At 47.8% G+C, this 143,254-nt stretch overlaps 4 protein-coding genes across 5 annotated transcripts; 3 read left to right on the forward strand and 1 right to left on the reverse strand.

The window, feature by feature from the left end:
• Window positions 1-51,177: 51,177 nt before the first annotated feature.
• On the reverse strand, window positions 51,178-65,405 carry LARP7 (La ribonucleoprotein 7, transcriptional regulator). Of its 2 annotated transcripts, none has more exons than XM_056116755.1 (13): window positions 65,269-65,391; window positions 62,556-62,775; window positions 62,357-62,457; window positions 62,196-62,279; window positions 61,938-62,102; window positions 61,718-61,811; window positions 61,259-61,615; window positions 61,043-61,187; window positions 59,306-59,457; window positions 57,187-57,305; window positions 54,307-54,466; window positions 54,031-54,122; window positions 51,178-51,548 (listed from the first exon to the last, which is right to left on the reverse strand). In XM_056116755.1, exons 2-13 carry the CDS (start codon window positions 62,755-62,757, stop codon window positions 51,468-51,470), a joined length of 1,752 nt encoding a protein of 583 aa, XP_055972730.1. In that variant the 5' UTR covers window positions 62,758-62,775; window positions 65,269-65,391; the 3' UTR covers window positions 51,178-51,467. The 2 variants fall into 2 exon arrangements, with proteins under 2 accessions (XP_055972730.1, XP_055972728.1); XM_056116753.1 differs by having other exon boundaries at window positions 51,264-51,548; window positions 62,556-62,759; window positions 65,269-65,405.
• A 3,270-nt stretch (window positions 65,406-68,675) lies between these two features.
• On the forward strand, window positions 68,676-87,715 carry LOC130025971 (protein ZGRF1-like; the record flags this gene model as incomplete). Its single annotated transcript, XM_056116638.1, has 9 exons — window positions 68,676-68,711; window positions 72,681-72,761; window positions 74,280-74,339; window positions 76,800-76,979; window positions 77,426-79,646; window positions 84,084-84,157; window positions 84,743-84,793; window positions 85,683-85,766; window positions 87,632-87,715. Coding segments are annotated over exons 1-9 (2,856 nt in total), but the record flags the coding sequence as incomplete, so codon positions are not given.
• A 7,626-nt stretch (window positions 87,716-95,341) lies between these two features.
• LOC130025972 (protein ZGRF1-like) lies at window positions 95,342-119,439 on the forward strand. Its single transcript, XM_056116639.1, is given in 18 exon segments — window positions 95,342-95,734; window positions 96,699-96,837; window positions 98,525-98,709; window positions 98,908-99,104; window positions 102,869-103,011; window positions 103,868-104,011; window positions 104,965-105,079; window positions 108,189-108,448; window positions 110,078-110,237; window positions 110,811-110,888; window positions 111,777-111,924; window positions 113,733-113,860; window positions 116,251-116,374; window positions 117,649-117,825; window positions 117,930-118,064; window positions 118,936-119,197; window positions 119,290-119,392; window positions 119,394-119,439. Coding segments are annotated over 18 exon segments (2,937 nt in total).
• A 12,484-nt stretch (window positions 119,440-131,923) lies between these two features.
• Window positions 131,924-133,249, forward strand: NEUROG2 (neurogenin 2). The gene is made up of 2 exons (XM_056116971.1): window positions 131,924-132,171; window positions 132,426-133,249. The coding sequence occupies exon 2, from the start codon at window positions 132,427-132,429 to the stop codon at window positions 133,246-133,248; it is 822 nt and encodes a 273-aa protein (XP_055972946.1). The 5' UTR covers window positions 131,924-132,171; window position 132,426; the 3' UTR covers window position 133,249.
• The last annotated feature ends 10,005 nt before the right edge of the window (window positions 133,250-143,254 follow it).

The following is a 143,254-nucleotide window of genomic DNA, read 5'->3' on the forward strand; positions in this document are numbered from 1 at the left end:
ACCTCCAGCAGTGTACGGGGTCACTCCTGGCAGGGCTCAGGGCTCCCTCTGGCATGCTGGGGATGGAACTCGAGTCAGCCTGTGCAAGGTAGGTGCCCCAGCCAATGTGGGGTCCCTTAGGCTGGCAAAGGAGCTTTCTCCTTTAATTTTTAATTTTGGATGGAATCACAGCGAGATACACACTTGCAAAGTTGTTCATGATTGGATTTCAGTCATGTAATGTTCCCACACCGGTCCCTTCACCATCCAGTGTTTCCACTGCAGGTGGGTAAGAACCCTTAAGGATGGGTCCCTCCTGAGAGCTAATAACAGAGATGATTTAATGAGTGTAATGTACTCTAAGACACTTCGCAAATAAACAGATATTAAACCAATCTAGGCAAAATGCCCAGACCACTTCCTACACATACCAAAAAAGTACTCTAACAAGTAAAAAACAGAAACAAATATCTCAGGATTTCTAAGGTGGTTATTTGGGGGCTGGTAAAGCAATGGGAGATCCCCCCTCTCTGGATGACTTTTACTTCTATGCTTGAGGTGGGGAAGGGGCCTCATCCAGCAATACTCAGGGCTGCTTCTGGCTCTGTGCTGGGGCTACTCTGGAAAGGCAACACCAAGAATCAAAACGGGGTTGACCACATGCAAAGGAAGTGCCTTCATCTTCATAACATCTCTCTAGACCTTTCTTTCTTCTCCTCTCTCTCTCTCTCTCTCTTTCTTTTTTTTTTTTTTTGACCATAGCCATAGCTCTGTGCTCTGTGCTCAGGGATCACTGTTGAGGGGGGTAGGGGCATGTGTGCTATCAGGGATGGACCCCGGGTCGGCTGTGTGCAAGGCAACCCCCTGCCTACTGTATCATCACTCCAGCACCCAAACGTGAGGATCAGTGAAACTTTGATCTTTGATCGGGCCACAAGTGGAGCAGACAGAGGGACTCTATCCCCCTGGCCTAGAGGCAGATTCTTTGTTTAGTAAAGAAGAAATTTCAAAAAGAAAAAAAAAACTTTTTTTAAAAGGGGCCTGAGTGGTTAGGGTGTTTGGCATGGGGACCGACCTGGGTTCGATTTCTGGCATCCCATATGGTTCCCCAAGCACTGCTAGGAGTAATTCCTGAGTGCAGAGCCAGGAGTAACCCCTGAACATCACTGGGTGTGACCCAAAAAGCAAAGAAAAAAAAAATTAAAAAAGAAAGAATTTAACACCAGGAAGACATCTGAGCTGTGATGAAATCCAAACTCTTTATTTTCAAGGTCCAAAGTGATAGACCAGCAGCCCCTGAGCATCACTGGGGGTGGCCCTTGAATGAGAATAAAAGCAAATACACAAAGGTAATCAGTCCTATAGAAAAGCGGAAGTGTGTGACAGGGACACAGTTCCGATTCCAGAGGACAAATGTGCTTTGGCACAGCACGTCCTGGTACAGACGCTTGTCACGGTATTGAGGGTGGGAACAGACGTGCTGCAGGTATGGATAATCACAGCTTCCAAACACCCACACCATGCCGACAGTCACAGCAACACTGGGTGCATCTTTGACTCATTCCAGACTGCGTGTAGACAGATTCGGTGTCAGTATATCTAAATATGCTATACTGGGTTTTTTTGTTGTTGTTGTTGTTGTTGTTTGTTTTTTTGGGTCACACTCAAATGCTCAGGGGTTCCTCCTGGCTCTGGTGGTAATCAGGGGACCACATGGGATTCTGGGAATCGAACCCGGGTGGGCTGAGTGCAAGGCAAATGCCCTACCCGCTGTGCTATTGCTCCAGCCCCCTAAATAGCTATACTGGAGCATGATCTGTCTACACCTCCCTGACTCCGGCTGGCCTCTCACAACCCTCTCTCTCCTTCCTTGTCTTCTGAACGTGCCCTATTTGGAAACAAACCAAACTGGGACCCTCTTAGTTCTGTTGTTGCTTTTTTGTTTTGGGGAAGCTGGGGGCTGGGATTTTGAACTACCCCTGGCACTGTCTGGGGATCACTCCCGAGGTGTGGGGGCTAGGCGATGCGGGGAGGGAGGGCGGGAGGGTCTAATGTGCAGGTAAGTGCAGCAGTCTCAGGTCTGTCTTTCTGTTTACTTGATTTCTGTTTTTTTTTTTATCCCACCCAGTGGTGCTCAGGGGCTACTCCCAACTTAGTGCTCAGGAGAGACTCTTCTGGAAGTGCTCAAGAGACCATGTAGTGTCAGAAATGGGACCCAGGGTCCCCCGAATGCAAAGCTCTAGCCCTTTGAGCCTCTGCCCCCCACCTTTTCCTCCCCTCACCCCTTCTCTCCCTTTCATTCGTTTACAAGGTTCACTAATCTGTCACTCTGGGCACTGCCTATAACTTGTTTCCCCATTTGTCTGCCTGTGGGCAATTGGGTGGTTTTTCCTATTGGCTGTAGATTGGGGAGAGTTCAGTGTTCACTCAGGCTCCTGTCTCCAGTCTCTAGGTCGTGACCTGAGGGTGTGTGTGTGGTGGTGGTGTGGGGGGGGGAGTGAATCTGATGCTGTCTATCTGCAGGGCCCAGGGACACAGTCCCCATCTGTATTTTTTTTTTTGCCACACCCAGCAGTGATCAGGACTTAATCCTTCCTCCCTTCTTCCCGTCCTCTCTCTTTCCTTCTCCCTCCCTCCCTCCCTCCCTTCTTTCTTCCTTCTTTCCCACCCCCCCCAGGTTCATAATGTGTCACAGAGCCCCATCCCCAGCCATGTCCGAGGGATTTCTAAAGAGCCGTGAATGATGACGTGTTGGGTCAGACTCAGCTGTTTAGCACCAGATGCCATTTCAGTCACATCTGTGTGCACATGTCACTCAGGATGCTTCACGTCAGCCAGACAGGAGACATCCTGACACTTTCAGGAGGAAGGGAGGGCAGGAGGGAGGGAGGAATGGAGGGAGGAAGAAAGCAAGGGAGGGAACAAGAGAAGGAGGAAGGAAGAAAAGAACATAGGGAGGGAAGGAGGGAGAAAGGGAGGGAGGGACGGAGGGAGGAGGGAGGATAGAAATATTGCTCACGTAGGAGGCCAGGGGACTGGGAGGTAGCGGAGCAGGCAGAATCCTGGCCTGGCACGCAAACCTGGGCCCCACCCATGGCCACACAGAGTCAGTTCCTCAAACCTACCAGGACTGACTCCTGAACAGTCAGCAGGAAGCCTTGAGCACACCAAGCCAAATACAAACCACCAACAAACTGAAACACAGGGGCTCAGAGCCCTTTCCCACTCAAAGGGCTGGGGCACAGCTCTGCACCCTGAGCCCCAGGGTGACTCCCTGGCAACGCCAGGACACTGAGCCAGGGCAGGAGGATGACCCCAGTACTCTGGGTATCTCACACACACATACACACACAAACACACACACACACACACACACACACATCGGCAAAAAAGGGGAAAAGAAATCAAATAATGTGTCTGCATTGGGAACCAGAGGCCATTTAATGAAAGTTAAAAAAGAAAACCATAGAACCTTCCACAGGATTCCAGTCTCTGCACTGAAATTAAGGATGGAGAATAAAGCCAGTAAGAGTGTGCGCCCAAAGCAACTCCCTGCGGACGGGCACGGTCCTGGCCTCTTGCAGGGAAAGTCCCAGGGCAGGTGGGCTGATGAGAGCGAGTCATGCCGTGCTGCCAGGTGACTGGCTTTGTCCAGCATCCTTCTTACTTACGCTCACAGTGCCACATCCATCACCATGTCTGTCACCCTATCCATCCCCCTGTGTCCATCATCCTGTGCCCATCAATCTGTGTCCATCACCCTGTATCCATCACCCTGTATCCGCCATCCTATATCCATCACCCTGTATCCATCACCCTGTGTCATCACCCTGTATCCGTCACCCTGTATCCGTCACCCTGTATCCATCAACCTGTGTCCATCACCCTGTATCCATCACCCTGTGTCTGTCACCCTTTGTCTATCAGCCTTTGTCTGTTACCCTGTATCCCCCCCCCACCCATAGACGCACTGCCAACCACACACGAGACATCCTGACACTTTGAGATTCACGACGTCACCATTAATTTCCTCTCTGAAAGGTGGCGACACCTTCACAACCCCTTTCTGCTACTCTCTGCTTCTCCCACACTCCTAATCTGTAGGCTCACAGTCCCCCCCCTCAGCTCCCCCACCACCCCTGCAGCCCTCCTACTGGGACCTGTCCATCTTCCCTGGGGCAGTGGTCAGCATGCTCCAGGAGTTCCGGGCATCCCTGGCCCAATGGGATCCCAGTTTGCCATCTTTTTTTTCTTTTTGGGGTCACACCTGGTGATGCTCAGGGGTTACTCCTGGCTCTGCACTCAGGAATTACTCCTGGTGGTGCTCGGGGGACCACATGGGATGCTGGTGATCAAACCTGGGTCGGCTGCTGGCAAGCAAATGCCCTCCCCTCTGTGCTATCACTCCGGACCCAGTTCTCCATCCTTTGTCCTGCGTGCTGTTCCCTCTCCACTGCCAAGTGCCTGGTGGAGGCAGAGGCCCGGGTGTCCTGGGACTAGATGTGAGGATTCAGGCACTTGATGTCTGTACAGCAGCAGGAGAGAGATCACAGCAGCTCAAAGATGCCTGTACGGGCACGGGTCTTCCCCACACCCTGAGCTGATACCTCAGAGCACAGCTAACTGCTCAGCCCACAGGATCTGTGAATCCTTAAAGCCCTCTCTAAATAATCACAGCCAAGTTCAAGTTCTCTGTCAAGCACACAATGCCCTTCCCTTTGCCACCATAATCCCAAGACAACAGATATTTGAGTTCTCCATTACGTAGTGAAGTGGTCTGAAATACGGGAATTATTAAAAGTGCCCTATGTTTATTTAAAAACATATATAAAGTACTTTGGGGGCTGGAGCAATAGCACAGTGGGTAGGGCGTTTGCCTTGTACGCGGCCAACCCTGGTTCGATTCCCAGCATCCCATATGGTCCCCCGAGCACCGCCAGGAGTGATTCCTGAGTGCAAAGCCAGGAGTAATCCCTGAGCATCGCCGGGTGTGACCCGAAAAGCAAAATATATATATATATATATATATATATATATATTATATATATAGTACCTTATTAAACAAAATTCTTATTTTTTCTTTTTTTCTTTTTCCTTCTATGTGAGATTGTAATTTGTTTTAAAGGATGAAACTATGTGGGCCAGAGCGATAGTACAGAGGTTAAATCACTTGCCTCGCGTGTGCCTGACCCTGGTTCCATCCCCGGCACCACATATGGTCCCCCGAGAATCCCAGGATCCCTGACCACAGAGCCAGGGTAAGCCCTGAGCACCGCCATATAGGGCTCCAAACCTGGGGCAAAGTGAGATCATTTGTTGAGCACCACCTGGGTATGGATCAAGCGATGCACTAGGCAGTGTGAAGCCAATGCTTTCTGTCCTCAGCACCGCACAACACAGCAACACACAACCGACTCGGGAGGATGTAACAGTACCTTGGGGGCGGGGGTGGAAGAAAGAGCTGCTACGGAGCTAAGAGCAGAGAGAGACCCCTCAGGGGCCTGGTGGGATGATGCAGAGAGAGAGAGAGAGAGAGAGAGACCCTTTGGGCGCCTGGTAGGATGACACAGAGTGACCCCTCGGAGTCTGGTACGATGACACAGAGAGTGAGACCCCTCAGGGGCTGGTAGAATGGCGTAGCAGTGTGGGGAAGACCAGCCGGAACCTGAACCTCGCCGGTGACAATGAGGCGGCAAAGGCTCATTCAGGGCCATGCGCCTCTCAAGAGAGGGAACAGAGAGGGCACCAACGCTTGCAGCCATGTGACACCTGAAGGACCTGCAGGAAGAGACAGGAGACAAGACAGAGACAGAGAGACAGAGAAGGGTGTGGGGGGCTCAAAGGATTAGAGCACAGGTTTGCATGCAGGAGGCCTGGGTTCGATCCCTGGCACCACATGGTCCCCAGACCCATACGGAGCAACCCACGAGTACTAAGCTGGGAGTCGCTCCTTAGTATCACCAGGTGAGGCCCAAAAATGAAAAAGAGAGAGAAAGAAATTTGTAGAAACCAGATAAAAATCTGGTAAAAAGCAGGTTTTAAAAAAGTCTGGAGAGATGTTGGCATGAAGACAGCAAGGGGAAAAAGATCAGCCTGTGTGAGGACTGAGCCCAGGAAAAAGCACAGGGGGTCTCGAGGCTGAAGCGGTTATACAGTGGGTGGGGCATCTGCCTTGCACGCAGCCAAAAATCAAAACAAAAGTGCAAATACACAAGGAAGAAGATCACAGAGAGAGAGAACAGCAACCCGGAAGACCAATTTCTCAATGAGAAGCAAAAGCAGGACACAGCATCCTGGAGCGGCAGGCCGGGAGCAGGGGGCTTGGAGGACATTTCCCTGCCCTCAGCCCTGCCCTAAGCCCCCACACCTGCAGCTCCTCTAATGGGGACACCCCTCCTACCTGCATCAGCTGCAAATATTCCCTCCTTCTTCAGGCTTCCCCAGGAGGGCTTCCCCCAAACCCTCCTGGGGCAAACAGGGCCTCCTCCGCCCCCGGGTACCCGCCCTCCACTGCCAGAAGCATCTCAGTCTCACCAGTTCCTAGTTCCATGAGTGCTAAGTAACTTCACCTCTTTGGGTTTATTTATTTATTTATTTATTTAGGCTTTTTGGGTCACACCTGGCCATGCACAGGGGTTACTCCTGGATCTGCACTCAGGAATTACTCCTGGCGGTAGCTCAGGGAACCATATGAGATGCTGGGAATCGAACCCAGGTTGGCCGTGTGCAAGGCAAACACCCTACCCGCTGTGCTATCACTCCAGCCCCCAACTTCACCTCTTTGTTTCTTCGTTTTGGAGTTACACCCAGAAATGCTTAGGGGTAAGCCTCTCTCTCTTACTCCTGATTTTGCATGTAGGAATTACTCCTGGTGGTGCTCAGGGGACCTTATGGGATGCCGAGGATCAAACTCCAGTGGGCCTCATATAAGGCAAATGCAAGGCAGATGCTTCTCCCGCTGCATTGTGGCTCCGGCACGTGGTTTCACCTCTTATTTCCAGGCTTGAACAGGATTCCCAGAGTTTGTTCTGTCTGTCCAAGGACACGGGTTCTGAGGCCTAAGGCATGTGGACATGAACCCCAACTATGCCATTTGGCTGGGCTGGGAAAATCCACTGCCACCCACTGAGACGCCATAACTGTGGCACCTAGTGTATAAAGTCAAGGGGAGGATGGAGCAAGACAGAGACTCGGATACATCCTTGGGCACCATCAGCATGAGGGGCGTGGCTTCCAAGCCAGAGGAATAGCCCAGTTGAATGTGTGGATGGAAGTCTACAGTCCTATTGACATGCTGGTAAGAAGAGGCGGGGCTGGCTGGAGAAACTGTACAGTGAGTGATGCGCTTGCCTTGCACACAGCCAATGTGGGTTCAGTCCCCAGCAGCACAAATGGTCCCCTGAGCACCGCTGGGGTGATTCCTGAGCTAAGCACCAGTAGTAAACAAACAGATTTTGAGGAAAGGGAGAAACTGATTCAAAACCGCTTGATTTGATTTTTTTTTTTCAGCTTTTTGGGTCACAACAGCAATGATCAGGGGTTACTCCTGGCTCTGCACTCACCGGTTACTCCTGATGTTGCTCAGTGGACCATAGGGGGTGATGGGAATTGAACCAGGATCAGGCTCATGCAAGGCAAATACCCTACCTGCTGTACCATCTATCACCCAAGACTGCTAAGATTTGAATCAACAGATTCAAAACTGCTAAGAAATCAGCTGGATGGACTGGGGAGCTTGCTAAGTTCTCACCTTAGCATCCTTGTCACCCCTGTAGCTGGGCATAGTTGGTGAGGGATGTTTTCCACTCTCCATCAACCTCAGCTCTGCTCTGCTTACAGCAGGAATGAAGACTCCCTCCACACCCCCATCCCCATCCCCACCCCATGGAAAATACTGGAGAGGGTCAAGTTGTAGAAGAGGCAAAAGGAGATATGGTGAAGACCAGAACAACTATGAAACAGCAAAGAAGGCAAGCATGTGTCAGGGCTGGAGAGACAGTACAGCAGGCAAAGTGCATGCCTTGCACTCAGCCAAGCCTGGTTTGATCCTCAGCACCCCAGAAGCTCCCTGAGCTGTGCCAGGAATAAGCCCTGAGCACCACTGGATGGAGACCAAACAAAACCAAACCAAAAGAATGTGTGGAAATGTTATGTGTAGAGTGGGAGGTGGGCTGCAAAAGTTTGCTTTTATAGCTGAAGAAGGTAGTCATGAAAGACACACTCATGAATAAAACATTTGGAACTCTCAGATGAAAGAATGAAGTCAGTGATACAACAAGCTAAGCTTTTATCAGAGAGAGAGATAGGCATTTTCTAAGTTGGCTTAAAAGACTTCTTATCCAGGGCAGGAGAGGAGCACGGCATGGAAGGCACTTTTGCACACAGCCAACCTGGTTTCAATCCCTAGCACCCATATAGTCCCCAGAGATCTCTAGGAGTGATCCCTGAGGCAGGAATAAGCCTTGAGCACCACCAGGTGTGGCCCCCAAACAGAACAAAACAATAAAGTTTCCTATCCAGTTAGAAATTAGTCAAGAGCCCTGATAACTTCTGTACACTTCAGTCTTGTATACTGATAAAAGAGTGTTTTTTTTCGGGGGCTGGAGAGATAGCACAGCGGGTAGGGCTTTTGCCTTGCAAACAGCTGACCCGGGTTTGATTCCCAGCATCCCATATGGTCCCCTGAGCACCGCCAGGAGTAATTCCTGAGTGCAGAGCCAGGAGTAACACCTGTGCATCACCAGGTGTGACCCAAAAAGAAAAAAAAAGTGTGTTTTCTTACAGGAAATATTTATTCGCTGTGTCCAAATAAACTGTACAAACAAAATTATATGAATACTTGGTAACTTAGTTAAAAAACACCAAGTATATTGAGTTGTTGGATATTATGCTCAGCTCAGCAGCACATTTTTTTCTATATAAAATAGCATTATGAAAGGCAATTATTTCTTATAACTCATGTGATTCTTAAATTTACAAGTTAACAGAATTTAAACATTCTCACAATATCTCATATAGAATACCTCCCTTCAGGTAATAGTTATTAACTAGTTATGGGACAACAGATTGACTAGCCATGGTTAAATCCAGTTCCAGGACCAGAAAGGGGGCTCATTGGTTGAGGATCACGGGCTGGAGGCCTGCAACCTGACCCCCAGGAATGCCCAGAGTCCCTCATTCACGGTCAGGAGTGGACTCCAAGCATTGCTAGGTGTGCCCCCCGAACACAAACTAAATAAAAATAAATAAATCCAGTTCCCAAAAGAGTTTATTTACTCGCCCAATCTGAAATGAATCTGAGGGAAATAGCCATAAGATGTCAGAGTATGGGGCTAGAGTGATAGTACAGCAGGTAGGGCGTTTGCCTTGCACTCGGCCGACCCAGGTTCAATTTCCAGCATCCCATATGGTCCCCTGAGCACCGCCAGGAGTAACTCCTGAGTGCAGAGCCAGGGGTAACCCCTGTGCATCATTGGGTGTGGCTCCAAAAGCAAAAAATAAAACAAAACAAAATAAAACAAGAAGATGTCAGAGCAAAGACAGACGTCAATGAGAAATTCATAACCTCTTTGGAAAGATTCCTTCCAGTCTCAGAGCCTTTCCTTTAGGACAGTTAGGGGGAAAATGTCAGACTAACCCAATTTATATTAGATAGCACACTGCAGAAAAATGACGTGATCCTTTCTGCATTAATTACCATAAAAGTTGAATAAAGGTTAATGGATTTGAAAAAAATCACATTTCCAGGAGTCTGGCTTTTAAGACCAAGTGGCTGGCAAATGACCCATCCATTATTAAAAAAAAAAAATCATTGAGATAAATAACACATACATTAGATAGTAGTGAAGATTTGAAGAGATCTGCTACTACTTTATTTTATTGATTAATCGGTTGTTTTTTTGTTAGGATACCACACCCAGTAGTGCTCAGGAGCTACTCAGACCTCCAAGCTCTGAGCTCAGAGGTCACTCTTGGTGGTGTTCAGGAGAAAATGCAGCACAGGAAATCAAAATCCAGGCCCACTGCTGCTTAATTGTATGTAAAATAAAGCTTTTAAAAGAACAAAAATGTGGACAGAGAGATAGCACAGCTAGCAGGGTGCTTGCCAGGCACATGCTGACTTTGGTTCGATCCCTGGCACCCCATATGGAAGCTTAAGCCCAGGAGTCTGCCTCAAGCACCACTGTGTGGCCCAAAGACCAGAAAAAAGAAAAAAATAAAAATACTTTTAGACTTGTTTAGGGAAAACAAAATGTTTATTTAGCTTCACAAAAAAAGAAAAGTGAATTGCAGGAATCAGTCAAGGAATTAATCTTATGTAAGAAAGTCCTTCTGGGGCCAGAGCGATAGCACAGTGGGAGGGCATTTGCCTTTCATGTGGCTGACCTGGGTTCAATCCCCGGTATCCCATATGGTATCCCGAGCTCCACCAGAAGTAATTATTGAGTGCACAGCCAGGAGTAACCCCTGAGCATCTTCGGGTGTGACCCAAAAAGCCAAAAAAGAAAAAAAAAAGCCCGTCTGAAATGCATACATGAATGTAAATCACTGTCAACTCAACAAAAACAACTTTATTAATAAAAATAAAGTACATCCTGAGGAACAATTCAGCAGACTGAGCACACACTGTGACTACAGGATGCCTGAGCTCAAACCCATCTCAAAAGCCTAGAGAACCACTAGGAACAAGACCTGAGCACAGAGCTGGGCAGTAACCCAGCACTGCCAGGCATGGCCCCCAAACCAAAAATTACTGAAGGGGCTGGAACAGTAGTGCAGCCGGTAGGGTGTTTGTCTTGCTCATCGAGGCCACGGCGGGTTCAATTCCCAGCATCCCATATGGTTCCCTCAGCCCCACCAGGAGTGACCCCTGAGCACAGAGTCAGGAGTAATCCCTGAGGATTGCCAGGTATGACCCAAAACTTAATTTAAAAAAAAAATAAATGGCCCACTCATCACTTACGGGTGATCAGATGATAATCCAGTTAAATACAAATACTCAGGACCGAGGCCTTTGAGGAGAGAGGCAAGTCGGGTCCATGATTAGGGAACCTTGGGAGTTTCACTGCAGAAAGTGATGTAGGCAAAATAATACCTTGGGAACTAGGTGTGAAAGCTTAGTACTTTAATGCTTAGTACTTAGTACTTTAATTTTCTTCTGTTGAAATTAGTGTTTTCAAATTAAATCACAATAGCACTGAAACACATTCATGTCTACATAATCATGACACTAAAGCAAGGAAGTTAAGGAAGTTATCAACCACAGCACAGATATTGCTGAAAATAATGTGAATTCAGACCATGAACAGCTGTATCTCGGAGAAAGAAAATTCAGACAGGACTATGATTTCCCACTGAAAAGGAATAGTGTCTAAAAAATAAAAATAAGGGGTCGGAAGTACAGCAGGTAGGGTGCTTGCCTTGTCTTGGGGCCAACCTGAGTTTGATCTCCGGCACCTCAGATGGTCCCCTAAGCCCATCAGGAGCGATCCCTAAGCACAGAGCCAGGAACAAGCCCTGAGTACCACCGAGTGTGGCCCCCAAACTAAACTAATAATAATAATAAAATAAAAAAATAAAAGGGATGGAGCTTCATACCAACACCCAGTTGGATAGCATTAATAACTACATATATACGTTAAACAATTCAGAGGCAGAATCTCCTGCCCCCATGCCAGACTGTCTTCCCGGGGCCCCCTCAGAGGGAGGTGGTTAAGTCTTCCTCCCCACCCAAAGCAGAGCCCTGGCAGCCGAAAACCTCCAGAACCCAGCCACTCTCCACATGCTTGGACAAGCCTCACGCATGAAGGAACCGACAGAGGAATCCAGGTATGCAGGACCCGTGGCTGAGATCTCCCAGCCTGCTTGGATCGAGACTGGGCCTCCTCCCCCCAAACCCCCAGTTTCCCAGTAGCTTGGCAGTCACATCCACAGACTGCCCCAGTGCCGTGTAATCTCATCAACAGCCAAGATCCAGAGAGTATAAAACAAAGCTCTCAGGGGCTGGAGTAATAGCACAGCAGGTAGGGCATTTGCCTCGCATGCAGCCAACCCGGGTTCGATTCCCAGCATCCCATATGGTCCCCTGAGCACTGCCGGAGTAATTCCTGAGTGCAGAGCCAGGAGTAACCCCTGAGCATTGCCAGGTGTGACCTGAAAAGCAAGAAAAAAAAAAAAGCTCCCAAAAGAGAGCAATGAAGAATTTTGCACAGCAGAGCCTGGAAAGCTACCCATAGCGTATTCAACATGCCAAAAACAGTAGCAATAATGGCCTCATTCCCCTGACCCTGAACGGGACAGGGACGAATGGAGACGTTACTGGCACCTGCTCAAGCAAATTGATGAGCAACGGGCCAACAGTGACACAGTGATACAGTGACATGTTAAACATATTATATCTCTAAATACATGTAATTTTCATTCGGTATTGAGGGTTTCATTATTCGTATGAACTCTTTTATTATCTTCATAAATCCAGAATTGAAGAACCTCTTCCAGATATTGTCATACAAAAACACGAGGCCGAATACTTGAATATTAGTCAAGTTCTTGGGTTCAAATGAGTCAAACTAATTAAAGCAAATTACAATGCTCTTTTGTTTGTATGTTTTATGTACACCCATCCTACAATGCCCAGGGCTTACTCCTGATTCTGCACTCAGGCGGGGATCAGGGACCATATTTGGAGCCGGAAATCAAAGCTGGGCTGGGAGAGTGTAAGGCGAGCAAGTGCCCTCCTGGCTGGTCTATCTCCCCAGCACCACGATGTTCAATTTTTCCTCTCGTGCAAATGACATCTGCACAAAGGGACCTGAGTGAGACCTGTGATCGTGAATCTATTACTGTTCAGTCTCTGGAATAGATGATTCCATCGATTACATCCCGACATAAAACAAAAGCTCTGGAATTTTCATTTGGGAGGGACGCAAACAATTTGATGAGGGGAGCCCGGAGAGGTGTGTGGGGAGACTGTGCTCAAGAGGATTTCTCTGAGTTTCTGTTACAGAACTGACAAACGTATCAAAATTTTGTAGACTGATTCTTTAGTGACATTTCAGATAAGCGACAAACACCAAATTGAAGGGGAGTGACTCCCAACTAGTGCTCAAGTGCCCTACCTGCTGTGTTATCTCTCTAGCCTGCAAAATGAAAACTTATATTCATAGAAAAACTTATGCACAAGTGTGGGGCTGGAGCGACAGCACAGAGGGTAGGGCCTTTGCCTTGCACACAGCCAACCCAGGTTCGATTCCTTGCATCCCATATGGTCCCTCAAGCACCACCAGGGGTAATTCCTGAGTGCAGAGGCAAGAGTAACCCCTGTGCATCGCCGGATGTGAACCAAAAAAAAAAAAAAACAACCCTTATACACACGTGTTTAGGACCAGAGTGATAGTACAGCAAGTAGGGCATTTGCTTTACAAGTGGCCAACCTGGATTTGATCTCCGGCACCCCACATGGTCCCCCAAGCCTGCCAGGAGTGATCCCTGAGCTCAGAGCCAGGGCTAAACTTTGAGCATCACCGGTGTGACCCAAAAGACAAAACAAAACAAAAATTAAATTAAAAATAAGTATAAAATACAAATTCTACTTCTAATTGCCACCAAATGGAAACTTCCCTTTATCTTTGGGATGGCTAAATAGTGGTATGTCCACAGACTGGACCATACTCTGTGACGAAAGGGAACAAAACACCAACATGGGTAAGAAGCACAGTAAATAAGGGGGCTGTGATGGGCAGTGAGCTGATGGAAAAATACATTCTGGTGCTGGATAGATAATACAGCAGATGACATTTGCTTTGCATACAGCTGACTCAGGTTAGATCCCTCGCACCCCTTTTGATCCCCCAAGCCCAGCCAGAAGTGATCCCTGAGTGCAGAACCAAGCATAAGCTGGGTGTGGTCCTAAAACAAAAACAAGAAAGAAAGAAATCAAATTTAAAAGATTCAGCGGGTAGGGTGTTCGCCTTACAAGCAGCCAACATGGCCGACCCGAGTTCGATTCCTCCGCCCCTCTCGGAGAGCCCGGCAAGCTACCGAGAGTATTCGATATGCCAGACACAGTAACAACAAAGTCTCCAATGGAGACGTTACTGGGCCCGCTCGAGCAAATCGACGATCAACGGGAGGGCCTTTACCTTTACCTTTACCAAATAGGGCCAGAGTGATAATAGAGGGGTTAAGACAATAGCCTTGCACATAATTGTCCCAGATTTGATCCCTGGTTCTGTATATGCTCTTTTGTTTGAGCCCTGAACCCTGGCAGGAGTGAGCCCTGAGTAAACCTTAGCACAGCTGGGTATGTCCCCCAAATATAAACAAAATATTATATGCTTGATATATTATATGCTTGAGTCCATTTATAAAAGGCAAAAATACAGTGACACAGGACAGTTCAGTGACTGCCAGAGGCTAGTTGTGGGATGATTTGTTTGACTACATGGAATTAGCATGAAGGAATGTTCTCGGGAAATAAACTGCTGAGTACCAGAGAGTGGGGGTCGTTACATAACTTTATGCATTTGTCAAAAGTCATTATACAGTATAAAAAGTGAATTTTACCGCATGCAAATTTCATTCAGACCATCCAATGCCGGGAGATGACTCTAAGGACTGAGCACATGCTCTGCTGAAGGTCCACGTTCCATCCTTGGCATTTCACGGTTCATGGAGCACCAATGGGAGCAAGTCCCATGAGCACTGAACTAGGAATAGCCTCCAATACAGCTGGGTGTGGCCAACAGTCTAAACCAGGGCCAGGAGATGGCTCAGAGGGTGCGAGTGCATGCTCTATGCCCTGGGTTCATGCCCCAGCACCTCATGCTCCCCACACCACCAGGAGCAATACCTGGTGGTGAGTGCAGAGCCAGGGACAAATCACGTATGATAATGCATGTGCTATTCACTTACTGCCTTTCCCTCACCTTCCCTTTGCTTTCCTAACTAAAGCATCCTTTTCTGGTAACTCAAATGCTGCTTTCATAATATCCTTTATTTATTTATTTACTTGTTTTGGGTTTGGGGGCCACACTCAGCTGTGCTCAGGGCTCACTCCTGGCTCTGTACATAGGAATCAACTCCGAGCATTGCTCGGAGGGACCGTATGCAGTGCCAGGATGGAATTCAAGTCAGCTACGTGTAAGGCATGAACTTTCCCTGCTGTACTCTCTCTCCAACTTCCTAACCAGCCCATTATGACAAGCATAAACAAAGATGGGAATTAATATTAGAAGCAACTGAAAAACTTGGAAACTGTAAGCTTGTTTTGTTTGTTTATACCTGTTTGGAAAGATTCTCCTTAGCCCAACTACTTCTTAGGATTAGGAACTATTTCTCAGGACCGTTGTGGAAACATCAAGAATAACTGAGGAGCTCTGGGGTATTGGGGATGTCCAGGGGACCAGCAAAAGTTCACTGTGGAGCTCAAGCTCATCTCTTGGCAAGCAAGATGTTGAAGAGTTGCTCCTTCGGAGAATATAAAAGTGAAGATTCAAGTTGTTTTCATCCAATAAACAGAGGAATGAAAATGATTCCAACTTCGCTACAATTCCTACATCCAACTTAAAGGTGACCTGCAGGAGAATTCCTGAAGAACGGCTTGGGCCAGGAAAGAAGTACAGAAAATAAGGCACTTGTCTTGCACGCAGTTGACCCAGATTCAATCCTCTGCCCGGCATATGATCTCCTGACTGCCAGGATTGAGCCCTGAGCATAGAACCAGGAGTAAACCCTGAGCACTTTCAGGTATGCTCCAAAATTTTTGTTTTGTTTTGTTTTTTGGGTCACACCCAGCGTTGCACAGGGGTCACTCCTGGCTCATGCACCCAGGAATTATTCCTTGTGGTGGCTTGGGGGACCATATGGGATGCTGAGAATCGAACCCGGGTTGGCAGCATGCAAGGCAAACGTCCTACCCACTGTGCTATCACTCCAGCCCCGCTCCAAAATATTTTTTTTTTTTTTGCTTTTTGGGTCACACCCAGCGATGCTCAGTGGTTACTCTTGGCTCATGCACTCAGGAATTGCTCCTGGCGGTGCTCAGGGGACCATATGGGGTGCTGGGAATTGAACCTGTGTCGGCCATGTTGGCTGTGTGCAAGGCAAACGCCCTACCCACTGTGCTATCGTTCCAGCCCCCCGAAATAATTTTTAAAAAATGAAAAGGAATGGTTCTAAATAGCTGGAAGTAATGAGAGCGCTAAAAAGGAAGACTTTCAACGTTTGCAATGAATGAAAACTAGGATGGTAAGTAATTTGGTTATTTGAGTGATAACTTTCTAGCTATGAAAATGCCACAGCTTGGTTTCTTTGATCGAAGTTTCTCCTGGGCCAAATAAATAGTGGTAACACTATCTCCTTCCCTGGATTGCTGTGAGAAGGGTGCGGAGCTTAGCAACACGCCTGGCTCTGCAAACTCATTAGTACCTTAAGGGAGGCCCCTCGTTTCTACAACAAACAGAGAAACAAATGGGTTTGCTGCCTAAGAAAGGACAGACACTCATAGGTCTGGGGAAGGACTAATGATATGCTCAGTTTTACTGGGATTGGCAGCACTCCAGTTCCCAAAGCAATCGATATCTCAGAGGCTCACCTCACAACTCTCACCTCACAACGAAAGGTGCTAAGACCCAAAAAAGAGGCTTGCAAAATAGCAAGAGCACAAGACAGTAGAGGGCGCTTGCCATGTGCATGGCTGACCCCGGTTTGATCCCTGGCACCCTATTTGGTTCCTCAAGCCCACTCAGAATGACCCATGAGCCAGGAGTAAGCCCTGAGCACAGTTGGGTGTATTCCCCCCACACCCATTTGTAAAAATGCCTGTTTCTTATCTATAAATCCAACATCGTCTTTAATAATAAAAATAGGACAAAAATATATCAGATCGGCAGAGTCTGGCAAACTCCCCGTGGCGTACCCAATATGCCAAATACCAGTAACAATGAAGGGTCTCATTCTCCTAACTCTGAAAGAGCCTTGAATATGGCACTTTTTTAAAAAAAAAAAAATCTCAGGGCTAGGACGAAGAGACGTTACTGGGGCCTGCTCGAGGCAATCGACGAATAACAGGATGGTTGTGATTGTGATATCAGATAGATGCAAGCACAAATCCAGTTAATCAGTCACTTTGCTGGATTTGTGAGAACTTCCATATTATTTAAGTAGAGGAATGATGAAATAAGAAAGCTAATGTGGGGCTGGAGAGATAGCACAGCGGGTAGGGTGTTTGCCTTGCATGCGGCCGACCTGGGTTCGATTCCCAGCATCCCATGTGGTCCCCTGAGCACCGCCAGGAGTAACCCCTGTGCATCGCCGGGTGTGACCCAAAAAGAAAAAAAAAGAAAAAAAAAAGCTAGTGTGTGTGTGTATGTGTGTGTGAGTGTGTGTGTGTGTGTGTGTTCTGGAAAATACCTCATAACTTAGTCTTTTTGTTAGGTTTGGTTTGGGGGCCATACCTAGCTGCACTCAGGGCTCACACCTGGCTCTTTGCTCAGGTGTCACTCCTCCAGGGGCTCAGGGGACTATGCGGGGTGCCGGAGACCGAACTCAGTTTGGCTGCATGCAAGGCAAACACCTGACCTGCTGTACTATCAATCTAACCCAAGGGATTCAAATTTCAAGTACTTTAATGCTTATCTTTATTAAAAAAAATCTCACCTACTAATAACTGAAAGTTTTTCATTATCTTCACCCCTTTATCTTTAGGGCATTGAAACCTTACATAAGCTGATTAAATATGGAATGAACAAATCTTCATTCTATTCTTCAAATAGAACATTTTATTGAGATTAAAAGCTAAGTATAATAATTTACCATTGTGCCCAATTTCACCAAAAGTTTTCCCAAACTACTTTTATTTCTAAACTTCATTCTATAATGAAAGCATGACTAAAGAGTTTATCTGTTTGAATTCTATGTCTCCATTGTTTTCCTCTTCAACTCCTCTGCATTTCTGGCCTTTTTCAGTTATAACTTCTCTCTGATCCATATTTCAAAAAAGGAATTCTATTTCGTTTAATTCAGCCGTCTTAATCCAGAATAATTTTTATTTAAGGAAAAATAATTGATAAAAATAATGAGAAGAAACATGTCTGGAATACTGTGGGACCATTAAAATACACTGTGGCTGGGAACTCAAATATTTCAGCCCTTCTCAGGAAAGCCCAATTATCATCCTGGTTTTCTCTTCTAATTGGCTCAGAATCCCTTGCAGGCATATAAATGGTGGGTTTTGCAGTCAGAAGTCAGGTTAGTATCTGCTCCCCCTGCCCAGATAAACCTGATTCAAGACTAGTATGGATAAGTAATTCCAACAACCTATTTCTAGACTATGCAAATTAATGCACCAATCACTAAAAATGCGGCCCTGTAAGGTCATATAAATAAAAGTCTGAACAGAGAACATTAGTCAGTAATTTGAATGTTGCAGCATGATGTCATTTGCCCAGCTACAAAATCTACAGAAGGCTGTCTTCTCTGAAAATCAACCTTTCATGTACATTTTTTTCTAATAACTATTTTCCAACATACTGTTTCTTAGGTGAGAAGGATTCTAAAGATAGAATAAGATTTCATAGAGATTATTATAAGGGCATATATTCTATTTCAATGAAGATATTTAACTACCTCAAGCTTATATATAGATAGACACAGAGGTACAGACATACATGGCCAAATATGAAAAACATTTTTTTTTGCCTAGGATGAAATTTCTGTAATGTGGCAATAACTTTGCCTGCCTTCTCAGACGCATAATAAATATCACAAATACAAATTTAATGATGCCTACTGCCGCAATTCTTCAGGGGCGGAAGGCTGAAACACCGCTGGGAGTGCTGTTTTAAATGCACTGTCACAAAATTAGAGACTTAGAAGCAATAAGGATTTAAAACCCAAACAATTTCTTTCGGGCGCAGGATGCCATTTAAAAAAATTTTTTTTAAATTTTTTAAAGCACACATTTGTAATCGCAAAAATACATGCACATAAAGAAAGACTGTCCCTAAAGCAAGTCCCCAGCCACATAAAATGCAGGGACGGCACAGAGCTTAAGTGTCAAGAAAATTTTACTGTCATGTTTTAAATTCTGACATGTCTGGTGGTCTTCAAAATTCCCTCTGGCTTGGAGAAAGACGCTTTTGTTGGGCCCGCCCTTTGCGGCCCCGGAAGGGCCCGATTCTCGCCCCAAATGCTTTGATCCTCCTGCTGATGGAGAATCCAGTTGTCTTGGGGGAAGGAGTGCGTTTGCGGGCCGCCCTGGGGGGGTGGGGGGCGGTATTCTTACCCCCCAACGCTTTCCAGAACACCAGGCAGTCACTTGGGTGACTGGTCTGATCGCCTGCAGGTGCTCATGCCGTAGTTCCGGCCAGAAGCCCCCAAACGCACGGGCCAGGTGCCGCACCCCCTTGTCCTAACAGCCTGGTGCGCCCGGAGCTCGGGGCTCTTCCAGCGGCCCGGGCACCGTGCGCGCACCGCGCCCCGCCTCGCCGGTCGCACCCTGGGGCACCCGCGCTCAGGCTGCGGGGTTGGGGCCATTGGGGGGAGGGATGGGTGGGTGGGTGCAGCTCCGTCTGAAAGTTGAGGTCCCATGAGCCGCCTCCAGAAGAACGGGGACGCCCCCAGAGGGGTTTGAGGCTGGGGCGCAGCCGGGTCTCTTGTCCCTCCCCACCAGGGGTCCACTCGAGGTCCCGGGGACCCGGGCGCGGCGCAGAGGGTCATGTGACAGTTGGGGGCGCGCCCCCGGATTCTTGGGGGGCATGCATGCGAGAGGGCGTGTGCACAAGTTCCCCAGCGCGGGCCGGGGAGGCGGGCGCGGTGGGGTGCGCGCGTGCCGAGACAGGCGTGAGCGTGGGAGCGGGTCGGAGCAGGGGCCGGGGCCGGCCTGGGCGCCGCGCGTCCGTCTGTCCGCCCGTCCGTCCTCTGGGCGCTGGGGGCGAGGACAATGGGGGGGGGCGCGCGCTCAGGGCACCCACCTGACGCATCCGCGGCGGGTTCGGCGGGGTGCTGGCCCCGCCTTCGGGGACCGGGGAGGGGGGCGAAGCCATGGTCCCGGGCCGGGCCCCCCCTGCTGAGCTCCTGGCGGCGCGGCCGGCCGGGCGATGAGCTCATGGACAGCTCCCAGGATCCGTCCACGGCGCCGCGGCCGGGGGGTGGGGACAGCACGGCCGGGCGCGTCCCCCGGGGCCCGAGCTGCCGCCTGGCCCGGCCGCACACGCTCTTTGTTCTGCCCGGCGCTGCCTCGCGGGTTAGGACGCGCGGGTTCGGGTGGGTGGGTGGGTGGGTGGTCGGGTGGGTGCGGTGCCCACCGCCCTGCCAGCGCGGGTCACATGGGCGCGGGAGGGGGGGGCGCGCCCGCAGCCCGCGGCTCTTTCACGCCTGCCGCAAGGTGAAATGCGGCTGCTCCCCCGCCCCCCGTGGGTGACGCCCCCGCCGCGTTGCAGGCCCCTTCCTCCCGCGTGTGGCCCCTGGAAAGCCTTGAACCCCCTTCCCTCCGCGCCCCGAGGGGGATGGTGGCCTGGGTAGTGAGCACCGCACCCCGAGGCCCGCCTGATTGCAGGGGTCCCGCAAACCGCTTTCCTAGCCCTGTCGCGAGGCCCCAGGGAGCAGTGAATTGGGACTTTTTGCAGAGCTGACTACCCCAGGGAGACTGAGTGTCTTTTTTCTTTTTATGTATGTATGTATTTATTTATTTGCATTTTGGGTCGCACCCAGCGGTGCTCAGGGGTTACTCCTAGCTCTGCACTCAGGAATCACTCCTGGCAGTGCTCAGAGACCATATGGGATGCTGGCGATCAAACCCAGGTGGGCGGAGTGGAGGGCGAACGCCCTACCAGCTCTGCTATATCGCTCCAGCCCGGAGACTGAGTTTCTTTCCTTTTCTCTTTTTCTTTCCTCTCATGAAGGCGCTGTGATTTACAAAGTTATTCATGGCCGTGTTTCAGGCATACACTGTCCCCCACACCTACCCCCACACGCGAACAAATACAAGTTGGGGGACTGAGAGATAGTACAGGGCTGAAGGCATCTGCCTTCCACGTGGCCCACTCAGGTTCTCTTCCCCAACCCCCACCACATGCTGCCTGAGCCCCGCCAGGAGGGATCCCTGAGCTCAGAGTCAGGCATAAATCCAGAGCACTGCTAAGGTGTCCCTGTCCCTGTCCCTGTCCTCCCGGTGTTCATCGATTTGCTAGAGCGGGCCCAATAACATCTCCATTGGAGACTTTGTTGTTAACTGTGTTTGGCATATCGAATACATCACGGGTAGCTGCTAAGGTGTACCCCCAAAAAACAAGCTGACCACAAAAACACCAACGCCCGACTCTGATTCCTCACCTAGACACCCTGCAGCCACCTCCCCTGTCAAACCGTTGTCCTGAGAAGGTTCCAGGGCCCTCCCTGTTCCCAAAGCACCACGATCAGTCCTGCCCTCCTGGCCTGACCTTGGAACATTATTATTTTTCTATCTCAGCTTGAAAGCACCTTTCCCTGGCTTCTGGGCGTTCTGGGGGCTACTCCTCCCCCACCTCCTCAGTGATGGATCCCTGTTGCCTTCCCTGACCCCTAAACCTTGGGTGTTGGGGCCTGGCGCTCTTTCTCGTCTCTATCTACACTCACCCCATTACTCACCCTCACACGCTTCTATGACTTTAAATAGAATCTATTTTAAGGGGACCAGGATGCCGCTGAGTGGTTGAACACTCTCGCCTTGCATGAGTGAGGTCTTGCGTTAAATTCCAATACAGAAGGGGCGATAACCCCTTCAACAGTCTCCCGTTCCTCCCGCACCCCAAATCTTCATGGTGGGAATTCCTAACTGCTTCTCCCAGGCCCCCACCCCTTTAAGTCCAGACTTCTGCAGTCAAGGCCGGCATCCCTTGGCTATGTAGAAGTGTCAAATAAACCGTGCACAAAACCGAGCGTCATACTCAGCAGAATAGGAAAAGGGTGTGGGGGGTATGCCAGCTCAGGGCCCTAGGTTGGGGGTGCATCCCTCCTGTGTCTAGGACCCAGGAGGTACCAGGGATGAAGCCCAGGCCTCCTGTGTGGGTAGATGCTTAGTCTCCTTCTTTATTTTTGTTTCCCAGGAGAACCAATAGGTCCAACTTAGTTTTTCCTCATCCTTCGGAGGCCCAGGACAATAACCACAGTGACACGGGCATGAGAGTCTGGGATGGTGAAGGCACTTGCCTTGGACCCTGCTGCCCCTGGTTCTGCCCTCAGCCCTGCACGCAGTGTCCTGAGTCCTGTATGATGCTAGAGCCATGCCAAGTGCGGCCCCCAAACCAGAGAGTAAACAGGAGCCACACCAGCGTTAGGTTTGATTCTCACTTGCTCTCACGATCCATGTTGGATCCAGCAGCAAAGCAAGGCAAACAAACTTCTTTGCATTCCCCCTTCACATGGCAGCAGCCTTTCTCTCTCCTCTCTTCTCTCTTCCTCCCTCCCTCCCCCTCTACTCTCTTTCCTCTCTCCTCCCTCTCTCTCCTCGCTCTCTCTCTCTCTCTCTTCTCTCTCTCTCTCTCTCTCTCTCTCTCTCTCTCTCTCTCTCTCTCTCTCTCTCACACACACACACACACACACACACACAACTCACTCCGCTCTTGCACCCCTGCTGCCCACAGCAGCCTAGGGTAGCACCATTAGCCGGGGCCCAAACGCTCCTTCGCCTGGCCCACTCAGGGCTGTTCCGTCCTTCAAGCATGCCTAGCCCACCTTCTCCCTGCCGGCCAGTTTTCCCCTTGGAGAGTGTTCCAGGCGAATCCCGGGCCGGGCCCTTGCACCTGAACTGCGCCTCATCCACCAGCCTCCATGCCTCCATCCCCACACGTCTCTGGGGTCTCACGCCACTATTACCCATAAGCATGGCCTCCCTCTCTCCCTGGTGATGGGAGGAGCTATACCCCTTCAAATAAGACCTTTCAGGGGCTGGAATGATGGTCCAGTGGGTAGGACCATCTTGCCTTGCACACAGCCAAACAGGGTTCAGTCTCCAACATCCCATGTAATCTCCTGAGCACTTTGAGGAGCGATTCCTGAGCACAGAGCCAGGAGTACCCTCTGAATATCCTCAGGTGTGGCCCCAAAACCAAAGAGAAGAACAACCCAACCCCCCACCCTCAAATCAGACCTTGTTGAAGTTCTAACAGCCTGTAAGATATTCCAGGTCTAATTCATTAAGATGATCCCATACTGGGGCTGGAGAGATAATATGAGAATTAAAGTACTTGCCTTGCATGTAGCCAACCCCGGTTTAGATCCCTGAGCATGGGGCAGGGGCAATAGTACAATGGGGAGGGCGTTTGCCTTGCACACGGCAGACTGGGTTTGACCCCCGGCATCCCATATGGTCCCCTGAGCATTGCTGGATGTGACCCAAAACACAAGAAAAAAAAAAAAAGAAAATCAAATCCCTCAGTACAGGATATGGTCTCCTGAGCACAGAATCAGGAGCAGCTCCAGAGTGGTTGGTGTAGCACAACACCCCCCAAATGAGTAAACAAACAAAAGGAGGACACTTGGGGCATAAACACACACACAGGGAGGTTGTGTCAACAAATATTGGAGGGATGCTTCTGCACACCCAGGAAATACCAAAGCTTTCCCACAAGTACCAGGAGCTAGGAGATGGTGTAGTCCCACTCCATCCCACAGTGTTCAGAAAGAATCGCCTCTGCCCCAACGGACTTTTCAGGGAATAGACGTGGATTTCTTCATTAAAAAAAAAAATATATATATATATGTATATTATTTTGGTTTTGGGTTATCCAGCGATTTAGGGTTGCTCCTGACTATGCATTCGAATTATGATGGGGATCAAACCCAGATCGACCCATTGCAGGGCAAATACCTCCCTGCGCTCCAGCCCCTCTTCACTGTTTTAAAAACCCAAATGTTCAGCACTTCTAACACTTTCAACAGTCTGCCAGGACTGTATCTCTTCTGAATAATTCAAATCTCTGTAAAAGTTATTTAGAAGGCTGAAGAGCACTGCAGAGTTGGGTTGGGAGGGGGGACGCTCAGGACCACTCCCAGCTAGACCAACCTTGTGGGTTTAGAGACTTGGACTAGTAGCTGTAGTTCAAGATCAAAGCCATCTTCCATCCCTGGCACTCCATCTGATTCCCTGAGCCTGCCAGGAGTCATCTTTGAGCACACAGCCAGGAGTAAACCCTGAGCACAGCTGGGTGTCCCCCATCCTCATCCCCTGCGCTAAAAAACAAAATAAAAACAAGCAAAATATTTTCTTTCATATTAGAGCATCAAGAAAAAAATCAGTGAGATAAGTGATAACAATGCTTATGCAAATTCCTGCGGAGTCCCCATCAGGGGACAGTACAAAGAAATCAGGATCAAGGTCTTTACTGTCTACGGGGCTGGGGTAGCACTGCACTGTAGCACTGTCCTCCTGTTGTTCATCCTGTTGTTCATCGATTTGCTCAAGTGGGCACCAGTAACAACAAATTGTGAGACTTGTTGTTACTGCTTTTGGCATATCGAATACGTCACGGGTAGCTTGCCAGATTTTTGCCATGCGACTGAGATGCTCTCGGTAGCTTGCCGGGCTCTCCGAGAGGGGCGGAGGAATCGAACCCAGGTCGGTCACGTGCAAGGAAAATGCCCTACCCGCTGTGCTATCACTCCATCCCACTAGATATCAAGATTAATAAATAGTTGCATAATTGAATACTACATCATATATAAGAAAATATTCCTATTTTTGCCTTCATAACCCTTGTCACTTGCCATAGTAGTAACAATTGTTCCTAGTTCCAATGTGGCCAAGTGAAAGTATTATTCAGTCTCTAGAATGGAAGATATTTAAAATATGATTTGAAAAGGTCAGAGACAATACAGCGGACAGAAGAACACTTATCATGCACAGAGCTGAACAGTTAGGTCCCTGGCACCAAATATGGTCCCCTGAGCCCTGCAAGGAGTGATTCCTGATGGGGCCAGAGCAATCGTCCAGTAGGCAGGTCAGCTGTCTTGCACACGGCCAACCTGGGTTCAATCTCTGGCATCCTATATGTCCCCCAAGCCCGACCAGGAGTGATCCCTGAGTGCAGAGCCAGGAACAACCTCCAAGCACTGCCGGGTGTGGCCCCAACAACCTCCCCTACCTCCCCAAAATAATAAAATATAATTGGGGATCAGATTGGGTACAGTGGAGAAGACAGTGCTGCCTTGCATGCAGCTGACCAGAATTCCAAATCTGGCGCCACATTTAGTCCCCTGAGCACCACCAAGAGTGTTCCCTGAGCACAGAGCCAAGAGTAATCCCTGAGCACTGCTAGGTGTTGCCCCTTACTCCAAAGGGGGAAAAAAAATAAAATGCAACTCATCCCTTTTTCCTTAGTCAACTCATCTACCTGTCCACACACACAAATTCACAAAATCTGGTTGGTCCTCAGCATTTCTGATCTAAATTTTTTTTTTTTTTTGCTTTTTGGGTCATACCTGGCAATGCTCAGAAATTACTCCTGGCTCTGCACTCAGGAATCATTCCATCATTCCTGGCGGTGCTCAGGGGACAATATGGGATGCTGGGAATTGAACCCGGGTCGGCCACATGCAAGGCCACAGCCCTACCTGCTGTGCTATCACTCCAGCCACAGCATTTCTGATTTAGATGAAAATTCTCACCCATGTCACGCAAATGAGAATCCTTAGTGTGAGTCTAGAATCCTCCATCTCTCACGCTGGGTTACCTATCTCTCCCCCTGGTTTTCTAGAGTGTGAGGTCTTGCTTCCAGAATTTCATTCCTTTTCATGGATGCTGGGAGTTTTTCAAGTTTGTTCCATCCTAGAACACTCTGCATAATTCAGTCAGAGTACCTTCCTTAAAAGATAGAAATCCGGGGCTGGAGCTATAGCACAGCAGGTAGGGCTTTTGCCTTGCACGCTGCTGACCCGGGTTCGATTCCCAGCATCCCCCAGCACTGCCAGGAGTGATTCCTGAGTGCAAGAGCCAGGAGTAACCCCTGTGCATCGCCGGTTGTGATCCCCCCAAAAAAAGCAAAAAAAAAAAAAAAAGACAGAAATCCTCTTTCAAAAGTTTTGTGTCAAATTCCAAAGAATGATATAAAAATAATTTTGTATATGTGAGATTGATCCCTCAAGACCCTAAGACAGTGGTGGAGACACCCGCAGTCTGGTTGGACGGTGTGTGGCTGGAACACACACCATGGGCATGAAATACTGTAAATCACGGTGACTAAAATCTATCTTTTTAATGGTATAAATTCTTTGTTGTATGTGTTGTTTACCTTTCCGAATCTTTCTCTTTATTCACACTTGTATGTCCACAGGTGGGGGGAGGCCACTGACCCAATAAACTGCCTCCCATCTTCAACAGTAAGTTTTAATATCAAGAACCTTTATAACTTCATGTAGAAAATCTATCAATCTTACTTGTTGCTGGGCCATATTCGGCTGCTCAGGGTTGCTCCTGGCAGCTGAGGGGACTCGATGGGGTGCCAGGCTCCAGCCCAGGTTGGCTGCAGGCTAGGCAAGCACCCTTCCTGTCTCCACCCCAGTAGAGTTTTGTTCTTGGAGGCTGTTTATTGGGCTGGTCCCACACCTGTACAATACAAGGCTGGTGTGGGAAGCTGGAGGGGTGGGAGTAGGGCATAGCCTGCAGGGGGTGGGGGTGCAGGTTGTCTGGGGGTGGCGGGGGCAGGTTCCCTGGGCCCCCCTCAGCATCCTGGACGGACGTGGGGATGCGGGAAGCACCCCCGGGTTTGAGGGGTGAATGCCAGGAGCTGCAGGAGATGCCAGTTGCTGGAAGATGACCCCCAGAATTGGCTGGGTGGATACCTGAGGGTGCGGGATGGACCCCCGGTGGCTGGAGTGGATCCTGGGGGCAGATGGGTGCACACCTACCCAGAGTTGGTGGATGCACCCCTGGGTCTGAGGGTGAATCCCTGTGGTGGGGATGGGGGTGGACCCCTAGGGCAGAGGGTGGGGTAGGAGTGGGGTGTACCCCAGAGTTGGCTGATGGACAGAGCTGGGGGGGGTGCACTCAGACAGGGGTGCATGAACCACTGGACCCAGAGTTTTTAAGTGATGCAAATTCTCCCAGAGTTTCTGAGAGAATCCTCAGGCACTGGTGAAAGGGATGTAAATTGGTACAAACTCTCTGGAAATATTCTGTTCCTGGATGCAAAGGAAGTCTTAAAGGACCAGAGATACCTTACAGCAGGTAAGGTATTTACCTTGCACACAGGCTAACTGGGTTTGATCCCTAGCACCACAAAGGGCTCCTCAAAGCCTCTCCAGAAGTGATCCCTGAGTGCAGAGCCTGGAGTAAGCCTTGGACACTGCTTAGCCATAGCCTAAAATATATATGCTTATTACAGTCTGCGTGGCATGTGAGGGGGGATTTATTAACCTGAAGGACCGGCATGCTTTCTGTGAGACTCAGAAGAAGCACAGGGCTGTGGTGCTCACCTTGCAGGTAGCCAGTCCCCTTCCATGACCAGCAGCAGTGCTGCCTAGTCCCCCAAGCACCACCAGCAAGTGCCAGGAGTGATCACTGAGGACAGAGGCAGGAATGACTCTGGAGCACTGTAGCATGTGCCCCAAACCCTCCCCTGCCCAAATGCAAAGATTCAAAGTCAGGCGGGAGAGAGAATCCAGCAGGCTGAGCATCTGCTTGACACGAGGGAGGCCAGGTTTTAGTCCAGGTCCTCTCAGTACCACTGAGAGTGACCCCCAGCATAGAGCTAGGGTTGCCCTGAGCACTGCAGACTAGAGTCCCAAAATGAAGAAGATTCCAGAAGTCCACAAGGCCTGGGACGGGGCTCAGTGCTGGAGTGCGGTACTGACTGCCTGAGACGCTGAGTTCCATCCTCAGCGTCACAGAAATATACTAGGTCAAATAGAAATAGACACAGAAAAAGATAAAAACTGGATAAGGAAACGATGGTACATCTACACAATGGAATACTATGCAGCCATTAGGAAAAAAATGAAGTCCTAAAATTTGCTTAGTAAATGGTCATGGAGAATGTGATGCTGAGTGAAATGAGTCAAAGGAGAGGGACAGACACAGAATGATTGCATTTATTTGTGGGACATAAAAAATAAAGAAATAATTATGAGACTAATATTCAAGGTCTGGGAAAACAGCGACTGGGATCACCAGTTCATGGTTGTAAGTTTGCCATAAGAGTGTGTGGGGGTGAGGGGCAGTTAGATAGAGAAGGGACCAGTATGACAATAATAGTTAAAAATGATCATTTTGGGGTACCGGAGTGATAGTACAGTGGTAAGGTGTTTGCCCTGCATGCGGCTGACCTGGGTTCCATCTCAGGCATCCCTAACGGTCCTCCAAGCACTGCCATGAATAATTCCTGAGTGCAGAGCCAGGAATAATCTCTGAGCATCGCCAGGTGTGACACCCCCCCCAAAAAAAGATTTTGGACAGGAACTGAGTGTTGAAAATGGGTAAAGGGATATATACCTGATAATCTTTCAGTATCTATATTGCAAATCATAAGGCCCAAAGGGAGAGAGAGAGAGAAAGAGAGAGAGAGAGAGAGAATAGGAAAGAGAGAGAGAAGAAAGTGCATGCCATGAAGGCGGGTGGGGGAGGGAGGGAAATTGGGTATGTCAGTGGTGGGAAATGTACATTGGTGAAAGGATGGGTGTTAGAACATTCTATGACTGAAACCCAATCATGATCAACTTCGTAACTGTGTATCTCACTGTGACTCAGTTTTAAAAATTAAAAAAAAAAAAAAGAAAGAAACAGAGCTTCTAGACAAAATGGGGAGGCATAATACATCTCTGAAGAGAACCGAACCCAGTTCCAAAAGAACACATTTAACCAATAGCTGTCATGTTGCTGTCATTGTCCTTCCACTGTTCATCGATTTGCTTGAGCGGGGCCAGTAACGTCTCCATTGTGAGACTTGTTACTGTGTTTGGCATATCGAATACATCATGGGTAGCTTGCCAGGCTCTGCCGTATGGGCGAGATACTCTCGGTAGCTTGCCGGGTTCTCTGAGAGGGGCGGAGGAATTGAACCTGGGTTGGCGGGGTGGGCCGCGTGCAAGGCAAACGCCCTACCTGCTGTGCTATCGCTCCAGCCCAATACATAAAGCTTAAAGCCGCCTTAAGACGATCATCTCAAAGGTCAGGCGTCTTGGTCACACAGCACAGACCACCGGTCAAGATTCAGGTATGCTAGTTGATATAGATCTTCCCGTACGTCAGTCTGACAGCCTGGGAGGGACTCCATTAGTCCTCGTCAATTTGTATCCTGTCTTCTTCTCTGCAGACCATTGTTTCTGTTGAAAGAGCATCTTCACTCATCAATGAAGACATGTATTTCTGCCTTCTGGGTTTACTGTGACTGGGTTTACCTAGACTTTTGCACGATGTCATCTTCTGATCCCATATTAGAATTGTTGGTAGCACTCAGGAACGCTGACATCCCGAGGGTCCCTGAGCACAACACTGGCACCATTGTCATCTATGTCTTATGCTTACACTCTAGTTCTCAAGAGCATCTTATTAGCATTTGGAAATCAGGGGGTCATCTCATATCATATACTTGCTTTTATGCTCAGAAACAAACATGTGTCCATTGAACAGGAAATAAATGACGGTGATTATTGAAAGAGATCACTAGGAAAGGGAAAAAAGATCACCAGAAAAGTTTTCTAAGTAAGAGCTTTATTTATTGATTTAGATTATTTGTTTCTTTTTTTTTTCTTTTTGGGTCACACCCGGCGATGCACAGGGATTACTCCTGGCTCTGCACTCAGGAATTACCCCTGGCGGTGCTTAGGGGACCATATGGGATGCTGGGAATTGAACCCGGGTTGGCCATGTGCAAGGCAAATGTCCTCCCCCCTGTGCCATCGCTCCAGCCCCGATTTAGATTATTTGGGGGTGGGAGCACACACTCAGCCGTGCTCAGTATTCTGTTGGGATTGAATTTCACAGCTCAGAGAAACTCCCTGAAGATTTGTCAGTTGCTCCATGCATCTGTGCTGGATTTCATGTTATTGGAATTTGGGATAGCATTACTTGGGGTCTTTGTTTTTGGAGGATGAGAATGGGCATACCAGACAGTGATAAGGAACTACACAACCTGTTTGTATAGTCTGGCTCTGTGATCCAGGTTCGCTTCCAGGGGTGCTCAGGAGACCATGCAGTGACTGGAATAAAACTGGGGTTGACTGCATGCATGCAAGTGACTTAATCTCCTGTCCCATTGCTCTGGTCCATATATGGGATATTAATATTGTGAACAACTCAGTATTATCAGATACCATCACTGTCACTGTCATTGTCCTTCCGTTGTTCATCGATTTGCTCTAGTGGGCCCAGTAAGGTCTCATAGTGACATTTGTTACTGTTTTTGGAATATTGAATACGTCATGGAGAGCTTGCCAGGCTTTGCTGTGCGGGTGAGATACTCTTGGTAGCTTGCCAGGCTCTCCGAGAGGGGCGGAGGAATCGAACCTGGATCGGCCAGGTCAGCCATGTGCAAGGCAAACGCACTACTCACTGTGCTATCGCTCCAACCCATCAGATATCATGGTTCTTCAATCACAAAACATTTTATTTTTATTTATTTAAAATTTATTTAAATATAGAACTTCTCCAGCTCCATGTAGAACTTCTCAATTTCTCTTTCATCATAATGAGATGTTGGTGCATAGACAACAAAGATAGAAACTGCAGGCAGTGAGCCACATCTATTCAAATGTAAACGTCCGATTCGGGTTGTTAGGCATTCGAATGAATCAATGCTCTTGGCCAAGTTTGTGTTGACAAGGACACCGACGCCTCCAACACCTCTTTTATCGCATGTTCCGAGAAACAATTCTTCTCCAGTGTCGAAAACGGCATGGTGAGATTCGTGCCTTCTTGTCTCGGTCAGACCAATGATGTCGTACTTGATCATTCGCGCTTGTACCATCAGGTCCTCGATGGATGCATCTGATGCTAGCGTATGTGCATTGAAAGTACAGACAATAATTTTTGTCTTCCTTCGTTGTGGCAGCCTAGTTCGGCCTTGAGATTTTGTCGGCCTCTCCTTTCTCATCTCATTATGATGAAAGAGAAATTGAGAAGTTCTACATGGAGCTGGAGAAGTTTTATAAAGTTCTATAAAGAAGACCACACCTTCTACAAGATCATTGTGGGTGATTTTAATGCCAAGATAGGACCGAGAAGATCAGCTGAAGAACTTCACGTCAGAACCCATGGCCTAGAATGGAACGAACAGGGTGAGAGACTGTCTGAGTTCATCATGTCGACCAAGACCATCCATGGTAACTCACAGTTCCAGAAGGCAGAATCTAAACGTTGGACATGGGAGTCTTCCGGTGGACGATTCCACAACGAAATAGACCACAACGAAATAGACCACATCATATTCAATCGACGGTTTTGCCTGACCGATGTCGCTGTTGTCCCAAAATTCCGAACGGGATCCGACCACCGTCTCCTTCGTGCAAAATTCTACTTCACAGAGCGGGGAGAAAGGGCTGCAAAGTTTAAAAAGAGAACTCCCAGAACGACCACCAACTGGGAGCTCTTTGGCACTATTGTGGCAACATGGGAAGATGCCATTGTTGACAACATTGACGAGGAATACGATCGACTGGTTCAGCACCTCCATGAATGTGTGAGGAACGCCAAGAGAGAGATAGCCACAAAAAAACACCTGTCTTCGAAAACTCTTGAGCTTATTCGCCAGCGTGGTTTGGCGCATGCCTCAGGCAACTGCAAGCTAACGTCCGAGCTCGCAAAGCAGTGCAGAGATGCGATCAAGGAAGACCTCAAAGAGAGAAGAGCAGAAGTGCTGGTAGATATGGCAGAAGCCGGGAAAAGTATTCGTAACGTCCGCCTGTCCTTTGCCAACTACAAGACCAAGATGACTGCCCTCCGACGTCCTGATGGATCCATCACATCCTCCAGAACGGCAATGGAGAAGATTATCCATGATTTCTACTCAAATCTCTTCAATAGCCATGTCCACTTGCCGACATACCAAATTCCACAGGATGGATATGTCGTTCCCAACGTTCTCCCTTCCCGAAATCCGACACGCCATTTTGTCGGTAAAGAAACAAACAGCACCTAGGCCCAGACAAGGTCAGACCTGAACACCTGAAGAACCTGCTGTCAGTACTCATCAATACACTGGCTCGGCTCTTCACATGCTACCTGTCTGAATGCAAGGTTCCGTCCCAATGGAAAACCAGCAGGACCGTACTACTGTTCAAGAAGGGAGATATCCATGACATTGGCAACTATTGCCCGATCTGCCTATTGTCTGTCATCTACAAGTTGTTCACTCGAGTCATCCTAAATAGGATTGGCAGAACGCTAGATGAAGGACAACCATGCAAGCAAGCCGGGTTCTGCAAAGGATTCAGCACCATTGACCATAGCCACACGATAACCAAGTTCATTGAGGTTTCTCGGGAGTTCAAGATGCCGCTCTGTTTAACGTTCATTGATTTAAAGAAGGCCTTTGATTCTATTGAGACAGAAGTGGTCATTGAAGTCCTAGCCAATCAGGGCATTCAAGCCCAATACATCAAGATCCTTCAAGAACGCCTTCAAGAACGTTGAAGAAATAGCTAAGAGGACGAAGAACCTCCGGCTCCAGGCACATCTCTTTGATTCCACTGTTCTTCCTGCATTAACATATGCCTCAGAGACCTGGGCCCTACGCAAACAGGATGAGAAGCTATTCAGGTCTCCCAAAGAAGAATTGAAAGAGCTATGCTTGGAATATCACGTTTCACTCAAATGAGAGAAAGCATCCGGAGTTCCGACATCCATCGACGATCAAGAATCAGGGACGCTGTCTCATTTGCCAAGGTGTCAAAAATCAGATGGGCTGGTCACGTAATGAAATTTAAAGATGACCGCTGGACTAGAGCTGTTACCGACTGGATTCCACAGGATGTCAAAAGACCGCGTGGCCGCCCACCTACCAGATGGTCAGACTTCTTCATCAAGATCATGAACGATCGGTTTGAGGCTCTTCATGTTCCCAGAGCAAACAGATGCCATTGGGATACACTAGCACGCGACAGGGACAAATGGAGACGTTACTGGCGCCCGCTCGAGCAAATCGAGGACTAATGGGAAGTTAAGTGATTAAGTGATTAAGTGATTTAAGTAAGTTTTATTAGATCACCGTGAGATACAGTTATAAACTTGAATGATTATGTTTCAGTCACTCAATGCTCGAGCACCCATCCCTCCACCAGTGCACATTTTCCACCACCATTGTTTCCAGTGTCCCACCCGCCAGCCCCACCCCACCTCACTTCCTGCCTCTGTGGCAGCTGCTATCCTTCTTTCTCTCTAATTTTGGACATTATGGTTTGCAATACAGATACTAAGAGGTCATCGTGTTTGGTCCCTACTCTACTTTCATCACACATCTCCCATCCCAGGTGAGCCCTCCAATCATCATTTACTTAGTGGTTCCTTCTCCATCCTGCCTTTTCCTGCAGCTTATGGGGCCGGCTTACAAAACATTTTAATACATCAAATAAAGGAAGAGAGAGACAATAGAGGGGTGAAGGCATTTGACCCACACACAGCCAATCGAGTTTAATTGCCAGCACTAACGCTGGACTCCCTGAGCTCCACCAAGAGTGATCTCTGACACAGAGCCAGGAGTAATCCCTAAGCCTGAGCACCACCAAATGTGGCCCCCAAACCAATAAACAAACAGAAGGTAATAAAATGTCAGTGACTCAAAGAGTCAAGGATTTCACAAAAAATATTTCAGGAAAATAATGGACATAATCTGGGCAAGGTGTGTGCTGTCATTCTGAGAGAAGGCATTGCTGACAAATGCCAAGGCTTTGGTATGCTTGTAACATCTGTTCAATGGGATTTACTCTGACCTGCAGGGCCGAAGACTGTTGTCTGCGTTTGAAGGAAGCCTCCAGGTGATCCTGGCCCTTGGGACCCCTGGTGGCCCTGCCAGCTCACACAGGAAGTATGCGTAGGTCACAGGAGCTGGGGCACAGGAACTGGGGAGAGGCCCAGGAAGAGCAGGCCCAGGAAACTTCTCCGTCAAGGGCTCACTGGCTAGGAACAAACCTCCTACCCACAATCCACTTGAGGACATAGGGAAGCAAGAGAAGATCTAGAGTCGTAACAAATGTGGGAAGTATCACTCAGTCATAACAAAAGTGACAAGCACTTTTCCAGGGGCTGGAGACATAGTACAGAGGATAAGGCACTAGCCTTGCACGCAACCAAACTGGGCTCCATTCCCGGCACCCCACTTGGTGCCCCAAGCACTGTCAGGAGTGATCCCTGAGTGCAAAGCCAGGAGTAAGGCCTTTATGGTCCCCTCCCACCCCATCATACCACAATAAAAAACACAGTTTCTTTTCTTTTCCTTTTTTAAAAAATTTTGCTTGTTGGGGGTCACACCTGAAGATGGTCAGGGGTTACTCCTGGCTTTGCACTCAGGAATCACTCCTGGCAGTTCTCAGGGGATCATATGGGATGCTGGGAATAGAAACTGGGCTGGCTGCATGCAAGGCAAATGCCCTACCCGCTGTGCTATCACTCCAGCCCCAAAGCCACAGTTTCCAAAAGGAAATTTGAAGAGGAAGCAACTGTAGCAGATTCTGCCCTAGGAGAGCACTTTTTCCCAGAGAAACTCAGAATTCTCTGAGAATTCTTTGGGCTGATCTCAGGGACAGAAGGCAGAAAGATCAGACAAGAATTTGGGGAATGGGACAATGTGCGTGCAACCTTGAGTGGGTTTTTGTTTGGGGGCCAAAGCAAGCAGTGCTCAGGGCTCAGTGCTGGCTCTGTGATCACTCGGTGATCATTCCTGGAGCGGTTCAGAGGATCCTGTATGGTGCGAGGCAAGCCCTCTATCCACTGTATGCTCTCTCTGTCACTATATATATATATATATATATATATATATATATATATGTTTCTTAATCAAATAAAATGTGATGGAAGGCTCTGCATATTCATAGGAACAGAATATTCAGACAAACAGAATACTCTTGGGCAGTGAGAAAACTTGGGAAAACTTGAAGACCAAATTTCTTTTCTTTTTTTTTTTTTTTGCTTTTTGGGTCACACCTGGCGATGGTCAGGGGTTACTCCTGGCTCATGCACTCAGGAATCACTCCTGGCGGTGCTTGGGGAACCATATGGGATGCTGGAAATCGAACCTGTGTCGGTCATGTTGGCTGCGTGCAAGGCAAACGCCCTACCCGCTGTGCTATCGCTCCAGCCCCGAAGAACAAATTTCATTGGTTAGCACATGGCATATAAATGTAATTCTGTCAAAATAGATCAGAGAGAACAGCAAAAAGATGGAGAACCATTTACAGCGTTAACAAAAACAGTGTCAAAGGAGCTAGAAAGACAGTACAGCAAGTAGGGTGCTTGCCTTGCACATGGCCGACCTAGGTTCAAATCCCTGGAATCCCATATGGTCCCCTGAGCACGATAGGAGTGATCCCTGAGCGAAAAACCAGGAGTAAGCCCTGAGCACTGCCAGGTGTGGCCCCCAAACCCAATCTAAATGGCTATTGATCAATTGCTCAGGTCCAGCAAGCCTCTGAAACTCAGTTTGTCCTAGACTAATCCCAGCTGCTTCTCTGAATTCTTACAGTGAATCTGGAAACTTGCAGGCTGCCCTCATGCCTTTCTCTTCTTCCTCCAACTTCCTGCTCATCCATCATTAAATTTTCACGTATACTCTTCTAGACCACCCACTTCTCCACGTTGCCACAGATTTTATTTCAGACTCTCACCATTTCTTTTCCTGTGCTTTCTTTTTGGGGGGCTGTGGAGGGAGGGATGGTTTGACTCCCGAGCCGTCAGTGTTGTTCAGGGCTCACTCCCGGTTCCAAGCTTAGGGGTCACTCCCAGCAGGGCTGGGGGACCATACATAGAGCTGGGGACCAAACCCAGTTTGGCCATGTGCAGGGCAAGCTTCCTACCCACTGTGCTGTTGCTCCAGCCTCTTATTAGGCATTTTCTACAGCGGAAAGTGGAAACGAGTCCCTCCAAAATAACAGGGTCCTGCTTATCAGCAACTAGAGATAGACCATTAAGACTCAATGAAATGACAGCGGGTTAATGTTTGACCAGACAAACCCGTGATCCTTTTCAACAGTGCACTATCAGTGTCCCTGCCGGGGACACTGAGGAGACCTTTGTTGACAGGGCACAGCCCCGCCCAGTCCTCAGCTGAGCACTGTCCTCTTCTCCTCTGTCTGAGTGGCCACAGGCTCCTATTCCACGCAGACCGGGAGAGTTTTGTTTTTAACACTTCAACTGTATGTCCAGCATGTTCTACGCCTGGCTTCACTGAGTTGTGGGGGACAGACACTGTTTGGCGCATTGCAGAGAAGGACACAGACCTCTTCAACAGGAGAGCCCCCGTTCAGAGGGCGCTTCTACAAGGGCGAGGCAGGGGTCCACTCTGCTGAGACACAAGGTGATGGCGATCAGCCATGGTGCGCAGACATCTTTGTTGTTTTCTCCTTCCGGGTCACACCTGGCAGGGTTCAGGGATTACTCTGAGCTTGGTGCTTAAGGGTTGCTCCTGGCAGTGCTGTTTGGGATCATGCAGTGCTGGGAAGTGAACCTGGGTCCCCTGCATGCCAAGATTGCCCTCTAGTCCTTTGAGCTATTTCTTCAGTCTCTCTCACTTGCTTTGCGTTGTAGAGATTGCCAAAAGCTGCCTTCCTCTTGGTGGTCCTCCCCCAGTGTGGTGGGACCAGAAATTATCTTTGACTTTGGGGGTCTTGGCCAGTGGAGCTTCCAGGGCTATGCTGGATGTATGTGGGACACTGGGGCCTTGAACTCATGACCACATGTTTGCAAGGCAGGCCCTCTAAGATGGAAAAAAATAACTTCTCACCTTAAAAAAAAAAAACAGTAAGCGTGTCCTTCAATGGCAGTTTCCTTGTTGAGGTTTTTTCCTCAAGGGATTTAAAAAGTCTTGGATTCTTTCAGTCAGAGCACAAAAACCCAAGCTAAAGAAGGTGGATGTTGGGGCTTGAGTACAGTGGGTAGGGTGCTTGCCGTACATGCAGCTGACCTGGGTTCAATCTCCAGCATTACAAAAACAACCAAAAAAAAAAAAAAAGAAGATGGATGTCAGATGTAAAAGGGAAAAGTAAGTGAAGGTCCAAGGGGAAAGATGGGCTTTAGCGGCCAGGGCCCTCAGCTGTTGCCGCTTCTCATTTTGCACTTGGCCTTCTGCCCATCCAGTGCTTGACCCTGGCCTCCCTCTTGCTCCTGCCCTTGAGGAGACAGAAGTCTAATGAGGCAGCGGCACCCGAATGCCCACTCTCCAGGGCCGGCTCTAGGATGCAAAGCTGGTCCTGGGTGATTTCTTTGGTTTTTTTTGTAGCCATCAGCATTGTCTGAAGGCTTTCTTGAGTTTGGACATTTCACCTCGACGAAAAAACAAAAGAAATCTCTTGCCATCAAAACCCCAAATTGAATATGAGTTTCACAAAATAATCAAACCACCTGTAGGCTCAATATCAATATTGACATCCTCCCATGAAACGCTAATCATCTGCGCAGGTAATTAACAAGCTATGAGTCGAATAAATTTGGAATCTCACTCATGATGAGGCCACCTATTAGCTTGTGAGAATTCCCTCAAGCAATTTATTTATTTTGGTTTTGGGGCTTCCCCAGTTGTGCTCAAGGATTTACTCCAGGCTCTTGCTCAGGGATCACTGCTGGTGGGGTTCAGCACACTATATGTGGTGTTGGGGATTGAACCTGGATTGGCTGTGTGGAGGGCAAATGCCTGCTTGCTGTACTATCTCTCTGGCCTCTGCTCAAGTTAGTTATTTATGTGTTTATTTATTTACTTACTTATTTGGTTTGGAGTCACACCTGGAGATGCTCAGGGCATGCTCTTGGCTCTATACTCAGGAATCACCCCTGGCAGTGCTCAGGAGACCATATGGGACAATGGGCACTGAATCCAGGTTGGCTTCATGCAAGGCAAATGCCCTCCCCACTGTACTAATGCTCTGGCTTCAAGTAATCATTCTTCAAGTAATTTATTCTTATTCTCTCTTGAGAATAAGTGAAAGATAGAACCCAGAGCCTCACACAGGGGTGTGCTCTGTATGCCAGAGAAAGGACTTCAGGATTTGAAAGGAGGGGCAGGTGGACATAGATGCAAGAATTTTCCACCAAGTACCCACAGAACCTGCATCACTGAATCAACAATCAAGTTATGCAGAAGCAGTTTCCAAGAGTCCCAGCAGAAACTGGGTTCAAATAGATTATTTAGAGGGCTGGAGAGATAGGACAGCAGGTAGGCACTTGCCTTGCACGTGGCCGGCCCGGGTTCTACCCCTGGCATCCCATATAGTCCCCTGAGCACTGCCAGGAGTGAGTCTGAACATCAGTAGGTGAACCCCAGGAGGTACTCAGGGAGCATATACGGTATAGGGAACTGACCAAAGTCTCTTCCCTTAAGCTCTGTATTTTCTCTGAGTCCACAATATTTTAAGTTTAAACAGTTCAAAATGATAAATTTGTACCCAGTCTTCCTACTGGAGAAGCCCATTGATACGTCAGGGCAAACAGCCAATCACAAGAGCACCTTCTTTGCCAGTTGAGTCCCTTTCTCCCTGGGACCTGAGTGCCCGCCCTCCTGTTCCTTTAGACCCCGGGCTCCATGACCATTCTTCGGAGGAGGACAGAGGGTCTTCCGGCCCCTTCTGTCTCACTGCCTCTGGAATCCACATCTGTGTAGATCCACACGCATTTATTTTATTTATTTATTTTTAACTTTTTTTTTTTGCTTTTTGGGTTACACCCCTCGATGCTCACAGGTTACTCCTGGCTCTGCACTCAGGAATCACTCCTGGCAGTGCTCAGAGGATCATAAGGGATGCTGGGGATCGAACCCAGGTCGGCCACATGCAAGGCAAATGCTCTACCCACTGTACTATAACTCTGGCCCTCCACATGCGTTGAAATGCACTTTTCCTGTCTGATGCTCACAGCCTGAATAACCCAGAGGGAAAATACTTCCTCTCCACCCCCTGCACTATGTACCAGCGTCATCCTCTGTTCTCCCCCCTCACTCAGCACCAGGCCAGCTGGAGGACGGCTGAAAGGCGATCCCAGGCACCACTGGGTCTGTGGGCGTGTGCCACTGGGCACATAACCTTCAGGTCTTAGTTCAAAGACGATACTGCCTGTGAGCTCAGACTGGACTGTCCCCCACTTAGAACTGTGCCATCTCCATGGACAGCCCTACCCTCAACCTCAGGGGCCAAACCTGGTGATGCTCAGGGGTTACTCCTGCCTCTGCACTCAGGAATCACTCTCAGGGGGCTCAGGGGACCAGACGGGATGCCAGGGCTTGAACCCGAGTCAGCTGCATGCAAGGCCAGTGCCCTCCTCACTGTGCTATCTCTCCAGCCCCTCACCTTAGCTTAGTTCTCTTCCTGGATTTCCTGTTCTTTGTGGTAGGTCACAGAACTCCAATCGAGTGGGTCGTGGATGCAGAACTGCGTAGTTCCTACCCACTCACTGGAACAGAAGTCCAAGCAGGACAGGTGTTTGGTTGGCTGCTGTTGCCTGGCCCTTCCGAGCATGCTCAGTATTTGCTCAGTCTGCTGTGTGCCCTGAGCGCATCGGAAGAAGCATTTTAATAAAAGCACAAAGGCGACGTGTGATCCAGGCGACCCCACCTGAGGAGGTGAAGATGAATGTTCAGATTCTGGCGGGTCTGAGATGACTTGTCCAGTCCACTCAGTGGCACTGCAGGACCTCTCAGGGGGGAGGGAGAACACAGAAACAATTCCCCCTTATTCCTGGGAAAACCTTAGCCTCTCAGAAATCCCACGGCTGTCTTAAAGTGCCTTTGTGGCCATTTCTCACTCATGTTAATAAGGCTCTCCTTTTCTCCTTTTCCTCTGAGGGCAGTAGAGCAGGAAAAAAAAAAATTTAGTTCATGAGCCCAGAAGGGAAGGACTAACTAAATATAGTCACATGGTACTGTAAGAAATATTGTGTCCGCCTGCCAAAACTCAGATGCCATCAACAAGGAACATGTGACGTCACCCTGTCCTCAACCTTTCCCCTGTCTCCTAACTCAGTTAACCAAGAGCTGCAATTCCTCACCGTCCCTCTAACAACCAGAAATGCTGAGCGAGCTGGCATTTGGCTTGTCCTTCCCTAGTGCAACCTGGATATTTAAAGGGACTACGTGACCACAGACAGAAATACACGCACGGTTCGGGGGCCTAGTCGGCTGCGGGAGGAACATTTGTCACCAGTGACAGCGATCTTCTCACTCCCGGGACAGTGGGCATCTGTCCCTCTCCGGCTCCAACAACTTCCTGCCCAGGGCCAGCTGCCAGGGGGTGGGGTTGTATGGGAAGCCTGAGCTCCCCAGCTGGTTTTCTGTTTTCTTTTTTGTTTTTGGGCCACACCCAGCGATCCTGAGCTTGATCCTGGCTCTGCTCTCAGGAATCACTCCTGGCAGGCCCTGAGGGACCATAAGGGATGCCGGGGATCAAATCTGGGTTGGCCAATGCAAGGCAAGTGCCCTACCCACTGTGCTATCTCTCTGGTCCCTCGCTGACTTTCTAAAGAAGGATTTTTTTTTTTAAATTAGTGAAACACCCTTCTCCACATTCCAACATGCCAGAGGCTGTTCACCTTGGAGATCTGCTGCTGACCTTGGAGACTGGCAAGCTACCCGTGATGTATTCGATATGCCAAACACAGTAACAACAAGTCTCACCATTTGTTGTGAGGCGTTACTGGTGCCCGCTCGAGCAGATTGATGAACAACGGGAGGACAGTACTACAGTGCAGTGAAACACCATGAGGTACAGTTGTAGACTTACAAACTTTTGTGCTTGGGTTTCAGTTATACAATGATTGAGTACCCACCCCTCCACCAGTGCCCATTCTCCACTACCAATGATCCTAGCAGCCTCCCCCCCAACACACACACACCCCATCCTCCCCACCACCCCCCACCTCTGTGGCAGGGCATTCCCTTTTGGTCACTCTCTCCTTTAGGGTGTTGTAGTTTGCAATAGAGGTTTTGAATGGCCCTAGTGTTCGGTCTATAGTCTACTTTCAGCACGCATCTCGCATCCTGAGAGAGTCCTCCAAACATCCTTTACTTGGTGTTCCCTTCTCTGTCTGAGCTGCCTTTTCCCTCAGCATGTGCTGCCAACTTCGGAAGCCGTAGAGCAGACCTCCTGGTACTTCTCTCAACTATCCTTGGGTGTTCGTCTCCCATTCTGTTACTTTATATTCCCCAGATGAGTGCAGTCTTTCTATGTCTGTCCCTCTCTTTCTGGCTCATTTCACTTAGCATGATACTTTAGGAAGGAATTTTAAGTACCATCCCATCCCTACATTTTCCCAAACCATTTCCTCTTCCTCCTCCTCTTCGTCATCTCCTCCTCCTCCTCCTCCTCCTCCTCCTCCTCCTCCTCCTTCTTTTTCTCTTTAAAAAATTTTTTTTGGGGGGTGTTCACACATGGTGATAGTCAGGGGTTATAGTAGGCTCTCGAAACAGGAATTGCTCCTGGCGGTGCTCAGGGGGTGGTGAGTTGCATGCAAGGCAAATGCCCTCCCCGCTGTACTATTGCTCCAGCCCCTTCCAAACCATTTCAAAGTGAAATATCAGGACAGAGTGACAATACAGCAGGTACAGTGATAGTATAGGAGGGGTGCACTGGAACCAGGCAAGACGTCCGCTGACAAGGGAACCTGACGTGAGGGTTTCGGCAAGTAGAGGCAGCTCAGAGACATGTCAGTACATGCTGGAGAAGGGGCTACACATCTACTGTACATAGTGAGGGTGGGACACTTGCCCTGGCTATGGCCAGCCCATGTTTGATCCGCAGCATCCTGTATGATCCCCAAGTCCCACAGGAATGATCCTAGAGCCAAAGCCAGGAGTAAGCTCCAAGTAATGCTGAATGAGGCCAGCAAGCAAATTAAAACAAAAGAAAACCAAACGTGTTGGAGAATACCTCTGGGCAGTGAGCTGCGGGTGAGAAGGTGAATGTGGAGGTCATCAAAGACAAAAGGGGGCCAGCAGCAGCAGCACCTGGGAATTTGTTCAAGATGAAATTTCTCAAAAGGCCTGAGTGATAATACAGCAGGTAGGGCATTTGCCTTGCATGTGGCAGAGCCAGGTTCGATCCCCAGCATCCCACATGGTCCTCTGAGCACCACCAAGACTAATTCCTAAGTGCAAAGCCAGAAGTAACCCCTGAGCATTGCCAGTTGTGATGCAAAAAAGCAAAAAAAAAAAAAAAGAAGAAGAAGAAGAAGAGGGAGAGGGAGGGGGAAAGGGAGAGGGAAGGAGAGGGGGGAGGGGAGTGAGGGAGGGGGGGAGGAGGAGGAGGAGGAGGAGGAGAGGAAGAGGAAGAGGAAGAGGAAGAGGAAGAAGAAGAAGAAGAAGAAGAAGAAGAAGAAGAAGAAGAAGAAGAAGAAGAAGAAGAAGAAGAAGAAGAAGAAGAAGAAGAAGAAGAAAATTTCTCAGGCCTGAGTCATAGTACAGCAGGTAAGCCGCTTGCCTTGCATGTGGTCAACCTGGGGTTCAATGTCCAGAGTCCCATATGGTTCTCTCACCACAGGCAGGGGTGATTCATGAGCGCAGAGCCAGGAGTAACCCTTGAGCATTACTGGGTATGGCCCCAAACCCAAACCAAACCTAAACAAAAAAAATCTCAGGCCCCAATGCCATCACTCATTTCTTAATGTTCAGATTTTTCTTACCTTCAAATTTCCAGGTGCAAAAAAAAAAAAACAAACTCCAGGGGGCTAGAGAGCTAGTACAGGGGTTAAGGTGCTTGTCTTGCTTGCGGCTAATCCCAGGTGGTCCCCAGCACTGCATATGGTGCCCACACACTGCCAGGAGTGACTTCTGTACATAGAGCCAGGAGTAAATTGTGATGATTGGATAGATTCCCCCTTAACCCCTCATCAAAAGGAAAAAGAAAGATGTCTCGGGTCTGCAGAGCTAGTCCAAAGGTTTTGAGCTCATGCCTGGTGCCCTGACACCCCACAGTCCCCAAGTACTGAGATAGGGGCAGCACCTGAGTACCACTGGGGGTGACTACTCCCCACCCCAACAAGCAAAAATCTCTAACACCATCTACACAGTAAGAGAGAAACACACATAATATTTCAGAGTTGAAATCATTGTACATGTGCTCAGTGATATTTGTTTTCCCCTTTTTCTATATCTTTATCATGCCTTCCCTTTTTACCTAAAGGATATGAGGTCACTCCACTTCCCCCAGTGATAATTATACTTCCGTGTATCAGGTTAGCACCCAAGTTCTCATTTTTAGGCTTTCCAACCTTTCCATGTATTTCCTTTTCCCTGGGCTACACTGACAAAAACACCGAGTCCAGCTGGGTGCACCTGGCTCTGACCAGGGGCATCTGTGAGGCAGTGCCAGCACAGCTCACACAACAATGAAACCAAAGCTTCGGGCTCCACAGGGACAATAGTCACCTGCGATGACTGAGGGGATTCTTCGAGGTGAGGTCGAGAAGGAAGCCAGTGGAAGCCGGAGCGATAGCACAGAGGAGAGGGCGTTTGCCTTGCACGCAGCTGATCAGGGTTGGATCCCCAGCATTCCATATGGTCCCCCAAGCACTGCCAGGAGTGATTCCTGAGTGCAGAGCCAGGAGTAACCCCTGTGCATCATCAGGTATGACCCAAAAAGAAAACAAAAAAAAAGAAGGAAGCCCGTGTTGCTCACAAGGGAAACAGTTGGCGTCCACAAACAGTGACCGGAATCCACGGGGACGTGCTAGTTCCGGGGCCACCCCGGGAGAGCGGGGAGCAGGGACAGGCAGCGTCTGGCAGGCTGAAGCTGACGGGCCATCACGTGCTGCTGTCTCTGCCAGCTCACTTGGCACCCGAAGAAGGTCATGTCAGGGGATGACAAAAGACGGGGCTGCAGAGTTGATGCTGCGCCCGGAAGGCTGAGCTGAGATACGGGAACCAGTAAACAGGGGACCTTGACAGGTTTACAAATGAGGCCCGGATGGGTCAGGCCTCCTAAAGGCCCCACATCCAGGAGGAATCTAGTCTAGAAGTCTAATGCATGGTTGGGTGGTAGGCAATTAAGAAGCTGCCTCGGGCGAGAACTGAGGCTAAGGTGTATGATTGTATGCAGTATTTCTTTTGGTACTTAGGTGCTTAATGTGCTTTATTTTGGGGGGTCACCCCCACGGGTGATCAGAAAAAGTGGGGCTCCTTGTAATATTGGGGGGAAATGTGGTGCTGGGGATTGAACCTGGGTCCCTACACGCAAAGCTTCTCTCAGCCCACTGAAGGGTCTACTGTGTGTTTTAACATCTCTTTACACCATTTCCCATTTCCCCACCCCAACATCAGAGTGTAAACTCATGTGCAAATTAAAAAATGGGGGTGTGTGTAGCTCAGAACCAGCAGTGCTCAAGGATTTCTTCTCCTTCTCCTCCTCCTTCTTCTTCCTTTTTTTTTTTTTTTTTTTTTTTTTGCTATTGGGTCACACCAGGTGATGCTCAGAGGTTCCTCCTTGCTCTGCACTCAGGACTTACTCCTGGCAGTGCTCAGGAGACCAAATGAGATGCTGGGGAGTGAACCCAGGTAGGCCGTGTGCAAGGCAGTATCACAGCTGGACTATGGCCCCGGCCAACTCAGGGCTTATTTTACTGCTGGCTCTGTCCTTTTTTTTGGGGTGGGGTGATAATGAGGATTATGCTGGGGAGACCACCTGTGGTAGTGGGTCTTGCCACTATGCCTTACCTGCTATGCTAGCTCTCTGGCTCTGCCCTGAGGCATCTTCCATTAATTTTTTTATTTTCTTCAGTTTCTTTCACCACTGTTATATAATTTTCAGTTTGTTGGTCTTTCACTTCCTTGGTTAAATTCATTCAAAAGTGTTTTATTCATTTTAATGCTACTGTAAATTATTTTCTTCATTTATTTTTCAGATGGCTTCTTGTCCACATACAGAAACACAAGTGATTTTTGTTCAACTTTAGCATCACCAGGGCCATTGATTTTGTATCGGGCAACATGCCAAAAAACTTTTATTAGTATTAGCAATACGCAATACTAATTAGCTTTTTATTAGTAATTAGATGTTACTCACAAATATTTATTATTAGCTCTTACTAGTAATTAGCTTTTACTGGGTATTCCTTTTTATATATTTTTTTGTTCGTTTTTTTTTTTTTGCTTTTTGGATCACACCCAGCGATGCTCAGGGTTTACTCCTGGCTCTGCACTCAGAAATTAGTCCTGGCGGTGCTTGGGGGACCGGATGTGATGCCGGAGATTGAACTCGGGTCAGCTGCATGCAAGGCAAACGCCCTACCTGCTGTACCATCACTCCGACCCAAGGTATTCCTTTTTATAAAGTTAAACGCAGAGATGCCTAAAAGCCAAGAGTTTGTACCCATTCTACCGTCTAGCTGTAAGTACTGTGAGTTGTCCAGTGGCCAGAGAGAGGGGGCAGGAGTGAGGCCATCGCAATTAGACCCCTGACACAGCACCTGGGTGCCAGACCACTTCTGAGAGTGCTCCATGAGCAGAGCTGGGCGTCCCCCCAGGCGGTCTCTCAAATCCACCCGGTAAGAAATAAAGTGGTAGGAGAGAGACAGGTTAGTCAGTGGACAATGGAGTTCTGAACCCAGTGGCCACTGAGCCACTCCTGTGGCCAGCTCGGTCGTCTGCACCCGGGAAAGGGCATGGGGTCCTCAGAGGCTGGGGGTCTCCCAGCTGCCCTCGCATTGCCCTGAGTCCGGACAGGGTCAGTCTTGGGCCCGGTTACCAGGCAGGGTTCTGTTACGGGGCAAGAGGCACACCCAGTCCTGGGGGCCACTCCTGTCTGTGGTGCCAAGTGGTGCCAGGACTAACCCGAGCCTCCTGCATGCAAAGCTCAGAGTCAAAACAAAAAAAAAGTAGGAAGATTTAGGAGCCAGAAAGGTAGCCCAGAGGGTAGGGCACTCGCCTTAGCACACAACAGCCAGGACTCAATCCCAGCACCCCTCTGCTCCCTGGCACCCCACCAGGACTGATCTTTGAGCATTGCTGGGTAAGGCCCCCAAGCCAAAACCAATCAGAAACAAACAAAAAGAAACTTATTTATCTAGGCTATTTTGTTGGTTTAGGGCCACACCCAGTGGTGCTGGGGGTTACTCCTGGCTCTTCACTCAGAGATCACTCCTGGTGGGCTCTTGGGGACCCTATGGAGTGCCAGGGATTGAACCTGGGTCGGCCACATGCAAGGCAAAATGCCTTACCCACTGCATTATCTCTCTGGCCCTATTCGGCTGGGCTTTACCAAGGAGTTCATGTGCCTTCTTCCTTGTACTTTACCCTTTGCTTTGCCATAAACGTTTCTAGGAATTTACCTTAAGAGTTAAAACTTATGGGGGAGGAGTAATATACAGTAGGGAGGGCACTTGCCTTGCATGCGGCCAACCCAGGTTCCATCCCCGACATCCCAACGGCTGCTAGGAGTTATTCCTGAGTGCAGAGCCAGTAGCAACTCCTTATGTATTTTCTAATTACTTGACTTGGGGAATGTTATCTATGCAAAAAAATATATTATATTTTGCTTTTTGGGTCACATCCAGTGATGCACAGAAGTTACTCCTGGCTCTGCACTCAGGAATTACTCCTGGCAGTGCTCAGGGGACCATATGGGATGCTGGGAATCAAACCCAGGTCGGCCGCATGCGAGGCAAACGCCCTATAGCTGTGCTATCACTCCAGCCCCACCAAAACAAAACAAAACAAAACAAAACAAACCCAAACTTAATGGAGATATTTTTCAGTATTTTGGATAATTTAAACATATCTTTAGGGACTTAGCATTTGTTTCTTAGTCTGTCAAATTTATCTGCTTTTTGAAAATATCTAGAGGCCTGGTAAATAAAGTTGGTCTCCTTAGTAATGGCAGTTAAAGCTTCCAAGCATTCTTTTCCTTTTTGTTTTCTGCATTACTTCCTCTTAAGACTGTTTAGATTTCCTGGGTAATAGAGATGCATACTAATTATCCAATTTTATTCTAGGAGCTTGAAAATGATGACTGTGAAAACAACTTGATTCGAAGCTAAAAACCAACAATTTATCAGCTTTAAACAACAATTTTAAGTGGGTCACCACTTCCTCCTAGAATTTTCAGATGTTTTCCAATACTATGATTTAAGTTCAAGGCAAGGGTGGATGGAATATTGCACAGATGTCAAGGGTTCTCACTCATATTAAATGTGAATATTGTATTTGTGAGAATGTTTTTCCTTCTTTTTGCAGGCAAGGGCACACCCACCAGTGCTCAGGGCTTATTCCTCGCTCTATGCTCAGGGATCATTCCTGGCAGTGCTCAGGGGACCATATAGGGTGCCAGGGATCAAACCTGGGTGAGCTGCATGCAAGTTAAACACCCTACCAGCTGTACTATCACTCTGCCCTTCCGCCTCCTTCTTTGTTTTTAAATTAAGGGACAGGGGCCAAAGCGATAGTACAGTGGGGAGGGTGTTTGCTTTGCACAAGGCCGACGAGGGTTCAATTCCCAGCATCTAATATCATCCCCAGGAGTAATTCCTGAGTGCAGAGGTAGGAGTCACCCCTGAGCATGGCTGGGTGTGACCCCAAAATAGAGCAAAAAAAAAAAACAAATAAAGGGACAGCAATGCAGTTTATAGAGGTTTTGGGCCACATCTGGCAGTGCTCAGGGGCTACTCTTAGCTCTGTGCTCACTCCGAGCCATGATTAGGAAACCACTTGTGGTGCAGTGGGTCAGAAGGCTTAACTGTGGCCTTATTTCTCGGGATCACTCCTGGCAGGTCTCTGGGGACCATGTGTGATGCTCGGAATCAACCTGGCCGCACGGCAGGAAAGCGCCCTACCTGCTGTACGACTGCTCTGGCCCCTCTAAATGCAGTTTTAAGTATACAATGTGTACTGCATGTTTCTGCTTTAAGATCACATTCCCGGGTCAACTTCCAGTTCAGTGCCTGGGAGTCCTGACGGACCTGGGGGACCTCATGGTGCTGGGGATCAAGCCTGGGCTTGTTCCACACAAAGCCAGAGCTCCGCCTGCTGTCTCCCTGTCCCTGCATTTTGAACTCTAATAAGGTGAAATGCAAAGTGTTAAGAGTAATTGCTCCCTGTAGGATTTAAACATTGGTGTTCAGGGCTGGAGTGATAGGACAGTGGGCAGGATACTTGTCTGTGCGCAGCTAACCCAGGCCTGATCCGCACAGAGCCAGGAGTGAGCCCTGAGCATTGCCAGGTGTAGTCCCACAGCAAACGCGGTGTTTTGTGCAATACAAAGTGACTGACCCCAACTTTGTTGGGCTTGAGCTTGTACTTCTGTGCATCTGAAAGCCTGCACATCTAATAAGTACTTCCAGGCCTATGACCAACACTGAGAGCCTGACGGTTTCTTCCCTAGGGTACGACACTAGCATCACAATTTTAGTAGCAGAGCTATTTGGGAGAGAGCTCAAGTTCCTGATTTTTTTTTCTTTTTTGGGTCAAATCCGGCAATGCTAGGGGTTACTCCTGGCTCTGAACCAGGAGTTACTCCTGGAGGTGCTCAGGGGACTATATGGTGCTCAAACCAGGTCGGCCACGTGAAAGGCAAACGCCCTCCCTGCTGTGCTATCACTCTGGCCCAAGTCCTTGAATCTGGCTGCTGCTGAGTGTGGCTCCTCTATGTCCAAACAGCAAGAAGAAATTTCCATTGGGAACTCTACCCGCAAATCAACATATATTAAACATTTCCCATGCAGTGGCTGGGTAGAGTGTCCAGAGAGGGGCGTGTCTGGCTGCCCTCCCTGCTGCCGACTCTGGTTCCCTCTCTGGCACTGCACGATCTTCCTGAGCACTTACTGCACTGATCCCTGAGCACAGAGCTACGAGTCACCCCTGAGCACTGTTGGCTTAGCCCCAACATCCACATCAAAAAAAAAAAAAAAAGAACAAAAAATGCTTACACTCATTCCTCCACTCCACCACCAGTCCATTTCCTGAAAGTCAGCTCTCATCTTTCCTTTAAAAAATAAAAATCAATTGCTGTTCTGTCTTCCAGCCAGAAATCTCACCAGCAGCCCCGGCTCCTGTTCAGTCAATCTCTGTAGGTGATCAGTCAGTGGCCTGTTCCCTTTCCTGACCGGAACTCGGCGTCCACAATCCCCTTTCCTTCTCCTCCAACTATTCGAATCTTGTTCTGCTGTTTCTGCCTTCCTCACTTCAAGTAACTGATCATTTGGGGCCAGCCAGAGAGAGAGAGAGAGAGAGAGAGAGAGAGAGAGAGAGAGAGGAGAGGGAGGGAGGGAGGGAGGGAGGGAGAGAGAGAGAGAAAGTTCCAAGAGCTGGAGAGCTCGGGCATGGCAGTTCCCAGCCCAGAGATCCTGACCATAACCTCATAACCTTGAGCAGCGCCAAATGTGGCCCCCAACAAATCAGAAAAATGGACCATTTTACATTGATTTTATTAGCTTGGTATTTCATGTTCATGATTATCTTTCACTAGCTTTTTTTGGGGGGGTGGAGGGGTGTCACACCTGGCAATGCACGGAGGTTACTCCTTGCTCTGAACTCAGGAATTACTCCTGGCAGTGCTCGGGGAACCTTATGGTATGCTGGGAATCGAACCAGGGTCAGCCATGTGCAAGGCAAACACCCTCCCTAGTCTACAATGGCTCCAGGCCCATCTTTTACTACTTTAAACCTCCAGCTGTCTACAGGGTGAATTCCTAAGCCTAACAAGCCTAATAGTAAACTCTGTAGACCAACCTTAATCTGCCTAAACCATTTTTTATCTTTTGTTTTGGTGGAGGAGGTGCTGGAGGGGGTGTCTGTGGGTGTCTGGGGGCCACTCCTGGCAGTGGTGAGGGGACTGAGGTGTTTCAGGGACCACAGGGTGCTGAGGATCCAAGCTTGGGCTCCCTCAAGCAATGCGTACACTGCAGTACGTACGGATGTACTTTCAGAGCGTGTGCAAAACCAAGCCAACTCTCCAGTCCTAGAACCACCTTCCCAGTGGCTTCTTCCCTTACCCACCTCCGTCAGCCGTTGACATTCTCAGGCACACCAGGCAACTTCCTACTGCACCAGGATTCATACAGGTGCCATTTTCTCAACTTCACACCTACAAAGAACCACCTGTGGGGTGACCACTTAGCTCACCTGCACCCTCTTCAGCAAGGACCTGTAGGCTTCCTTCTCCTGAGACTGCTGACCTAATGCCTCTGACCAAGGCTTGGCTCATCAGTGTCTGGGAACGGGAGTTCCTGGGTCTGAGAGCGCTGGTACCAAGTCGCTGACTCTGCTCCATGGCCTCTACAACGCCTCCAGTGAACAGGTGCAGAGCTGGAGCAGAGGTAACCAAACACGCTCTGCTTCATTCATTGACCCGACAGCACTCCAGGGCTGCCCAGGGAGGGACCAGGCCTGACCCTGGCTCCCCATGTGGAAAGCCCACTCAGCCCCCTGCAGCATCCATTCTGCTCCCCACTGGCTTTCTTACTCATCTACCTTGTGTTTAGTTTCGACATTTTTTTTTTTTTTGGTCTTGGGCCTTACCTGGCAGAACTCAGGACTCATTCCTGGCTCTGCACTCAGAAATGAATCCTTGCAATGTCCGGGGGAAGGGAAAGGGGGCATATGGTCTGCCAGGGGTTGAACCCAAGGTCAGCCGCGTGCAAGGCAAGTGCCCTCCATGCTGTAGTATCTCTTGGGCCCCTAGTTTTGACTTTCTGCAGTCCAAAGAATGGTGACCCAGGGTTTGTCAGCTGCTCTTGTACTTTCCTGTCAGTAAGTTGCCGGGTCCACTATTGACCTGTCTCTGATGGTGATGAGAGTGAGTCAGCCAAGGGCTTCCTCTGGAGCTGTGTTTGCAAAAAACAGAATATACCTCTGTATAAATCTACACCAAGGATAGCCAAGATTCATGAAGGAAAAAAGCGAATTCAGTGAGGATTATTATGTCATTTTTACAAATGCTGTCTTTGGTAATATAAAAACCACCAAGGCTACATGTTCAAAACACATTTATTTACTAAAGTACATATAATTTCAACAAACAAATGCTTAATGGAAAACTGTGGTATATAATGTGCCTCTTGAAAAAATTCTCCTTCCAAGTTAAGGAACAAAGTTATTTTTTTTTCTTTTTGGGTCACACCCAGCAACACTCAGGGGTTACTCCTGGCTCTGCACTCAGAAATTACTCCTGGCAGTGCTTGGGGGACCATATGGGATGCCAGGGATCAAACTCGAGCCGGCCGTGTGCAAGGCAAATGGTCTCCCCACTGTATTATCACTCCAGCCCCGTAAAGGCATTTCTTTTCATTAATTGTACATTTTAGAGAAACAATCACTATGTATTACTATAATAAAAATGGATTTTTATTTTATTTTTAATAGCTTAAGTATCCAGTGAAATATTCAGAGGTAAACCAAAACTTTTCAATCATATTCAGAAAATCTAATGTGTTTACTTGCTTGCTGAGTCTTTTCCAGTCTAATCTTCTCTGCTTTGGTGATTAACTAGAAAAAGAAATCAGAAATTAGAATGTGCTGAGTATCTTAAAAAAAAAAAAAAAAGCCATGACTAGAAAAACTGCACAAATATCCATCTCAATAAAAACCTCTTGGGGGCTGGAGCAATAGCACAGTGGGTAGGGCGTTTGCCTTGCATGCAGCCAACCCAGGTTCCATGCCCAGCACTCCATATGGTCTCCTGAGCACCACCAGGGGTAATTTTTGAGTGCAGAGGCAGGAGTAATCCCTGTGCATCACCAGGTGTGACCCAAAGAGCCAAAAAACAAACAAACACACAAACAAAAAACCAACCTTTTATTTAAAAGAGTAATGAATGATAGGGAACCCACCAACTGCTGTGTAACCCCATCAATGGCCAAAATCCAGAGACTGTAAAACCAAGCTCCCAGAAGAGAACAACGCAGAGTCTCCTACCCCCGTGCCTGGCTTTCCTCACCAGGGTGCTTTGGAGGGGGCGGGTTGAGTTTCCCTCTCCGCCCTGAGCAGAGTCCCGGCAGCTGAAGACCTCTGGGACCCAGCCACAGCCATGCTGAGATCACTCTCACACGCTAGGACAAGCCTCATGCATGAAGGAACCGGCAGAGGAACCCAGGTGTGCGGGACCCAGGGCTGAGATCTCCAAGCCTGCTTGGTTCAGGACTGTGCCTCCTCCACCTAGATCCCCCATCTTCTGGTAGCTAGACAGTTACAACCAACAACTGCCGTGTAAACCCATCAACAGCCAAGATCCAGAGACTATAAAACCAAGTTCCTAGAAGCGTGTGGAAGCATTTGCGGCCACATGACCTCTTATTGTCTAGTTCTCACTCTCAGAAAACCCGGCAGGCTACCGAGAGTATCCTGCCTGCGTATATGTCTGATTGGGAACACCTGTAAAGGTGATTAGACGCTGTCCCAAAAGCCTCCATCCCTCTTGGAGAGCCCAGCAAGCTACTAAGAGTATCCCACCCGCAGGGCAGAGCCTGGCAAGCAATCTGTGGAGTACTTGATATGCCAAAAAGAGTAACAACGATGGTCCTCATTCCCCTGACCCTGAAAGAGTCTCCAGTATGCCATCGGGCTACACTAGCATGTGACAGGGACGAGTGGAGACATGTTACTGGTGCCCGCTCAGCAAATCAATGAAGAATGGGGTGACAGTGATAGTAATAGTGAATGAGAGGCTGGAATGAGAGAATAGCAGGGAGATATTTGCCCTGAGTGGCTGACCTGGGTTGGATCCCCATATGGTTTCCTGAGCCCCGCCAGGAGTGATCTCTGAACACAGAGTCACGAGTAAGCTTTGAGCACCACTCGGTGTGGCCCCCAAACAATAACAGCAAAATTAAACTCTTCTAAAGACAGAACTCTGATGGTGTTAGTACAAGGATGAAACAACATGAGCTCTGTATGCCATGGGGACAAGTGCCAGTTCCCCCCCCCAAAAGAATTTTATAAATATAACCCCAAATCAACAAACCAAGAATTTAGGGACCATGACTTTTTTTGTTCTTGAGTCACACCAGTGGTGCTGTTTCTGGGCCACAGTAGTGGTGCTCAGGGAAACATACAGGGTGCCAGGCACTGAATCAAGGTTGAGGGCAATGCCTTGCTTGCTGTATTTTTTCTTGTTTAAGGATGGTCTTTTAAAGTGCTAACCAATTAAAAGAAAAAAAGATCTCCCAGGTGTTTATTATGTACATTAAAAATCTTCATAGTGGAGCTGGAGAAACAGTACAGCATGAAAGGCACTTGCCTTGCACACAGCTGACCAGGATTCGATCCCAGGCATCCCCGAGCACCGCCAAGAGTAATTCCTGAGTGCAATCAGGAGTCACTGAGTATTGCTGGGTGTGACTCAAAAACAAACAAACAGAATCTTCATAATAATATGAGCTATTTGCCCAATTTTGTCAAAGCCAAAAGGTCTTCTAAGACTCACATAATTTGGTTTAAACAATAAACTTCAGAGTTCACTAACGATAATTACTATGTTAGTATCATTTAAAATGAATCATGAAAGACATGTTTCAAATTAATATCTAAGCTTGTTTATATTACTTGTTGATTACCAAGAAAGCACAGCATGGCTGTGGAGAATGCCATGTATACAGCGCCTCAGTGAAGCTGCAGAGGCTTCTGTCTGAAGGACAAGAAGGAAGAGTGGAGGGTGAGGGCACCTGGCCTGCATACAGACAAGCCCACTTTGATCCACTGGACATCTCCAAGAGCGAACTCTGCATACAGTCACACAGAGCTAAGAGTAGCCCCTGGCCCCCACGGGACTCCAGCAGCATGGGTGGAGGCCAACCCCGCCCCCCACAGGCAAATTTGCACATTACATTTAAAAAAGAGAAACAACTTTAATATACCCTGCATTTTTTTTGTTATTTCAGGACCACAGGTTACTAACCTTTCAGAAGACGATCAACGTCTGGGAAATAAGCAAGATTATCTTAGCAAAAACAAAATACATCAATTGATTTACCTTCTCAGTACCTCTCTTCTTTTCCCGAGGTTGATTAAGTTTGGCTTGTCTATCTACCAAAATCTTCTGCCAGTACCTCTGCTCATGGTCACCTTAGAAACAACCAAAATCACCGATCACATGAGGAAACATAGCTGAGGAATCTTCCCGTCTCAGTAGGAGAAGGAAAATAATTCTCTGATGACACTGAAAGCCACTGTGGGTACATTCCCATATAGTGAAATTACTGTGACCATCCCACAAGAAGAGTGAATACAGGAGTCCGGGAAGTTTTACCAGAAAGGATCTCGAGTTTCCAGCAGTGCTTCTTTTTAATTTCTGCATATGCATTAATGACTGCCTGGGCATCCTCAGGAGTTTTGAATCGGGCGTGGCACTCTGTGTCTCCTTCCAGCAAATCAACATATACAACTTCTGAGATGGCTGCCAAAGTATCCTGCCGCAGAATTTAGAAAGACTTAAGGAATAAGCACAATAGCTTCCAGAATAATTTTAATATTATCCCAAAGGCTCGGACAGAATGCATTATATAGATAATATGCAGCCCTCAATGAGGGAGGCTAACCTGCATCAAATATCTCTCGTAAACACACACACAAATGTTCTTCAAAACTGACTGGAAGAAGATGAAAACTAACGCCACATCAACTCGTAACTTTTCTGTTCGCTCATATCCTTTGCATTTTAGCCAGAACAGCTCTATGGCAACCGCATACATAGGCAGAGCAAATGGACGAGTACTTCCCTGCACCCCCAAATCAAGAAGAGGAAGGTTCCACACCAACAAAGGGTCTGTGCAGTTTTTGTGTGGAGAAAAACACAATATGAAAACCAGTAATACACACAGACCCACACCTTTTTATTTTTCCAGGAAAAACTAAACCTTTGACAACTATTCATGGAGAAGAAGGGTCATCTACCTGGCTGCCTATCAGGACCTATCTTCCCCTCCCCCCGCCCCCCTTGCCCCCCCCCCCCCCACCTTTGATGAAACTTGGAAAACTTACTTACAGCTCCTACAGACCATAGAAATACAGGCCCATGGTTCTTTCGGATACAATGCCTAAGTAACCTCTTCTAAACACTTAATGGTCACCCTGCAAAGCACAATTTCACCTACAGAGCCTGCTGTGAGGGCAAATTAACAAGATTCCTGCATTTCTAATGACCTGCTCTGGGGAGTCACAGCAGGTTGGAGAGTACACAAAGCAATTATGCAGGAATGTTACACTAATTCTAAATTCATCAACTTCCATTCATAAAGTTCAAGAAATCACTGGAGATTCCCAGGGAAAGAAGGCTTTAGTCATCTCCTTCACCCTTTTTGGCTATTTCAAATTTCAAACCAAAACTAATTTAAATGCTAATGTAGATCGCTTCAGATGCTTAATTTTTAGATTCAGAAGTACAGAAAGAACTGAGCTAGAGCAAGTATTATTTCATCAAAGAATAACAAGAAATGTATATTTGTCATAGACAGCCAATAAGTGATAAAAATTTAAGCAGAAAATAGGTCATCAAACTGGTGAAATTTGAAGAATTTACTAAGAGTAGTGACTTTTTATAACCAATTCATCAGATTACAACAATTCAAAAGATATTTACTAAATATCCATTATAATCAGGCTAATCTTCCATTTAAAACCTGCTAAGAATGACAAATTAGTGTAATAACCTCATGGGCAAGTCAGAGAGCAGTAACCATCTGAGCTTTTGTTCCAGTAAAATATAAGTCATGAACTTACTTAAAGCTGTTATTTAACAAGTTTGAGATCATAAATGAAGAATCTGTGATTAACACAATACAATAACTACTGAAATAACAAGAACTATTTGAAAATGTAATTTAGATCTTGGTTAATAATTTCAAATGCAAATGTTGAGTAATTTTTCTATTAATTTTTTTGCTATCTAATGACAACTAGCATTTATATCCTCAATAATTTTTGTCTTTTTCTCTGAAATTCTTTATTACTAAGGTACCTCAAATGCAAGCTGATTACACCATCACTTTGGTAGCGACCAAGTCATGTCATTATCTTAAAATTGAGAAATCTAATTTAAGAAAGAGAATCTTAAATTTATGGCAGCAATAGCTACAGGATTTTAGGTTAAGGTTTTGGATATAGTACTTATTGATGACAACAATCCAAATTATGCAGATGATCAAATGTGGGTCTTATGCAAAACCAAAGTAACAGAACATACAGTGCTAAATGTCAGTAAAACAACTTATAAAAATATGCAATGTTTTAGAACATTTGTATAAAAATGTCCCTATATTTAAATGGTTGGGGAGGGGAGTAAAAAAGATATATAATTTTTACACAAAGGACACTCAATAAATACTGCTGTGTAAGAAATGTGGAAGGCTACAAACCATACACTGTGTTTTTTTGACAGTAAACTGTTATAGTTTAAACTAGATTTATTTGCACATGAATAAACAAATTTTGCTTTAAACTTTTCTAATTGCTACAGTATTTTAAAGCAATCACCATGGATTAAAAATACAGTTTTCTGTTTTTCTGGTTTTCCAAGAGGTGCTTTTTAGCAGGCTCAGGGGCCCCTTCCGGCCATTATCAGAGGTGTGTGATCAACACCTGCCCCTCCTAAGACAGAATATTGAAAGTGAGTCCCTGGAATGGAAACAAATGGTAGTCTTAAACCAATTCTAATGCTGATTCGATCTTAAAAAAGCAGCTTTGGTCACAAAGCATTTTTCAAAAAATCCACTCTCTCTGAAAATAAAAATAGTCTTCTAAAAAACTGAGTATTGTGAAGGTATTTTACTACATCTTATTACTTTGAGTTCCAATGCTTAGGACACAGTTGTCTTTTGAACTACACTGTCATCATCAGGGACACCTATAAAACATAAGCCACGGATTGTAATCTTCCTCACAAAGAAGTGTGCTGAAACTCCGTTCACTCCAATTTGTTCCCGTGAAGTTTAGTCTTCAGATTGCGTATCATGTCAAATTTAAGAATCTCTGTGGCATCAGAACTTTGTAAGTTATTTACTAAGAGGAAGAAATTCTTATTGTTTTACATATTCAAAATTCTTTCACACAAGGAAGGTTTCAAAAGAGAGGGCTAACAACTCTGGGGTTCGGTGGGCAGACAGACAGACAGACGGGGTGCAGAAAGCATTACCCTGATGAGCTTCCTGCCAGGCAGAGGGACAGCGCTGAGAATCTTCACAATTACTCCGCTCACAAACTGCGGGCCGGGTGCATGAACCTTCTCCTGGGGTCCACGCTCTTCACTGTTTGCTACCGATTTGAAAAGAAAAAGACAAGAAATAAAGCATCTCTCTTATGCTGACAACACACTAGCAATACCACTTCAAAAAGACACTGAGTTCTTAGCCTGGTATCTATGTCATTAACATTATTATTATTGCTATTGTTAATTTATGGGCTATAACCTAGTGGTGCTCAGGGGATTAAACTCCGTGTTGGGGGTCAAACCTGGGTAGGCCAAATGCGAAGCAAGTGCCTGAACCTCTGAATTGACTCTCCACACCATAATTTAAAATTTAACTTTAAAACATTTAACTAAAAGAATTATGTCCATCCAAGCCTGTGCCCTTAAGCAGGTAAAAATTTACTTCCTATTGCTTATGACAACACAAAGGCAACTGGAATTATAAAAAGTCAATTTGTGATTTAAAAAAAAAATAAGCCACGGGCCAAACTGCTTATAGCAGATTACTGTGACATAAAATACAAAAATCTTAATCTCATAAAATGCAAAATGCCACCGTTAAAACACCGTGAAAATGTATACTTTTAGTGATAAAGATAAAAAAAATACTAATTATTCTGCAAGGATCTTGTTACAATTTGTTCCTGTTTATGTTTCCTGACACTGGAATGAAAGGTAAAAAAACTGCTGTAGTTGCAGACCTGCTCACTTCATAAAAAGGCATCCCTAGGAAAGGCACCCGTTAGACTCAGCCCTGCAGAAGGCAAGAGCTTCATGGACATTCAACAACATAGGGGATTCCTAGCCCGGCAACCAGTTTTGCAAGGAGCATCAAGGCAGCTTCTTTCCAGGCCAGGAGGATGCTCAGCTCGGGCACTGAGAGTTCGAACTGACAGTGGGTTCGCTCAGTCGCTATGGCCCTCCACTAGATGAAGAAAGGTAGGCTTCCTCCTGGCTTACTACATGACCTCATGTGTTTACAATAATGAATTGTCTGTGGATAAAACACTTTGTATTTTTATATTTTAAAGGCATATCATATCTTCCATTAAAATTTTTTAAATTCTTGGATGGGGTGTGGGGGGGGGAGGTATACTGGGATCATTGGTGGCGGAGAATGGGCACTGGTGGAAGGATGGGTACTGAGCACTGTATGACTAAACATAACCACAAAAGTTTGTAAGTCTATAACTGCACCTCTAGGGGATCCATTACAAAAAAAATAAATTAGTTAAAAAAATTTTTTTAAGTTCTCTTCACTCTTAATAAATTTTACATTTGTGGATTTTACCTGTTTCATGTGAACTTATATATTAGCACAGAATTAAAAAAAACACTATTTATGAAAAGGAAGACATGATAACCACAATAAGACCCAAATACAAAATAAAATTTAGTGCAATCTAGTTTATATACCGAGGTTAAAAATTTACAAGAATAGGCATTATATTGTACTAAATGATTTAAATTTATTACAGAGGTTAACATCATATAGCAATCAATCATCACAAACTGATTTCTGTTTTTTTGGTGCTGTTGCTTTGGGGCGACTCCCAGCATTGCTCAGGGCTTACTCCTTGCTCTGCACTCAGGAATCACTCCTGGTGGGGCTGGGGGACCATATGGGGTGCTGGGGACTGAATCCCGATCAAATAACTGTGTGCAAGGCAAAATCACTCTCTCTCTCTCTCAAACTGACTTCTATTGACTTATGTTATCCTAATAATTTCATTTGCTAATCCGAAGGTTGGTGGGGGTGGAAAGGGAATACGGGTGGGGGTGGAAAGGGAATACGGGTGGGTGGGTGGATGGGTGGTAATTGGGGGATAACACTGTATGCCTAAAAAAACTCTATTTGGAACAACTCTGTAAATGACTGCATCTTAATAAATACATTTAAAGGAAAAAAAAAAGGATATGCCCTTCAAAAAAATTTTTATAACAAGAAATCAGTAGTTGTTCTAATGATGACTATCAAATTTTAAAACGTTTATCCCATAATGCCGCAGACATTTTGTTGAGAATATCAGTAATTTGCAACATCCCTAAAATCAGTCACTTTTACCTTTTTCATTTTTTATTTCAGACTTATTAGAAACTCCATGCTCTGTCTCCATTTCCGATTCCAATTTTATTTGGGATATTGTTTTCTTTAAAGATGCCATGCTGGCTTTTTGCAGCGCTAAATACTCTTTTTTCAAATCCATCCATTCACTCCTGTAATGGAAAAAAAAAAAGAAACCAAACAAACAGCGATGCTTTTGAAATACTGATAACAGATAACTCAATATATAACCCCAGTGACTTGCAACTCTTCCTCAACTTTTCTGTTTTTAAACACACACTAAATGATTTCCTGAGTTCTAAGTCCATCAAGTAAAAGCAAACACAAGCCACCCTTGCACCAACATTCAGATTCAGTGTTTAAAAATCTTCAATTACTGAGCAAGCTTAGCTGCAGAGAGCTGGATTTGTAAAAATAAAAGTTTAAATTAATTAACCAACTAGTAACATTTACTAGGACAGTGGGGCATTTGGGAGAAAAGACTAAAATTTAAAGATTACTTGTTAAAACTGTTTCCCATTAGAGAGATAACATTCCTCAGTATTTACTTGAATCAAAAGGAATGCTAAGAAGAAAATAACACCCCATGGAAGCAATTTATTTATTTACATACATTTAACATGTAGATGTTTCTTCAAACAGCTCCAGCTCCTCTAGATAGGAACACAATGCCTCCGCAGGCTCTGCAGGGCACTCATTGTTAACCTAATCTAGGCCATCAAACAGGCAGATAGGGGATTTTCTTAAAGAGGAGGATATTTTGTGGTAATGGTTTTAGCTGTTAACATTGACATTTGTATACTTCAAAAAAGGCAAAAAAAAAAAGTCTCCAGACCCACCCAGGATCATACATTCCCTGAGAGCTGATACATTAAAATAACAAAAGGCTCTTGTAATGATTCTCCGAGATAAAAAGGCAAAAGGAATTCAGGAGTTAAGAATAGTATAAATACGAGTGCTGAGGTCTTTGCATTTTAACCTTCTGAGAGAGAGAGCCCAGCTGTTTGTGAAGTGGATCTGGAAGGTTAGGAAACACTTCCCTTCTCAGCAAAGGTATGTGCCGGGCTCCTCGGGGTTCTGTGCTGGGCTGGATGTGGTGGACTCCCTTTGACTTGAACATGGGAGTGCTTTCTGTGTTCTCAGAGAGTAAGTGCTTCCATGTTTGAGTAGAAGTGAGTCCAAAGGCTTCCTCCCTGCAAGGCGGCCGCCTCCGTGCGCAGGCCCAGCGGTCCCCTTTGCTTTAACCTGGGGGCACCTGCTGTGTACGACAGAAGTGCTTCCATGTTTCAGTGGAGGTGTCCCCGGCGGCATCCCCCCAAGGTCAGGCTTCCTGACCTGCCCGAGGCCACTGGCGCAGACTAGGCTTCCCACCACTTAAACGTGGATGTACTTGCTTTGGCACTAGAAAAGTAAGTGCTTCCATGTTTTAGTGATGGTAAGTCTTGCATGTACGTGTCCCCAGCTCCCGCCGGCACCGCGCTGCCTGTCTTTTCTCTGTGCCCGATCAGGAGCACCCACGACTTTAACATGGAGGCACTTGCTGGGACCTGACCGAATAAGTGCTTCCATGTTTTAGTGTGGTGGTTCCTGCCCGCTCCACCGCCGGCCGCGGCCCACGCAGACCTCTGTGACAGGCCATTACTGTTGCTAATCTGCAACTCTGTTCAGTTCACACTGGAATTGCACTTTAGCAATGGTGATGGAGTGTGCCGGTGCCCGCGACCCCGACCCACTTACTTGGACAGTACACGCAGAGGGATCACCTCTTCTCCCATTTTGTGCCTCTCCTTATGCTTCTTCTTGTGCTTCCGTTTTGTTTTGGAGAGCGACCCATCTTTGATGTCTCCTGTATCCTTCTCCTCTTCCGTGGAAACTTCTAAGTCTAAGAAAATTTTGGTTAAAATTGTTAAAATATACATACTATGTTAAAATCAAAATTTATTCTGATCTAACCTTTGTTTTCTTTGGAGCTTTCTGAAGTCTCTTTTTTAATGTCTTCTTTCGGAGCCGTTTTCTTTACTTTGGACGCTGGATTCCCTTCTGTGTCTTCAGAGTTACTTCGCTTCCTTTTTCCTGCTCTGACTAGAGGTAAGCCGGACGCTTCGGCCTTCTCCCGTTTTTTCTTTTTCTTCGAGGGTGGCTTCTGGGGTTCAGGAGCCTCCGTTTCGGAGCCGTCCGAGGTGGGCCTAGATCTTTTCACTTTGCAGACATTCTCTTTACTTACTTCCACATCCGCGTTCGAGTCTTTGGCCTGCATGTTGTCTTCCTTCTTCATTCGGCCTTTCTTCTTCTTTTTCTTCTTCTTTTCTTCTGTAACAATAGTGTTATATTTTTTTGGTCCAATTTTACTAAGATGCTTAACAATAAATTTTCTTACTTATTACAAAATTACAAGTAAATGGTACTTTTTACCTGCTACCCTGAGACCTGGAATCGGCTTATTTTTCACTGTCTTAGGAAATATACCCGGTTTTCTTGGCGCTTCTTCTGGGGGGTTGTTAAGGAACTGAAATGATTGTAAGTAAAATGGTTATTATCTGTATATTTAATACTTTAGCTAATTTTATTTACCCTGTTTTTTTTTTTTTTTTTTTTTTTTTTTTTTTAGGTTCTGGTTCTGGCAGACTTTTACCTCAATAGCTTTTGCGGCTTGTTCTTTTGTTTCAAATTCCACAAATGCAAATCCCTTTGGATCTCCTGTAGATTTATAATGTGGTATGCTAACATAAACAACATTACCACATTTTCCAAACACTCTTTCAATCCAGCTGTGGTTAACATTTTTGGGAAGTAATTCCTATAATAACAAAGCACATTTAATAAGTGAGCATTTATTCTGAAGGTTAATAAAGGTTTTTGTTGCATTAAGATGTCCAGTTGTATGACTTACCACATACACTGTCCGCTCATCCTCATCCTTTGGTCTTTCCCCCAGAGGTTTTTTCCTCCTTATTCTGGTGCCTTCTAAGTCCAGCTTAAATGAAGATTTAAGGTTAAATTGAGTAAAAGGTGATATATATAGATTACAACTATTAAACTGGTAATTCTTACCTCTACAACAGCTGAACTTTTCAGTGCTCTGGCTATTAATTTCCCATCTGTGGTCAATTTTTTCATTTTATTAAAAGACACAAGAAGTGATATATCAACATCTAAACAGAAAGGTAAAAATTCATATAAATTATCAGCTATGAATTCTGTGTAAGTAATTGTTTTTCTTTTCAGTCGTGGCCGAAAATTTAGAACTTACACCCATCCCTAGATTTTTCGATCTGCTCCCGAAGAAATCTATCCTTGTGAAGATTTGCATCACCAAACCAGAAGTCCACTTGCTTGGCAATATCGGCCAGCACCTGTTTAACTCTAGACCTTTTCTTTTTTTCTACTTCCTTTTTCTTCTCACTGCTTTCCTCTTCCATGGCCTTTTCTTGATTCCCACTTTTTGTTTCCATTCCTGTGAATGAGGGGAGCTGGGGACAAACATGAGGGTATTTTTAACCTTAAATATACAAATATTTTACATGATGGTGCATGATAAAATTCTATAGTTGTAGTAAAACTATTAAACATTTTCATGTTTGTGTGGTAGTACAAAACCCACAGGTCCCCAGGGCAAGGAGTGTGACTTGAGTCCAGCCCCCTTTACCAAAGAAACCTGGGTACCAGAAAGGAATTCAGTGACAAGGAATTTGGCTTGAGTTATGTTTACACCACTGCTTCTGTGGGGGGGTGGATGTCACTCCTGGTGTAGGATTATAGAGTTTTCCTTTACACTATCATATTAACATTTTCTCTCAACTTCTGTGCAGCAATCCCCATCCTTATTACTTTGCAAGCTTAACCTTTCAGTCACAAGGATGCTTTATTCCTTAGAAACATGACCTATCTGGTTCCCTCACTTCAAGTGCTGTGCTTACATGTCACCAGAGGTAGCCCATATATATATATATATATATATATTTATACACCCTTATTTCGGGACTGTATTTCTAGGCTGATCACTCTTCCCTACCTTTTTGCTTGTCACCTACCATTATGTAATATATCCCTTAGGTTCTCATACATAGACATTTGAAAATGTATTGAATTGTCATCTATTGAAGCAAAGGAGGAATGCCTGAAAATAACCTCAGTCTGCCATAACATGGTTTCCTTGGGAAAATTAAAATAGAAAAGATGTGTCTTATTGTGGTCCTTATCTCTGGGGAAGCTGCCTATCTATACAAAAGCCTGTTTATATTGGAAAAGTGCAGGAGAGACAGTAGACCTGGGACTTGGATGATATGATGGAATTCTTAATATACAGTCTGCTTTGGTAACTGTTAGGCTTCAGCAAGCAGCATCAGCTTGAAGGATGCATGAGCCAGAAGATAGTTTTAGTGGCCGAAACATCCTGTTTCATAAGCTAATGCATGGTTCCAGGGGCACTGAGTCAGGAGCAGTTTCTGAGATCCACCCAGATCTGGCCCAGAAACTCTTGCCTACAATCTGCAATCTTGAAAAGCAGTTGTGGGGGACTGAGCATGAGCCTCGCATGCAGGAGTGTGGTTCAATCGCTGACACTATTGGTCACTCAGGAGCACTGCCAGGAGTGACCCCAAGCCACGGTAGGTAACAGAAAAGTGACTAGCAGCAGTTTTTGTTAGTCTCAGACCTAAAAGTCACCAACACTGAACAAAAGTGATGTCATTTCATAACCCCAAATCAAACATCTTTGGGGAGGTGTGGGGGGAGAGGCCACACCCAGCAGGGTGCTCAGGGCTTACTTTTGGTTCTGCTCAGGTAATCACTTCTGGTGAGGCTTGGGGGACCACGTGGGGTGCCCCACATGAACTTGGGGAGAGGGCATGCAAGGAAACAACCACCCTACCCACCAGCCCCTCTTCTACCACTTGTATTTTACAGAGGGCCAAACCTGAAGTGTGTTGGCCACAGCTACTAAAGTTTCTGGTCCGTTAGACTGCCAGGTGGCCTATTAGTTTAAGCTCTTGACTCAAACCCGGAACCTAAATAAATTCCATGTAATTTTTGGTTGGTTTCAATGACACCTTGTGAACCATTAAAAATTCTGTAAGTTCCAAAGCGCTCACACAAACAGATGACGAGTACAAGGCAAAAGTCTTACTTAAACCTGGGAACTGGCAAAGCATTTAAGAACCAGTTCAAAGGAGACCTCAAAACGCAGACAGGTCTAAGCAGCAAGAGCCTGGATGGGGGATGGGATGGGGGGGGTGCAAAACTTCGCTAGCAGACGCAAAACCTGTTAGGCCATAACTGCAGAATGAATGAGCTGCAGGGCGAATCTGCATAAGTTAACAGCATTTGTAGAGTTCGGCTGCAAATGAGCTCAATGACAAGGAAAGGCCGAGATGAGCTGCAAACGAGCGCTAATGCAAGACAACCGGCCTTATTTATTATCTTTTTAGTTCCTTGACGAGGAATCAAGGAACCCCAGACCATCTCCAACCACCCCCCCCAAAAAAAAAGTCATCCTGCTTCAGTTCTTTCCCACCACCACGCCCCCGAAATACATGCATTAACTCCCTCCACAGTGCACTGCACCCCGGACCGAGCACTTATTACCACCCCCGTTCGACGGCCGGACTCCCGGTAACCAGGACCCGAGAGTCCACACCCCCATGGGAGCCCATATCCTCCCTCTCCGCGCGCAGCCTGGGCGCCAGCCCGGTTCGAGAAATCCCATTGGCCCCTCTCGGCCCCCGTCCCCCCACCTCTCCGACGCCCGCAAAGGCTGGCCGGGGCGAGGGCGCCCCCTCTCGCTCGGGCCCGGAACTAAGCGGGCGGCAGAAGGGCTTCTGCGCGTGCGCACAGAAGCTGCAAAGGCGCGGCGGGGCAACGGAGCGGGGGGCGGGGCGCGACCGAAGGCACAGCAGGGAACAGAGCTGCGGGGAGTCCGCCCGCCGAGGAGACCCGCCCGTGGACCTAGAAACCCCTCCGCTCACCTCCCCGGCTGCAGGCCCCGAGGCCGCGTCCTTCCGCCCTTTTCCGTCTCCTCAGCTTCAGGGTGGCGGTGGCGTTCGCGTCATAGGAGGAGCGACGCCGCGCTCCGCTTCGCTTCCCCGAGAGGCGGGCCTGAGGCGTCGCGCGGCGTCTCCGTGACGTCACGGGAGTGGCCGGGCTCCGAGGGGCGTGGCACCGGAGGTTGGGTGGGGCGGGGGGGCCGGTTAGGCGGGGCGCCCGCCAGAGAGGGACGTGATTGGCTGCCAGGGGAAAGGGGCGGGCCTAGCTCTGGGACCCCCTCTGTGGCCGTCCCCGATTGATGACGCACGGGCGTTCGCGGGAGAAATTCGAAAGTGTATTCTGTGTGATCTGATCCGGCAGAGGGACTGACAGTGTTTTGAGGGGTGAATTCACGCCGGGATTGCAGCGTGCGCCGCCTGGCCGGTCTGGGGCGGAGGGACGGAAGAGTCTGCTGCTGCAGAAGCCGAGCGGTAAGGGCGCCGAGTGGAAGCCCCGCCGCCGGGCGGAGCCCCTGCAGCCGCGGGTTCCCCGTCGTCTCCGCCGTGCCTGGGCCCCGGCCCCGCCGCTCCTCTCGCTCCGTGCACACCTAGACAGGGGCCGCGGGAAGCATCTGTGTTGTCCCGGGGCCTGACAAGCGTCCTGCGGCGTGTGCCGGCCCCAGGATCGGAGCACGGAGAACCACGGTCCTCGGAGGCACGGCCTGGAGGCCTCAGAAGGCGGCGTTGGGGGCGGGGCGGGGGGTAGGGTGTCGCTCCTCGGAGGCGTTTCCTCCTGGGCAGACTGTGGGTCCTGCCTGTTCCCGAGCCCAGGGACACCCGGAAGATTTGATCTCCCCGCGAGCGTCGTGAGCGCAACGCCTGGACCTGGCAGCGTCCAGGGCAGCGCGGGCACAGACGGCCCCTGTGGTGTTTCTGGACCTCGCTGCAGAGCGTGTCCACGCCTCGGCCCGGACAGCGTGGGGGAGTCTTCCCTGGGGGCGTGGGCGCACACTTGGCCTCCTGCCAGACGCGGGGAGATGAGTGACCCCCTCAGTGCACTCCTCAGAGTTCCCGCGTGATGCCCGGCTGTCCCCTCGTTCCCCCAGGGGGCCCCTGCTGGGAAATCACTCCCGTGTCTCTCCTGGGTTAAAGGTTATTACCCCTTAGAGGTTAGCCCTTCAGTGCTTCGGGGAGTCTACGGGTCGTTCCAGAGAGGGCCCCTCTTACTCCTGGTTTTGTTTGTTTTGGGGCCACGCCGGACTTGCTCAGGGGAATACTCAGGAATCAGCCCTGGGGGGTTGGGGGGACCCTACGGGAGGCCCAGGATTGAACCCGGGTGGGCCCCTGCAAGGCGGGTGCTCGACCCGCTGTGCTGTCACTCCAGTTCTCCTTTCATACTTTAGTTATTCATCACGCCCTCTAGACTGAAAAATGCCCTGAGATTAGAAAGATACTTTGTTTATTTTATTTTGGTTTTGGGGCCAAGCCCAGTGGTGCTCAGAACTTATTCCTGGCTCTGCGCTCAGGAGTCACTTCTGTCAGTCCATATGGGATACCAGAGATCGAATCCGGGTTGGCAGCGTGCAAGGCGAGCGCCCTACCCACTGTACTACCTTTCCAGCCTCATGGTTTGTTCATTTTAGTGTCTCGGCATAGGCTAGTATCTGACTAGTATTTTCTGAACAATATAGGTAACAAATAATGTGTAGGTACCCTATTTGGTGGTTGCTTTTCTTTTTGTTTTGTATAAAGGAGGATCAGACCCAGATGAGCTTTGTGTGGGCCCCATCAGTCTTCCCGGGTTGAGTTTTCAAACTTGAATAGGTATTGCTAATCGTCTACAGGCTAGCTAAAACTGTGTGGTTACCCCAGGCTTTCTGACTTATAGGTTTGGGGTGGGGCCCAAGATCTAGAATTTTTCTTTCTCAGATGGTGCTATTAAAGCTGCTGTTCCAGGATTCATACTTTTTTTTTTTCTTTTTGGGTCACACCCAACGATGCTCAGGGGTTTACTCCTGGCTCTGCACTTAGGAATTACTCCTGGCGGTGCTCAGGGACTCTGGGATGCTGGGAATCGAACTCCAGTCGGCCGCGTGCAGGCAAGGCAAACGCCTTACCCACTGTACCATCGCTCCAGGCCCGGATTTATACCTTTCGGACTATTCCTTTAAGGGGAAAAAATTATTTGGCATCTTTACTTTTTAAATTCACCACTGAAGATTTTTTAAAAATTTTTTTAAAAAGTTTTTTTGGCATTTTGGGTCTCACCTGGCAAGGCTCAGGGCATACTCCTGGCTCAACACTCAGGAATTACTCCTGGCAGTGTTTGAAAGACCATATGGGATGCCAGACGTTGAACCCGAATCGGCCATGTGGAAGGCAACGCCCTACCCACTGTGCAATCTATCCGGCCCCAGTGATTTTATTTTTAATTTTTGGAGTGGTGCCGGGCAGGACCTCTCACATTAGAGGAAACTGTGCCACATCCCTGGCCCCTACTGAGAATGAGATTTGCAAATTTTGACAATAACAATTTTACCCGGTAGGCATAGGATAAGTATAGTATTTGTTTCAGTGATAATTGAAAAGATATGTTTCTTGCAGAAATATATCTTTGGTCCTAGTTATTGTGCAATAATAACATGTAAAAAGGAAAGAAATTCTAGGCAAGGGGGCCATCTTGTGGTGAACTTAGTGACTCAGCAGCACTGAAGCACTGTTCATGGATTTGCTGGACCGGGCACCAATAACGTCTCCATTGTGAGACTTGTTACTGTTTTTGGCATATCGAATATGCCACAGGGAGTTTGCCAGGCTCTGCTATGCGGGTGGGATACTCTCGGTAGCTTGCCGGGCTCTCTGAGAGGGACGGAGGAATCAAACCCGGGTCAGCCTCGTGCAAGGCAAACGCCCTATCCACTGTGCTAAAAATGGAACCACCTAAGGATCTTAATATGTAAGGGGGTTGGGGGGGGAAAGTCATTTTCTGATAGCATAGTATCAGAAATATGTTTGAGACTGCTAGTTGTTTTTGATATCTTACTTTCCTGTCTACTTGGAATATCTTCCCACAGCTTTCATCCTGTTATTGTTGTATATAATTTGATCCTTCTTTACTTGGTATGATCTTGGAAGTCTTAGAGAAAGAGTTTGGGGCTGGGGGGAGGGTTATATTTTGACAATCTTTTCATAAACTTGAAGATTCTTTGTGCTTTTTCATTGTGGAGGGGAAATTGTATTTTGATACTTTGTCTTTTCATAAGCTTGAAGATTCTTTGTCCTTTGTTTATTGTGGAGGAGGATTGTATTTTGATACTTAGGCTCTTCATGGGCTTGAAGATTCTTTGTCCTTTTTCACTTTAGGTGGTATAAACAGTTGAACAACCACTATTTTCTACACCTGACTGGCTCATAGAGAAGAAACAATGGGAACCCAGGAATTTATTGTAAGTCTTAGCAGATTTCAGTGTTTCTCTCTCCTTGTCTTTCCTCCCATCTTTTCTTCCTCAAAAGTGCCTTGCTAAAGTTGTCAAGATTTTTTTGACCACTTGATCACTTGACATCCCGTTACTCGATTTGCTCGAGCGGGCGCCAGTAACATCTCCATTACTGCTTGTCGCGTGCTAGTGTAGCCCAATGGTGTCTGCTCGCTCCAGGAACACGAAGAGCCTCAAACTGATCATTCAGGGTCTTGACGAAGAAGTCTGACCATCTCGTAGGTGGGCGGCCACGTGATCTTTTGATGTCCTGTGGAATCAAGTTGGTAACAGCTCTAGTCTAGTGGTCGTCTCCAAATCGCATTATGTGTCCAGCCCATCTGATTTTTGACGTCTTGGCAAATGAGATAGCGTCCCTGATTCTCGATCGTTGACGGAGGTCGGAATTCCAGATACTTTCTCTCACTTGAGTAAAGCATGGTACTCCAAGCATAGCTCTTTTGATTCCTCTTTGGGAGACCCGAAAAGCGTTCTCATCCTGTTTTTGTTGGGCCCAGGTCTCTGAGGCGTATGTTAATGCAGGAAGAACCCTGGAATCGAAGAGATGTGCCTGGAGCTGGAGTTCTTCGTCCTCTTAGCTATTTCTTCGACAGTCTTGAAGGTGTTCCAAGCCACTCTCTTCCTCCTGTGCAACTCAGGTGCCAGGTCATTCATCATGTTGACTTCTCGACCTAAGTACACATAACTGTTACATTCAGAGATGTTCATTCCATTGAGAGCGAATGGGACGTCAGAAATGAGACCGTTTCTCATAAACATTGTCTTCGTGAGGTTCAGCTATAGTTCGACCTTTCCACACTCACAGTCGAAGTTGGCCAGCATTTGTGCCGCTTGGCTAATGTTTGGTGTTATTAGAACGATGTCATCAGCGAAGTGAAGGTGGTGTAGTTGCCGATTGTCTATCTTCACTCCCATTCCTTCCCATTCCAGTTGTCGTATGACGTTCTCGAGGGTGGCACTGAAGAGTTTCGGTGATATGGTATCACCTTGCCGAACCCCTCTCTTGACATGAATGATCACTTCCTTGTAGGATAGTGAGATCCTGGTAGTGAATCCGTAATACAGCTCCCGGAGTATCTTGATGTATTGAGTTTGAACGCTCTGTTTGGCTAACGCTCGATGACCGCTTCAGTCTCAACAGAATCAAGACCTTCTTTAAATCAATGAACGTTAGACAGAGCGGCATCTTGAACTCCCGAGAAACCTCAATGAGCTTGGTTATCGTGTGGATATGGTCGATCATGCTGAGTCCTTTTCGGAACTCGGCTTGCTCGTATGGTTGTCTTTCATCTAGTGTTCTGCCAATCCTAATCAGGATGACTCGATGTTGACATCATTGATGAAGAATACAATCAACTGGGAATCAGCACCTCCATGATTGTTTGAGGAACGCCGAGAGAGAGAGAGAGAGAGAGAGAGAGAGAGAGAGAGAGAGAGAGAGAGAGAGAGAGAACCACAAAAAGACGCCTGTCTTTGAAAACTCTTGAGCTCATTCGCCCACGTGGCTTGGCGTGAGCCTCAGACAACCACAATCGAACGTCCAAGCTCGCAAAGCAGTACAGAGAAGCGACAAAGGAAGACCTCAAAGAGAGAAGAGCAACAGTCCTGGCCGATGTGGCAGAAGCTGGGAAAAGCATTCGCAACACCTGCCTGTCCTTTGCCAACTACAAGACCAAGATGACTGCCTTCTGACATCCTGATAGATCTATTATATCTTCCAGAAGGGCAATGGAGAAGATTATCCATGACTTCTACTCGGATCTCTTCAATAGCCTTGTCCACCTGCCCACATACCAAATTCCGCAGGATGTATATGTCGTTCCCAACGTTCTCCCTTCCGAAATCCAACATGCCATTTCATTGGCAAAGAAGTGAATAGCACCCAACCCAGAGAAGGTCAGACCCGAACACCTGAAGAACCTGCCATCAGTACTCTTCAATACACTGGCTTGGCTCTTCACACGCTACCTGTCTGAATGCAAGGTTCCGTCCCAATGGAAAAACAACAGGACTGTGCTACTGTATAAGAATGGAGACATCCACAACATCGGCAACTATCGCCTGATCTGCCTGTTGTCTGTCATCTATAAGAGTTTTTAAGAGAGAGAGGAAAAAAAAAGCAAACAGCCAGAGATATGGCTCCAAATTTAAGGCACTTGCCTAGTGGCCAAGATCCTACTTCGAATCCTGGCTCTCCCTATGTTCCTGTGGGCACAGAGTCCAGAGTGGCCCCTGATCATTGACACTTCGGGTATCACCCAGAAACAAAAGGGAGAAAAGCAACAAGGATGATTAGATTTGAGTTTCAGGCAAATAACAGCCTCTTTAAAAGCCATTTTTATACCTTTTTAGTATAAATATGTGTATATTTTATCCCTTTTTTTTTTTTTACGGAAACTGGGGGGTGGCCAACCACTGTGATCCTCTGGGGTTGCCCTGTAGGTGTTTGGGGGGGGGTCATGTACCTAGGATCAAACTTAAGGTGTATATAAGCCCCCTATGGGGCATATATTTACTAAGGTGTTTCATATTGGAAATCATAACAATGTAAAAAACATATGTTTTAAAATTCCATTTAACACAGATTACTTCCTTTGGTGATACAGAAGAGTGAACAAAGGTTACATCTGTATGAAAATAGCTCTATATTTAAGATTATAACACAGGGGGGAAATGTTAAGAGTAGTTTTGCTATGTGTTTATTGCAAATTCTTTTTGTTTGTTAGTTTTGGGGCCACTCTTGGCAGTACTCAGGGCTTACTCATGGCTCTGCGCTCAGGGATCACTCCTGGCATTGTTCAGGGAGTAAACCAGGGTCAGCCTTCTGCAAGGCATGTGCCCAGCCTGCTGTACTATTTCTCTGGCCTCTTGCAAATTCTTTAATGTTTGACTTAATAGAGAAGAACTAGGTTTTCAGATAATGTTTCTGTATTCAGTAATGGAATTTATTTTGTTTGTTTTTAGTTTTGGGGTCATATCAGAGGCAACCTCTAGTGCAATGTGTGGGGATTGCTCCTGACAGTGCTTGGGGGACCATACAGTGCTAGGGATCAAACTCAGGCCTCTCGCATGCAAAACATGCACACTAGCCCCACGGACTAGCTCCTCGGCCCATCAGTGTGGAGCTGAATTTGCAATATTACATATGCTTCTGTTTTTGTTTTGGAACCAAATCCAGTTCTGCTCAGGGCTTACTTCTGGCCCTGTGTTCAGGGATCACCCCTGGTGTTCTGGTGGTGCTCGGGGGACCACAAGGGAAGGCAGTAATCAAACCCGGGTCAAGGCACATGCCCTCCACCCTGCACTGCCTCTCCGGCCCCATAGTATTACACATACATAACCCTAGGAGAGGACTCCACTGCACATGGTCAAAGGAATGTGTGAGAGAGGCAGGTGGTGTCTGAAAGGAAGTCTGCAGGTCCCTGAGATTATCTTGCGGCCTCAGGGACTCTGCTCTCCATTCTGAGAAGGAAAAGCTTACAAATGTTTCCCTTCCCAACGACAGCTAGTTTCAGGTAACTCAGAATTATTCTTGCTGCTTAGCTACCTTTTCAATTTTTTTATTAGTTTTTTGTTTGGTTTTGGTTTTGGTTTTTGGGCCACACCCAGCAGTGCTCAGGGTTTACTCCTGCCTCAGGAATCCCTCCTGGCAGGCTGGGAGGACCATAAGTGGTGCCAGGATTGTCGCAGGGCCAGCCACCTGCAAGGCAAATCCCCTCTTCACTGCACATTCCCCGGCCCTCCTTAGATTTTCTACCTCTTTTCCCCTTCCCTTGTATTTTATAAACTAGTTTTATTTTTAAAATTTCGTTTGTAATTGCTATGCAGATCTGTGTTTTTAGTTCGTTGACAATGTCTTTAAAACATTAACTGCTACAAATAGAAACCCTTTTCTTGTTTTTATCCTTGTGGACTTAGGTACTATATACTCACCAAAAGCTAAAGAAGGCAAAAGTCTGGCAGGATGGAATTCTGACGATCAGTCACTTAGGAAATAAAGTAAGTGCAAGTGATTGACTTCAAAGTCCAAAGCTGGGTTTTTTCACTTTTGATTGAATAAGGAAAACTTTATTTTCCTTATTGAATAATAAGGAAAACTTTAGAGGTAATAAAATGTTAGATATGTCCATAAACTGACAAGGTATGAAAAAAGAAATTATCAATAAGTCTTACATCACTTCCCCCACAAAAGACCAAAGTAATAGAAACTAACATATAAGGGTCTACTGGAGAAATAGGTGGAGAAACCAAGGAGAAAGTCTGAAATAATAATGGTGTTAGCTTCCTTGCCCCAAGTCTCCTTTTATATTAACCATTTTCTTCATTGCACTGCACTGTAGCACTGTCCTCCCGGTGTTCATCAATTCACTCAAGTGGGCACCAGTAATGTTCCCATTGTGAGACTTGTTGTTACTGTTTTTGGCCTATCAAATACGCCAATGGTAACTTGCCAGACTCTGCCGTGCGGGCGAGACACTCTTGGTAGCTTGCCTAGCTCTCTGAATGGGACGGAGGAATCAAACCCTGGTTGGCCGCGTGCAAGGCAAACGCCCTACCTGCTGTGCTATCGCTCCAGCCCATTTTGTTCTTTATACCTTATTATTTTTGTTGTGAACTATATCGGCTTTGCTTAGGGGCTTACTCCTGGCTATGCACTCTGGCAGTGCTCGGGGGACCGTATGGGGTGTTGGAAATCGAACCCAGGTCAGTTTCATGCAAGGCAAATACCCTATTATATTGCTTTGGTCCCATCTTCATTATACCTTATAAACTGCTGTTTTATCCCAGTGCTAATGACTTCAAACACTGTTCATCCCTCTGATAGTCCATATTTCATCATTATAATAATTTGTTTTGTATTAGGAGAGGGGGCACATCCAAGCAGTGCACAAGGCTTCCTCCTGACTCTTTGCTTAAGGATTTACTCCTGATGGGGCTCAGGGGTCTCTACGTGATGCCTTGGATTGAACCAGGGAAAAAAGAAGTGCCTTCCCTCCTCTGGCCGGCTCTCTGGCCCCTCCTGGTTTTGTTTGCTTGGAGGCTACCCCTAGCTTGGGTCTTAGATCACTCCCCTTGGCGTGCCGGGGATTGTTCCCATGCCTCCCACTTGCATTCCAGCCCTGGGAGTTCTCTCTGACCCTTGTCTGCTGTTTGCAAAGCCCCTCTATTCATTCTAGTTTTGCTTCCTATAATTCCATTTCAGGTTCCTCCTGGTAGGGCTTAAGTTCTTGAATTTCACGTGCATAGGCCTTTGTTCTCTTGAACATTTCATCTATTTAAAATATGAATCACTTTCTACTGTTTTTGGGGAATGGTGTTGGGTGGATCCCACGGCCTCCCACACATGTTCTACCACCACATGCCCCGGTGGTCTATGAACTAATTCAGATGATAAAGTGGGTGATCTTTCATGGTATGGTTTACTTCTATAACAATATTATATTTGCTACTAAGGATAAGAAAACAGAATTATGTTTTGTTCCTGTTTAACATTTATTTTGTTTTGTTTTAATACAGGCCATTTTATATGATGACAAAGGACAGTGTTTGGAGAGTATATTTCTTAAGTGCCTTGAGGTATTTTAATGTTCATCTTAATAATGTTTTATTTTTAAGTTATTGTTAAGGAAATCTTTTTGAGTACTTCTCTTTTAATATTTAAATGTTAAATAATGTAGTCATTATTATTATTTTAGTTGGACTTTGGGCTAAACCTTTTAGATTTTATTTCATTTAAAATGAAATCCTTATTTATCCCTGTTTTTAGTTTTGTTGTGTTTTGGGGCCATACTGGCGATGCTCAGGACCTACTTCTGGCTGTATTTGGGGGCCTTCCCCTCTGGGACTCAGGGATCTACCCCGGGTGGTGCTTGGAAAACCATGTGGTGCTAGAGATCCAATTTGGGTCTCATTTGCAGAACATGTTTATTAGTTCTCTTAGCCTGTGATTTGTATAGATTGGAAATACAGCATAGAGAGATGGTGACTTGCCAGGTTCCCAGTAGTGGAGCTGGGTCTTGAACCAGGAAGTGACTCGCTCTGTAGTCTAACCATGACATGGTTTTGATCGGCAGGGAACTGCAGTGAAAACTATATTTGGGGACCATGGATCACACCTGGTGGTGCTTGGAGGACCATGTGGTACAGGGGTTTGAACCTGGGGCTCCCATGTGCTAAGCAGGTCTTGAGCTATTTCCCTTGTCTCCTTAAGAATATTTTGTTTTTTGGGGTCTCACTTTGCTGTATTCAGGGGATACTCCTGGCTTAAGAGTCATGCCCCAGCAGTGCTCAAGGGAATTGTGTGATACTAGGGATTGAACTTGGGCCTCTTGCATGCAAAGCATGTGTACCAGTCATTTGAGCTATCTTTCTGACATTAATTTAAAATATTTTATCAAATATTCTGTTTTTTTCTCCCATTTGAAAAAGGGTAGGAAATTAAAGATGTATTTCAGTATTAAGAATCAGTATCTTAGAGGCCGGAGCAATAGTACAGCGTGTAGGGTGCTTGCCTTGCATGTAACCCACCCAGGTACGATCCCTGTCATCCTATATGGTCCCCAAGGCCACCAGGAGTAATTCTCGAGTTGCAGAACCAGGAGTAACCCCTGAGCATCACAGGGTGCTTCCCCTCCTCGCCCCTTCCCCTCTCCCCACCATTTTAGAGTTCACCCTTTGATGTCCCTCTTTCATATACTTCCTAGGTAAGCTAACTTCTCCAGTTAAATCAGACCAGACTTGGGCTGTACTAATATCAGACCAAGAATATAGAGATGCCATCTTATATATTTTTTATTTCAGTGATTCTAAAAGTATTATAATGCATATTTTTATTATCACTGTAATAATTTGGGCCATGGTATTTAAACTTTTAAAATTTTATTTGACATCAATAATGGTTATAGTATTTTTTAATGATATTTTAATATTGATAGTATAAAATTATAATATTTTATGTTGGGGTTGAAAAGACCATTTTAGTAGATAATCAGTTTGTGGTAATTATTATTTCCTTGTAAATAATTTTATTTCTAAAGATTAAGCTGATACAGATTTTTATGTTTCAAATATTTACAGTGTTACGGTATCTTACAGTCTGATGTGTGGCAACTGCTATATTTTAAGGTGATTAAAAATGCTTATACGAAAAGGAATTAAACGATTATAATGTCATATAATCACTTAATTTGTGATAATTATGACTAATTACATTTATTTATAAAGGTATGTAATTGGTATTAAAGAGTTCTAATTGGAAAGAAAGATTTAGGGCTCAGAAGATAGTACAGCAGACAAGGCACTTGCTTTGCAAATAGCTGATGTGAGTTTGATTCCCAGCACCACATATGGTCCCCCCACCACTGCCAGGAGTGATCCCTGAGCAGAGCCCTGAACACCACTAGGTGTGAGCATCAAACAATAATGATATACACACACACACACACACATCATTTTTTTTTTAGTCGTATAAATTTCAACAGCTTGGAAGGAGACCTGTTTTTCTTTTTTTGGTTTACTCATGGCTTACTCCTGGCTCTGCTCAGGGATTACTCCTGACAGGGGACCATATGTGGTTCTGGGTACTGAATTGAGGTGGGCTGCATGCAAGACATGTACCCTGCCCACTGTACTATCTGTCCAGTCCTCATGTTTTTCCTGTTTGCCTTTATATCTCCGGCATGCAGCAAAGGATTTCATATAGGTCTCCAATAATATGGAATGAAAAAAATATTTTTTGTTGTTGTATCCTTTTTGCACTGGTTGGTAGTAAACTTAGCATGTAATATTAAATACAGATTTTGTTGTTGGGGTCAGGGAGACAGCTCAAAGTTCCAGGGGTGCTTGCTGTGTTTGCAGGAGCCCAAGCTTTAGTCCCTGCCACCATCTGGTCTCCGGAGCACTGTTGAGTGGGCTTCTCCCCAGAAGAATTTACTTACTCATAAAGCAGCTACTTACTATATATCATCTGACTTAGAAGACATAGATATTCTAATAATTAGCTACGTATGACTTTCGTATTTATTCTTTAAAATGCAGGTGAAACCTGGAGATGACTTAGAAGGTGACCGATACTTGGTCACCATTGAGGAGGTTAAGACTGCTGGACCCACCACTCTGGGGCAGACGGTCGCTAAAGCAGCCCCTGGCTTGGGAAAGTGTGTGCCCTCTGGCCGCGCCCAGGGATGCCAGCCCGCTGGTTTAAAAAGGAAGTTTACTGTAAGTTTCTTTGGGTGTTGTTTGTTTATGTATTATTGGGGGCCACATCTAGGGGTGGTCAGGGCTGGCTTTGTGCTCAGGGCTCACTGCTTGCTCTGTGTTCCTGGCAGAGCATACAGTGTCCAGCATTCAACCAGGGTTGGCTGTGTGCAAGGCTAGTGCCTTACCTGGACTCCCTCTCTGACCCATGTTTTTCTTTCTGAGCCACCTATGGCCAGACTCAGGGCTTTCTCCCAGGTCTGTTCTTGGGAGTCCCCTCCTGCTTGCAAAGCACATACCCCACTGAGCTATTTCTTTACCCCTAAGTATACACATTTCATATCTTAACAATAACTTCACTTTGCAGAACATTTATATTTCTTTTTTTTTAAAGCAAATTCATGTTATAAGTTCTTTGGAAAATGTATATTATAAGCCAGCTAATTATTGCTTTTAAATATTTTTAGGGTTTTCAAGGACCACGTCAAGTGCCTCCTAAAGTAGTTGTTACAGAAAATAGTGAACTGGCTCCAACACTTGAGGCTAAGAAAGCTGGGCCTCTGTTTCTTTCTTCACTTTATGACACATCTCCTTTGTTTTCTGTTGCTGGCCAGAAAGATATAAACAGGCCAGCAGTTGCTGAGAACAGTGTTGCTTACGAGAACAGAGAGAGAAATAGCATGCTGCCTTTTTCTTCATCAGCCTTCAAGATTCATCCAGAAATGCGAGGTGATGAACATGACTTTTGCTCTCCTGTCAGTCCTGAAAACAAGTGTTCCCGTTCTTTCCCAACTGACGAGCCCATGAAGAGAGATGGTTTGTCACTTCACCACTCAGGAGTTTCACACAGCATCAGAAGCAAAGCCCGGATATTGGCTCTGCTGAAGTCCAAACCAACTGGTGTGTGCACAGAGTTGGATTCTGAACTTCGAGAACACCGCCCTCAGGTACAGCCACATGGCTGTGGAACCATTCCTCCTCAGCCAGGGTGCTCAGCTGAGCAAGAAGAGTGTGCTGAGGGGAAGCGGCCAGAAGAGTTGCAGTACCCACAGCTATCGGGGAACACCACGGGAAAAACAAGCCGCTGGGCCATCTACTTGCCCTCACAGAGGTCACCGGAGCATTCTTCAGTTGAAGAGGAAAATGATCCAGCAGGAAAACCCAAGGCCCAGGAAGGCAGCCTTGACAGTAGGAGAGACATCTTGGCACAAAAAAGGAAACATTTTGAGACATGTGCAGAAAGAGGAAGGGAGGGTAATGAAGACAATCCGGTGGATAATCATGATCCACCCTGGGCTCAAGAAGGAGAATTAGAGAGTCCTTCCTCCAGAGAAAGCAGTGCTGCTCCTGTTACCTTTGGTCCTGTTGAAAATGGTGACTTTCTGTCAGAATCTCGCATTCAAGAAAATAGGAAAATACGTGTTCATCAAAGCAACCCAATGCGCCTGGAAGAATCACTTCTCATTCGAGAAAATGCCGAGGAGAGAAGCAGACATGTGGAACCCAAAGAGGAGTCTGGACAAGGGCCGGAACCGGAACATCTACAGACGGAACCTTCCCTCAGAACCAATGCCAGGCTCTCTGATGACATCACCCACGTGTCTTCTGAAAGTAATAGTGATAACGAAAATCTTAATCAAATTTCCGAATTTAGGGGTAATGTCGAGCAACCCCTGGTGGAGGTGACGTTTAATCTGAACAGTTTTGAAGCCAGCGACACTGAGGAGGAAGCACAGGGGAGCCACAAAATGTCCCAGGACTCAGAGGATTGGGGAGAGGAAACCTCAGGGACCGATGAACATTCTGGCCATCAGAGGCAACATGATGAGGATGAAAGTTGTAAAGATGCTGGCGGTGCACATCTGCACCTCCTTACGTCCTCGAGGGGTGAACCAACAGAGCCTCTCTCCCAGTTTTGTGATAAAACTCGTGTAGGTTTCTACCCAGGACTCTGGAAAGCTGGGAATACTGGGAAAGAAATAGAGCAGGAATATAATGACACATTAAGCAATTTTGACTCCTCTTTAGAGTGGCCAGATGATGAGAATGTAGATAATAAAGAGGCCAATCAGTCTAAATCCAGCATTCATAATGTCTTTATTGCACTTCCAAATACATCTAAAAAGACAGAAACAAGTTCACTGATGCCTCACTTCTCCAACATAGCTACTAATCAGCCTTCTAAAAACAATTTATTTTCAGAACAGGCTCAGCCTTTTGTTTGGGGAAATGACTCAGATGTGAACGATGAACAGGTTTTATTCCCATCAACTTCTAGCTATAATGAGCGTGTCCAGCCACTGGATGCTAAGCAAAATCATTTTGAAGAACGTGTCGCCCTTGGAGAATCACATACCCAAGTTTCCAGTGCTTTTTTTCACCCGCTGGGAACAAGGAATCCTATTTCTAAAGACACAGAGGTACATATTCCTGTGTCAAAAGATTTGGAAAGGATTCAGAAATTGCCCCAGGACCTTATGGAAGTAGAAACTGCCGGAGGAAAAGAGTATTCAAATAGTCCTAAAACTCCTTTGGAACCTTCTGGATTCATAAATGACATTTCTCTCTTAAAGTCATTGTCTGAACACAGTACAGCTTTAGAAGGCCTGGAGATAATGCGAAGGAGAAACACTACATTGAAACAGCAGCAGAGTCTCCGGACAGCCAAGCCACAGAGCTGTCCCAAAGGTTAGAGCTGCTCTGCACCATTTCCTTTTCATTTGAACATGGCTATAATTTATTTTTAATGCTTAAGAGCATATTACATTTCCTTTTTTTGTCTTCAGCTTTATTTTTGAAACATACATAATGTAGAAGTTAATCCATTCTTACTGTATATAATTTCCTATTTCATGGAATTCTCATTTTGTCTTTATTACTTGATTCTTTTGGTCTTAAATATATATTTTGTGACCTTTTGCTAATTTCTTTTCCTAGTGGGAAGCTACTAGGGCCACTGCTGGCACTGGTGGTGCCAGGAACCAAAGCCAGGGCTCTGCGTGGCAGGCATTCACCCTAGTCATCATGAGCTTTTTTTCCCAGGTGTAATTTCTTTTTGTAATTATTTTTTGTCTTCTGTTCAATCTCCAGCACTACATGTCAGGAGTGATCCCTGGGCACTGTCAGGAGTGATCCCTGAACACAGCCGGAGTGATCTCTGAGTAACCCCCCCAAAAAACCCTTTTATTAAAATGACATAACAGGGGCTGGAGAGATAGCACAGCGGGTAGGGAGTTTGCCTTGCACGTGGCTGACCCGGGTTCGATTCCCAGCATCCCATATGGTCCCCTGAGCACCGCCAGGAGTAACTCTTAAGTGCAGAGCCAGGAGTAATCACTGTGCATCGCCAGGTGTGACCCAAAAAGCAAAAAAATAAATAAAATGACATAACAGGTTTTAGGCATATAGCATTATAACTAAGCTTGTGGGGGGTTCACTCTTGGCAGTGCTCAGGGCTTACTCCGGGCTCTGCACTCAGGGATCAGCATTCCTGGTGGGACTTGGGGAGTTAATAAGAAGTGATAGGGACTGAACACAGTCAGCCACACACAAGGCAAGCACCCTGTCTGCTGTACTATCTCTCTGGCCCGAGTTAGGCATTTGTATATGAGCCACTGTTACAGGCTTCTTGGGGTTATGTGATGCTGGAATCACACCAGGGCCCTCCAGCATGCAGAGCTGCCTTCCACCCTCGGCCCCTGGTTCGAGCTCAGAGGAAGAGTGGGTGTTTGCTCTTGAGGCTACTCTCCATTAAACAAGTACACAATACTGGAATAAATGTCAAATATCGCACTTGCAAAATCAGTTCTGAAAGAGAGAGCCATGGTCAAAGCAGGTCTGTTGACAGCCTCCTTCAGGGTGCCCTTCTGAGGTGCTCTGCACCTGAACACCCATCAGTGGGCACATCTAGGTGAATAATGTATATATATGAGAATTCATTCCTAATCATTTTTGAATACTGCTAGGAGATTTTAAAAATTAGCTTTTTGCAGGGGGGAGTATTGGGGGTGTTGGGCCATACCCTGCAGTGCTCAGGGCTACTCCTGGCTCCGCTTAGGGTTGCTTGTGGTGCTGGGGATCAAACGAGGGTTAGCTGCGTGCAAGGGAAGCATCTTAAACACCTGTGCTTCACTGACCCCAAGGAGAGGCTGCAAGGCAGGCACCCTTGGAGGCCCCTGGACTCTCACTCCAGCCTCTTGTCTTGTCTTGTCTGTCTTTCTTTCTTTCTTTCTTTCTTTCTTTCTTTCTTTCTTTCTTTCTTTCCTTTTCTTTCTTTTCTTACCTCCTGGCTGGAGCGATAGCACAGTGGGTAGGGCATTTGCCTTGTAAGCAGCCAACATCGCCGACCCGAGTTCGATTCTTCCACCTCTCAGAGAGCCCAGCAAGCTACTGAGAGTATCTCGCCCCCCACCCCCCACCCCCGGCAAAGCCTGGCAAGCTCCCCGTGACATATTCGATATGCCAAACACAGTAACATTTGTCACAATGGAGAAGTTACTGGGCCCACTCGAGCAAATCAATGAGCAATGGGAGGACAGTGACAGTTCTTCCCTTCCTCCCTCCCTCCCTTTCTTTCTCTTTTTCTTTCCCTCTTTTCCTCTTTCTCTTTCTCCCAGCAATGCTCAGAGGCTAATCCTGGCTCTGCTCTCATTTTGCTCAGGGGACCATATGGGATGCCAGGGGTCAAACCCAGGTTGCCCTACCCGATGTACTATTGCTCCAGCCCCCGTTTTCTTTTTTTAAGTCCTGAGTTCAGATTGATCTCATTACAATTCTATTTGGGGTTGTGGGATGGGGAGCATATCCAGCAGTGCTTGGGAAACATTAAACCTGGGGCTCCAGCAAGCAAGATGTGCCCTGGGCCTCTGAGCCATCTCCTTAGCCCTAACTGCCATTCTAAACGCTGGGACGGGGTCTTCCTGTCCTCTACCCATAATTGTGTTTCCTCATCCCCATCAGTATCGCCACTTCCTCAGCCCACAGCACACAGCAAAAGTTCCAGTGTCAGACTTACGTCTCTGCAAACAGAAAACTTGTACAAATTCATCAAGTCCCAAATCCTCTGAACTATGTTTTTAGAATAGCCTACTGAGACTGCTGAATTGAGGATAGTGTATGTTTTGTTTTGGGAGCCACACCTGCTGGTACTCGGGTACTCCTATCTCTGTTCTCAGGGGTCATTCCTGGTAGTGCGCATGGACCATAAGGGATGCTGGGGATTGAACGCAGATTGGCTGAGTGCAAGGCCAGTGCCCTATCTGCTGTCCTGTCACTCTAGCCCCTGGGTTGATAACATAGAATGTAATAAGTCCTTCATATAAAGCTTTAGGAATTAACATTACTTTTGGGGGAAAGACCTCAGGTTATGAGGATTATAGTTGATTCTCATTTGTGGTAGCCACATTCTCCAAAGTCACTGAAAGCACTGAATTACCACTTAGGAGAAATATCAATCAGTATGAAAACCTGTTTGTGTGTTCCATTTTCAGCCACCTTTATGATAGATTGTTGGCTCACTGCCATTGAACTCGAGGCCAGGAGCTCAGCAAGTCTCATGTAATGAAACATCTAAAGTGCAAATCTTCCTGACGGACATCACAGCTTTTTGGCACTTGGCACTAGATAAGCCTGTACTGGGGACCATTTTAAAGGCAGTTACCAATAAAACCTGGATGGGTCATGGTCCTCCCATTGTTCATCAATTTGCTCGAGCGGGCCCAGTAACGTCTCCATCGTGAGACTTCTTGTTACTGTGTTTGGCATATCGAATACGTCACGGGGAGCTTGCCAGGCTTTGCCGTGCGGGCGAGATACTCTTGGTAGCTTGTCGGGCTCTCTGAGAGGGGCGGAGGAATCGAACTTGGGTCGGCCATGTTGGCTGTGTGCAAGGCAAACGCCCTACCGCTGTGCTATTGCTCCAGCCCAAAACTGGATGTGAAAAGTATATTAAGTAGGTCACCAGAAGCCAGCTGGGCTGGGAAGCAGGGTGGCCAGCCCACCTCTGCTGGACGGTCATGTGCACTGGAGACCCCAGAAAGTACATCGATCGGGTGGCGGGTATATTGTGGCAGGAAGGCAGAACCTGTGAGGAAAGAGGGTGGAGTTGGTTCGGAGAAAAGTGAGTCCATTATTGGAACATCACCCAAGACTTCATGGAGTTAATATCAAATTAGATAATTTGATCAGCTAAGTTTCTTTTGTTAGTTTTTATGGAATGGCTGATACATCTTGGAACTATTAATTTATAGTTTTGTTCTTGAGTGAACACAGAGAAAGTCATTTTATTTCCAGTGTCTTTTTTTTCTTTTTGGGTCGCACCCAGCAATGCTCAGGGGTTACTCCTGACTCTGTGCTCAGGAATTATTCCTGTCGGTGCTTGGGGGACCATATGTGATGCCAGGGATCAAACATGGGTTGGCCGGCCACGTGCAAGGCAAACACCCTACTCGCTGTACTATCGCTCCGGCCCCCATCCAGTGCCTTTTAAGAACTTATTTCAGGGGGGGGTATAGGGGAACAGTAGTACGATGAGTAAGGTGCTTGCCAATCCAGGTTCAATCTCCAACACTTTGGTCCCCCCGATCCCAGAACACTGCTTGGTGTGGCACCCAAATGACTTTCTTTGGTGGGGGGTTCACAGGAACACCATTGGTGTTCAGGGCCTACTTTTGGCTCTGGGCTCACTCCTGGGTGGGGCTCCGGGATCCATGTAGGGTGCCAGAAATGAAGTCCAGGTTGGTGTTAGGCAAGGCACGCTCCTTATCCCCACGAATACCTCCCCAGCCCAACTTAAATTCCAAGACAAAGCCAAGTACTGATTCTTCCTGGACCTGGATCTATTTAATGACTCTATACCATAGGTTCTTTTATGTTTCACTTTATAATTAAGCTTAACAGGGGCTAAAGTGATAGTACAGCGGGGAAGGTGCCTGCCTTGTACATGGCCTGCCTGTTGGGTCCCTGACACTGAGGAGGGTCCCCTGAGTCTTGCAAAGAGTGATGCCTGAGTGTAGAAACTGGAGTAAGCTTTGAGTACTGCCAGGTGTATTCCAAAAGATAGTTTAAGAAATATTAGCGTATTAGTATCTGTGTGATGAATAAGATATTCATCTTATTCCCTTGTAGCTGGGGGACCACTGACTACACTCGCCTCACAAGTTGTGCCAAAGCCTCCCCACCTGGATCAGGATTCTCCACAGGTAAATAGTATTTTTAGCAGTATGTTGTCTTGTGCTGCTAGAGACTGTTCTAGAATTTGTAATAAGGTTAGAGTAATACAGAGGACTTACATGGGTCAGAAAAGACTTCTTAGTCCACATTGATTTCTATGGCGGGCTGAGGGGATTTGGGCCACACTTAAGAGTGCTCTCAATGGTCCTAGCTCTGTGACCTCTGGTGGTGCTTAGGAGACCCTATGGGATGCCCGGGTCAGCCACATGCAAGTACCCTACTGCTATACTATCGCTCCAGCCCCTATTCTTGTCTTTTTTTTTTGCTTTTTGGGTCACACCTGGCAATGCACAGGGGATACTCCTGGCTCTGCACTCAGGAATTACTCCTGGCGGTGCTCAGGAGACCATATGGGATGCCGGGAATCGAACCCAGGTTGGCCCCGTGCAAGGCAAACGCCCTACCTGCTATGCTATCGCTCCAGCCCCTATTCTTGTCTTTCTTATGTCTAATATAAATTCTACATATTTTTATATCTTACTGTTGCTTGTTAGTTTATCTTACATCTATTAATGTTCTGTTTATCTTACATATATTAATGTTCTCTTTCTAAGATGCTAAAAGAAAATGAAGTAGAACCTGCTGAACCACTTCAATCTTTGGAGGTGAGTTAACTTTTAAATGTAAAGTAGCCAGACATTCAATTTGCATGTAGAGATAATGGGATACAGTTTAGTTTTTTTTTGGGGGGGGGTCACACCCGGTGACTCACAGGGGTTTCTCCTGGCTCATGCACTCAGGAACCACTCCTGGTGGTGCTCGGGGGACCATATGGGATGCTGGGAATCAAATTCGGGTCGGCCACATGCAAGGCAAATACCCTACCTGCTGTGCTGTCGCTCCAGCCCCAGTTTAGTTTGTATTTTATGAAGCAGTACTCATACACAATTGAACTTCTATATATACCCCTCCATAGCTGACAGGTGAGCCTGCTTTCCTTTGTGAAGTGTCCTGTGTAGTTAGTAGGAGTTGGGGATTTGGTAAACTACCAAATCCCTCATTCTAAGGCAGTGTAGCACTATATGGTCCCTCAAGGATTGCTGGGTGCAGCCCTGAAGGCCAAATATAGTGGGGTGCAGACCTCCCTGGAGGGTCTGGGCCCTGTGGGGTCAGAGCTGCCCCCTTGGGCATCACTAAACCACCCACTAGCTGAGTTGAGAATTGCCAGAAAGGGTCTTCTGGCCTCCACAGCACAGCTTGGGACACCCCCAAAATCCCCAGAAAAGGTCACTTTTGGGGATTGGTTTGGGGTCCACACTTAGCTGTGCTCAGGGATTGCTCCTGGAGGGACTCTGGAGACTTAATATGATGTCAGGGATCAAACCCGGGATGGCTGCGTGCAAGGCAAGTGCCCTCCCCACTGGACTTCTCCAGCCCCAGCAAGTATATTTCCAAAGGTCACATCTGATCCTGCATTTGGAGAATCTTTGCCATGAGAGTCATGAACCAGCTCAAGAACTCTGCAGCCATATACTTGTTACTGTTTTGTTCTAGTTCTTTTCCTTGAACACTGAAGAGGAGCCTCCTTTTGTAGCCTTTACTCCTAAACAGATAGAGATAGCGGCCTGTGACCCTCAGGTAAAATTTATGAAAAACATCGATTTTTCTCACCACCTATATTTTCCTAATATTTATTTCCCCCCCACCCTGCCCCTCCCAGTTACAGTTTCCGAAGACAGGTTAGTGATATAACAAATGTGTCTGGTTTTAAGAACAAGAGAAGGAACCACTTGCTTTTTGTCTTGATCCCTTGTTCTGTTACTAATGAGTTAATAAGCAACAGACATACGATGTCTTGGGGGTTGGACATAGATATGGCAGCGAGTTGTAGAGTGAGTGCAGGGGTTAAGGTGCTTGCTTTGCATGTGCCAAGTTGGGTTTCATTCCTGACACCCTTTATGGTCCCCAGAGCACCATCAGGCGTGGTCACTGAGCACAGAGTGAGGAGTAAGCCCTGAGCACTGCAGGTTGTGGCCCCAAAACAAACAAAAAAAGGAAATATCTGGTACAATTAATGTTCTGTGGAGAATGTAAATGAGGACTTGAATAGCCTTTAATTTGATCTTGTCTACTCCACTCTCCTAATGGCTCAGTGTATAGTAGATATAGCCCAGGCTCTAATCTGGACTGTCTGTCTTCTGTACATCGGAAATTGATAGATATAGCCCAGGCTCTAATCTCAACTGTCTCCTGTACATCAGAAATTGCTAGGGGTCAGGATATGGCTCAGGTCCTGGTAGACATACGCATACACTGATGAACACAACTGCATGTAAATGGTTAGGTTTTCCAAATATCAGTTCTATTCCAAGACCATAGAGAGCTCTGCGGCGCAGCATAGAAAATGTCATCTGTGGAAACAAAGTACCTCTCACCAAACAAATCCCAACTAGACCTCTTTTACTTGAGACTTTTAAAATCTTTAAAAAATTAAAACAAAAAATCCCACCTCTATGTGAGGGTTTTTTTTTTTTTTTTTGCTTTTTGGGTCACACCTTGTGATGCACAGGGTTTACTCCTGGCTCTGCACTCAGGAATTACCCCTGGTGGTGCTCAGGGGACCATATGGGATGCTGGGAATTGAACCCGGGTCAGCTGCGTGCAAGACAAACGCCCTACCCGCTGTGCTGTTGCTTCAGCCCTTGTGTGAGCATTTTATTATTGTTTTTAGTAGGGCAACACCTGGTAATGCTAGGGCTGGGAGGGGTCAGGGGGTTCAACTGGGGGCCAAGCAGGGTACCAACTGCCACGTCAGCCACATCCCCAGCCCCATATGGGCATCTTAGATTTGATTTTCCTTTCAGATGTGTGATTCGCACTCATTTTAAAATAAGAGACTTTCAGGTTCCATATTAACATGATTTTCGTACTTTATCCATTAGAAATAAATTACTTTATGTATATTTTTTTGCCACTAAGAGCAATCTTTTCCCCATTCTGGGTTGGCTTTGTTATGGGTCTGGAGTGAAAAATCTTAGCGCCCTCAAGGGGGCAGCAGAGGAAGCTATTTGAATCCTGAACGCTTATGTGTCAGGAAGGATGAAAGAAATTCCAAGGCACTCATGCCAGATTCTCAGGCTTCTGCTCTCAGGAGACGCCGAGACTACCAGTCCTCTTGCATTAAGCCCGAGAGTTCATGGACTCAATCCCCAGAACCCCAGATGGTTTCCAGAGCCCCAACATGAGTGATCGCTGAGCAAGCCAGCTGTTGGCCCCAGATAAACGGCAACAATGAACAGCAGAGGGGCACTAGTATACAAATCAGAAGCAGCTTCGGGGCCAGGAATCTCATGACAGGGCACATGCATGACACAAGAGACCCTGGGTTCAATTCCTGATATGAAAAAGAACAAAAAGCAGGAACTTGGGCAGAGTATGTACTAAGCCCGTGGGAGCTTGTTCAGCGTAGGCTGCATTATTCATTGTTAATGGTCTGCCTGTAGCCTGTTGAGTTTCAAGGGCACCAAGTGAGAGGATCTGCTGCCGGTGCTATGATGCTCAGAAGGCCCAGCACTCCCCAGGGACACAGTCTGTTTCCTGGGAGCGTCCGGAGTGAGAAGTCCATAGCCGGTGCTTGGTTGCTGGCACCACAGGCTCCTGGCACTGGTGTGCAGGCTGACTTCTTGCAGGTAAAAATATTTTCATAGTTGCATCTTGCCATGTCATTTTCTTTATGTCAGGACTAAATTGTGCAAAAAAAGTTCATTTAAATTTCTGTGGATGATGGGGCTGGAGTGATAGCACAGTGGAAAGGGCATTTGCCTTGCACGTGGCCGACCTAGATTCAATCCTTGGCATCCCATATGGTTCACATACACCGCCAGGCATCATTCCTGAGTGCAGAGCCAGGATGAACCCCTGAGCATTGCTCGGTGTGACCCAAAAAGCCAAAAAACAAAGTGTGGTTTTTGAAAGACATCTAAGTAGCGAAATTATTTAACATGTCTAAAAATAGCTTTTCAAATTTATAATTAAGTGATCATTACACGAAGAGAGACTAATTTGCATATGTTGAACACCTACAGGAAGTGAAAACTATTGTTAAATGTCTGTGTTAAAGACATGTAACATTGTCACCAGTTTTAAGGTGCATCTGTAGTTCAGAGATAAAATGGGAACTAAATGTAAAGCATTATACTTGATGGTGTATACTATACTCTGCTTTGATGATTAGAATGAGTTTTATAATACATTCCTGTTATTCTATGCCTATTTATAACTAAGCAGTATGCGAGTGTATAGATAACTACACACATGGATTTTTCTTTTTACAAAATAAACTGATAAATTGACCTCTTGTCTTCTAGTTCCCAAATGAAGACTACTTTCCAAAAGGAAGTACTAGCTTTAATATTGAAGACGGTTATCAAGCAATAATTGAATCTGAGAAAGACTCATGTGAAAATGATTGTAAGTAAAATATGCCATTGGGCCCGAGAGTTAGTACAGTGGGTAAGGAACTTGCCTTGCATGCATCTGACCTGAGTTTGATTCCAGGACCCCATATAGTCCTGCAAACTTATCAGGAGTGATCCCTGAGCACAGAGTCAGGAGTCAACCTTGAGCACTGCCAGGTGTGGCCCAACAACCTCCAAAAGAGATAATATTTAAAAAGTTATCTGACTTTGAACAAATTTATGTAAAGATCTGTGCTTTTTCTCCCTCAAAGCACTTTTAGGTTTCCTTCCTAAATATCCCGAACATTCATATCATTATTTGGATTATAATTTTAAATCAGCAGAGAGGACTTCTTGGGAAACAAATAAGGTATACTATAAACAAAGTTTTAATACTTGAGTAAATTAATTTGGTAGCTTATAAGACATGAATCAATAAAAATAAAAGATAAAGATCTTAAGACTAGATACTTTAAAAAACATGATCAAGAGTGGGAGTCCGAAGGAGTGGGTGGGAGGGTATTTTCTTGATGAGCTTTACTGAGGCATGTTGAGAACCCTAAGCACAGAGCGGTGTGGACCAAGGCTCCTGCCATTCTTGAACACTGTTGGCCTATCATAAATCACCTAGAATGAAAAATAATCTTTATCAACAATCAGACTACATTATTTTAGGGATGAAAAGGCAGACTCGTTTCTACTAGAACAAATTGTAAAAATGTGGACAACTGCTCTCATCTTTGTTGTTCAAAGATGTGTTGCCTTTTGCAATATGACCTCAGGCATAAAGAATTGGAAAAGAATAGGAGAATCAATTAAAACTGAGAAGTGAAGTGTAGGAATTCCCTCTCTGGACTGGAGAGATATACAGGAGTTAAGGGGCCTACCTTGCCTGCTGCTGACCCCAGTTCGAGCCCCAGCACCCTCTTGTCCCTGAGCACCACACAGCACAGAAAGGAGTATTAGTGTGTTCCAGGGTCAGTCCCAAGCATGGGAACCCCTTTCCCCAATTCCTTTTTGGCTTCATTTTGGTTTTTGGTTTTTAGGCCTCGTGGTGGTACTCAGGGTTTACTCCTGGCTCTGCCTCAGGGACCACTCCTGGTGACTTCAGTAGACCATATGGGATGCCAGGGATTGAACCCAGGCCAGCGCGTGCAAAGCAAGCACCTTACCCACTATACTAGCACTTTGGTACCTCCAGAGTTTTTTGGGTTTTTTTTTTTTTGTGAGGGAGCAGATGATAAGATTCAATTAATAACTTTCCTAAAGAGTCCCAATAATGGTAACAAATTATATAAATGCCCAAGCATAATCTTCATTGAAATTATATGTAACATATAAAATGGACCATAAAATTTTACTATGAAATAAAAAATTTATTTTAAGAAATGGAATCAGGGGCTGGAGCACTCCCTGGCATCCCATATAATTCCCATTTCCCTGTCAGGAGTGATCCCTGAGCACAGAGTTGGGTCTTCTTTCTTTTTCTTGTTTTTTTTTTTTTTTCTTTTGGGCCACACTTGGCAGTGCTCAAGGCTCACTCCTGACAGTGCTTGGGGAGCCATTTGTTCCACCAAGGATCAAACCCAGGTCAGCTGTGTGCAAAGCAAATCCCTTACCCTTGTACCTCTTCCTAGACTTCTTGTAAGAAGTCATCCTTCTCTACTTCGGTATAGAATGATGCACAAAACAGTTAATATCTTTCTTTAAATACCTGCAAGATGCGAGAGATGATAACCAAGTCACTCATTCATCAAGTATATCTTAAACCCCTACCAAGAATTGCATCATTTGAGGTGCCAGCCACAGACCTAAAGCAAGCAACAGCCTGTCCTCAAGATATTGGTACTTTGTAGTAGCTGTGAAATTTGAAGAGGTGTGAAATTATACCCCTAATGCATATACCGTCCAGTGCCATCTCAACTTAAAAAAAATAATAAAAGATCCTGCTATTACAGAACTCTAAAAAAGGGAGATAGAAAATAAGCAAGTGTGGAGCAGTTCTGAGGGAGCTGTGGAGAACAGCAGTGGTCCGGGAGGGCCCATGAGTCCAGAGCATGGATCTCTTCAAAGGGGGGGGTCAAGGAAATCTCTGCCCAGATGAACAGGAGGGAGCCTGCAGGCTTCTGGTCGCAGGCTGTTGCCAGGACAACAAAGTGTGGCCAGGGAGTGAATGACAGAGTGAAGGAGAGAAGTGGGAAGGGAGATCCAAGAACAGGGGAGGGGCCTGAGCTTGCCGGGCGTCTGGACAGGACCCATGACTAGCTTTCCTGCACCCGGACAGACATAGTGGGAACTGGTGGAGTTTTAACGAGAGGAATAAGATAATTGAACCCTGATGGGTTTGTAGGGGACCTACTCAGGCAGAGAATTCCAGACTTATTGGACCCACTATCCCACTGTAAGGGGGAAAAAAATCACTCAGCATCCCTCTGGAAAACAAGGCACCTCCCTCTTGCACCTGCTCCTGGCACCCGCAGAGGGCAGCCTCACCCAAATGGGAAGCACTGTCCATAGTCCCATTGGTTTCTTCTCCCAGATGGACCCCAGGAACCAGAGTCCCTGAGCCACCTTCACAGCCTTAGCTCCCAGGGCAGGGCCAGTACCACAGGGCTGCTTGGGGAAATGCTTTCAAATTGATATATGGACTGTCCACAGTTACTGCCACCTACTCAAAGAAAGTACACACATATACATTTTAACAAGTTCAAGACAATCAGAGGAATGTGCAGTTCCAAGTGAAATAATCCTCCCCTAAACGCTACCTCCGTTACAAACCCCACGGAACAGTCTCTGTATTCCTCCAAACTTCCAGCCTCTTAGTCTATTCCTCTGAGCATAAAATGTGAGCATCGTATTAGATTCAAGAAGCAGCAGCAAAATTAAACTGCTTTAAGGAGGATGGCAGTATTGCACAGATAGTAATAAAATGAGTAGGAGTAAATAATCAGTAAACAACACAACTTGAGGTCTGAAATGGATCAAGTATCCACTCAATTGGGGAGCAGTCTGTTGAGCTGGATCAGCTGTAGATAAGCCGTGGGTTGGAGGCAGGGAATCCTTTTTTTTTCCTTTTTGGGTCACACCTGGTGATGCTCAAGGGTTACTCCTGGCTCATGCACTCAGGAATTACTCCTGATGGTGCTCAGGGGACCATATGGGATGCTGGGAATCGAAACCGGGACGGCTGTGTACAAGGCAAACACCCTACCTGTGGTGCTATCGCTCCAGCCCAGCAGGGAGTCCTTTTAATGTCCTGGAAGCTGCAAGGAATTCTGGCTTCTTAGCAACAAATGTGAGACCTCACTCAGCCTCAGCTGCTTACATTAAAGTTGACTGTCATGCGTCAAACCCCACAGCTCAGATATCGCCAGGCCTGAATGTGATCCATTTCAAATAAGACCAATGGGGCGGAGGGTCTGTATTTCACTTTCTGTTATTGTTGACATCTTTAGTGGGTTTATTCTATCCTGTGTCTTTTGAAGGACTCCTTATCCCACTAAAGGTAGACATAGATGCTTTGAAACAGAATTGTTCGTACTTTGACGGCGAGAATGCCTGCCAGCTGGGGAAGGCACCAGGGAGGTTGTGGTCTGCAGCTTTGTTTCTCTCTGGATAGGTGACCTCAACAGAACCAAATCTCTCAGTCTTCAGTCCTGTTTCTGCTCTTCCTCTGAGTACAAGAGATGTGGACTTCATATTTGAATTCTCTGAGGAGGCCGTCAGAGCAGCTTTGCCTGGTGATCTGGATTTGCTTAACTCTAGTGGCACTGACCATACTGTTCTGATATCTATCCATGTCAAATGGAGCTTCTTATTGGAGAGATTGTTACAAAGTGAAAAATATCTTGGAAACAGATTCATTGTCCTATCTCCTAAGGCTTCCCTCGTGTCCTCCTGCTTTTGACTTTTTCTTTTATACATGGCTACTCCTTTCAGTCCCTGCTAATATTTGTTTTTAATCTCCTTTACTGTTTGAAACATACTTATAGCTGGAGAGGGAAGTCTTCAAAGTAAGAAATAATTTAATAATAATACTAAGATAATGTTAACATGCATACACTTATCATTAATACCTTTAAGTAAGTCAGTAAGTACCACATGCGCTAACCGATCGTGCCACGGAAGCTCCAATGGGCTGGAGCGAGAGCACAGTGGGTAGGGTGTTTGCCTTGCATGCGGCCGACCTGGGTTCGATTCCTCCATCCCTTTCAGAGAGCCCGGCAATCTACCAAGAGTATCCTGCCCGCATGGCAAAGCCTGGCAAGCTACCCATGACATATTCGATAGGTCAAAAACACTAACAAGTCTCACAATGGAGACATTACTGGTGCCCGCTCAGGCAAATCAGTGAACAATGGGAGGACAGTGCTACTACTCCTTCCAGACATAATACTGGGTTCCTTTTTTTTTTCTCTGTCAGTTTCTCATCGGAGATCTCTAGAAGTGTCTTGTAATAGGTCAGTGAGACAGCTTGAAGGGCTGGTTCTGCATGCAGGATCCCTAGACCACATCGTACCTTGAGAGCCGAGCCATGAGTAACCCCTAAGCACTGCTGGGCATGGCCCCTAAGACCAAAATCAAACCAAAAAATGTCTTTTACCACTGTCTGTGCTTCTCAAAGCTTGAACTCCAGCACCTTGCCCATGTAAAGCATCTTTCCCTCCTGGGTAATGATTCCGTGTGAGTGTCCCAGTATGTTCTGGGACATACCTGGAAGTCCCACCTGCCGCTACTGCCATTGCATCTCAGGCCTCTGTTTTCTTATACTTTTTACTTGTCCCTCCAAGTAACTTCCTACTTCTGCCACTGTCACTGTCACTGTCCTCCCATTGTTCATCAGTTTAATATGTTTTTAATAGTATCCCTTCACTAATTTCTCTTATCAATGTATCTCCCCTTGATTCTGAAGTTACATTGGGTGAGAGATGAAGCTATAGGTAAGTTTTGTGGCCATAGACAGATTAAAGGAAAAAACTTTGGCCAGGAAAGATACTATAGCTGGTCAAGCGCTTACTTGCCGTGCATGTGGCTGACCAGGTTTTAATCCCCAGCACCACTATCCTTATGGGGTCCCCTGAGCACTTCCAGGAGTCAACCCTGAAACAGGAGTAAGCCCTGAGCACAAACAGGTGTGGCCCTCAAACAAAGACAAATAAAAGAAATAACTGTAATGTGGTCTGCACTGGCTGGGCTTGGACAAGGCTTACTGGTTGTGCTGGTAGAGAGAAGTGAGTGTAAAAGCAGTCAGTGGTTTTCAGAAACCAGTGTAACAAGGAGAGGATGGATGGTTCCAGTTATGTCAGGAATTTTATTCTATGAAGTTTGCATTTTCCTGTCAGCGCTTGATTGTTCTATATATTTGGTGCGGGGTGGCGGGGCTTTGAGCCACACATGGAAAAGCTCAGGAGCAACTCATGGCAGGGCTGGGGGCCCACCTGGGGCCAGGGATCAAACCTGGGGCTCCCGCATGCAAAAACATAGAGTGCTAGCAATACAACCTACTGCTTTTTCAAATATTTATCTACTCACTTCCCACTGTACCATTTCCCAGGAGCTCTCCAAGCTTATTTCCAACAAAACAGAAATTCTACCATATTTATGCTGCTTTGCACGCAGCTGACCTGGATTTGATCCTTAGCATCATATATAGTCCCAAGCCCTGCTGGGAGTGGTCCTTTTTTTTTTTTTTTTTATTGAATCACTGTGGGAGAAGTTACAGAGTTTTAAGGTTTAAGTCTTGGTCATGCAATCATCAAACACATTTCCCTTCACTAGTACTTATTTTTCACCACCAAGAACCCCAATATACCCCCCCTCCCAACCCTCCCAATGCCTGTGAGGCAGATGAATTCTAGTTAACACTATCTATTTTGATTAGATTCATTGTTTCGACAAAAGATGCACCACTATTATTTAGAGTTTACACCCCAAAATCAGACCTGCTGAAAAGGCATTGTGAAATAATTTGTTTTCTACAGCTAGTTACAAGAAGCAAATGGTGTATTGCGGCCACACGATTTTGGATTTCTTATATTTTACTTATTAAGCCAGGAAGTATTTCTGCCGAGAGTCAGTGAATTATAAGATTGGTCTCTGTGGCTCTAGAGCCATGGCCGTGCCAGAGAGCCGCTCGTTGGGGGCAACTTGTGACCTCGGTAGGGCGTGAAGGACGAGCCGGGAACGCCCCACTTCCCATGAGGTTTCAGTTGCCCCCGGGAGTGGTCCTTGAGTGCAGAGTGAGAAGTAAACTCTGAGTGCCACTGAGTGTGGCCCAAAAAACAAACAAAATTATTATTATTTGTCCTTCTGGGCCATGTCCAGCAGTGCTCAGGGCCTGGTCCTGGCTCAGTGCTCGGCTGGTGCTCAGCCAGTGTGGGACGCTGGGTTCAAACCTGGGAACCCTGCGTGCAGAGCATGTCTTCAGCCTTTGAGCCACTTCTGGGCCCAAAACCATTACACATTTTAACAAAGGAAATAAAATGATACACGTTGTGTTTTGAAGAGGGAGCCAGGCAAGTGCAAGTTCATACTTCTTCTTTTTTTAGTTTAGATATTGTTTATACTAGAGTCTGGTGCAGACAGACAATGCAATTTTATTTCATTGGCTTTTTTCCCCTTCCAGTAATGGAAAGGTCTAGTTTTTTGGAGAACGAGAACCTTGCAGAGCTTCCATTAGTCAGTGGAACCCGAGCTCCGCTGACCGCCTTGCCTGCTGCTGCTGACCCACCCGGCTTTGCTCTCCAGCCAAACTCCATGCACTGGGACAGCCGGGAGGCTCCCAGGTTTCCGCTGCTCACCCTGCAAGAAGACTCTGTACTTCCGGCGTCAGGCTTTGGGAGACGGGAAACGGGTTTCCCTCGAGCATCCCGAGCCACGAGTCCGGAGGCCGCGTCACGACGCCACCACAAAGAAGCTGCTGCAAGCAAGTGGCTGAAATATCAGAACCTCACCCAGCGCGGCACTGAGCATGATGCGGCTGGTAGCGCCCATACTGTGCTCGTCGGGGGCCCGGGGCCCAGGCAGCAGGACGCCCTGCATGCCAGCCCCGTAGACTCTGAGCACCTGCAGAGGATCAAGGACATGCTCGGGCCCCAGCAGCAGGCTTACCGCAGCCAGGACCCGGGGTCCGGAGGCAAAGCATTCCCTGTGAGTTCACAGCCCGGGAGGGCGTGCTCGGGGTAGGCCGGGCCGCCTCGTGTCCCAGTGCAGGCTTTTCACTGTCTGGATTTCAATAGAAGGAGAGAAATTATATTGAAACTGGGTCTGCTCTGAGAGCTAATGACTTTTAACTGTAACTTCTCTAGAATGATAGCTTCGGTCCCATCTTCTTCGACTTAAAATCTTTCCTGATTGAGGCCAGAGCAATGGTAGAGCATGTAGAGCATTTGCCTTGCGTGTGGCTGGCCCTGGTGTCCATCCCCAGCCTACCATCTGGTCCCCGAGCCCAGTGATCCCTGAGCACAGCCGATTGTAGCTCCCCATCTCCTCCCACCAAAAAAGATCTTGCCTTGTGCTTGGAGCCATAAGTGAAATCAAGTCTTTGAAAGTCCAGTATTTGAGTATCCGGCAGATAGAGACACTTGGGCGATCACTTTCTTTTGTTCCACCACAACCTTTACCAGGATCCTTGTCACTGTCCCCTCTGTTCTGCTGATCAGATCATTGTCAGGTCTATCATAATTTATGTTCACTGCAACAATTTGTTGAATTTGGGGGGATTTTTTTTTTTGAGTGCTGGAGACTAAGCACAGGGCCTTACGCTTAGAAGGCAAGTACTTTGCAGAGTGGAACCCCCAGCCTGCAACAATTCTCAAAACAGTTCTATCTACGAGTATTAATATATAATGATCCATTCACATCAGTTAAATTTTCCCTAAAAAATTTAAAAGATCTGAAAGCGTATCAAGGAAAAGGTAGTTTTGTTTATAGCTAAAAGTGCCAAGGAGAACCATTCTTGCTCTACTTAGGTTCTCACTTATAATTCGAAAATGATTTTGAAGGGCTTTGAAAAACAGAATATGTTTATTTTCTTAAATCAATAGAAAGTATTTGCTCTTTAGTAAAAAGAATTTTGGAAGTAGTTAGAATAACCTGAATTATTTCATTTCAGGAGGTAAATTGCTCTGAGCTATGCTTCCCAAGTGGCCAGAAAACAAAATCTGCTTATCTTCCCCAAAGGCATGTTCACATACCAGCTGTCTTTCAGTCTCCTGCACAGTATAAACAGATTTTTACATCGTGTCTCATAGGTATGAGTATTATCTTTTTATTTCATTTTGATTGACTGTGGTTTAATACAAGTTGTGTATCACTGTGAGAAAGTATATCACCATTTTGTGAACGTTCATATTGAATTCCCTACTTGATACCTGTTATGTTTACTCCTGTTTTTTTAAGGTTTTTCTTTTTCTGCTTGTTTCTCACACCTAGCAGTGCTCAGAGGCTATTCCTGATTCTGCTCAGAGACTATTTGTGGTGCCAGGGATTCAAGCTGGGCTCAGCTAGCATGCAAGCCACGTCCCTGTACTCTCTCCAAGCTGGCCCCTTAACCCAGTTTGAAAACCACTAGCTTTATTCTTATTTCATGTCAAAAATCTAGTTTTATAAGTGAGAAGCAACTATATACATATAGCTTTTTATTTTGACTTTGCGGATCTCTCAAAGAGAGACCAAGCACACTTTCAAAATGTTGTTGGGAGTTGCTGGATAAGAACTGAGTATTAAAAGTAGGTAAAACTAAAAATAAGGTAGGTAAAGAGATATTCTTGATAACCTTTCAATATCAGTGTTGCAAAGCACAATGCCCCACAGTTTGTGGGGGGAAAAGAAAGGGAGGGAGAGAGACAGAGGTGGGAGAGAGAAAAAGAGAGGGAGAGGGAGAAAAGCGCCTGCCAAAGAGGCAGGTAGCGGGTAGGGGTTGATGGGAGGGAACCTGGGGACACTGGGGGAGGGATGGGTGTTGGAATACTCTCTGAAATCCAATCATGAGCAGCTTTGTATGGATCGATCTCAGTGATTCGATAAAAAAGTTAAAATAAAAACAAAGTGTGCTGGGGAAACCATGTGGGGTGCTGGGGATTGAACTAGGGCTGGCCATGTGTAAGGCAAGCATCTTAAACTCTGTACTGTTGCTCCAGTTGAATTTATAGTTTTTAACATTTTAAATAAGGTGATGTAAACATTTGTTAATTTTATTAAGTAGAAAATTGTAAGTATGATGCATGATTGCATGATTCACTGTCACTGTCCTCCCGTTGTTCATCGATTTGCTCGAGCGGGCCCAGTAACGTTTCTATTGGAGACTTTGTTGTTACTGTGTCTGGCATATCGAATACGCCACGGGGAGCTTGCCAGGCTCTGCCGTGCGGGCGAGATACTCTCGGTAGCTTGCCGGGCTCTCCGAGAGGGGCGGAGGAATCGAACTCGGGTCGGCCATGTTGGCTGTGTGCAAGGCGAATGCCCTACCGCTGTGCTATCATGATTAAAATGTAATTAAATCAGGGTGTTTGCGGCAGGGGTGGGGGTGCATACTCTGCTGGCTCTGTGCTCAGGAGTGAGCCTTAGCAGTGCTCAGATTATACACACTGTCAGAAATTTGAGCCTGGGTTCTCTCCACATGGCCACATATAGGGCAAGTGCCTCACCTTCTGGGCTAGCTTTCTGGCCCTGGCATGCAGCCAGCTCAGGTTTGATCCTGGCATCTCATAAGTTTCCCTAAGCACTGGCAAGAGCAATTTCTGAGCACAGAGCCAGGAGTAACCCCTGATCATTGCCAGATGTGGCCCCAAAACAAACAAGAAAATGGATTTTAGTACAAGGCTTTTAGCTCGCTGTTAAAAAGAACTAACTCAGCTAACAAACAGCAGATGCAATACAGACACAAACTACTTTGTATTTCATTTTCATTCGTACTATCTTTTATGTACTTTTTGGTAGAACATCTAAATATAATGCTGTTTGGATTGGCCCAAAGGCTGCACAGAGCCCTCGCAAAAGTGGACATTTCGTTTTACACATCGCCAAAAGGAGAAGAACCAAAAAGCATGGGAAAGAGTGTACCATCCTGCTACCATCAGCAACCTGCGAAGCTTGTCATGGTGAAAAAGGACGGTCCTAACAAGGTACTGTTCTTCCTTTCTTTCCTCCCCCCCCCCCGACCCCCCGCCCTGCCACAAAGTACTGTCTCTAACTCTGTAGAATAACTAGTGTACTGGTGTATTTTAATGCAAGCAGCGTTTGTTAAAGTCTCGACAAACAGCATGAATAGATAAAAACATTGCCTTCTGTACCAGTTTAATATCTTTCTTTTCTCCCATTAGGGCCGTCTCTTTTATGCCTGTGATGGACCCAAAGCTGACCAGTGTAAATTTTTCAAGTGGTTTGAAGCAGTAACTCCAGGAAACTTAGTGGCGGGAGAATCCCCACCCGTCAAGGTTCTAAGTGATATAAAGAGCATCGGCTTGTACTTGAGAAGCCAAAAGATCCCTGTGTATGAGGAATGCCAGCTTTTAGTGAGGTGTGGTGTTTTGTGGTTTCTTTTTTGTTCTTGGGCCATATTCAGCAGTGCTCAGGGATTCCTGTTAGTGAGCTCCAGGGACCATATGCTGGGGATCTAACCCAGGTCAGCCTTGTGCAAGATGAATGCCCTGCCCACTGTACGATCACTCCAGCTCCCTTAGTGAGGTGTGTTTTATTTTTTTAATTTATCTAGTTTTTGGTTTGGGGAGCCACTCTTGACGGCACTCAGAGATTACTCCTGACCCTGTACTCAGAAATTACTCTTGGAGGGCTCAGAGGACTATATGCGGTGCTGGGAATCGAACCTGGGTGGGCCGCATGCAAGGCAAATGCCCTCCCCTCTGTACTGTCACTCCAGCCCCAGTGAGGTGTGCTTTAGGTTGACCAAATAATGGCCTCTAGTTACTTTAAAAGACAGTGACGCTGACAGCTCACAGTTTTACAGGTGTTTGAGATGGGAGAGGCATTGGAAAGACAGGGTACCTTCGTCTCTGGATGGAGTGATAGCACAGCGGGTAGGGCATTTACCTTGCCCGCGGCCGACCTGGGTTCGATTTCTCCACCTCTCTCAGAGAGCCCGGCAAGCTACCGAGAGTATCTCACCTGCACAGTATAGCTTGGCAAGGTCTCCGTGACATATTCGATATGCCAAAAACAGTAACAAGTCTCGCAATGGAGACTTTACTGGTGCCCGCTCGAGCAAATCAATGAACAACGGGAGGACAGTGCTACAGTGCTACCTTCGTCTCTGTGCCTAAGGGGGAACAGCCAAACAGGAATAAGCCCCCCAGATATTTCTGGGGCCTTCTGTCAGCATCAGTAATACCACACTCACTGCAGGAATGATCTCTTTGTCATGCTTGGGGTCAAACCCAAGACCTCACCCATGTGAGGCTTGTCCTCCACTACAGAGCCTTCGCCCCGACCCTAGAATACCACTCTTCTAACCACATGACTTATTTATTGGGCTCAGTGTTTGAGCCTGGTGGTTATCAGGGGCGCCTGCAGCATTTAGGGATCAAACTTGGGAACTCATGCATTGCCAAGCATATAGCCTGGCCCCTTGAGCCTACCCTACAGTTCTAACTAGTTTAATACATCTGCCACAATCCTCAGGGGAATCCAACAAACCATGAGATTTTTATCAGTGCAGATAAAATTCTGGTCATTTTTATCAGATAGGTAAGGACTTTCATGAGCCTGAAGCATATAGTTTAAAAAAAAAAACAACAGAGGGCCAGGGAGAGAGCACAGGGGGCCAGGTGCTTGCTTTGCATGCAGCCTACCGCTATTTGATCCAAGTCCTGCCAGGAGTGTTCCTCGACTGCAAAACCAGGAGTAGGCCCTGAGCACAGCCCAGTGTGGCCCGAAGCAAAACCAGCAGAGGCCCAGAGAGACAGGTGAAAGGGTGCATGCAGGCTCTGCCTGGGGCTGGGGAGAGGGGTGTCCTAGGGCCTGTCCCCTTCAGTGCAGCATCCCCAAGCGTGAGCTCTGCAGGCTGCCCAGTGTAGCCCACCCCCTCCCTAAAAGAAGAGAATGCTACTTTTGGTGAAACATCTTATAAAAGTAGGATTATCCAAGAGGTAAACATAATGACCATCTGCATAGTAATTTGCTGATAATACTTGAGAAATTGTGTGTGTGTGTGTGTGTGTGTGTGTGTGTGTGTGTGTGTGTGTGTGTGTGTGTGTATGCATGCATGCACACATGCTTCTATATGCCAGGCACTCCTAGTGATCCCATGTATTATTTGAATCATACAATGACCTAGAAAGTAGAGAGATATAGGGCGTTATTTGTTATTCCCCTTTGAAAGTTATATAAACAGAGATACTCAGTATTTCTAAGGTATTTTCTTGTGGGAAGGGGTGGATGCCCAAATTGTTTTCAGGGTATATGGGGGCTACTGCCCTTGATATCTGGCCACTGGGCAGTGGTAGAACCCAAGGACCTGGACATGCTCAGGTCAGGGACCACCAGGACCTCCCACGCAGTGGGGCTCAGGCCTCGAGGCCATCCCAGAGATGGTTGGAGGCTTGTGGTACCAGGGGCTGACCCCAGGCCAGGCGCACACTAACCCCTGAACCAGCTTCCAGCACCTCGATATATATATATATATATATATTTTATCTCTTTTAAGATTCATGTTAATTTTGTGAGTTGAGTTTCTGTTTTCCCTCTTGTCACAGTATTCTATTTTGTTTGCATGTATCAAAGGATACATATACTCTGAATATTTTTTTGTTGTTGTTTTTTGGTTTATTTTTTTGGTTTTTGGCCCAGTGGTGCTCAGAGCTTACTTCTAGCTCTATGCTAAAAACAGGATAGGTGGGGCTCAGAGAACCACATTGAGCTCCAGGGATTGAACCAGGGGCCTTGTGTAAGGCAAGCACCTTACCAACTGTACTATCGCTCTGGCTCCAATATCTTGGCTAGTGTGAATATTGTTGCATTGAACATAGGAGTGTATGTATCTTTTCAAATGAATGTTTCAGTTTCCTTTTTTGTGTTGGGTCACACCCAGCAATGCTCAGGGGTTACTCCTGGCTCTGCACTCAGGAATTACTCCTAACAGAGTCATATTGAATGCCAGGGATCAAACCTAGTTGGCAGCATGCAAGGCAAGCACCCAACCCGATCGATGTACTATTTCTCCAGCCCCTCAAAAGAATGTTTGCATGTAAGGGGGTAGGTGCTGAGAAATGGAATTGCTGGGTCATATGGAAACTCTGTTCTTTTTTTTTTTTTTTTTTTTGGCTTTTTGGGTCATACTCAGCAATGCTCCAGGATTACTCCTGGCTCTGCACTTGGGAATCACTCCTGGTGGTGCTCGAGGGGACCATATGGGATGCTGGGAATCGAACCCAAGTTGGCTTCATGCAAGGCAAACACCCTCCCTGCTGTACTATCTCTCCGGCCCCCATTCTTCATTTTTTCAGTTGTATCCATACTGTTTTCCACAGTGGTTGGACCCTACGAAGTTCCCACCCACAGTGTATAAGGATTCCTTTTTTCCTACATCCCCACCAACGCAGATATGTTTGTCCTTTGACATATTTGGTATTCCTACTCTTGTGAGATGGCATCTCATTGTCATTTTGATTTGCAATTCCCTGATAATCAGTGACAAAGAATACTTTTTCATAAATCTATTGGCCATACGCCTGTATGTCTTGAAGAAGTATTTACTCTTCTTCTCTCCCCAATCTTTGGATGGTGTGATTAGCCTTTATTGTTTGTTTGTTTGTTTGTCTTAAGTTTTGCCAGTGCTGTATAAATTGTGAATATATCTTTTTGCCAGAAGTGTGGTGAGTGAGTATTTCTTTCCCCACTCACTGGGTAGGTTTTTTAGTCATTGAAGATGCTTTTGAAATCAGTATCATGAAGAGTTCTGCCTCTGTTTTCTTCGGTGAGTTTTATAGATTTAGGTTTAATATTGAGGTCTTTAATCCATTTTGTGTTAATATTTGTGCATGAACAAATGAGATGCACAAATGGTCCCAATTACTTTAGTATGTGACTAATCAGTTTTACTATAAATTTGAAAGTCAGAGGAGAGGTCTTAAAAGTTCTCTTCATGAGCCAAAAAAAAGTTTGTAATTGTGGTGATGGCTGTTACAAGACTTGCCTAGTAGTGGGGATTTGTGTCATATCCCAACATGGTAGTGTCATGAGACTAGTATATTGCATGTAAGTCATGGCTCAGCTAAAAATATTTGCCTTATATGCAAAATCACTTTTTGTTTTTTATTTATTTTGCAGAAAAGGATTTGATTTTCAAAGAAAACAGTATGGCAAACTGAAAAAGTTTGCTCCTGTGAATTCTGAATTTTGTAATAATGAGCCTAAAAGCAAACTTTATCTTAAGTTGAGTCGGAAGGAAAGTTCTTCAACTTACAGCAAAGGTGAGAGGGTCTCGTCTGATGACAGCATGATCGCATCTAAGCCTTGTCACCCACCCACGGCTCCCCACCTTGCAGAAACTCTTTAAATTCCTTCAGTCTGTCTGGGACTTCCTGAGGCCCTATGGTTTCAGGATCAAACCCAGCGGCCTGTGCATGTGGGCACATGACCCAGCCCTCTGAGCTCTTTCCGCTCCATTTTTTTTTTTTTTTAAATAGTGGATCAACGTGGAGAGTATCATGCTAAGTGAAATGAGTCAGAGAGAGAGGGACAGACATAGAATGACTGGCAGGTCTCGGGGGACCATGTGGGGAGCCGGGATCAAACCCAGTCAGGCATAGGTAAGGCAGGCACCCTGTCTGCTCTACTATGTGTCCGGGCCTTGGGAAAACGTTGTTATTTTATTTATTTATTTATTTATTTTTGGCTTTTGGGGTTACATCTGGCAAAGCTCAGGAGTTACTCCTGGCTCTGCAGTTGGGAATTATTCCTGGTGGTGCTTGGGGGACCATATGGGATGCCAAGGATCAATCCTAGGTCAGCTGTGTGCAAGGCAAACACCCTCCCCTCTATCCTATCACTCCAGCCCCAGGGAAATTTTTTTTTAATTGAATCACTGTGAGATACAGTTATAAAAGTTTCATGTTTGAGTTATAATCATACTATTGTCATTTCTAGGGGGCTGGAGAGATAGTACCAGCATAGAGCCTGCGGCCAACCCTGGTTCCATCCCCAGCACCCCATATGGCCCTCTGAGCTCACCAGGAGTGATCCCTGAGCACAGAGCCAGGAGTAACCACTGAGCACTGCCGGGTATACCCCCCATACAAACAAACAAATAAAATCTTATCTTTTCAGATGATCTTTGGGTGGTTTCAAAAACCCTGGACTTTGAGTTGGATACTTTTATTGCATGCAGCGCTTTCTTTGGGCCATCGTCTGTCAGTGAAGTGGAGCTGCTGCCCTTGAAAGGTTATTTCCCTTCCAACTGGCCCTCTAACAGTAAGTATATTTCCTTTAAGTAAGTATTACTGTACCCATCTTAACTTATTTTGGGTGGGAGGCCCCACCCAAGAATGCTCGGCACTTACTCCTGGTTCTGCACTGGGGATCAGTCTTTGCGGGCTTAGAGGACCGTATGGGTGCCAGAGGTTGAAACCAGGGGGGCCTGTGCCCTGACTCTGCTACTGTCTGTCTCTGACCTCCATCTCTTACCTTTTTCTTTGTTTTGGGGCCATACCCAGCTATGCTCCGGGGTTACTCCTGGCTCTGTGCTCAGGAATCCCTTTTGGCGGGGCTCAGGAGACCATACAAGGTGCTGGGGATCTAACCCAACTTGTTTGTGTGCAAGGCAAAGATACCGTCCCCACTATATATCACTTTGGCCCCTCACGCACCTTAGTTTCTATTGGAAAAGGATGACAAGGCCTAGAGCCAGCTCCATGGTGAGCGCACACTGTGCATGCAGGAAATTCAGTGCCTGGCCCTGCACAGGCCCCGAGCACTTTTCGGGAATCACCCTTAACAGGGCTGGGAGGAGCCCCTGGCACCAGCACCCAAATGGGCAGCAGGCCTGGTTGGCAAGACTCCTTCCCGTTATCCCCTCCTACCTTGCTGAGTTGTTCCTTTGCCCGCGTTTCCTGTGTTTTGTAGCTGAGGGGGCAATGCCGGCGAGCGTTAGTGCTGTGCATCATGCCTCAGAGCCCTGACTTGCCCATGCGCTGGTGTGTGGAGTCTGAACTGACCCCGCGCTTTAGGGGACCCACATGGAAAGGTGAATGAGTAGAGAGCTTCTGGTTTAACGGCTCACGGGACCTCAGCACACACATAAGGGTTTAGGTTATGGCTTGTGATTAATTCACGAGCTGAACTCTAAGCAGAAGGGGTATTTACTGTGTTTCTTCCTGGTTTGTTTCGTGTACATTAAAGGTTCACTCTCAGTGTTCTCTCTCCAGCCGTGGTACATGCGTTGCTGGTCTGTAATGCCAGCACAGAGCTGACCACTTTGAAAAATATTCAAGACCACTTCAATCCAGCCACGCTGCCTCTCACACAGGGCCTGCTAACAATGTGAGTCATCAATTACTTTTGGTTCCCTGACTTTCATAAACAGAGACTGGGGCTGGGAAAGTAGCTTAGAGCACTGTCAGCAGAGCACTAAGGTCTAAGGGCTGGAGGCCTGGGTTTGATCTCTGCTGCCACATGGTCCCATGAGCACTGTGCTGGGTGAGCACTGCCAGGTATGGCCCCCAAACAAACAAACAAAAAATTTTGGAGTTAAATATAATCATGAAAATATAATAAAACTACATTACAAAAATGTTTCCAGTAAAAGTTTAATGGTTTTTCAGATTGAAATTACTTTCAGTGGTTAGAAGTAAAATTTGAGAAAGGGAAATATTCTTCCTTTTCCATCTGTCCATCCTCCATTCATCTTTCCATCTATCATAGTTGGAACTCATACAGTTTTCTCATAAATAGCACTATGGTTTTTCCCTGTTGTTAAGAAATTGTGCGTGTGTGTGTGTGTGTGTATGTGTATGTGTGTTTTGACCACACCTGGAGGTTCCAGGAGGTTATTCTTGGCTTGGGGATCAATGCCTGGGATCAAACCCGGGTGTTTTCTTTTTTTTTTTTTAATTAGTTAAACACCATGAGGTACAGATGTAAGGTACTCCATGACTTACAAATTTTTGTGCTTGGGTTTCAGTTATACAATGATCAAGTCCCAGCATCCCTCCCACTCCCCCATCCCACCCTGCCTCTGTGGCAGGGCATTCCCTTTTGTTCTCTCTCTCTCCTTTTGGGTCCTATGGTTTGCAAGAGAGGCATTGAGTGGCAATCATTTTTGGTCTATAGTCTACTTTCAGCATGCTTCTCCCATCCTGGGAGGATCCTCCCAGCACCCTTTATTTGGTGCTCCTTTCTCTATCTGAGCTTCCTTTTTCCCTAGCATGTGTGGCTGGCCTCCAAGTCACAGAGCAAAATTCCTGGTACTAATCTCGGCCACTCCTGGGTGTTAGTCTCCCATTTTGTTATTTTATGTTCCCCAGATGAATGCAATTTTTCTATGTCTATCCCGCTCTTTCTGATTCATTTCGCTTACATGATACTTTCCACATAGTACCACTTGTATGTTAATTTCATGACTTCATCTTTTCTAACAGCTACATAGTACTCCATTGTGTAAATGTACCAAAGTTTCTTTAACCAGTCATCTGTTCTCGGGCACTCAGGTTTTTTCCAGTTTCTGGCTACTGTAAAGAGTGCTGCAATGAACAAACAAGTGCAGATGTCACTTCGACTATACTTTTTGCCTCTCTGGGATATATTCCCAGGAGTGGTATTGCTGGGTCAAATGGGAGCTCAAATTCTAATTTTTTGAGAATCGTCCATACTGTTTTCCAAAAGGGTTGGACCAGTCGGCATTCCCACCAGCAGTGAAGGAGGGTCCCTTTCTTGCCACATCCACGCCAGCACCGGTTGCTTTTGTTCTTTTGGATGTGGGCCAGTCTCTGTGGTGTGAAATGATATCTCATTGTTGTTTTGATATGCATCTCCCTGATGATTAATGATGTAGAGCATTTTCTCATGTGCCTTTTAGCGATTCGGATTTCTTCTTTGCGAAAGTTTCTGTTCATTTCCTCACCCCATTTTTTGATGGGGTTGGGTGTTTTCTTCTTGTGGAGTTCAACCAGTACCTTGTATATCCTTGATATCAACCCCTTGTCGGATGTGTACTCGGCGAATATCCTTTCCCATTCTGTAGACTGTCTTTGTATTTTGGTCACTGTTTCTTTTGAGGTGCAGAAGCTTCTTAGTTTAAGATAGTCCCATTTGTCTATCTCTGTTTTCACTTGCTTGGCCAGTGGCGTGTCATCTTTGAAGATACCATTAGCTTCAATATCATGGAGGGTTTTGCCAACTTTGTCTTCAGTGAACTTTATGGATTCTGGTCTGATGTTGAAGTCATTAATTCATTTTGATCTTACTTTTGTACATGGCGTTAGGCAGAGATCTGAGCCCACTTTTTTGCATGTAGCTGTCCAGTTTTGACAGCACAATTTGTTAAAGAGGGTTTCCCTGCTCCACTTCACTTCTCTTGCCCCCTTATCGAAGATTAGATGATCATATGCTTGGGGAGAGATGTCAGTATATTCAGCTCTGTTCCATTGGTCTACAGCTCTACCTTTGTTCCAGTACCATGCTGTTTTAATTATTACTGCTTTATAGTAGATTTTGAAGTTAGGGAGGTTGATTCCTCCCATTTTCTTTTTCCCAAGAATTGCTTTAGCTATTCGTGGGGGCTTATTGTTCCATATAAATTTCAGGAGTGTTTGCTCCATTTCTTTGAAGAATGTCATGGGTATCCTTACAGGGAAACCCGGGTGTTTTTGTAGTTATGTTTTAGGCCACACCTGGCAATGCTCAGAGGATCAGATGTGGCCCAGGGCATGGAAGACAGGCCTTCGACATTTCAGGTCAGAGCTCGTCCCACTGAGATATCTTTCTCGGTTCCATCCTTTAAGCCAAATTCCCAGCGTTAGAATTTTTTTTTTTTTTTTTTTTTTTTTTTTTTTTTTTTTGGTGGAGGGGTCAGGAGCTGCATCCAGAGATGCTCAGGGCTCAGTCTTCACTCTGTGTTCAGGGATCATATGCGGTGCTGGGGATTGAACTCCGGTCATGCAAGGCAGGCGCCTTACCCACTGAATTCTCTCTCCAGCCCCATTCTCATCTCTATTTTAAATTTACATTAGTAAATGTAAAATTTTCAACTTTATTTTAAAAACGGGAAACAATATTATTAAGTACATTAACATGATAGAAAAGATCTAGTTTCTTTTTTGCTTTTTTTGTTTGGGAGATGTACTCAGCAGTGCTCAGGGCTTACTTCTGGCTCTGAGTTCAGGGGTCACTGCTAGGAGAGCTCAGGGGACCGTATGGGGTGCTGGGGATTAAACCTGGGTTGGTTGCATGCAAGGCAGTCACCTTCCCTGCTGTACCATCTCTCGAGTCCCTTATTCTTTCTACCCTGAAAATAGGGGCATATATTTGTTTGTGCCCACTGCAACTCCCCCAAGAGGCTTATAAGTAAAGGTTCAGTTAAAAATAAGTCTCACTTATTTGAAAAAGTCCTCAGTGCTTCCTTTGATTTTTTTTCCCCCTGCCTCTCTGCTAGGTCTCCATCAACTCCAGCTACCAACAAACCAGTCAGCAGGAGAAAATTCACCCCTCCAGCCTTCTCGAGCGTCAGGCCACCACCTGAGCTGCCCAGCCTAGAAGCCGCACTGCGCTTAGCCAGCGAATTAGCTCAGGCCCACCGGTTAAACCAGGACCAGGCTGCAGCTCTGAACCAGATAGCGCGGATGATGGCGCCACAGCCTGTCCTGGACAACACAGCCCCAGACCGCCCTGCCTGTCCCATCACCATCATCCATGGTAAGGAGTGAGCGCAAGAACAGAGGCCAGCACGGTACGGCCGGCTCCCAGCACACCGTTGACTCCTCAGAATCCCTCCTTACATCAGATTCCGGAGTAACACCAAGTAAAAGATCAGAAGTGACCCGCCACTAAGGCGGAGCCGAGCTGTGCATCTGGTGACCAAGTCCATCCTGCTCTCACTCTGAGGGTCTCGGGTATCAGTTGGGTGCCTGCATGAGGCACTCAGCGTGGGCTTCAGCTGGGCCCAGGAGAACCTGCGGTTAATCGCTCCCACCCTCCTGCCTGCTCATCGCTCGCCCTTGCCCCCTCTGCATCTGAAACTGAGTTCCTAAGAGGAACTGCAGCACCCAGCCCTCCCCACCCCCCCGCCCTCCCACACCCTCCCCCGCCCCTCCGCCATCAGAGCACCTGGCTGTGTTCACTGCCTCTGTAGCGCACTCTCTCCCGCAGACCTCCACCCAGAAGCTGCTCTGACTTTCAGTCCTGTTTTGGGGTATACACCGCACCCCTGCTGGCCCAGCTGGATGCCTCTTCTTTCCCCGTCCATGAGGTCTCAGGCTTCCTCATCTTCCCTCTCACTCAGAGTTGGTCTCCGTCAGCCTGTCACTCAGCCGCGCCTTCTGTTCCCCTTCACGCTTCCGGCTCCCCCGGTCCATGCTTGCCTTGTGTCTCTGTGCAACCTCTAGGCGAGACCATGCGCTGCAGGGTGGCTGCAAACAGCCTGGCTCTCAGAGGCTGTAGCAGTCCATGAATACACTGCATTTGTCAAGGCCCAGCAAGATACCTGGCTTGGTGGCACTTGGTGGCACCAGCAGGGCTGGCACTCAGTAAAGTAAGCATATAGTATGATGCTGACCCCACACTTTATCACTGATCCTCCTCTAGTTTTGCTTCTCTCCGTCTTGTCACCTAATTGGTGTTTGGTTTTGGTTTTGGAGGGTGAGGCTGGTGCTCAGGGCTTTCTCGGGGTTCCCTCCTGATGGGGCTCCAGGGGCCATGGGCAATGTCAGGGAGCAAGGCAAGCTCTGCACCCACCATACTCCCTTCTGGAGTCATTTTCTCTGAGCAAGCAGATCCAGTCAGTTCCACTGCTTAGCATCCTTTTCTGACTTCCTCTGGCCCGTGAGCCAACACTGACACAGAGCCACGGGGTGCACACTTCTTGTGCTTTGTGCCATTGCCTGTGGAGCACTTAACAGCTGCCTGTTCTGGACAGAGGCGACTTCCGGCTGGCAGGAGGGCCCCCCCCCCACCCCCATACAGTACGCGCATCCCTCCTGGCCTCAGCCCTCTGGGACAGCTTGCTCTGGACACTGAGCTCTGCTCCTGCTTGCTTTTAGGAGACGGCCTGGCTCTCCCAGGGCGGAAAGCTCTGCGCTTCCCTCTCCTTGTTTCTGTCCATTCCGGCCACTTGTTGTTCTCCCTTCCCTCCTCGTTCCAAGTGGCCACGGTCTGTTGGCGTCGAGGCCTCCAGTGTTGGGTGTGCTGGGCACCACGTGTGCGCGCAGTGCTCACTGTGTGGATTCCCTGGGAGGGGGGATGGGCACGAGGGACAGGTGAAGTGTGTCTGGCAATTGCAGAATTTATATGGCGCCTTTATTTTTCTCCCTCCCCCGATCTGATCAGGTGTTTTTGGAGCAGGAAAGAGTTACTTGCTGGCACTGGTGGTTTTGTTCTTTGTGCAGCTGTTTGAGCAGAGCGAGGCTGCCCCCCTTGGAAACGCTCGGCCGTGGAAAGTGCTCATTTCCTCTTCCACCAATGTAGCTGTGGACAGAGTACTCCTTGGGTAGGTGTGATGAACTTGGGAATGCTTTCAGTTACTAAATACTCTGAGACACAGTTCCCCTTGTGTGTTTATATTGTTCTTGCAGGGCATGCGAGAACTATAAGGCTCTTGTTCTCCTAACTCAAGCACCAGCAACTATAAAATAGTACCAGCCTGACTTGGGTTTTTTTAATTTCGTTTTGTTTTTTCTTTTGGGTCACACTCAGTAATGCTCAGTTATTAAAATAGGATTACTTTTTCCTGGCTTTGCTCTTAGGAAGTACTCCTGGCAGTGTTGGGGGACCACATGGGGTGCCAGGAATCAAACCCAGGTCTGCCACGTGCAAAGTAAATGCCCTCCCCGCTGTACCATTGCTCCAGCCCCAGTACCAGACTGACTTGTAAGCAGGAGAAAAAAACAAATGCCAAACCTGACAAGGTTAGCACAGGATTAGCCAAGGAACATATAGGCACTTAACATGGAATTCTACATGTACAATATAGTCCTGTTACACAAAATTAACTTTAGTCACATGAGACTCTCTTATCTCCCATTTTATCAATAACGAGAATTTATTTTACCTCCCCTTAAAGGCTTCTCAGTCTGGGATTTGAAAAGTTTGTCAGAGTTGGCAGTATTAGGAAGATTGCCAAGCCAATTTTACCTTACAGGTAAGAACACTAAATTATTGGGTTTTTGTTTATTTGTTTGGGGGGCCACACCCAGCGATGCTCGGGCGTTATACCTGGCTCTGTACTCAGGGGTCACTCCTGACAGTGCATAGAGGACCATATGGGATGTCGGGATTAAACCTGGATTGGCTGTATGCAGGGCCTTACCCACTGTACTGTCTCTCCAGCCCAGGAATACTAAATTCTGAATGCACAAAATGTTCACAAAAGAATTTTATCTGATTCTTACCTTACATTTAGATTGTATTTATTTTATTTATTTAAGCAATTAGTGTTGTTATAGTCAAGGTGCCCAGTATTTTGTTTTGTTTGTCTGGGGGCCACACCCAGTGATGCTCAAGAGATACTCCTGGCTCTGCACTCAGGGATCACTCTTGGCAGTGCTCAGGGGACCGTATGGGGTGCTGGGGATTGAGCCTAGGTCAGCCACGTAAAAGGCAAGCAAGCGCCCTACCTGCTGTACTAGCTCTTTAGTCCCCCCAGTATTTTTTAAAGACAAGTTGAGAAAAGCCTTCTCTTTCTCTTGGTTAACTCAGACAAAAACATATTGGACTTTTTGATTATCAAGTTTTTGTCTCTTTGCAGTGCTGGGGACTGAACACAGGCAGGGATGGCAGTCTACCAGCGAGTTCCTCCCAGCTCTTGGAGCTTTTTGTAATATTTTTTTAAATGATGAATGGAGCCAGAGTGATTATATAGCAGGTACGGCATTTGTCTTGCACCACCGGGAAGTGATTCCCGAGCGCAGAGCCCGGACTCGGACCAGAGCACTGCCAGGTGTGGGCCCTCCACCCCTCTCCCCCCGAAATACAAAAACCAAAAAAAAGAGAGACTTGAGAGACTTCTTTCACAGAAGGATTTCTTTAGCTTGCACGCAGGCTCAGAGAATGAAAGCGAGCAGCTGAAAGAGCTGCAGGCCCTGCTGCGGGAGGACCTGAGCCCCGTGGAGAAGGCGTACGTGAGGAAGAGCATCGAGCAGCACAAGCTGGGCACCAACAGGACACTGCTGAGACAGGTGACTCCCCCCGCAGTGTCCTCAGGACACAGTTCCCTGCACTCAGCCTTTCTCCTTCTCCCTGAGGAGAGTGAGGCAGGTTTTACCCTAGGAGAGCAGGGCCGTGCCTGCACCTAAGCCCCACACAGTTTGCCTTGCCTGCTCTCCCAGAGCACCAATGCTTCCAGGCCCACCTTCTGGACCAGAAATACGATCAATCCGTCTCTATACTAAACTGCCATTATACTGCACATTGTTAGAAGGGGGAAAAGTATGTATGTATGTTACATATACATATAAAATTATGTATCTCACACAGTGATAATAACATCTGTGTGAATGTGGAATGTGTAGTTGCTGAATGCTAAGTCAGTGACCACATCCGACTAGAAAATTCATCCATTTTCCTCTCATTTACATTTAGATCTAAGAATGAAATATTTAGCTTTTATCAAGTTTGTTTTCACCTTGAGAATAGTGGTGTTCTACTCAGCTATTTAAGACTATTTTTATGTGAGTCAAATATACTTCAGAACACGTGTCAGTTTTAATTTAGATCATTCAGAGTGAGTTAATCTTGGCATCTTCGCCTTCATAGATCAATGAAAACATAGTGTGCCGAAGGTGAAGGGGTTTAAGGTCACCAACATGCTCAGTGCCCTGTGGGGAGACTGTCCTGTGGGGTTTTTTTTGTTTGTTTGTTTGTTTGTTTGCATTTACTGCATTTATTTATTTATTATTAGTGAAACACCATGAGGTACAGTTGTAGACTTACAAATTTTTGTGCTTGGGTTTCCATTGTACAATGATCGAGTACCCATCCCTCCACCAGTGCCCATTCTCTACCACCACTAATCCCAGTATCCCTCCCACCCCCCTCATCCCCCCATTCCACCTTGCCTCTGTGGCAGGGCATTCCCTTTTGTTCTCTCTCTCCTTTTGGGTGCTGTGGCCTGCAAAAGAGGCATCAAGTGGCAAAATGTTCGGTTTAGAGTCTAGTCTCAGCATGCTTCTCCCATCCTGAGGGGATCCTCCCAACACCCCCCATTTGGTGCTCCCTTCTACATCTGGGTTGCCTTTACCCCTAGAGTGTGAAGCTGGCCTCCAAGCCATGGAGGAAATCTCCTGGTATTTATCTCGGCTATTCTTGGGTGTTAGTCTCCTAATAAAGTAACATACTTTATGTTCCCTAGATGAATGCAATCTTTCTGTGTCTATCCCTCTCTTTCTGACTCATTTCACTTAGCATGATACTTTCCATGTAGTACCACTTGTATGTAAATTTCATGACTTCATCCTTTCTGGAGACTGTCCTGTATTGGCATATTATTACAGGCTGTTTTCACTCCGCCTTATCCTAGAGGAATAAAATATGTGTGTCTTCCTTGGTATTTTAAAAATGTTTGGGGTTATAACGTCTTCCCTCTGAAAACCAGAATGTGCCTTTTATTATTGTCTGCTGGAGGGCTGGTGGCTTAAGTATCTCTTCCATGATCTCTATTTAATATGGTGGAATAGTGAAAATGTGCACATCATGTGACCTATGATTTCCAGTTGCTGGTAACTATTACTTTTTTGTGTGATTTTTTTTTTTTCATTGAATCCCGGTGACTAGACCTTCCAAAACTGTTCATGATTGGGTTTCAGTAATAAAGTGTTCCATCACCCGTTCCTCCACCAGTGTCCATTTCCCAGCACCAGTGTCCCCATCGGATTGCTGGTAATTAAATTGGGACAAGCTCACTTTCTGGTTTTAGCCTTTAAGTGCTTTGCTAAACACGTTTCCTTATTTCTTGATAATGATTTAACAATTTCTCATCATCACGAAGGTCCGGGTGGTTGGTGTGACCTGTGCCGCCTGCCCCTTCCCGTGCCTGAATGACCTCAAGTTCCCGGTGGTGGTGCTGGATGAGTGCAGTCAGATCACCGAGCCAGCCTCTCTCCTTCCCATTGCAAGGTACCTGCACCATTCCTTCCCCAGGGGCTGTCAGCTGTCACAGTCTTCCAGGCGTGTCCTTGGTTCCAGCCTTTACCAAGCTTTAGCAATCATCCTTAGCAAATCAGGTATTAAACTAATTTGTTTGTTTGTTTGTTTGGGGGCCACACCCAGTGGTGCTCAAGGCTTACTCCTGACCCTGCACTCAGAGAATACTCCTGGCGGTGTTCAGGGAACCATGTGGGGTGCTGGGGATTGAACCCGGGTCAGCTGCCTGGCAGGCAAGCAGCCCACACGATTATTATCTCTCTGGCCCCACTAATGCATATTTTATGGTGTACATGGAACATTCTCTGCGACGGACCATATGCTGGACATTCAAGTACCCATAAAGTTACAGTAATGAAATCAGACCAAGAATTTCTTCAGACTACATTTCCATGTCAGGAAGGTAGAAATTAACTGTCAAAAGAAAGTTGGGAAATGCTGGAACATTTGGAAACTGAACTACATGCTGTAAAAAACCTACTGGACCAATAAGGAAATAAGCAAGAAATAAAAAGATCTCCCAGGTTGGATAAGAATGAATAAGGGTAGAAAAAAAAAAGTAAGGTGGAGTTCATGCCCAATTCAATCAGCTAATCAGTGGCTGAATAAATAGCAGTACTCCTACATAAAAAAAAAAAAAAAGAATGACTAAGGGTAAAGATATTAACTGTCAAACCGATGGGCCATGGGCAACGCAGGCCCATGTGGGGAATTCATGGCCACGCCAGCTCACGGCAAGGGCAGGAGAAAGCCAAATCAGTACTGAACCACACAGCCTGAGAAAACAGAAAAAGAACAGCAAAGAAATCTCCAAGTGGAAGGAAATCATGAAATTAGAGCAGAAATAGACAGGCAGTGAACAACGTAGAGGGGACATGAGATCAGGCGTTGTTTGTTTGGGGGAGAAAGGGTTTGGATCACACCTAGTGGCACTCAGGGCTTACTGCTAGTGCTTGGGGGTCCATATGTGGTGCCCAAAGGCTCCCTTGTGCAAGGAGAGCGCCTTAACCCCTGTTCTAGCTCTATCCCCTGCCCCCTCCCCAAGCTGGTTTTGCAAAAGAAGAAACAAGTGTCCATTGTCGGGAGGAGGCACTTGCCTTGCATGCAGCTAACCCCCGTCCATTCCCCCGCACCCCAGGAGCAGTCCCTTCGCAGTGTCTGAGTAAGCCCTGTGCACTACGGAGTGGACCCTCCTCCCCCTGAAAATGTGCCCGCTGTCACTTACTATCAGGGGGATGCAAATCGAACGGCCTGTATAAAAAAAGACTGTGGAACAAACCAGTGTGGGTGGGATTGTGGTAGGAAAGGGCCCCCTCACTCCCTGGAGGGGCACGCTGTCTGTTCAGCCTCTATGGGAGCAATTTCTCAAAAAAACAAGAATAGAGCTTCAATGTGAAGCTGCAGTTCCACTTCTTACCCTCTAACCCTAAGGCACAAAAGCAATTTGAAAAGATGCGTGCACACCTGGGAATGCCCACTTGGTACAACAGCCAGGGTCTGTGTATAAAGACGTGGTGGGTGGATACCCACAGAGGGATCTCGAGTAACTGTGGGAAAGAGGAAACCTTGCAGTCCGCTGCAGCTTGATGGAAATGGAGGACTGTCACTGAGCAAGATGGGCAGAGGGGGAACAGACACTGAGTGATCTCAGTCATTTGTGGTCTCCAGAGAGGAAAGTATGGGCACACCCTTGGCCTTAGGCTGCTTAACTAAGAGCCCCAATCCCAGGGTGGGGGTGGGGGTGGGGGAGGGTAGGAGGAGGAGGAAGAGGAAGAATGGAGAGACTTGGGCATTTGGGGGAGCAGGGCAGGGAGGGCAGTAACTTTGTATACCAAAGCCATAAGTGTGAATACCACTAGAGCCATTTATAACTAAACTACAATACAAAAAAAATTAGTTGCTGTGTCCATAGAATATAACGGAGTTCAGATTCCAACACAGGTTTTATACAGAATTTAAGCTATTCCCCCCCTTATCCTAGTCATTAGACATTTGGGTCTGGAACCTAATGGCTTCAGGTGTAAAGCCAGAGTTTAAGCAAAATGACTTCTAAGAAAGCTTTCATTCTAAGAGTTTATAGATTTAAAAAAAAAACACCTTTTTTTTTCTGAAATTGTGTTCTGTGAAATAGTTATTTGCAGAGCATGGGACACTTTCTTATATAGCAATATTAAATCTGTAAAGAATTCTGGGCGATGTTACAAGCCTTTTTAGACCCTCATTCATCCTTTTTTCAGGCCTTCTTCAGAGCAGCGCACCTGGGGGATATAGACTGTGAAATGCATGTTGGAAACCTGCAGCAAATGATGTCAGGCCTGCTTTTTCTCACTGCATGCATTAATTGCTGGGTTTTTGATCTTTAGGTTTGAGTGTGAAAAGCTGATTCTCGTTGGAGATCCAAAACAGCTTCCCCCAACCATTCAGGGCTCTGATGCCGCTCACGAAAATGGACTGGAACAAACACTGTTTGATCGACTTTGCTTAATGGTAACCGCTGCTTAGGATGTACTGTTCACTACGGGGTGGATCCCGCTTCCTGGTGGTGCGACCACCATGGGGCTTCAGTGGAACCCGTACTTGAGGCTGTCAAGTGACAGGCTGTCACAGTGACTCATGGCACTGTGCTGTTGTGAAGCTGCGTGGTACCCCTCAGCTCCCCTGGGTGACCATCTGAGAGGCCCACGAGTGGGGTGCCTGGTGCACCTCCCCATTGTCCTGCCTCTCTGCCTCCCGTCCTATGCACAGGATGCCCGTCTGCCTGCTCTGTCAGTGCTCTGTTATGTGCAACCTGCTCTGGACTGGGGGGGAGGGTGCAAAAGATGGGAACAATGTTCTCCATTCAGAGCACTGTGCTGGGGATGCCGAGTGCCCAGCCTGCCTCCGCCCCCCCACCCCACCCCCACCCACAGCCTAATTTAAACATAGAAGGATTTAACATGTTTTGTATTTTACGGTTTTGTCATGTTAAATAATAGTTTTCTATGAACAGATTTCTATTTTCCCTTTTCTGGAGGGGGGTGCAGGGGCACACCCAGCGATGTGCAGGGCTTACTCCTGGCAGTGATCCATGTGGGGTGTCAGGGATCGAACCCGGGTTGACCACATGCAGAGAGCATGTGTCCTATCCACTGTATTATCACTAAGCCCCCAGGACATATTTTCATTCAAAATTTAAGAACTTAGCCAGAGTGATAAGACAGTGGGCAGCGTGTTTGCCTTTCACGTGGCTGATCAGGGTTCAATCCTCAGCATCCCATATGGTCCCCTGAACACACACCCCTTCCTGATCATCACCAGGTGTGACCCAGAAAGAAATAAAAAATTAAGAACTTTTTAATTTATGATTTGTCTTAGCAGAGTTCAACTGTTCTCGCTAAGAATATAATATTAAGTATGTAATATTTAAGTACTTTAATATTTAACTTTGGGCTGGAGTGATAGCCTAGCGGTATGGGTGTTTCCCCTGCATGCGGCCAACCGGACCGACCCGGGTTCAATTCCTCCGCAAGCTACCGAGAGTATCTCGCCCGCACGGCAAAGCCTGGCAAGCTACCCGTGGCGTATTCGACATGCCAAACACAGTAACAACAAGTCTCACAATGGAGACGTTACTGGGCCCGCTCGAGCAAATCGATGAACAACAGGAGGACAGTGCTAATATTTAACTTTAATATTTAAGTACTTTAAAGTACTTTCCATGTTTGTTTTCCCCTGATGGAAAAATGGTGTGGTACTTTCTTTTCTACGTCTGCCCTCCTTAGGGTCATGAGCCAGTCCTGTTGAGGACCCAGTACCGGTGCCACCCTGCCATCAGTGCCATCGTGAATGACCTGTTCTATGAAGGACGCCTGCTGGACGGTGTTTCCGACGCAGAGAGGGGCCCGCTGCAGGACTGGCTCCCCACTCTGTGCTTCTACAACGTGCGAGGGCTGGAGCAGGTCGGCGACGCTCCCCAGGGACTTGGGGGGCTGCTGTCCGGGTGAGGCCCCAGGTCGTTCTCAGCCTTTCCAGGAAGGAGAGCGGGGAGTCTTTCTCATTCCAGATGGAGAGAGACAACAGCTTCCATAATGTGGCCGAGGCGGCGTTTACACTCAAGCTGATTCAGTCCCTGCTCGCCAGCGGAGTGGCGGGTTCCATGATTGGGGTGATAACACTGTACAAATCCCAGATGTACAAGGTTTGTGTCGCAGGGTCTCTGGGGTGGGAGAGGAGGGCTGTTGTCACTTTACAGGACAAGACTTGATATATTTCCAATACTTTTTGGTTTAGTGTCTGAAAAATTGGGGACTACAGATAGTGTATTTTAAAAAGAAACATTTTGATTTTCATCTGGGGTTTTGTTTTTTGTTTTGTTTAGTTTTGTATAATTACATGTAGTCCTAACTGACTTTAATTCAATTCAGTTTACAGCTGTTGGGATAAAAATGCAAATAAACAAATTAGAGGGAAGAAAACGTGGTGTATGCTTTGTGTTTAGGGACAGATGGGGTTGAGTCTGACTTCCAAAATGTCGTTCCAGGATTATTACATTTCACAGGGAAACAGAAGACAGATACCAGATAGCAGAGTCCCCGTGCACCCGTTGCTTCTAACTAATTTTTTCTTTGCTGCATTCAGTATATTTTTGTCTCTAGTTTATCAACTGTAAATTAGCATATAGAAATGATTCTTCCAGAAGTAGATAAATCCTCACCATTGCCTTTGGTTTTTGTTTTGTTGGGGGACCACTCCCGGCAGTACTTAGGACTTACTCCTGGCTCTGCACTCAGGGATCCCTCCTAGTGGGGCTCGGGACCACATGGGGCGTGGGCAGGGGGTGGAACCCAGGTCAGCCCGTGCAAGGAAGTGCCCTACCCACTGCACTATCTCTCCGGCCCTGCCTTTCTGAAATAATAGGGGTTGGCACCGCATGAGTAGTGAGCGCCTCATCCATTATTTTAGAAACTGACCCTGTGTGTGAGAGCCCTAAACCTGAACCCGTGAAGTTGCTTTTGTGTCTGCCTGGCTTGACCCCTCCCCCCTGCCGCGCCCCTCTCTCCCCTCCACAGCTCTGCCAGGCGCTCTCTGCCTCCAACTTGGACCACCCCGACCTGCGGGCAGTGCAGGTGTCCACCGTGGACGCGTTCCAGGGAGCCGAGAAGGAGGTCATTATCCTGTCCTGCGTGCGCACGCTCAGCGTAGGCTTCATCGACTCCGGGCGGCGGATGAACGTGGCCTTGACCAGGGGGCGGCGGCACCTGCTCATTGTGGGCAATTTGGCCTGCCTGAGGGAGAACCGGCTCTGGGGCCGCGTGATCCAGCACTGCCAAGGTAAAGGGGAGCCAGGTGGGCGCCGAGGGTGGGCCAGGCCGGGCGGGGAGATCCAGTTGTCCTAAGCGCCCTTGGTGTCTGTCCTCTCCCAGGGAGAGACGGTGGATTGCAGCACGCAAGCCAGTTTGAGCCACAGCTGGACCGTCTCCTTCAAGAGTATTCGGAAGAACAAGCAGCAGCAAAACAAAAGAAAAAGGGAAAAACAGAGACTTAAAGACGACGCGGAGTCACAGAAGGCCTAGAGCTCCGAGCTGATGGGAAATCTGTTCAGATTGACGCACATGTGTTTATTTCTTATTATCTCAGAGAAAAAAAAAAGACTGTGATCTTTAACATCTGAAACATCAAATCTGCTCTTTAAAATGTATAGCACTTCCATTAAGATTGATAGCTATTGATAATGTAAAGTTTTATAATAAAAGTTAATTTTCTAAAAATATGTGGTTTCTGGTTAGTAAGAAAAAAATGTACAAGGGGCAAGGAAGAGCCTCCCTGGGGACAGCAAGGCCCATCACAGAGTGCTGCCCCCTGAGCCCCACTGTAGGATGCACATCCCATTCCACAGACCACACCTTCCTGCGCATAGCGGGTCCCAGTCTTAATATGTGTGTGTGCGGGGGGGGGGGGGGGGTCACACCTGGCAGTGTTCAGGGCTTACTCCTGGCTCTGCGCTCCAGGATCACTCCTGCCAATGCTCAGGGAACCAGGTGGGGTGCCAGGGATCAAACACAGGCCAGCTGTGTGCAAGACAAACGCCCTCCCCACTGTATTACCACTCTGCCGCCCAACCCCTTTAAAGAAGGAAATGCCGTGCCATCTTAGAGGTGCAAACATTCCCGGGAAGACCTGCCAGGGGTACAAAGGAGGCAGGAGACAGCACAGGGTGAAGACTCTGGCCTCCCATGCAGCCACCTCTGCCAGTGTTTGAGAGCTGCTCCCAGCTCTGTGCTCATCAGGGCTTGTTCCCAACAGTGTTCAGGACTCCATGGTGCTGGGGATTGAACCCAGATCACCTGTGTGCAAAGCAAATTCTCGGGACTTTATACTGTGTCCCTCCCACTCTTATGTCACTTTAAATCATTTCAACAAAAGGCACAGACACTGAGACCAAATACCTACTCCTCACCGACCTTAAACTGGAGTAAAGTCATTATAATTTACTTTAGTTAAATTATTATGTATATAACCACTTATTAACAGTGAATTTATTTGGATATTCTGCACTTTGCTGGTAAATAGATTTTACTAGTGAAATGGCATTGGTGGCTCATTGAAGGTTTCTGAGGGCTTATATTTGCCACTTGAAGTTTGCAACTTAGTGCAAGAAAAACATTAAAACCATTATTAGTAACTGAATTGGAGACTTACCGTTTTTTTTTTTGTTGTTTGTTTGTTTGTGTTTTTTGCCATACCCAGTGGTGCTCAGGGATGACTCCAGTGGTGCTCAGGGGCACATGCCATACTGGTGACTGAACTTTGGGCTTTCACATGCAAAACTGACTTTCTCCAGCTGTTTGAGCTGTCTGTCCCACCTTCCCAAAAGTTGGTTACAAAAATACATATATTGCAGCCGGAGCAATAGCACAGTAGATAAAGCGTTTGCTTTGCAGGAGGGCAACCCAGGTTCAATTCCCGGCACTCCACATAGTCCCCTGAGCCCCACCAGGAGTGATCCCTGAGTGCAGATGCAGAAGTAACCCCTGAGCACTGCAGGTGTGGCTCAAAAACAAAACAAAAAACCAAATATGTTTCATACTCTGTACCCCACTCCTGCTCTTAAAAATATAAACCTTCAACAAATTATAATCATTATCTAATTGTAACTTAAAACCATAATAAAGTGTAACTTTTGCTAATTTTTTTTAATATTTGTACCAAAAAATGCTTGATTTGGAGGTGCCAGAGCAAACCCCAAAGGCTTAATTTAAGGACATCTGTGATAGAAAAGATGAAGTCATGAAATTTGCATATAGGTGGACCAACATGGAAAGTATCATGTTAAGTGAAATGAGTCAGAAAGAGAGGGACAGACATAAAAAGATTGCACTCATTTGTGGAATATAAAGTAACAGAATGGGAGACTAACACCCAAGAAAGGTAGAAATAAGTACCAGGAGGATCACTCCACAGCTTAGAAGCTGGCCTCGCATACTGAGAGAAAAGCAGCTCAGATAGAGAAGAGACCACCAAGTAAAAGGTGCTAGGAGGGCCCGCTCAGGATGGGAGATGCAGGCTGAAAGTAGACTATAGACTGAACATGATGGCCACTCAATACCTCTATGCAAACCACAACAACCAAAAGGAGAGAGAGAGCCACAGAGGCAAGGCAGGGTGGAGGGGACAGATAGGGGTGGTGGGAGGGATGCTGGGACCATTGGTGGTGGAAAATGGGTACTGGTGGAGGGATGGGTACTCGACCATTGTATGACCGAAATGCAAGCACGAAAGTTTGTAAATCTGTAACTGTACCTCATGGTGATTCACTAATAAAAAAATTTAAAAAAAAATAAAGACAGCTGTGAAATAGCTTTATACTAACTCAATCTTTTTATATTCAATAAGAATGAAATGGAAATTGGTGATTTACTCGACAGATAATGGACCTCGGAAATAAATAATTGCTCTAAAAGCATTAACACAATGCTGATTTGAAATGCCTGCTTTGTAATTAATCATGAGGTAACTGTATGTTCAGGTTGTGATTTTGGTTTACATTAACATGAGTTAATAAAATTAAGGAAAAATACAAATTAAATTATCTCTGCAAGCCTTCAGTTTCTTTTACCCGGAAACACTAATGTTAGGCAGAGTTTTGAAAATTCTGTTAATTACTGCTTTTCCTTAGTATTCTTCAATCTAGTCTTGCAAACTTGGTCCTAACCATTGAGTCAGTGAGGGTAGGAGAGAGAGAAAAGGGGCATCTGGGTGAAGCAATTGATTCAGGAAGCAATCAAAGCTGAAGAACTACTTGAGAGGCTGGAGAGTAAGTGGTATAGAGGTGAAGGCACCGGCCTTGCACTGGGCTGACCCGTTTGATCTACACCACTTGACTCTCTGAGCCTTGCAGGGTAGGCGGGGGCGGCGAGCATGGCCGGGATGTCCTGGGTACCCCCCAGCCCACACAGTCTGAGCAGCACCGCATCCTCATGCCCTTACACTGATCCACAGGCCCAATCTGCCAAAAATCACTGAGCCCGAAAGGTGAAGCAGCGCACACTGAAGCTGGCTGCTCTCTCTGCAGCCCGCCTCTAGTAAGGTCCCAGACACCCCACCTGCTGTCACACGTAGGTGTGGATCACTGTTGCTCCTCCAGGCCTGGAGACTCCTGGCAGGGCCCATCCCTTCCCTGTTGTTTTTTTTCTTTTTGAGTCACACCCTCTGATGCTCAGGGGTTACTCCTGCTCTGCATTCAGGAATTACTCCTGGTGTGCTCGGGGGGCCATATGGGATGCTGGGAATCGAACCCGGGTTGGACACACGCAAGACAAATGCCCTGCCTGCTGCAGGCGGGGAAGGGACCATTGCCTTGGATGCCTCCCCCCCCCCCCCCCTTGCTAGATCCAGCAGTCCCAAGTCTGTTGGGATGCCGCATTCTCATCACCTTCTAAGGATTTACCTATCAGGCCAGTTGTGTCCTCCCGTTGGGTCCCTGAACTTGGAGCACCGAGCTGGGACCCGCTGGCGCATTCCCACATCTCTGGGCTGCTTCCAGCACAATTACAATGTGGATTTCACTGGACTAATGTGAACTTAGACTTCACAGTTCTTTTTTTTTATAATTTATTTATTTTGAATACCCATCCCTCCACCAGTGACCATTTCCCACCATCACGGATCCCAGTATCCCTCCCACCCCGCACCCTGCCTCTGTGGCAGGGCATTCCCTTTTGTTCTCTCTCTCCTATTGGGTATTGTGGTTTGTATAAGAGTTAAACCTGATTTTCAGGGAGAAACGTTGGATGATTTACTTTCCATTGATCATTTTGTATATAGGGAGATGTCGCATGGCTGCATAAGTGGCCACGCAGTTTGGAGTAAAGGTCCTGGTTCCCGCATACTCAACTTATGCTTGTAGAGGCTTATGGTCACCAGGGTTCCATCTGGAGGAGGCGGGATGCGGCACTTACCCCATCTGGGACTTCCCGGTGATCTCGGCTCTTTTTGGGATCTGGTGCATTCTCCGGGAGCTGCCCAGCGGCCTTTCTTCTCTGCCTCACAGTTCTTAATAAATAGTTGGAAATCCATGTATGCTGACCATGGCTATCTGGGGAGGATGTGGGCGCTAGATCACACCCATCTATGCTGGGAGTTCAGTTCCTGCCTGGTGCTCAGTGAGCCACTGGGGGGATTGAGGGTGGACCCCAGACTGCGGCATCCCAACATCCCGACCCCTTTGAGTCATGTCCCTGGCCTGAGTGTGGCTGACCCTGGCGCCATCCAGCAGAACCCTCAGAAGCGACCCCCCAGGGATGCCCGGGGAATAACCCCACATCACCGTTCAAGCATGGCCCCTAAACCAAAACCATAAGCAAAGCCCAATTCAAGCAAGCAGGTAGCAGAGACAAAGTCGGTGCAACGGAGCTGCCCTGCGGCAGATGAGTCTTGGGTTCTAAATGAGTGCCACCGGGGGGCTAAGGGCTGAGGCAGGGGTCCTGGAAGTTTGCTCCACCTCCCCTTCCCGCTCACCACCGATGCTCTGGAGTTAGCAGGCGAGAAACGCCCCTTTGTGGACGAGCCGCCGGGGAGGACCCAGAGACAGGTCCAGGTGGTGGGTGCACGGTCCAGGTGGTGGGATGCTGCAGCTAAGGTTCCCCAGCATCCCGCCAGGGGGCGCCCGCACCTCGCCGGGCCCGCACCCACTAGGCCTGGGGATTGGGGGGGGGGCAGGGGGCGGGAGCTGCGGGCCCACCTGGGACGGCCCAGGTGTGGGGCACCGAAGGAGCAAGACACGCCCCCCTGCCGGACTGGCTCTAGAGGGCGCCCCTTCCCTCGGACATGCCTCCCCTTTGCACGACCGTGTTTTGTGTTTGGGCCTCCCACCCCCCCAGCCCGGGCTCCCAGGCGTGAATGGGAGGGGGGAGGGGAGGAGGGGGCGCTGGGATGCTGAATGCCTCCTTTAAATTACTACTGACACCTCGGCTCCAGGCCCCTAAAATCTCAATCAACAATCCATTAGAACTCAACAGGAGTAAAACGAAATCCTCGTTTAAGTGTATTTATCCGACCCCCTTTCTCTCTTTCAAATGCTAAACGCAGCGCGGCATATGCCCGCGCCCCTGCGCCTTTCTCTCAGGGCTGGCAGCCTGCAGCACCCGGGTAAATATGAAAGATGCTAATCATATGACATATCACGTCTCCGCCGGAGCCCGAATAAAGCCTTCAGATTTGGGATCATTGCCTCCAGACAACAGCTTCATCAGCCGGAAAGTTTGGGTTTTTTTCTCCTTTCCTTCAACTCTCAATCCCTTCTTTGTCTGGGGGAAAATGCGGCCGACTCGAGCCACCCAGGCCATATGGTTCGCTCTGTATTTTCTTAGTTGAATTCGGAATTGTTTCTGTGACTTGCGAAGCTTTTTTGGAAGTGAGTATAAAGACGTCCAGGAGCTTCTGGTGCTGGGAGCACCGGACCGCCTGCTCCCAGCCTGGAGCCCGGGCCGGCCCGGTGCGGGGTGCAGGGGGGTGCGAAGCGGGGTGCGGTAGGGGGGTGTGGGGAGCGGCAGGGGCGACCGGATCACTGGCCCAGCTGCCCCGGGTGGGGGCGCGCACCCGCGCCTGGCAGTGCGTTTGGCACACAGTAGGTGCAACAGATGCATGATTAAAGCTTCTCAGGTGTTCCTTTGGATCAGTGAAAAGGAAAGAAAGCCTGCATTTCTCGCATGCTCCCCTTGCTTCCATCACCTTTCTTTATTTTCTGGGGAGTGGGGTGTGCTCAGAGGACTCTATGGGGTCCCTGGGTTGAAGCTCAGGGTGGGCTGCAGACTGTAAGGCAAGTGCCCTACCCGCTGAATTGGTCCTGAATTACCATAACGTTTTCTCTTACGTTTGTGCTCTTATTCCATATGAAGATCTATGGAGGTAGAAATTCTATCTGTCTTGGGGTGCACTGTGCCCCCAAAGTTGTTACCGTGCCCTGAAACCTTCATTAAATGTATTTTGACTGTAAGAGGAAAGGAAGGTTGAGTTCGAGCAGTAACCCTCTTTCCCAAAGGAACAGATTAGAAACTTTCTTTTCGGCTCAAGATTCAACGTTATTCATCCTAAACTCAGCCTTGTAATTGATATCAGCGGCCGCAAACAATACTATCTCTCCCAGCCCCCAAAGAAAGAAAATTCAGTGTGGTTTGGGTGGTGTTTTTCGTTAGTGGAGAAAAGAGAGAGGAAAATCAGCTTTCAGATCTCTCTCTGCTGCTCTGAATATGTTTTGTGTTTTGCAGGTTCGGAGGGAGCTAGCTGCCAAATTTCCTTTCTGTCTGTCTAACTCCTTACACAAACCCCAAAGGATCCTTTCACCCAATCATTCAATTCTCCAGCGGTGGTCAGACTCAAACTGCTTTTCATGGGACGAAGAAAGAAAAGGGTCCTTGAAGTTTAGAAGATGCCCAAGAAAAATTCCTTGAATGACATCAAAAGAATGAGTTTCCATAGCTGTTGAAGCACGAGGGCTGTGTATCCGCACAAAGGGAGACCCCAGCACCGCGACGGGCCCACCGCTCTGTCCCGGGACAATTGGGTCACTGAAATAGGGAATTAATTACCATTGGAGAGAGGGCTGCCATTCACCGCTGGCTGAGTTTTATTAAACGCCAATATAAATAACAAAACAACTCTTGTGGCTGCACTATTCCTACACGCCAAAGGAAGGATTATGCGGGGGATTAACATCTTAAAGTCTATGAGACTTTCTGACTCAAGGCTCCGAGCTGGTAATCGTGTTTGTCTCCTGGTTCAGCGATTAGTACTCTCTTTCTCGCACTTTCCCCTGGATGGCCAATGTCCCTTTTTGCAGGCGCAGAGGTCTGGGGCTGGGGTGGGCTGGACTGGGGAGCGGTCTCTAACCCTGGGTCCCGGCCCCCTAGTCACTGGTCGACTGTTCTCCCTCCCCCACCAACCTTATCTAGCGGAAAACGACCCAGCAGAGCTGGCAGGGATGGGTAAAATCTCCCACGTGTGCCTTCTGGGTGGAAAAACGAGGGGCGCTTGGGTAACTAGTGGGGAGCAAAAAGAAGCCTGCGGGATGATCCCTTTCCAGCACCCGGGGGACCCCGAGAGAGTTTAACAGACTGGGCACAGATTTTGCAGGCTATAAGCTCGAGCACTGATCTGGCGGCAGCCCCCAGCACCACCGTTGTGTGACCCCAACACAAGAGAACAAAACCAAACCCAACCCCAACAGGACCGCTGGGAGAGCGCAAGACCGGGGGTGCGCGGAGGTGGGGGGGTCTCAGCATCTTTCGGAGGGTTTCACTGCCTTCAAGCATAGTCCAAGGAATATTTGGTTGGGGGGCCCAAAGCTTGAGGGAAGGGGTCGGGGCCCCCTGCGAACTGAGCCTCTACCAGACCGATTGCTTCCAGTACATCCAAAGGGGTGGGGCTGCAGCCGCTCTCGAGGACCCCTCCAGCACCGGCCGGGGCTAATCTTCCCGGAAAAGCAGCGAGATGAGGCCGAGAGGGAGGGCGAGCGGTCCAGGTTGGGCGCTAGTGAGAAGGGGTCTTGGAAGTTCACTGGGTCATTTTTCCCTGGGCTCCCCGGCAGGGGACCGGCCCCCGATGGAGCCCACGCTGTCTGCGTCTCCCAGCCAGGACGTGCCGTGCCGCAGCACAAAGCTGACCCCAGCACCCTCCTCCCCGCCCCGCAGCTCCGCAAACGGGCCCCAGCCGGGACTTTGCAAACGAGTCCCCAGCCGAGTCCCCAGCCCGGAGCTCGAGGTGTCCGACTGTCTGGAATCTCTTTCTGCTTTTCTGGGAGTTCACCCCGAGATTAGGGTTGGGGCTGCGGGACCCCTTCCCCTCCCCGGAGGAGGCAGAAACTGTCCGGTCTTTGGTCTTTTCAGCGGGCAGCGGAGACGCTTGTTGCCTTTGGGGCAGGGATGTTTGCTGTGAATTGGGGGGTTGCTCGCAGGGTGGATAAATATGTATATTCCCCAGGATTGGTACCCTCCTCTGCCCCCCCCTCCCTTTACACCCCCTCCCCCAGCCTCTATTCACCTGCGAGAACCCGAGCCCAGTGCATGAGGGTCTGAGGGTCGTGAAACCCCTTTGACCACTTGTGAGGTCGAAGTGTGGAGGGGATGTCGCGGTGGCCCCATGGCACCACCTACCCTAAACTTTAGGGCTTTTGGGTCGGCTCAAAGTTCAAGCTTCTTAGGGGCAACAAAGACTTTCTAAAGATCTCCACCCCTTCCCCCTCCCCTAACTTCGCTCTCTCTGCTACAGCCCTGGGCCCCCTTTCTTCCTACAGCTTGGGGATGAGTTTAAATCATTGTGCTCCCATTTCTGGATAACTGCCGGCTTTGAGCTTTTGTTCTCCTAAAGTAGGGCTGCGCACTGAAAGAGGGGCTGAGGATGAACAGTTTGACCCTGCAGGACAGTTCACGCGCTGGACAGGAGCGGCCCCCGGTCACCCGCCTCACTGCGGCTATTCACCAGCGCCCCTCCCCCCCACACCTCCCGTGGCCGCCCCGTTTCATCTGGACAATCTTTTGGACCACACAAGTGCCTCTTGAATTTATTTAAGTCAAAAGGGTCCCAGAAGAGCCCAGTTAGGGCGATCCGATCAGGGGATCAGGGCGTTGGTCCCTCTCTTTGCAAATCTGAGTACAAATGGAAATCGCTTCCAGGAAAAACCAAGCAAAATGCTGAGCAAACAGGCTGGCAACTGCTAATGAAATGGTGGGTTTTGGGGGTTTGCACAAGTGTTGGGGTGAGGGGGGTTTTCTTTGTTCCTTCCTCCCTTCCTTCTTTTTCTTTCCTTTTTTAAAATATATTTTTAAAAATAATGTTCAAGGTGTAGATCCATGATAGAGAATTTTCCCTGCAAATATGAGGCCCTGGGTTCGATCTCTGGCACCACGGTAACAAATTCTTCAAGAGAAAAATATTCCCAGCATGTTCTAGTATCAAAAGAAATGCTTCTCCAGAAAATGACTCTAAAAACCCAATATAGATCCTTCAAATGCCAGCCAGCTCTAGAGGGTGATTCTTTCACACCTGTGCTTTGCACAATAATCAAACACACAGGCACCCCCTTATGAAACCCCTATTTAAACAGATAAAAGCCAAGAAAGTCCATGTTATCTCTATGTACACAGTTAGTGATTATATCCAAGTTTGGATATGTACAGAATCTTATTTTTCTTAGTGGTATTGAAATACCCCCCCCACACCCCTTGGAAAGAAATTTCTATAATCTGAATAATTCTGTTTACCCTAAGACTGTATTCTATAACTAAATATCAGCATAGGGAATTGAAATATACATTGGTGCCCAGTACTATCTTGCAAGAACATAAGAAGGGCAGTGTCAGATACCCAAATACTGTTCGCAGCCAATTAGAGAGACTCTAATTGGCAAGTGTTCTGAGCACTAGTTCAGGGCACCAAGCATTAGATTTTACTTGGCCTTGCTATGTTTGGGGTCAGGCTCATCATCACCCTCAACTTAAATGGATTCCGATTCCAAGTCAACTTCCCTCAAAGTAGATTTTATCATCAGATTGACCAAGCACTTCCAAGTTGAAAAAAGAAAAATTTTCAGTGACCTGTCCAAAAAGTTATGTTTCTATTGACAGGACAACAAAACTTCTTTTGTCTTTGATTACACCAGCCCGCTGGTTTGTGTTTCTTGGCAGGCTGTAAGATGTAGATATCTAAAGGCTGACACTCCGGGGGTTCCTCCTGTCATTGCATTGTGTTTATTTTTAGCACTCTTTGATCACAAATCAGAACCTAGATCCCCTCCACCTCAATGTCATTTAAAGGGACGCACAAAAATCTTGCTCCCACATTTGAACATTCCTTCCATCCTTACAAGCCAGGACACCCTACTCTTGAAAGGTTTTTCTTTGAGGAACTGTGTGAAGAAGATGTACTTGGTTGATTTGTGTCAACAAAATAATGCAAATGTGTCTTTGCAAGCTAAGCAAGTATTTCTGGGATATTGCACAAAGGACCTACTTCTGTTGAAATCAACTTTTTTTTTTCTTTAAGTGGGGAGAGTGTTGAGGGTCATACTGGTTTACTCCTGGCTCTGTGCTCAAGAATCACTTCTGTTAGGCTTGGGCTACTGTAGGAGGTGTCCAGAATTAAAACCGGGTAAGACACATGCAAAGCAAGTGTCTTGCCCACTGTGCTCTTTCTTCTGCCCAGAAGGAGACTCTTTCCTTCAGTTCTGATGCTTTGGGTTCAGGATACAGAGAAGACCCGAAGTGGCAGCGGGAGAACTGCAGAGACACAGATCTCTCTCTTCATTCCTTTCCACTTCTGTATTTTCAACAAATGAGTCAAGCTTCTCTGAAAGTTGGGGGAGGGCAAACCATGCCTTTAAATTTAGGAAATTTGTTTTTAAAAGGGAGGAGAGGCAAAGCACAAATATCAGAGAGTATCAAAGACAGTGACAGTGACAGATCAAAGAGCAAAGTGAAGAGCATGGCAGTTTTCTAATAGATTTTTTTTTCAACAGAATCACCATCAGATACACACTTATAAAGTTGTTCATGATTGAGTTTTAGTCATATAATGTTCCAACACGCATCCCTCCAACAGCATACACTTCCCACCACCAATGTCCCCAATTTCCTGCCCCCCCCCATGGCCCTTCCCTGCCCTGCCCTCTATGGTAGGCACTTTCCCTGTGTCTGTCTATCTCTGTCTCTGTCTCTGTCTCTGTCTCTCTCTCTCTTTCACCCCCCAATAGTTTTCAAGACAGAAATTTGGGGGTGGGAGAGTTGGAACCCAGACCCTCTCTGCCCAGGGATTGAGAACATTTTACCTCGAAGCTTCTAATTCTACACCTTACTGCCAGTCGAAAAACATTACATTTAAGACTTTAACAACCGCTTGCATCACCCCCTTGTCTGAAATAGCAGTTTCCACCATTTCCTACAAAGCCCATTTGAAGCGATTTGCCCAAAACCTTGTCTCAGCCGCTCTTTGGCTGTTCTAATTACGTCTTGCTTCAACTTCATTTGAAAAACGGAGCCCGGACAACTCTCTAGTCAGCTGCAGCTCAGCCTCGTGCGTGCGTGATCCTCATGCATGAGCTAATCCTGAGCTCAGTGTACACTTGGTGGTGGGGGGTGGGGTGGGGAGTGGGGTGGGGGGGTGTCCTTGTTTCAGTCTCCAAGAAAAAGTCACATTGGCTAGAGGGTGGTCGTGAGCGCTGGGGAAGGAGAGAGACTGATTCAGGGAGGAGAGAGCAATTCAGAATGAGTTTTCTCCAAAGTCGGGAGCCTGTAAGTCCCCCCCCCCCCCCTTTTTTCTTTCTCTTTCCTCTATTGAAAAGCCGGGAGAAATGGGGAAGACAGGCCTCATGTCCCTACAACGCCCCCCAGCGCGGAGCAGAGGTCACAGAAGTGTCAGCGCAGCCCCATCGCCCCGGGAGCTGCAAGACTCCACCCCGCCACCCCACCCCGCTCGGCTGGCCGCCAGGGACGCCCAATTCCGTGCAGACGGTGCTGGCCCTGCCAGGGAACCCCGGGACCAAGACAGTGCCCTCGGCTGCTCGCAGGTACAGCCAAGAGCCCCCCTACTCTTCAGCCCTACTCAGGAGGGCTTCACTCTCGCAATCCCGACGTGCCCATCAGCCGCGCGCGCGCGCGCCCCGCGGATGATGCCCCCACGCTGCTGTCCCTAGAACCTAAGACCGACGTCTCCAACGCATCCCCAAGCTCGGCCCCTCGACTCTCCCTTCCTCTCGAGAGCAAAGTCCAGGCGTTAGAAAGTCGTTTGCTCTCTGCGGCCGCTCCTAAGAGGCCGCGCGGGCAGCGAAGCGCCGGAGCCGGGGCCGTCGGGGGGCGGGGGGGGGGCAGATTCCGGGATGCCCGACGGCGCGCAGCCGGCAGCGAGCGGGCCGCGACGGCCTGCGGGGGGCCGTGGAGCGCGCGCGCGCCGGGGCGGGGTTGGGGTGCGGCGGCCAGGACGGGGGGGCGGGTGCGGCGGCCGGGGGGTCTCCCCGGCTGCCCCCCCGGGCCCGCGGCCCTAATGAGCGGCTGAAAGCGAGCGGACTCCGGCGCGCGTGGCTCGCGGGCCTCCCGGCGCGGCGGACGCCCCGATTGGCCAACGGCGCCGCGCGCCCTCATTCATTCATCAATTAGCGGCACGCTCCAGCCGAGCGCGAGCCGCCAATCACAATGGGCAGCGGCCGCCGCCCGCTCCGACGGGGGCAGGAGAAGCATTTTATGCTGATTAGACGGAGGGGTGGAGGATGCTGTGAGGAGGAGTTGGAGGAGGAGGATGGATGGATGGCCCGGCCCGGGGAGGGGGGGGGCGTGGGTGAAGCCAGAGAAAGAAATGAATGATGATAATGCAATGAAAAGAAGAAGCGGGGTGGTGGGGGGTGGAGGGAGGAGAGGGGGCGAAGGGGGGTCCGCGCGGGGGGGAAGGAGGCAGCGGGGGGAGCTGGGGGCCCCGGGGGCAGAGGCGATTGTTTTCTCGGTGGTATATAAGGGGTTTTAAGGAGAGTCGTGTGCCAGACACGCAGCCACTGAACCACAAGCAGCTCCGCTTGAACTGGAGTGCCCGGGAGTCGCGTGCCGGAGCCGCGCGGCCGCGAACTGACTGACAGACCGACACGCACCTCCGCGCGCCACGCACGGGAGCCAGGCGGGTGGCCGCGGCCGCCGCGGCGCTGAGCAAACTCACCAGTCGCTGAGGTCCCCGCTTGCAAGCTGCAGGGCGGCCGCCCGGGGAGCGGCGACAGGGACGCAGCGCCCAGCGCCGGCTGCGTTGGAGCCACCGGCCACCGCGACGCCGAGCAAGTAAGTCCCACGGCCGGGCCAGAAGTCCCGGCGGGGACCGCGTCCCACATCCTGGGCCTCGGCTGGTGCGGGATAGCGTTGGCGGAGCCCGCAGTCAGTTCCTCCCGGGGAGCCCGGAGCCCCGGGCTGGGCCGTTCGCAGGCCGGGGGCGTCGGGGGCGCGGGGGGACGGCCCGGGAACTGCCGGCACGCGCCCCGGCTGCGGCCTGGCTCCGCCCTGAGCTCTCCTTCCCTCCCCGCTCGTCTTCTCCGCAGGATGTTCGTCAAATCCGAGAGCCTGGAGTTCAAGGAGGAGGAAGACGTGCTGGTGTTGCTGGGCTCGGCCTCCCCCGCCTCGGCGACCCTCACCCCGCTGTCGTCCAGCGCCGAGGAGGAGGACGAGGAGGAGCTGGGCGGGGCGGGCGGAGCTCGGCGGCCGCGCGGGACGGACGCCGGAGCCGGAGCGGGAGCCGGGGCCGGAGCGGGGGCCGGGGCAGAGACCGGGGCGGGGGTCGGGGGCGGCCCGGCGTCGGGGCCCGCGCGGCTGCTGGGGCTGGTGCACGAGTGCAAGCGGCGTCCGTCCCGGGCGCGGGCGGCGGCGCGCGGGGCCAAGACGGCCGAGACGGTGCAGCGCATCAAGAAGAGCCGGCGGCTGAAGGCCAACAACCGCGAGCGCAACCGCATGCACAACCTGAACGCGGCGCTGGACGCGCTGCGCGAGGTGCTGCCCACCTTCCCCGAGGACGCCAAGCTCACCAAGATCGAGACGCTGCGCTTCGCGCACAACTACATCTGGGCGCTCACCGAGACGCTGCGCCTGGCTGACCACTGCGGCGGCGGCCTGCCGGGGGCGCTCTTCTCCGAGGCCGTGCTGCTGAGCTCAGCCGCCGCCAGCGCCGGCGACAGCCCGTCCCCCGCCTCCACGTGGAGCTGCTCCGACAGCCCCGCGCCCTCCTCCGCCGCCTCCTCCACCTCCCCCTACAGCTGCGCCCTCTCGCCCGCCAGCCCCGCGGGCTCCGACCTGGACTACTGGCCGCCCCCGCCACCCGACAAGCCCCGCCACGCGCCTCCCCTGCCCCTCGTGAGGGACTGTATCTAGGAGTGCGCCCCTGCCCTTTCCTGCCCCGTCCCCCTGGACCGAGCCCTCCCCGCCGTCCCCCTCTCCTGCCCCGCTCGGGAGAGAGAGCAGCGCGCTCAGCAGATGCGGCGGTTCCCAGTCCCCGGTGGCCCGTGGTGGGCGCGGGTCGAAGGACTGCTTCCTGCCTCCAGGCCGGCTCTGATGCACGGAAAGTGCCGACGGCTTCTTGTCCAAGAGGACGGTGGCGTTTGGGGGCGCTTCTTCGAAGTTCAAAAGATGCTGGGAAGGGACGAAGCGGGCCCAGTGAATTGACTGACGCCCCTCCACCCATCCCCCACCCCGCCCCCCTCCAGGACTCGGCGCAGTGCGTGTGAATCTCCCAGGGGGATTGCAACTGGTTCCTGTGATCTCTTCACCTTGGCGGTCCACATAGAGATGTTAATGTCGAGTAGAAAGAAATGTGTCTTAGCATCTGAATGATTTTACCGGTAATAATATTATCCACAGATTTGTAATGCTGGCATCTGCTTTCTTCCCATTGCTGTCGGCGGGCTGTGGGAATTTCACCTGTCAAACCAAACCCTCTTCCTCTGATGAGCACTTTGTCCCGTTTCCCAGATTCGTCACAATGCCCATTGTCCCGTCCTTCTCTCCCCTTTTTTCTTCTCCATTTTGCCATCTGTCTCTTATGATTTATAAGGGGGGAAAGAAGTTGTTTTGTTAGAGGGCCAGGTTAGAAGTCATTGTATAATTTGTAGGCTTTGTAATGATTGAATGCAAGTGTGGAAATTTAGGCTGAACTCTATCAAAAGGAAAACTGTGGAGGAAAAGGGAAAAATCGAGAGGGAGGACTGCCTCATGCATTATTTATCTCGACCTTTTGGGGGAGAGGGAACTCCCCTATTCTTTCAAGAGATTAAAAATAAATCAACAGAGTGGAAACCTGAGCAGACACGGGGCATTATCCGAATCAGCCACACACGTGTTCCCCTTCTATTTATTATAAAAATTTTTTTCATGGGAAAATATGTATTTTTTTGTATATTCCACAGAGTTTATTCTAGTATGTATTTACAGCTTGAAGAACAAGAAAATTGTTCTCTCACGATTAAACTATAAATAAATATATAATTTTCATAATTTGTGCATGTTGTAACTTTTTCTTGCTTCCGGGGGTTGTAGAAACTGAGCAGAATAGCGCTTCTCTGAAACAAATAGAATGGTGTGCTTGTAGTCTTTATTTTGCTTGTAGATTTTCACTGGAAGTCTGGGAAATTGCAAGGGTTGAATAATGTGAAACACCAGCACAGACAGAGGGGCTTAACGTGAAAATCAAACTATTTTGAGCCAGCAAGAGTAGTAAAATGGAAATATTTGAATCACGAAACCACTGGGAGCTATTCAAATCTCCCAAGCAAACCAGAAATGTTGATTTTTAAAATGAGTGAAGTTGAAATTTCTTGGAGGACTGTGTGGACACTTGCTCTTTTATACTTCTCTGATCTTCAGCTATCTGCAAACTGGAGAGAGGACCAAGGGCCCCATTGAGTCGAACTCATTTCAGGAAGTCAATTTCATCTTAGCCCTTTTAACCAGCTAGCGGGTCTGAAAAGCAAATTTGTAGAGACAGAGAAATATTCTGCATACTTATACAGTGAAACAGTGGTATCTGAGAAAGCTCAACATCTCAATCTTTGAGGAAATTCGGATAATGTGATTTACAAAGAGCAAGTCAAATTGTTTTTCTAAATCACAAAGACATCACTATAAGTGGCACTCAAAGTCTCCCTAGCAGAATTGAATGACCTTATATTAGCCTTGGGTTAATGAGGGTGGGTTGGGCACATCCTAGGTTGAATACTCTCGGACCTTGGGGAAGGTTCCAGAACACCGCCCCCCCCCCATCCCAATAGCAAAGAGATACTGATTGTTCCGTCTTTCAATTTACCCACCCCCAGTTTCCACACCAATTCCATGTCTGCTTCTGATTTGGGATAAACCGTCAGCTTCTCTGCATAAAACAATGGTCTCCTGAGACAGCTCTCTCCAGAGAGAATCCCCATCACAGACGCTAAGCCAGCCACTCACCACTCTTGCTTCTTCCATCTGAGAGAGGGCTATTGCCTTTGAAAGTTATGTTTGTTTAGAGACAGAGACAGAGATAAGAGAGAGACAGAGAGAAACAGAGAGAAGATTATAGTCTAAGGGGTACGTGATGAAGTGCTGAGACTGCTAAGGGCTTTCTTTGGAAACTAGTCAGTCATAAGGCAGCTCAGGGCTCCAGGTTTCTGCAGTTAGACCCTCAAGTGGACTGACTCTTCCTAAAGGAGAAACTCAGGTGGTGAGGCGCTTCCATAAACAGCTGACCCTAATTACCCAGTAGGGAGGCCTGAGTGGGTCGAGGAATAAATTATCATGGCAAGGAGTGAGAGTCAGCTAAAGACCTCACAAGAGCCCCAGCTGGACCCTGCAGCTACTTGGGCACTGTTCCCCGGTTCAGAGGTCTGCTGTCCTGACCTGTCGGGTTTCCCTACACAGTACAGGGTGCCCTCCTGGGCACCACCCATGGCGGGGGGGGGGGGGGGGCAGATACTCAGAGTGCCCCTCTGAGTCAGGAGACTTCCCAAATATGGGTTTGACCGTATTTCAAACCCAGTAGCTGATGGGGAATGCGTTCATGGTAACTACTTATCTGGCAGTGCAGAATGCCGATTCCTGGGGTTCCAAAGGACTGGTGTGCGTGCCTGGTATGCAGAGGATCCCCAGTACCGCATATATTTCACAGCACCACCCGGAGTGACGTCAGAATCTTTTTTTAAAGGGAGGTGTCTTTCTCTCTTGGTACTGAGGCTCCATCTAGTTGCAGCACACAGTAGGGATGTGGATGTATGTGTGTGTGGGGTGGAGTGAGGAGAGGAGGAGGAATCTTTCCTTCAACTCCCTTCCCTCTGTACTTGGGGTGGGTGGGACAGAGCCGGCTGGGGGAGAGTTGAGAACTGCAACACTTTGCGAGCTCGCCTCCAGACCATTCTTGCGGGCCATTGGAGAAGCTCCATCTTGCCAGCGTCAGCGGGCCCAGGCGATGCGGGTGGTGCCCTGGGGCCACTGTCCTCGGGGGTCGGGCTGACTTGTCCGAAAGCCCGGGCCGGATACCACTTTGCATTTCCTGGGCTGGAGCGCCAGTAACGGCGGGAAGGGCGTTTGCGTTGCACTCGGTCTATGTGAGGACGAATGAGCCCCAGCATCCCTGTGGTCCCCGGAGCCCGCGAGGAGTGATCCCTGAGCATCGCAGGGTGAGACTCAAAAAGAGACAGAGAGAGAGAGCAAGAGAGAGAGAGAGAGAGAGAGAGAGAGAGAGAGAGCGCATCAGTTGGAGTAGCTGGAGAACTGAGCAAGAAAAATAAATAAAACCAACACCCCCAAACAAAGCATCTTGCAGGGTTCAAGTTTTCCCAGGTCTTCAATCCATCTACTCAGGCTCAGTGGGGAGGAGCCCAGAGCTTGTCAGGGTCGGGGCGCTAGTGCAGCCGGTTCCGGGGCGAGGTACCGAGCGCCCGGCTCGGCCCGGAGTGGTGGGGGGGGGGCTGCAGCCCTGCCAGAGCGCTGGGTGGGTGAGGGATGGCGAGCCCCTCCCGCCGCACCCCTGCATCGCGGCGCCGGGCCCCCGCACCTGGACCCGAGCAGTGCGGGCCGGGCGTGGGCCCTGCATGTATTAATTCAATAAAGCCGGCGGCCTCGCCCCGCGCCCAGGCGGCCGGCACCCCCGGAGCCGCCAAAGAAAATGTGTGAAAAGAGAATTAGTGAAATTAGGTTAGACCAATAAAACGCCAGGCCCCGGGCACCCCGCACCCCGCCCGCTCCCCCAGCCCGAGGCGACGGGGGCTCCGCGGCCTGATGTATTGTTTCTGGGCCCGGCAGGGGGTGCATTGTGTGATAACTAATTCCCCCTCCGTCTGATTCTGGGGGTGGGGGGGGTATTTGCATAATCGTGGCTTTGATGTGGGCCAGGAACGGAGGCGTGGGCTCCCCAAGTCCGCGCTCGGAGCAACAAAGCTCGCCCCCCCCCACTTAAAAAAAAGAGAATCCTTTTTAATGATTAAACTTAAGGAATGTTCCATAGAAGGGGGGAAGGGTACAACCGAGGTCCTCAGCCCCTCCACCTCTCCGGGTCCTTGGGGGGCGGCAGGGGGCACCCCACGTGGCTCTCAGCGGGCGCTCGCGGGGAGCCCCACTCAGGGGTCCTGCAGCGCGCCCCTCTCCGTCCCCCAGCGCCGCCCCGCGTGGCTCATCCATCCTGGGGACGGGCTTCATTTTAGGGCGGCGCTGCGCTTGCCTTTCCAGCGGGAGGGATGCGGGTGGGGCGCGGAATCCCCTGGGAAACGCACCTTGGGGACAGTTTCAGACGGTCCCCGCCAAGCGCCAAGAAACGCAGCGACCCCGGAAAGCGCGGCTCGAGCTATTCGGTTTTCCCGGGAAGGTGACAGGGTTAGGGGGCGGGGGCGGAGTGGGAAAGTCACAATTAACTTCTGTCCCCCTCCCCCTGGCGCCGCCCGGCGTGGGAGGGTCCTGGTTACACCAGCTCAGGCCCCAAGGGGGGAGGGTCCGCTTGGCGTCGTGACGCCCAGAGGCGTCCCCCACCGGTTCTCACCTGCAGCCTCCCCCAGCCTCAGCCCGAGCGCCCTCCACACTCACAGAGCTCCTTCCTTCCTTCCTTCCTTCCTTCCTTCCTTCCTTCCTTCCTTCCTTCCTTCCTTCCTTCCTTCCTTCCTTCCTTCCTTCCTCCCTCCCTCCCTCCCTGTCTTCTTCCCTTCCTGTCTTCCTCCCTTCCTGTCTTCCTGTCTTCCTGTCTTCCTGTCTTCCTCCCTTTTTTGCTTTTTGGGTCACAGCAGGTGATGCACAGGGCTTACTCCTGGCTGGCTCTACACTCAGGAGTTACTCCTGGCGGTGCTCAGAGAACCAACCACATGGGATGGGAGGATTGAACCTGGGTCAGATGCCTGCAAGGCAAACATCCTACCCTCTGTACTATTGCTCTAGCCTCCCACTTTCTTTTTTTTACTTTCTTCCCTTTCTACTTTTCAAGGTGAAGACAATACAGTGGCTTTTTGTTTGTTTGTTTTAAGGCCTGGGGTTTGGTTCTGGTGCACCCCAGGGGTGCACACTTTTTTGGGGGAAGGGTGCTACATCCAGCAGTGCTCAGGGCTTACTCCTGGCTCTGCACTCAAGATCACTCCTGGGGATGCTGGTGGGGGGAACCCTGTGGGATGCCCAAGATTGAACCCCAGTGCAAACATCCTCTGCTATGGCTCCATGTCCCGGGAGCAGCTTTAAGAGGCCTAAGGCTGTGGCGGACACAATTGGAATCGCAGGGACATCAACAGAGTAAGAGGTGAAAAGTTACCCAGGAGGTGAAAGCAGGAAGGGGCAGCAGGGGACAGAGCTAGGTGAGGGGTTAAGGCTCTTGCCTTGCACACAGCAGACCCCGGTTTGATCCCCAACACCACATGTGGTCCCCTGAGCACTTCTAGGAGCGTTTCCTTGAGCACAGAGTCAGAAGTAAGCCCTGAGCACCCAGGGTGTGGTCCAACCCAGTCCCCCCTCCCCCACCCACACTCAGAACAGGAAGCGGTGTGTATGTGCTGATAGAATTCAAATCACTAACGTTTCCCCAAAGTTTCTTCTTTTCAAACTTCCACAGTAGCTTGTTTTCACTTGGGAACCTGGAGCCCTGAGGCCATGGAGCAAAGCACAAATATCCATTCCCTCTCTTTGTTTGAGGCGGAAATAATGAAGGAGGAAAAATGGGAACTTTCCAAATAAGCTGAGCGGGCTCCAGGCTGTCCCCATGCAGCAGCTGGCAGTAAACCCTAATTCCCTGCGACAAAGAGGTCATCTTCTTTCTCAAACGTATTTATGATCCCTTTGTGCATTGTCCTTCAGCATAAAAGCTCCTCTGCACTGTCGGGTCGCCGTGGGGCTCTGTGATTCTAAGGGGGTTTATTGCCTCCTTGGTGTAAGAATAGCAGGAGCCAGCGCAGGGCTAGGGGGACAAAGTTGGTGTAAGAATAGTAGGAGCCAGCACAGGGCTAGGGGGACAAACTCACGCACTCCCGCTCCCCCTGCTTTTTGGAAAATCACAACCTTGCTAAGCATTGAAGGAATCCTTCGATGACAGATTCTGTTGCATTTCAATTTGATTTCTGTTCCCCCCCACCTCCCTTTGACCTGACCCAAATAGCACCATAAACAGATACAAGAAGATCCAGGTGTTGTGAGGATGTAATTAGTTTCTTTTCTCGCCTTCCTTTCCACATAATTTTGGAGAAAATAATCAAACCAAAGTATTATATCCATGCATTGTCACCTCTTTCACTTCACAGCACTCGGAACATAATCAAAAATGATTTGGGGGTGGGGAGGACAGAAAGAGAGTGTCGTGGGAAGGGCGTTTGCCTTGCACATGGCCGACCTGGGCTTGATCCCCGGCACCCCATATGGTCCCTTGAGCACCGCCAGGAGTAATGCCTGAGTGCAGAGCCAGGAGTAACCCCTGAGCATCACAAAGTGTCACCCCAAAAACAAAAATAATTTGTTTGATTTGTGTTTTGGTGGGGCTGGAGTGATAGCACAGCGGATAGCGCATTTGCCTTGCATGCAGCCAACATGGCTGACCCGAGTTCGATTCCTCTGCCCCTCTCGGAGAGCCCAACAAGCTACCGAGAGTATCTCGCCCGCATGGCAAAGCCTGGCAAGCTCCTCGTGATATAATCTATATGCCAAACACAGTAACAATAAGTCTCACAATGGAGATGTTACTGGGCCCGCTCGAGCAAATCGCTGAACAACGGGAGGACCGTGACCGTGACTGTGTTTTGGTGGGAAGAAGGGGGTTTGAACCACACTTGGCAGTGCTCAATGTTTACTCTTGGCTCTGTGCTCACACTCCTGGCAGGGCTCAATGAACCATCTGTGGTGCCAAGAATCTAATCCAGGACATCCGTGTGCAAGGCAAGCACCCACCCACTGTACTATCTCTCTGGCCCTTGAAGTAAGAAATAAATTTAAAGGGGCCAGAGAGCTAGAACAAGGGTTATGGGGGCTGGAGCAATAGCACAGCAGGTAGGGCATTTGTCTTGCATGCGGCCAACCCAGGTTCGATTCCCAGCATTCCATATGGTCCCCCAGCACTGCCAGGAGGAGTAATTCCTAAGTGCAAAGCCAGGAGTAACTCCTGAGCATCGCTGGATGTGACCCAAAAAGAAAAAAAAAGAACAATGTGCATGGTTTGCATGCAACTAAACTGTTTTGATCCTGGAACCACCCCCACGTGCCTCCAAGCACTGTGGCTGTCACCCTGGAGACCTCCTTGAGCACTGCCAGGGCGATGCAGGTAATCCCTGGCCCCGCAAGGCATGAGTAGTGCTGTGCTTGCAGCTCAGTCCCTCGCAGTGAGCCCCAAGCCCAGATGGCCAAGAATGGCTAACAGCGGCCCTGGGCCCACTGAGCACTGCTTAGGAATTACCCATACCTAATTATACATTAAAAAAAAACCACCAAGTTTGGGTGGTTGCTATTGTATCATAATAACCTAATCCAATGAATAAGAATTTATATCTACCTAAGGGCTATTGCAAAAAAAAAATTAAAAACGAAACACCCCAAAACACAAAAACCTTATAATCAAAACTTGGGAGTTCATCTCAGATGGGTTTGAAGATTTTGTTATAAAATTTTCTGATTTCCTTCTTTTTGTGTTGAGCCGCACTCAGCAGTGCTCTGGGCTTACTCCTTGCTCTGTGCTCAGGGATCTCTACTGGCAGGTCTCAGGGGATTCGAGGGATCCAACCTTACATGCTGCACCATCTTTCCTGCCCAAAGCCAGTTTTCTGCTAAATTCTGGCCATGCCAGAATGCATCAAAGTCTTGAAGTCCTCAGTCAAATGAACGCCCTCTGGACCGGCCTCGAGTTCAGATCCGTGCTGTGACCGCAGGCAGCAGTTGTCTGTTACTCCTGTACCACAAGTGATTTCTGACAACTCTGGAAGCCAGGGCCAGCACAAACGGATGTGATGCTCGAGGTGAGCGTTGAAGCTGCCAGCCTGCGCAGGCGCCGTGGTCAGAGGTGCACACGCCCAGAACGTGGTGCCTGAACTAAGAGTGCAGGCCCCGGAGCACCCCCTGGCTGTTGTGTGGGACCCGGAGCACCAGAGCCGGGATGCATGTGCGCCCCCCTCTCCCCCCAGTATCAACAACAGGATCATCGCCACAGTGAAGGAAAGAGAGGATGGGACAGATAAAAACGCATCAAAGCCACCTCAGCCACGTTGCCGGGTGCCACTCAGGCATCCATCAGGCGGTGCGGGAAGCTGTCTCCAGGATGCTTCTTCCTGGAAAACGGAAGCGCAGGGTCCAGAAGATAGTACAGTGGTTAGGTCGTGTGCCTGGCAACCCAGGCTCGACCTGGGCTCAATTATCAGCACCATATGATGTCCTGAGCTTCTCTGGGTGTATCCTTGGAAAACCCAGCACCTCGGTATGGGGGCCTCGGAGACCCCCAGCACCCAAGGGCTGGGCACATTCTCATCCTCTGGCTCTTGTGCTGGGCCCACAGCCAGGTTGGCTAAGAATCGCCAATGGGACCCTTAGGAACCCTGAGCATCATTTGGGAGGCCTAGAAAGATCCCTCAAGGAAATGTTACATGTTTAAGCAACAGTATTCATTCTCCCAGCCACCATTCCATTTTATTTCTATGAATTTAAGTACTTATGTATCTTATATAATAAAATTATAAGATAATGTTGGTTTTCAATACTGTCTACATGCTGGGGCATAATTAATGCCTTTCTTTTTTTGGAGGGGGAATTTGGGCCACAACTAGTGATGTTCAGGAGTTACTCCTGGCTCTGCACTCAGGAATTACTCTTGGGATCCACATGGGATGCCAGGGATTGAACCCAGGTTGGCTGCTGGCAAGGCAGGTGTCCTATCCGCGGTTCTCTCTCTCGGGCCCAAATTCACACATTAAATGTATGCCCCACACCACTGTACCCCAGCCCAGTCCACAGAGCCCCCTCTCTGCACCCCCTTTCTCACCAGTAAGCTCAGTTCTGTGGCCAGAATGTAAGGTCGGTTTGGGATTCGAGTATAAGTTTCCAGGCACTCATATTCCCATCTGCATTTGTTTCTATGTCCTTTGATGAACTTCAGTTCTCCTGATGCAGAAAAAAGCATGTGTGAGAGCCAAGCATTCTCCACACCGGCACCTCTACTGGGGCTGTCGTGGGCCTTATTGTCTAATAGTGGGACTCTCCTTTGGGCCTTATTGTTTAATAGTGGGACTCTCCTTTGGGCCTTATTGTCTAATAGTGGGGACTCTCCTTTGGGCCTTATTGTCTAATAGTGGGACTCTCCTTTGGACTTATTGTCTAATAGTGGGACTCTCCTTTGGACTTATTGTCCAATAGTGGGGACTCTCCTTTGGGCCTTATTGTCTAATAGTGGGGACTCTCCTTTGGGCCTTATTGTCTAATAGTGGGACTCTCCTTTGGGCCTTATTGTCTAATAGTGGGAACTCTCCTTTGGGCCTTATTGTCTTGTCTGTGGGCAACAGCTGGCAATGTTGGGCTCGTGGGGTACAGAGACGGAATCTGGGGTTCCAGCCTGCAGAATCCGAGAACACATCTTCACACCCTCTTCGTGGCCAGAGCTGTGACACTGAGGGAGGGCAGCGTGGCCAAGAGCACCGGATCCTTTTCTTTTTTCTTTTTGGGTCACACCCAGCAATGCACAGGCGTTACTCTTGGCTCTGCACTCAGGAATTACTCCTGGCGGTGCTTGAGGGACCATATGGGATGCTGGGAATCGAACCTGAGTTGGCTGCATGCAAGGCAAACACCCTACCGTACCCTCTGTGCTATCACTCTAGCCCCAATCACCGGCTCCTTTGAGTGGAACTTTTGCTCTGAGCGCCTGGGCGCCTCCTAGCAAGGGGTTAGGTGGCTGTGTTGAAGGACAGAATCCCAGGTT

The sequence above is a fragment of the Sorex fumeus genome, unplaced genomic scaffold, assembly GCF_029834395.1.
Source record: "Sorex fumeus unplaced genomic scaffold, SorFum_2.1 ptg000033l, whole genome shotgun sequence".
In the NCBI taxonomy this organism is placed as follows: domain Eukaryota; kingdom Metazoa; phylum Chordata; class Mammalia; order Eulipotyphla; family Soricidae; genus Sorex; species Sorex fumeus.

Excerpts from the sequence above, each read along its gene's own strand:
- LARP7 (XM_056116755.1), bottom strand. The coding sequence starts at position 62,757 with ATGGAAACAAAAAGTGGGAATCAAGAAAAGGCCATGGAAGAGGAAAGC. Across the intron at positions 61,616-61,717 it reads TCCAGGTCTCAGGGTAGCAG|AAGAAAAGAAGAAGAAAAAG; the intron begins GTAAAAAGTACC and ends CTATTGTTACAG. Across the intron at positions 54,123-54,306 it reads GAAACTCGAGATCCTTTCTG|GTGACCATGAGCAGAGGTAC; the intron begins GTAAAACTTCCC and ends GTTGTTTCTAAG.
- NEUROG2 (XM_056116971.1), top strand. The coding sequence starts at position 132,427 with ATGTTCGTCAAATCCGAGAGCCTGGAGTTCAAGGAGGAGGAAGACGTG.